At 46.3% G+C, this 144,179-nt stretch overlaps 1 protein-coding gene and 1 long non-coding RNA gene across 2 annotated transcripts; one reads left to right on the top strand and one right to left on the bottom strand.

Moving 5' to 3' along the window:
* Window positions 1–29,675: 29,675 nt before the first annotated feature.
* LOC142365652 (geranylgeranyl transferase type-1 subunit beta-like) lies at window positions 29,676–114,256 on the top strand. The gene is given in 10 exon segments (XM_075446662.1): window positions 29,676–30,161; window positions 30,260–30,985; window positions 44,627–44,694; window positions 77,035–77,186; window positions 81,193–81,325; window positions 82,543–82,588; window positions 108,442–108,626; window positions 108,899–109,007; window positions 113,638–113,769; window positions 113,772–114,256. Coding segments are annotated over 9 exon segments (1,416 nt in total). The 5' UTR covers window positions 29,676–30,161; window positions 30,260–30,441; the 3' UTR covers window positions 113,819–114,256.
* LOC142365609 (uncharacterized) lies at window positions 32,343–35,421 on the bottom strand. The gene is made up of 2 exons (XR_012766504.1): window positions 35,241–35,421; window positions 32,343–33,660 (listed from the first exon to the last, which is right to left on the bottom strand). It is a non-coding gene; the product is annotated as an uncharacterized LOC142365609 (long non-coding RNA).
* Window positions 114,257–144,179: the final 29,923 nt, after the last annotated feature.

Here is a 144,179-nt window from a genome sequence, read left to right as displayed (position 1 = left end):
CACTCAAGTGACTTGCAGCTGGGGTGTAGAAGAACACATATATCATACTAATTGTTGTTTAGCCTTGTGTGTTGGACAAGTAGAACATCTGTGTTTAGATAACATAGGCCTGTGATAGAGGCACTGAAGGAAGGGGTTAAAGGGATTTTAGTAGAAGCAGCCTTGCCTAATAGTTAAGGAATTTAGTAGAAGCAGCACTGCCTGATAGTTGCTGTGCAGAGAACTGATAGGGCTTATCTGTTGTGTAAATTAACTGAGGCAGAGGGTCTTGCATCTCCTTACAAAGGGGTTAGTTCCTGATAGGGGCTGGGGAGTCGCCTAGAACCGGCTAAGACTGACCTTGCAGTTTGGATGGGAGCCAGAAGAGAACTGAGTTTGCGCAGAAACAAAGGTCAATCAGCGAACACCGTGATGAAGAGGATGAGCCTTCATCTTGGGACCCCCGACGACCACCACCAGGAGGCACTGCGCAAGCGCGGTTGGGTCATGCATATGTATAGGCGGATTGGGAAATCTGATGAATATGTAATACTTGACTGTATAAATTGAAGAGGCAAGTTACTGTCCGGTGCGCACGACTGTGGTTGGGGCTACCCCCCCCCCCCCCGTGACGCCCGGCGCCGAATAAACATACCTACTTTACAGTCTTACAGATTGTGGAGTCTGTTTTCCGCACGTCAGCACCCTGTCAAACATGCTTGAGATTCCTGCCCTGCTGTGGGAAAGATCAAAGTGCAGTGGAATACTATGCCTGCGTGAATCCCTGATAAACAGGTGAAAACAGCAGGTTCTGCAATCCTCTAGCATGGACCGAGCTCCTCAGTGCCTGTGTCCCCGCTTGTGTGCCTCTGCCTGGGTGCTGCTTCAGGGATCCCCCGGTTGGTGAGGTAACAATAAATTTACTCTTTGCATTTCATCCGTGGTTTTGTGGTTGTTCCTGTGTCCTGCCTGTGCCGGCTCACACAAACATGTAAAGCAGAGTTTGGCAACTAAGAGGATCACTTGTCAGTAAAGACTGGATAGTTTTTGCAGAGCTGTAGGTATAAGACAGAAGATATTTTGCAACTTGTGCCTCTGTGTATGGTGCCTTGGGGAATGGGCCCTCCTGGCATAAGGTTTGTTACTGCTACCAAAATACAAATATGAAGTCATTAAGCTGCATGTACCCTTCAGGGCAAACAACTTTAGGGTTCCCAATGCACAAGGGCATTGTACAAACAGGCAGATGCATATTGTCATTCAAAAAAAAAAAAAAAAAAAAAGAAATTGGTGGTTAATAGTTAACAATTGGAGCAATCTCTTTTATGTGTCTCTGCTTCCAGAGTCTCACATGGCAGGCCAGAAAAATCCGATCTGCTTTAGTTTACAGAATGCGCCAATGGGGTTTTTGGATGTGTTAAATGAGAGGGTCAATTTTAAAAGGAAGACTCAGCAAGTGTAAATTAAAATAGCTCCACTGATTTTAACAGAACTGTGCCGGTTTGTAGTTTGTACCAGTAGACTGACTCTCTTATTGTCTCATGTACTTGAGCCTTGCATTGCTGGCGTTGTTAAAAGTCTTTTTGAAATGTTTGACAACAGACAGAAAAATAGTGTGCATAATTTTAATATGTGTATATTTCAGTGTGTAGAAAGTGATGTCGGGGGGGGGGGGGGGGGGGAGGAAGAAACCTAACAAAAACTCCCAGGCTTCAAATTCCCTTGCCTTTTTCACTGTCTTTTACTGACAGTCTTTTTCTGATGTCTTTATTTTTTTTAAGTGACAGTACATTTATTACGGCTGTCACCACAACAAGTAATTGGTATGCTGTATGCTCTAGGGAATTGGAAAGTGATGAGCGACAAAATTACACTATTGTGAATAGTTGTGGGCTGGAACAGAGAACATTCCCAGAGAGCTGCTCTGCAGTAGGTCTGAAAAGGCTCTGCGCCTTCCCCTCTTATTCAGCTTTCTTTCATTCCTCCTGTTATTTTGTGGGTACTTCAGGATTCTTCCAACCTCGCGTCAAAGCTATGCCTAAAAAGTAACTTCCATATATCCTTCACAGCATAAAAAATTGAAAAGCCTCCTAAAGCATGTGCTAAAAGTAGCAATGGTATAGTGGTAATTATTAATGCCTTAAACTCAATACTTTAGATAAGCTGAGCACTGGTTATCACTTTCTTTTCCTTGCTGCAGCAGGTAAGAACTCTTTCCCACTGAGTCCACTAGTTTTTATTCAGAAGACTTATTCACACGCTGTGGCAGAGTAAAAATTCAACAATGGCTTTTTTTTCTCTCTTCTAGAGATTTGTTTTCAGCTGCGGGTTACGGTTATCTCCCCCCAAAAGCACCAAACACTGCTACTGGCTGCACCGCTCGGGGGGAGGAGGTAGAGAAAATCGGGAGTGAAGTTAAGCCCCGGAAGAAGGAGGGGTGGGGGGAAGGTGTTTTTGAGATTTGGGTTTATTTCTCGTTATCCTACTCTGATTTCATTGGTGATAAATTAAATTAATTTCCCCAAGTCGAGTCTGTTTTGCCCGTGACGGTAATTGGTGAGTGATCTCTCCCTGTTCTTATCTCGACCCACAAGCCTTTCATCATATTTCCTCTCCCCTGTCCAGCTGAGAAGAGGGAGTGATAGAGCGGCTTTGGCGGGCACCTTGCTTCCAGGCAGGCTAAACCACGATGAGGGTCCATACTGGATTCTACAGAGTAGCTCAAAAGCCTATAAAAATGTCCATTGTGTTCATTTAATCCATGACTTTGGGCTCCATCTGTCACAACAGTCCTTCAGGGCAGGAGAGATGACGTGTGGTGTTGGGTGGTTGCATGCTGCATCTGGAGCTTGCAGCTGGTGTATCTGGTGCGGCCCGTGCCCACGGTCTGCGGGTTGAAGCTGTCAATCTTGATGAAGTTGCTGGGTGCAGTTGCTGAAGCCAGGTCAAGTTCCGTCACCGCTGCACTTTGCTTGGTTTCATCAAAGTTCATCCTTTATTAATTTGGGTGATTCTTACTGTAAGACTACTGATATGACATATAGCAACTATAGTAGTGATGACATAAAGTGGCAGGGTTATTTAGCAATTAACATCATACAATCTAATTTATTGGCAGAGCACTGGAACAGGCTGCCCAGAGAGGTTGTGGAGTCTCCTTCTCTGGATATATTCAAGACCCGCCTGGATGCGGTCCTGTGCAACGGGATATTGGTCCCCAATTAGAAAGCAGAGGAGACCAATAGATAACCTGTTGATCACTCGGCCCATTACCTTTCACTCATTCATAAGATGGTTAATCCCAGCGTTAGGAGTCAGTGAACTGGAAAAGGCAATAATGAACATATGTGGAGTCATCGAGAAAATCCGAAATGTCACCTCTGACGCTATAAGAGCTTTACAAGAAGAAACTAATGAACTTTCAAAAGTTACATTACAGAACAGGATGGCCTTAGACATGATGTTAACCTCTCATGGGGGAGTATGTGCAGTAGTAAATTCAAGTTGCTGCACACACATTGATGAGAGTGGAAGGATATCCGAGGATTTAAAAATCATAAATGACCAAACAACGATTTTACATGAAGTAACTAAAGATAACACCTCCTCGGGGTTTGAAGAAATTTGGAATACTCTTACTTCTTTGTTACCTAATTGGTCATGGTTAAATAAACTGTTTTTGTTAGTGGTTTGTATTATTGCAGTTTGTAATCTTGCATGCATAATGCTGTAACTGCTGTACTAACCTCTGTCCTAAATATAACAAGTACACATATTGAGGACTGTAGCATGTAAGCTACAAGTCCTCAAAAGAAAAGGAGGGATTGATACCTGGGAATGTAGCAAATGTAGCAGATGTAGCGGATGTAGATAGAAGTTATCACTTTAGGTCATCAGAATCATTGCACAACAGATTAATTAAAACAAAAACAAATCTTGATTCTTTGTGAATAATTGGGAAGGTTGTAAGATAAGAGACTCCTGAATAATCTCCCTTTAGACAGCTCAGCCTTGGGAGAGCAGATGTGCAAACTACAGAGATAAGGAGGCTACAAAGTGACCATAAGACTGTAATGAAGCGACCTTGAAGGACAAGGACATGGTATACGTGATCTTAGAACTGAGTTTGTGCAGAAGCAAAGGTCAACCAGCGGACACTATGATGAAGAGTATGAGTCTTCATCTGAAGACCCCTGACGACCACTCGGAGGTGCCAACAGACATACGTGAAAGACATTAACATATGCTAATGAGTTACTGGAAAAATCGTGAATATGATAAGCATTTCTTGGAAATGTAATGACTATGTTAACATAGCATAAATACCTAGTAATTGTGTCTTTTCGGCACGCACATTTGGGCAGAGCTATCCCCTGTGCATCCAGCCTTGCAATAAAGAATGCCTGCTTTCTAGAACTCCAAACTTAAGTTTTAGAGAGTGAATTATTTTGCTGCTTTCTGATAACACCAGGGCAATGTGCTTTTCCCCTTGCAATCAGTAGTATGCATAGTGCAACCTCAGTGCAAAGCACAAGTCCGTAAGGGACTGGTAATATTTGGCCCTGCAATATCTAACAGTATTTCTGGACCTAATGCTAATGATAGAGCTTTACCTGGGGCAAGGTGGCACTGGTTGGCTCCGGCTGTCCAAATTTTTGCTAGCCAGTCCACAAGATGTTGCCCCTGGGTTAGCACGGTTGTCCTGGGTTTGGCCAGAACAGGGTTAATTTTCACCGGAATCCAGGAAGGGGCACAGCCGGGGGGTGGGGGCTGACCCCACCTGGCCAAACAGAGCCCGGTATTCCATACCATGTGACGTCACGCTGGGTTCCGGTAGGGGGGGGGGCGGCGCGGCGGGAAGGCACTCGTGGCTTGGGGGGGCGCAGCGCCGGTCCTGTTTTCGGGAGAGCAGCTGTCTGGGTTGTACGGTTCGTTGTTGTGTTTTCTCCTTATTTGTATCGTTGTCGTTCCTATTTTCCCTCTGTTTGCTGTTCTGTTAAACTGCCCTTATCCCGACCCACCAGTTTCTGCCTCTTTCTTTTCATTCTCCTCCGCACGCCCGCGGGGGGAGGGGCGGCCGCGTGGCGCTTTTGTTGCCGGTGGCAGCCGAAACCGAAACATTAAATTGGCGCCCAGACGTGGAGCGGGGATAACGGCAGGGCTGAGCAGCGGGTGTTAAAACTGCTTTCATAGATTTTGTTAAAATTTATTATACGCATTTACTGTGTTAGTTAAAGTAGCCGGTACAAATGTTTCTGACTTTGATCAAATATCTGTGCTACGTAAATCCTTACTTGCTGTATGTGTTTGCTGCCGTGCTGTTTGTTACCTCGGGAAAAAAGATCAGGATGATGATTTTGCTGTACTGTACGATATCGACTTATGATATGATAACATCACTGTGCATGAAATTAGTCTTGTATTTGCATGCGGCACTGCGGTCATTTCCGTACCTCGGATCCTATGTCTTAGATTTTGTTAATAATCAAACCCAGTCTGTGGGGAAAACCGAAGTGGATACCTTCCCCCACTCTTTCACCCCCCCCTCTCTTCCTCAGGCTGGTCCTAACTGCTTTTGAGAATTTCGAGTACCTGTGGGATGCTCAGGGCAGCACTCTCCTTTTGTTCTGCCTCCTGAACGGGTTCTGGTTTTTGTTTAGGGTTAAGCAAGTCGTTAAGAACATCCTGCAGAGACCTGCCCCGGGGCTGGATAGCTGTGAGTGGCTGGGTGTGTGGGACAGCATGGGCAGATGTCTAGAGCAGTGGGCACCTGCGGTGTGTTTTAAACTCACCCCTGAACAAATACAGAATCCGGACAATCTGGTAAAATATCTGAAAAAAAAGTGTGCTGCCACCCTGGGAACTCCAGAGAGACACAGATCACCACAACGTGCTGGGGTCTGGCCCATGCCTACCGAACCCTGTTCAACACTGTTCAGTGCCTTAAAGGGGAAAGAGGGGGAAGCGAAGCGGCAGGCGCTGCAACTGGCGCTGCCCCCCCAGCCGGCCCTGCAGCCCCTCCAGCCCAGCAGGCAGTCACAGCCCCCCCGACCGGCACCACGGCTGCTGCAGCCACAGCTGCAGGGTCTGCCTCGGTTTCCCCAGCGGGCACAGCAGCTGCTCCAGCCACAGGCACAGTGACTGAGCCCAGTGACCAACCTGTGCAGATAGCAGTCGCCCCCGTAAAACTAAAGAAAGACGCAAAGAGAGCAGATCGCTCCGGGAGGGATGATGATGAGCCAGGGTCATCACGGGAGACAGAGACAGAGATCATCACCCGGTCCCTGTCCCTGGGCGAGCTGCGAGACATGCAGAAAGATTTCAGCCGCCACCCAGGCGAGCACATTGTCACCTGGCTGCTGCGGTGCTGGGATAACGGGGCCAGCAGCTTGGAGTTAGAGGGCAAGGAAGCCAAGCAGCTGGGATCCCTGGCCAGGGACGGGGGCATTGACAAGGCCATTGGGAAAAAGGAACAAATCCTCAGACTCTGGAGGAGACTTCTCTCAGGGGTGAGGGAGAGGTACCCCTTCAGTGACGATTTTGTATGCTACCCTGGCAAGTGGACCAATATGGAAAAGGGTATTCAGTACCTGAGGGAATTAGCTGTGCGGGAGCTGGTTTATAATGAACCAGACGATGACTAGTTACCCACAGACCCAGATGAAGTCCAGTGCACAGCATCTATGTGGAGGAAGTTTGTGCGGAGCGCACCCTCCTCATATGCCAACTCACTGGCAGTTGTAAACTGGAAGGGTAAGGAGGCACCAACAGTGGATGAGGTGGCTGTCAGACTCCGGCAATATGAAGAAAGTCTCTCTTCCTCCCTTGTCTCAGCTGCGGAGAAACTGGCCCGGGAGGTGCGGCAAATCAAAGAGAACATGTCCTACTCCCCACCTGTACAGGCCAGTGTCTCAGCTATTAGGGGCAAGCGTTTCTCTGCTCAGGAGAGAGGATACAGAGGCTATACACCCCGGGGCACCCTGTGGTTCTACCTGCGTGACCACGGAGAGGACATGAGGAAGTGGGATGGAAAACCCACCTCAAGTCTAGAGGCACGAGCACGTGAGTTGCGAGGTAAAACAATCACCAGAGGGGATTCTGTTAGGAAAAGTGCTGCTCCAGTTTCCAGCAGCCAGCTCTCCAGACCACGTAGACAGTTTGACCTTGATTCCGATCCTCTGGAGGGGACCTCCAAGTCATTTTTACAGCAGGTGAGCAGCAAATTCTCTGACGAGGATTAGAGGGGCCCTGCCTCCAGCCAGGTGGAGGAAAGGGACAACCGTGTCTATTGGACGGTGTGGATTCGGTGGCCTGGCACGTCAGATCCACAAGAGTATCAAGCTCTAGTGGACACTGGTGCACAGTGTACTTTAATGCCATCAGAGTTCAAAGGGTCAGAGTCCATTTGCATTTCTGGAGTGACAGGGGGGTCCCAAGAGCTGAGTGTACTGGAGGCTGAAGTGAGCCTCACTGGGCAGGAGTGGCAGAAGCACCCCATTGTAACTGGCCCCGAGGCTCCGTGCATCCTTGGGATAGACTATCTTAGGAGAGGGTATTTCAAGGACACAAAGGGGTATCGGTGGGCTTTTGGCATAGCTGCTGTGGAGACGGAAGAAATTAAACAGCTGTCCATTTTGCCTGGTCTCTTGGAGGATCCTTCCGTTGTGGGGTTGCTGAGGGTTGAAGACCAACAGGTGCCAATCGCGACCACAACGGTGCACCGGCGACAGTATCGTACCAACCGAGACTCCCTTCTCCCCATTCATCAGCTGATCTGTCAACTGGAGAGTCAAGGAGTGATCAGCAAAACTCGCTCACCCTTTAATAGTCCCATATGGCCAGTGAGAAAATCTACTGGAGAGTGGAGACTGACAATAGACTACCGTGGCCTGAATGAAGTCACACCACCGCTGAGTGCTGCCGTGCCAGACATGCTAGAACTTCAATATCAGCTGGAGTCAAAGGCAGCCAAGTGGTACGCTACAATTGACATTGCTAATGCATTCTTCTCCATCCCTTTGGCAGCAGAGTGCAGGCCACAGTTTTCTTTCACCTGGAGGGGCATCCAGTACACCTGGAATCGACTGCCCCAGGGGTGGAAACACAGTCCCACCATTTGCCATGGACTAATCCAGACTGCACTGGAAAAGGGTGAGGCTCCAGAACATCTGCAGTACATCGACGACATCATTATATGGGGCGACACAGCGGAGGAGGTTTTTGAGAAAGGGGAGAAAATAGTTCAGATCCTTCTGAAAGCCGGTTTCGCCATTAAGCGAAGTCAAGGGACCTGCGCAAGAGATCCAGTTTCTTAGGAATAAAATGGCAGGATGGGCGCCATCAAATCCCAATGGATGTCGTCAACAAAATAGCAGCTATGTCTCCACCAACCAGCTAAAAGGAAGCACGGGCCTTCCTGGGTGTTGTGGGGTTTTGGAGGATGCACATCCCAAATTACAGCCAGATTGTAAGTCCTCTGTACCACGTGACCCGGAAGAAGAATGATTTTGAATGGGGCCCTGAGCAAGGACAAGCATTTGAACAGATTAAACAGGAGATAGTTCATGCCGTAGCCCTTGGTCCAGTCCGGTCAGGGCAAGATGTTAAAAACGTGCTCTACACCGCAGCTGGGGAGAATGGCCCAACCTGGAGTCTCTGGCAGAAAGAACCAGGGGAGACTCGAGGTCGACCCCTGGGGTTCTGGAGCCGGGGATACAAAGGATCCGAGGCCCGCTATACTCCCACTGAAAAAGAGATTCTGGCAGCATAGGAAGGCGTTCGAGCTGCTTCAGAAGTGGTCGGCACTGAAGCACAGCTCCTCCTAGCACCACGATTGCCGGTCCTGGGCTGGATGTTCAAAGAAAGAGTCCCCTCTACGCATCATGCCATCGATGCTACGTGGAGTAAGTGGGTCGCTCTGATCACCCAGCGCGCCCGAATGGGAAACCCCAGTTGCCCAGGAATTCTGGAGGTAATCATGGACTGGCCAGAAGGCAAAGATTTTGGAGCATCGCCAGAGGAGGAGGTGACACGTGCTGAAGAGGCCCCACTGTATAACCAGCTGCCAGAAGATAAGAAACAGTATGCCCTGTTCACGGATGGGTCCTGTCGCATTGTGGGGAAGCAGCGGAAGTGGAAGGCTGCTGTATGGAGCCCTACACGACAAGTCGCGGAAACGGCCGAGGGAGAAGGTGAGTCCAGCCAGTTTGCAGAGGTGAAAGCCATCCAGCTGGCTTTAGACATTGCCAGTCGAGAGAAGTGGCCAGTGCTCTATCTTTACACCGACTCTTGGATGGTGGCCAATGCCTTGTGGGGGTGGCTGCAGCAATGGAAGAAGAACAACTGGCAGCGCAGAGGCAAACCTATCTGGGCTGCCCCATTGTGGCAAGATATTGCTGCCCGGCTGGAGCAGTTGGTTGTAAAAGTCCGTTACGTGGACGCACACGTCCCTAAGAGCCGGGCCACTGAAGAACATCAAAACAACCAGCAGGTAGATCAGGCTGCTAAGATTGAAGTGGCTCAGGTGGATCTGGACTGGCAACATAAGGGTGAACTCTTTATAGCTCGGTGGGCCCATGACACCTCGGGCCACCAAGGAAGAGACGCGACATACCGATGGGCTCGTGACCGAGGGGTGGACTTGACCATGGACACCATCGTACAGGTTATCCATGAATGTGAGACATGCGCTGCAATCAAGCAAGCCAAGCGGGTAAAGCCTCAGTGGTATGGAGGACGATGGCTAAAATATAAATATGGGGAGGCTTGGCAGATTGACTACATCACACTGCCACAGACCCGCCAAGGCAAGCGCTATGTGCTCACAATGGTGGAGGCCACCACCGGATGGCTGGAAACCTACCCTGTGCCCCATGCCACCGCCCGGAATACCATCCTGGGCCTGGAAAAACAAGTCCTGTGGCGACATGGCACTCCCGAAAGAATCGAGTCGGACAACGGGACTCACTTTCGCAACAGCCTCATAGACACCTGGGCCAAAGAACACGGTATCGAGTGGGTGTATCACATCCCCTACCATGCACCAGCCTCTGGAAAGATCGAGTGGTACAATGGGCTGCTAAAAACCACTTTGAGGGCAATGGGGGGGTGGGACTTTCAAAAATTGGGATACCCATTTAGCAAAGGCCACCTGGTTGGTTAACACCAGAGGGTCCACCAACCGGGCTGGTCCTGCCCAGTCAAAACCTCAGCGCCCTGTGGAAGGGGATAAAGTTCCTGTAGTGCACATGCGGAACATGTTAGGGAAGATGGTTTGGGTTAGTCCTGCCTCGGGCAAAGGCAAGCCCGTCCGCGGGATTGCTTTTGCTCAAGGACCTGGGTGTACCTGGTGGGTAATGCGGAAGGATGGGGAAGTCCGATGTGTACCTCATGGGGATTTAATTTTGGGGGAGAATAGTCCATAAATAAATTGTATAAAGTTAATTGTTAAATAACCCTGTCACTGTCTGTTATCACTGTTATAATTGTTGTATTTTATACCAGTAGTAGCATAGTAAGAATCGTCCAGATTAAAGAAGGATGGACTTTTTCGATGAAAACCTAGCAGAGCACAGCGATGATAGAAGTGGACCTGGTTTTCAACAACTGGCATCCAGCAACTTCATCAAGATCAACATCTCCTGCAGACTGTGGGCACGGGCCACACCAGATACATCAGCCGTGAGCTCCGGATGCAGCAAGTGACCGCCCATCACCACACATCACCTCTTCTACCACGGAAGACCATTATGACAGATGGAGCCCGAAGTCATGGATTAAATGAACTCAACGGACACTTTAGAGTGATGATCCATAGACTAAGGGAATGATATCTGGAAACAGGAGAAGTGGTGGTGATCAACTGGACAATGGGGGACCTGGGCATGACGTAGATGGTATGGAATAAGGGGTGGATAATGTCCTGGGTTTGGTCAGAACAGGGTTAATTTTCACCGGAATCCAGGAAGGGGCACAGCCGGGGGGTGGGGGCTGACCCCACCTGGCCAAACAGAGCCCGGTATTCCATACCATGTGACGTCACGCTGGGTTCCCGTGGGGGGGGGGGGGCGGCGCGGCGGGAAGGCACTCGCGGCTTGGGGGGGCGCAGCGCCGGTCCTGTTTTCGGGAGAGCGGCTGTCTGGGTTGTACGGTTCGCTGTTGTGTTTTCTCCTTATTTGTATCGTTGTCGTTCCTATTTTCCCTCTGTTTGCTGTTCTGTTAAACTGCCCTTATCCCGACCCACCAGTTTCTGCCTCTTTCTTTTCATTCTCCTCCGCACGCCCGCGGGGGGAGGGGCGGCCATGTGGCGCTTTTGTTGCCGGTGGCAGCCGAAACCGAAACAACGGTATATCCCCTCCAGATCTCTTAATTCTAAGGCAGTAAACCCTCTAGTAGTTGTTGTGGAGGGAGGCAGGTTTTGTGCTCTGGCAGGTGTGCTCTGTTGTTCAGTCTTGATTACTGGTTCCAAGAGGGCAGGGGACACAGAGGGCAGGGAATCATCCTCCTTATCTCATGGCCCTGAGGGGAGGGTATCAGGATGCACAGATGCCTATGTAGGACTACCTTTGTATAATGACCTAATCACTAATCAGAACATGCACAGGAGTACACCAGTTATGTAAATAAAGTTTACCAACGAGCAATTATTGTCTAACTTCTTTGTTATAACTTGTATAAAAGCCTACAACTTCTCCAAAGAGGTGTGCTGGCTTTTGCGCATTATCGCCTAGCACCCCTTTCTGTACAGAACTGCATTAATAAATTAGATTGTATGATGTTAATTGCTGAATAACCCTGCCACTTTATGTCATCACTACTATAGTTGCTATATGTCATATCAGTAGTCTTACAGTAAGAATCACCCAAATTAATAAAGGATGAACTTTGATGAAACCAAGCAAAGTGCAGCGGTGACGGAACTTGACCTGGCTTCAGCAACTGCACCCAGCAACTTCATCAAGATTGACAGCTTCAACCCGCAGACCGTGGGCACGGGCCGCACCAGATACACCAGCTGCAAGCTCCAGATGCAGCATGCAACCACCCAACACCACACGTCATCTCTCCTGCCCTGAAGGACTGTTGTGACAGATGGAGCCCAAAGTCATGGATTAAATGAACACAATGGACATTTTTATAGGCTTTTGAGCTACTCTGTAGAATCCAGTATGGACCCTCATCGTGGTTTAGCCTGCCTGGAAGCAAGGTGCCCGCCAAAGCCGCTCTATCACTCCCTCTTCTCAGCTGGACAGGGGAGAGGAAATATGATGAAAGGCTTGTGGGTCGAGATAAGAACAGGGAGAGATCACTCACCAATTACCATCACGGGCAAAACAGACTCGACTTGGGGAAATTAATTTAATTTATCACCAATGAAATCAGAGTAGGATAACGAGAAATAAACCCAAATCTCAAAAACACCTTCCCCCCACCCCTCCTTCTTCCGGGGCTTAACTTCACTCCCGATTTTCTCTACCTCCTCCCCCCGAGCGGCGCAGCCAGTAGCAGTGTTTGGTGCTTTTGGGGGGAGATAACCGTAACCCGCAGCTGAAAACAAATCTCTAGAAGAGAGAAAAAAAAGCCATTGTTGAATTTTTACTCTGCCACAGCGTGTGAATAAGTCTTCTGAATAAAAACTAGTGGACTCAGTGGGAAAGAGTTCTTACCTGCTGCAGCAAGGAAAAGAAAGTGATAACCAGTGCTCAGCTTATCTAAAGTATTGAGTTTAAGGCATTAATAATTACCACTATACCATTGCTACTTTTAGCACATGCTTTAGGAGGCTTTTCAATTTTTTATGCTGTGAAGGATATATGGAAGTTACTTTTTAGGCATAGCTTTGACGCGAGGTTGGAAGAATCCTGAAGTACCCACAAAATAACAGGAGGAATGAAAGAAAGCTGAATAAGAGGGGAAGGCGCAGAGCCTTTTCAGACCTACTGCAGAGCAGCTCTCTGGGAATGTTCTCTGTTCCAGCCCACAACTATTCACAATAGTGTAATTTTGTCGCTCATCACTTTCCAATTCCCTAGAGCATACAGCATACCAATTACTTGTTGTGGTGACAGCCGTAATAAATGTACTGTCACTTAAAAAAAATAAAGACATCAGAAAAAGACTGTCAGTAAAAGACAGTGAAAAAGGCAAGGGAATTTGAAGCCTGGGAGTTTTTGTTAGGTTTCTTCCTCCCCCCCCCCCCCCCCCCCGACATCACTTTCTACACACTGAAATATACACATATTAAAATTATGCACACTATTTTTCTGTCTGTTGTCAAACATTTCAAAAAGACTTTTAACAACGCCAGCAATGCAAGGCTCAAGTACATGAGACAATAAGAGAGTCAGTCTACTGGTACAAACTACAAACCGGCACAGTTCTGTTAAAATCAGTGGAGCTATTTTAATTTACACTTGCTGAGTCTTCCTTTTAAAATTGACCCTCTCATTTAACACATCCAAAAACCCCATTGGCGCATTCTGTAAACTAAAGCAGATCGGATTTTTCTGGCCTGCCATGTGAGACTCTGGAAGCAGAGACACATAAAAGAGATTGCTCCAATTGTTAACTATTAACCACCAATTTCTTTTTTTTTTTTTTTTTTTTGAATGACAATATTCATCTGCCTGTTTGTACAATGCCCTTGTGCATTGGGAACCCTAAAGTTGTTTGCCCTGAAGGGTACATGCAGCTTAATGACTTCATATTTGTATTTTGGTAGCAGTAACAAACCTTATGCCAGGAGGGCCCATTCCCCAAGGCACCATACACAGAGGCACAAGTTGCAAAATATCTTCTGTCTTATACCTACAGCTCTGCAAAAACTATCCAGTCTTTACTGACAAGTGATCCTCTTAGTTGCCAAACTCTGCTTTACATGTTTGTGTGAGCCGGCACAGGCAGGACACAGGAACAACCACAAAACCACGGATGAAATGCAAAGAGTAAATTTATTGTTACCTCACCAACCGGGGGATCCCTGAAGCAGCACCCAGGCAGAGGCACACAAGCGGGGACACAGGCACTGAGGAGCTCGGTCCATGCTAGAGGATTGCAGAACCTGCTGTTTTCACCTGTTTATCAGGGATTCACGCAGGCATAGTATTCCACTGCACTTTGATCTTTCCCACAGCAGGGCAGGAATCTCAAGCATGTTTGACAGGGTGCTGACGTGCGGAAAACAGACTCCACAATCTGTAAGACTGTAAAGTAGGTATGTTTATTCGGCGCCGGGCGTCACGGGGGGGGGGGGGTAGCCCCAACCAAAGTCGTGCGCACCGGACAGTAACTTGCCTCTTCAATTTATACAGTCAAGTATTACATATTCATCAGATTTCCCAATCCGCCTATACATATGCATGACCCAACCGCGCTTGCGCAGTGCCTCCTGGTGGTGGTCGTCGGGGGTCCCAAGATGAAGGCTCATCCTCTTCATCACGGTGTTCGCTGATTGACCTTTGTTTCTGCGCAAACTCAGTTCTCTTCTGGCTCCCATCCAAACTGCAAGGTCAGTCTTAGCCGGTTCTAGGCGACTCCCCAGCCCCTATCAGGAACTAACCCCTTTGTAAGGAGATGCAAGACCCTCTGCCTCAGTTAATTTACACAACAGATAAGCCCTATCAGTTCTCTGCACAGCAACTATCAGGCAGTGCTGCTTCTACTAAATTCCTTAACTATTAGGCAAGGCTGCTTCTACTAAAATCCCTTTAACCCCTTCCTTCAGTGCCTCTATCACAGGCCTATGTTATCTAAACACAGATGTTCTACTTGTCCAACACACAAGGCTAAACAACAATTAGTATGATATATGTGTTCTTCTACACCCCAGCTGCAAGTCACTTGAGTGTGTTTACAATCCTCCTCGCCGATCTTCCGTTATTTTCCCACACACATTCAGTAATAAAAATAAAAAATATTAAATAAAGGGTATATTTTAAGAATCTAAATGTATTCTGGAGATAAGAGAAGCTATTTTACATATATAATTAGTCATATTTGATAGGAATAATAGCATAATTGGATTATGCTATGTTACTAGTATGCAAAATACTAGATAGCAGTTGTGATGTAGCAATCTTGACAGGAAGACCACTGTACATCGAGGAGTTAGTGATCCACATAACAGTTAACCTGAGTAGGCCCAGGTCTGTGCTGTGCTGCACGTACAGCTTGGCCTTCAGGCCTGTGTTGTGCTAAACAAATCACTTGGCCACAGGACAAACTCAGCCAGCTCATTGTACCAGAGGACCCTTCAGGCAGCTCCCACTTGGTACTGGTGATTAAGCCACTAACATGTTTTTGCCTCTATCTAAAAGTGCTGCAAGAAGTTCTCATGAGAACATCCTTTAGGAATAGAGTTGTTGCCTTGTAAGAAAATTATATGACAGCTCGAATGACCAAAAGGGAGAGCGTCTCTCCACAGACAGGATCTGCTCTGCACAGTGCACCATGGAAAAATCCATCCGGGCTCCATACGATGCTGCACGAACGCGGGGTGCCTGGCATCTTAAGGGACATAAGATTTACTTGTATCTATATTCCTCTCCTCACTCTGTCTTATTAAAGCAGATATTTTATGAAGCCATTTGTTGTTGGGCCTTTTTTACTGAGATCCAGAAAGAATCCTGCACTATTTCTCTCTCGCTCACCCCCCCCCCCCAAAGGGACCAAGAATTTGCGTCTCCCCCAGACGCATTCATCACCAGGCCTCCATCTCCTCTGCCAAAGAGCCCAGCAGCACACCAAGGGCCTCACTGGGAAAGACTGGCAGCTACCGAAAGCTACAAGTACCTTAATGTTCATGGCAATGACTTGTGAGCCCTGGTGTGAGTATCAGTCCTGAAGGGGTCCACAGCAGAGAGGTTTGAACCTCATGGCCCAGAGGAGTGCCCTGCCCATTGCACTGCCCTAAATATGTTTATGCATGAGAAAGGAGAAACATTTCTGCAAAACAAAACATTCTGTCTAGCACAGTACTTTTAACTACAAAAATATTTTGACCCATCTAATCTTAAGGTACCTTGCTGTCAGCAGTGCCACAGGTGTTTTTATTTTATGTAAATATACAAATTCCCTTTATCACTTTTAATTTATTTCACTCCAGCATTTCATTGCTGTTCTTTTATCATTGTCCCTTTTAGACCAAGTGATGGGTTATTATTTGGGAGCTCACTGTTACATTCCCATCAGATGGAAGAGTTGGGTATTTCCACCCTACGCATTTCCAAACTCTTCTCTCCCAGATCATGCCAGGACTTGCCAGCGGGAGACGGCTTCCCACTGTGACCTCCATGTGTCCCCTTGCCAACCGCATTGCTCCAAAACACCCCATTTTCCTGGCCCTGTGGTGGAGGGTGTTATAAAAATTCCCTTTCCTAACTATCATATCAACCAGTCTTTACAGTATGAAAGTGCATTAACTTTGTTAATATATATATTAGTTCATGTTATGTAATGTAATGAGGTAGTGGGATTTAACTGGTGATGTGTACCAAACGTGGCCACAGTCTGGTTCTTTTGATGACATTAAGCTGAGCTATTTACGCCAGCTTTTGGAGGATTGGTTCCCATCACAAATGGACTATTGGTATATCAGGTATCAAAACAAATTTTCTCCTCTGGAGCAGAGAATAAGTAAAGATCTCTGAACGAACATAGAAAAAAAAAGAGCTCTTCACATTCCGGAATTTATAAATGTCAGAGAGAAGTTTCCCCTTTGAGTTGGAAATAAGTTTCCCCTTTGGGTTGGAAATTAAATAAAATCTCCGGCCGAACAGGAAAATCAGGGATGTTCCACATTCATCTCTACCTGTCTATCCTACTGCTCTTTATAAGGCCAGGACCGGAACATGTCCAGCTTTCTGTGGGAGCAGTCTACTCATTTGGTTTTGGGGCAAGAACAAATGTCCAGACTGTGAGATGATCCAGAGAAGGCAATACAGGCTATATGCAGCATCTTCCGCATTTATAACCCTACGTGGGCTGACGTGCAGCAACTATTTGAGACTGTCTTTACTCCTGATGAAAGAATTAAAATGTGGGAAACAAATCACAGATCAGCCAGGGAAGCACAGAGCAGAACACCATGGCCAGCCAATGACCCAGGTCGTTCCCCAAATTTACCAACCAGATAGAGGTATGCTGCAAAGAGTGAGAGGGGCATTGTTAGAATCCTTAGAACTGGCAGGAAGGAAGACTGTAAATTGGGATAAGGTCCAAGAATGCCAGCAAGAAAATGCTGAACATCCTTCTGAATGTTATGCCCAATTGGTTAAACAAGTGAGAATGTTCAAAGGGATCAACCCTAAAAATGAGGAAATTCAGACTCTAATGGTATCTTTCTTTGCAGATCAGTCAGCCCCAGATATTAAGAAATTTCTAAACGTATGCCTGGACGACAGAGCAAAGGATTGGATGAAAGTCAGCATTGCTACGTTTGTGTTTAATGAAAGACAGCTGAAGAAAAAAAGTAAAAGAACAGGAAGCCAGTCTATTAGCAGCAGCATTACATAATAATCCTAGATTAAGGGGATGAGATTCCTGAGGTAGTGGCAGAGAAGAAAATTTTAGAAGCAATGGATCTCAAAGAACAGGAGACTATTGTAATTATTGTGGACAACAAGGCCACCATTGGAAATGGGAGTGCCCAGTATGACAAAAAAAGAGAAAAAAACAATAAAAGAAAAAAAGAAAAAGCCTCCCAAAAGGACCTCTCAGTCCTATGGTACAATCTTTCCCTGCTCTGTGCAACGGGGGCAGCTAGATTTCACCCAGGATTGACAGTTAGCAGGGATCTATTGTGCAGTCACCACAGGAGCCTCTGAATAGAAAATATTTTCTCCTTCTTCTTATGAGAATCTGGTCTTAAACCTTTTAATTAATGAACCTGAATTACCCCTGTCTAATACATACATGGGCAACTTTTTCATCCAGACTCTCAGTACCTTTTTGCATTTACTTTGGGAAAGATACAGCTAACATAGACAAGGCTCCCTCAGGGCTTCGCTGGGTCCTCCACTATTTTTCTAAAATTTTAGTAAAAGATTTTCAGGATGATGTGCTTAAAAATTGATCTACCCATCCACTAGATTGTGGATGATAGGGGGCATGCAGTTCCCATGTTATTTGTAATACTCTACTTACTTGTCAGACAATGTCTGCAACAAAATGTGGCCCCCTATCAGGGAAAATCCCTAAAGGAACACCAAATTGCGGTATTATTTCTTTAAGTAAGATTTTGACAACTTCCCTGGCCTTGTTGGTGCAACATGGAAAGGCTTCAGGCCATCCTGTAAAAGTATCCATCAATATTATATCTTAACCCTCCTTTTCTTGGCAGTTCGGTGAAATCTATTTGCCAGTGCTCTCCTGGAGTGTTTCCTGTTGTTATAGATCCAAAGTGAATTTTGTTCTGTGTCTTTGGATTATTTCTAAGGCATGTTTCACACCTTTCAATTACAGACCTTATAATTTCCATCATGTTACAACTTACCACTGACTTTTGCAGATGTTTCAGTAAATTATCAGTTCCCCAATGAACACTATTATGTGGGGTTTTTTTCTTTACTATTTCATGCATCAAAATTGGGGTTAGAATTACTTGCCCCGTAGGAGTAACAGCCCATCTATTTTTCTGTATCTTAGCTCTTAATGTTTCAATTAAGTTTCGACCCTGGCTATCATAATTAGGGGATTCTCCTAATTCTATTTTCCTTTTAGATATTATTGCCAACACTCCTTTACCCTTTTCTGCAACCTCACGAGCGGTCAGATTGGCCAAATGATTGCCTCTTTCTTGTGGGGTTCATCCGGTTTGGTGAGCTTTGCAGTGCGTAACAGCCACTTCCTTTGGTTTCTGTACACTTTCGAGTAGCTTCAAAATCTGCTCCGCATGTTTAATTCGGGTCCCTTGAGATGACAACAGTCCCCTTTCTTTCCAAATTGCCCCATGTTCGTGTAATACCCCAAAGGCATACTTGGAATCAGTCCATACACTTGCTCGCTTTCCTTCACTTAACTCTAAAGCTCTTGTCAGTGCAATCAGTTCTGCCTTTTGGGCTGACGTTTTTGGTTGCAGAGCTTCTGCCTCTACGACAGTATCCACTGTAGTCACAGCATAGCCTGACATCCGGATCTCATCTCTCACAGAACTGCTCCTGTCCGAATACAGCTTCCAGTCTGGGTTTGCCAGAGGGCTGTCTTTCAGGTCAGGTCGGCGGGCATGTACTTCCTCGATGGTCTGTAAACAGTCCTGTATAGGTTCTTCCTCTTCCAGTTGTCAAGATGACAGGAAAACTGCTGGGTTTACTACTGTAGTTGATTTTAAACATTCTTCCTGGGTTACAGCTGCAATTAGAATATCATCGACATACTGCAACACAGTCCCTGTCTCTTGTCGTCTTTTCCAGGTTTCCAGTTCTTTAGCTAATTGCTTTCCAAATATTGTGGGACTATTTTTAAATCCTTGTGGCAACACTGTCCAAGTGTACTGTGATTTGCAACTAGTTTCCGGATTTTCCCACTGAAAGGCAAATATATTTTGACTTTCTTGCTCAAGAGGTATGCAGAAAAAAAGCATCTTTCAAATCTATAACTGTGAACCGTTCTTGTTTTTCATTTATTGTGGTACGGGTTTGCAACTACTGGATGAATATCCTGAGCAATTGCATTAATAGCTCTCAAATCTTGGACCAATCGAAAACTTTTTCCATCTGCCTTTTTCACTGGCAAGGTGGGGTGTTGTATTCTGATTCACATTCTCTCAACAAACCATATTTTACAAATTTCTCAATAATTGGCATTAGCCCAATTCTAGCTTCTAGTTTCAAAGGATATTGTTTTTTCCTTACCAGCTTTGCTCCTGCTTTGAGTTCTGTTTTTACCGGTTCAGCATTTTTAGCTTCACCAGGGACTTCTCCGGCCCATATGAGAGGTATTAATGCATTTTCCACTTCTGTTGGAATACCGGTTCCTAAAGTTTTGTCTTCCTGCAATAGGAACACAGTTGCTTGTACAAGTTTAGATTCAGGAATTAACACATCAACTTCCCCATCTTTAAATCGTATTTCCACCTCCAATTTTTCTAACAAATCTGACCCTAGCAAGGGTTTCGGAGCTTCCGGTAAATACAAGAATTGATGCGTTGCCCATTGTTTTTTTTTTAATTTTAAATGCTAAAGGCTCGAAGAATGGCCTAGTTTCAGCATTACCAGTCGCACCAACAACTTTGATTCTCTTGTTACTAAGTTCAAAATCTTTTTCATTCAAAACCAAGTAAGCAGCCCCAATGTCTACTAAGAATTCTATTTCACTTTGATCTTCCCCCAGCTGCATTTTAACCAGAGGTTCTGCTGGGGAAGATTCCTCCGGTCCCCTTCATTCCTCAGTGTTAACTGCATTTATTGTTGTTAGAGCGGAGTCAGCTCGCTCTATTCCCTGTCGGGATGGGCAGTTTGCTTTCCAGTGTCCCTTCTTTTTACAAAAAGTGCATTGATTTCTCCCCACTATGGGATTAAACCATTTTTGCCTTCTCGAAATCCTCTTCTACTTACTTGCCCTTCTTTGCTGGGGAAGACTACCCTGTCTTCCCCCCTCCATTTCATTCCATCTTTCTGTCTCTTGACTTCCAAGTACTCCTCTGCTTTTTCCATTCAAAGCAGCAGCTAGCAAAGAAGCCTGTAACTTGATACCTTTCTGTCCTAATCACTTTACACAACCATTCGTAAAATCCAGAGGGACTGAAGTGATAACTTTTATCTACATCAGCTACATTTGCTACATTCACAGGTATCACTGGAACGCAGCAGCCAGCCTGCAAACTGCCCAGCTGAAAACTACTATTTTAGATGAATTGGAAGGACCAGCACCTGTTGCCCCAGGTGCTGGACAACACCCTCCTGCAGAACTGAATCCCTGGGGGGTGACTTGTGAGCCTGTACGCTTCCGTATATAATAAAGGGAGCTAAAGGAGCGTTGAAATATTTAGCTTTAGCCATCTTTCCACAATGGGGCAGCCCAGATGGGTTTGCCTCTGTGCTGCCAGTTGCTCTGCTTCCATTGCTGTAGCCACCCCCACAAGGCTTTTGCCACCATCCATGAGTCAGTACAGAGACAGAGCACTGGCCACTTTCTCTGTCAGCAATGTCTAAAGCCAGCTGGATGGCTTTCACTTCCGCAAATTGGCTCGATTCACCTTCTCCTTCAGCAGTTTCTGCAATGCATCATGTAGGACTCCACACAGTAGCTTTCCACCATCGATGTTTTCCAACAGTACAACAGAATCCAGGTGTAAAGAGTGACGGTGGCAGTTTAAAACCCAGCGTGCCTGCCATTTCAGTGAAGCCACCGAGGCGAAGGGCTCCGGAGTGGAGGATCGCACTGGGGGACCCTAAAGCGGCAAAAGCGCAGGGAGAGAGAGGGTACCCCACCCCACCAGAGAGAAAGAGGAAGCTCCTGATGAGCTGCAGATCTGTCTCTGTGTGGGCAGAGAGTGACAGTGGCCAAACCCCCTCACATATAAGAGCACATATAAGAGCAGCCCTCAGGGAGCTTGAGCAACCAGGGTGTGGTGTGTCAGAAGGGTGTGGCACAGCACTTTGGGTGGTATTGCATGCAGGAAGGCGTGTGGCAAGGGTGCATTTTGGGACTGCTGCACTAGCCCAGACAGTGCTGAAGAATTGGTTTGTGCCAGGAATTTATGCTACAGCCAAATAAGTAAGCACATCTTGCATGCACTACCTTTAGCCTTAATGAATATTTAGATTCGAAAGACTGATACAACTCCCTGGAACTTATGTACCCGCTCATGTAGGTTTATTAGCGGGAAATTAAAATGTGACTCAATATATTTTACAGGTTGTTACAGAAGTTATGCATGCCAGCCACCATAACAGGGTTCGACTCTAGGTTTCCGCTGAATCGATAAGCTGAAAGATAGATTCTTCTATAAAGTCCTTTTTATTAATAGCGCTACAGCTCGAGCTGGGTCCCTCCAAAGAGGGACCCAGAACAAAGAAATCCCTGGGCAATTATACCCTTGCAATCCAAGTTCTCTACCCCTCACACGGCAGTTCGGACCAATAGTAATATTAAGGTCCGGGGTCTTCCCGTTCTTCAGTGGGTCCATTCACTGTCTCTAGGTGGGATGTTTCTTTTCTTATCTCTAAGGTTGCAGCTTCTGCTGATGAACGTAGCTTCCTTATCTTCCGGCTTGAACCGGCTCTGGGTCCTTCTTTTACTTAGCTAGGTAACAGTTCAACATATCTAGGTGAAAGTTCACAGCTTGCGGCCTAAGGCTTCAGCAAATTAAGCTACTAATGCTAAGCAAGTTCTATATAAGTAGTATAACAAATCGTACAACAAGGTTCAGAAATTATTAAAACGCAATCAGGCCCAAGCACAGCTAGTACAACCAGTACCTCTAGAAGGGGCTCTGCACCCCTTCAATCTAGGAAATTACGTTTGGGTAAAAGTAAACAAAAGAAAGGATAATTTATCTCATTGGTGGAAGAGACCATTTTTGGTATTGCTAACCTTTCTCAGCAGTAAAGGTGGAAGAAGAATTTACTTGGATCCATCACTCCCACCTGAAAGCTGCAACCAGTCTAGAATTGGAACCAGGAAACCCTCCTGCCACCAAGAGAACATCTGTGACTGCAGAGACAAAATTACCCGTGGCCGGGAATTTACACAGAGTTAGCGGATTGGATGTGGACTTGCTAACCTTGCTTAAAATTTGACAACAAGAAAGTGGAAAGTAATTTGATGCTTATGAATTGCACATGGACTGAACTATATCCTTACTTAAAATTAGAGTGTAATCAAGAGATAATTGACTTTGTTACAATATGTTGTTTGTTTTTTTCTTACTAATAATAGTTTAAAAAACCCTTACACGAAACCTATTATAATGAGACATCACATTGTAGATTTGTTCTGAGATGAAGTTTATTAGGCTCTGCAAACTCCGAAACAATGTGCATATTCACAGATAGAGTAACTTGGTATTCTGTACGAAGGCCATAATCAAACTAAAGATAATTGTAAAATTTCGGTTTCCACTATGGGCCTATGAGATCCTGATTAATCTGAGTCATCTAATCTGGGTCCAAGCGTTACTGGTTTACCTAAACAACCAGATCCGGCACATGCTAACCTTTTTGCCCCACGCATTATGACTTCCCCTGTTAAGAAAAAAAGGAGGGTAATTGTCATAGGCGATTCCCTTCCGAGGGGAGCAGAGGGTCCGATATGCTGACCAGACCTATCCCACAGGGAAGTCTGCTGCCTCCCTGGGGCCCGGGTTAGAGATGTTGCTAGGAAGCTCCCTGGTCTGGTGCGGCCCTCTGATTATTACCCCCTCTTGGTAATGCAGGTTGGCAGTGATGAGGTCGCGGAGAGAAGTCCAAAGCCATCAAAAGGGACTTCAGGGCACTGGGGCGATTGGTTGAAGGATCAGGGGCACAGGTAGTGTCTTCCTCAATCCCGTCAGTGGCAGGGAAGAACACTGAAAGGAACAGGAAAACTCACCTGATTAACATGTGGCTCAGAGGCTGGTGCCATGGGTGGCATTTTGGTTTCTTTGATCATGGGGAGGTTTACACGGCACCAGGCCTGCTGGTGACAGATGGAGTCCAGCTGTCTCAAAGGGGGGAAAAGGATTCTCGCACATGAGTTGGCGGGGCTCATTGAGAGGGCTTTAAACTAGGTTCGAAGGGGGAAGGGGATGTAACCAGGCTCACTAGAGATGAGCCTAGGTGTGGCATGACAATGTTGGGGGTGAAATCGACAGCCCAGCTCAAGTGCATCTACACCAATGCACGCAGCATGGGCAACAAACAGGAGGAGCTGGAAGCCATTGTGCAGCAGGACAGCCATGACTTGGTTGCCATCACAGAAACGTGGTGGGATGACTCTCATGACTGGAGTGCAATGGATGACTATAAGCTCTTCAGAAGGGATAGGCAAGGAAGGAGAGGCGGTGGGGTGGCTCTGTATGTGAGGGACTGCTTCGCTTGTATAGAGCTCAATGATTGTGATGACAAGGTTGAGTGCTTATGGGTAAAGATGAGGGGGAAGGCCAACAAGGCAGACATCCTGCTGGGAGTCTGTTACAGACCATCCAACCAGGATGAAGAGGTAGATGAAGCATTCTGCAAGCGGCTGGCAGAAGTCTCACAATCGCTAACCCTTGTTCTCGTGGGGGACTTCAACTTACCGGACATCTGCTGGAAATACAACACAGCAGAGAGGAAACAGTCTAGGAGGTTCCTGGAGTGTGTGGAAGATATAACTTCCTGACGCAGCTGGTAAGCGAGCCTACCAGGGGAGGTGCCTCGCTTGACCTGCTGTTTACTAACAGAGAAGGACTGGTGGGAGACGTGGTGGTCGGAGGCCGTCTTGGGCTTAGCGACCACGAAATGATAGAGTTCTCGGTTCTTGGTGAAGTAAGGAGGGGGGGGGTGTCAGCAAAACCACCACCATGGACTTTTGGAGGGCAGACTTTGGCCTGTTCAGGATGCTGGTTGAGAGGGTCCCCTGGGAGAGAGTCCTGAAGGGCAAAGGGGTCCAGGCAGGCTGGACATTCTTCAAGGAGAAAGTCTTAAAGGCACAGGAGCAGACTGTGTCCCCGTGTGCTGCAAGACGAACCGGCGGGGAAGGTGACCCGCCTGGCTGAACAGGGAGCCTTTGCTGGGACTCAGGGAAAAAAAAGGAGAGTTTACCACTTTTGGAAGAAGGGGCAGGCGACTCAAGAGGAGTACAGGGATCTTGTTAGGTCATGCAGAGAGGAAATTAGAAAGGCAGAAGCCCAGCTAGAACTCAGGCTGGCCACTGTTGTAAGAGATCATAAAAAATGTTTTTACAAATGCATTAACGACAAAAAGAGAGCCAAGGAGAATCTCCATCCCTTATTGGATGGGGGGGGGAACATTGCCACGAAGGATGAGGAAAAGGCTGGGGTCCTTAATGCCTTCTTTGCCTCAGTCTTTAATAGTCAGACTGGTTATTCCCAGGGTACTCGGCCCCCAGTGCTGGAAGATAAGGATGGAGAGCAGAACAAACCTCCCATAATGCAGGAGGAAGCAGTTAACGACCTGCTAGGCCACCTGGACACTCACAAGTCTATGGGGCTGGATGGGATCCACCCAAGAGTACTGAGGGAGCTGGCCAAGCCACTCTCCATCATCTGTCAGCAGTCCTGGCTAACAGGGGAGGTCCCAGATGACTGGAGGCTTGCCAATGTGACGCCCATCTACAAGAAGGGCCAGAAGGAGGATCCCGGGAACCACAGGCCTGTCAGCCTGACCTCGGTGCCAGGGAAGATTATGGAGCAGTTCATCCTGAGTTCGCTCACCGAGCATGTGCAGGACAAGCAGGGGATCAGGCCCAGCCAGCATGGGTTCATGAAAGGCAGGTCCTGCTTGACCAACCTGATCTCCTTCTATGACCAGGCAACCCGCCTAGTGGATGAGTAAAAGGCTGTGGATGTCGTCTACCCGGGCTTTAGTAAAGCCTTTGACACTGTTCCCCACAGCACCCTCCTGCAGAAACTAGCTGCCCATGGTTTGGATGGGTGTAAACTTCGCTGGGTAAAAAACTGGCTGGATGGCTGAGCCCAGAGAGTGGTGGTGAATGGAGTTAAATCCAGTTGGCGACCGGTCACGAGTGGTGTTCCCCAGGGCTCAGTTTTGGGGCCAGTCTTGTTTAACATCTTTATCAATGATCTGGATGAGGGGATTGAGTGCTCCCTCAGTAAGTTTGCAGATGACACCAAGCTGGGCGGGAGTGTCGATCTGCTTGAGGGTAGGAAGGCTCTGCAGAGGGATCTGGACAGGCTGGATCGATGGGCCGAGGCCAACTGTATGAGGTTCAACGAGACTAAGTGCCAGGTCCTGCACTTGGGTCACAACAACCCCATGCAACGTTACAGGCTTGGGGAAGAGTGGCTGGAAAGCTGCCTGGCACAAAAGGCACTGGGGGTACTGGTCGACAGCCGGCTGAACATGAGCCAGCAGTGTGCCCAGGTGGCCAAGAAGGCCAACGGCATCCTGGCTTGTATCAGGAATAGTGTGGCCAGCAGGAGCAGGGAGGTGATCGTGCCCCTATACTCGGCCCTGGTGAGGCCGCACCTCGAATACTGTGTTCACTTTTGGGCCCCTCACTACAAGAAGGACATTGAGGGGCTGGAGAGTGTCCAGAGAAGGGCAACGAGGCTGGTGAGGGGTCTAGAGCACAAGTCTTACGAGGAGCGGCTGAGGGAGCTGGGGCTGTTTAGTCTGGAGAAGAGGAGGCTGAGGGGGGACCTTGTAGGTGACCCTGCTTCGGCAGGAGGGTTGGAGTAGATGACCCACAGAGGTCCCTTCCAACCCCTACCATTCTGTGATTCTGTGATTCTGTGATTCTGTGATTCTCGCTCTCTACAACTACCTGAAAGGAGGTTGTAGTGAGGCGGGTGTTGGTCTCTTCTCCCAAGTAACTAGCAATAGGACGAGAGGAAATGGCCTCAAGTCGCGTCAGGGGAGGTTTAGTTTGGATATTAGGAAAAATTTCTTTACTGAAAGAGTGGTCAGGCATTGGAACAGGCTGCCCTGGGAAGTGGTGGAGTCACCATCCCTGGAGGTATTTAAAAAACGTGTAGACGTGGCACTTTGGGACATGGTTTAGTAGGCATGGTGGTGATGGGTTGACAATTGGACTTGATGATCTTAGAGGTCTTTTCCAACTTTAATGATTCTATGATTCTATGAAATTGTTTACATGATTAAGATTTATTTGAGGATTATACTACCCTATTTACACAACTACCTGGGCATTATTGGATATGTGGAGAAAGGGCATTTAAGTATTTACCCTCCACCTGGGATGAGAAGTGTATTCTAGGTGCATTGATAAAACTGCAGATAATATTGTAGCCCTACAGAAAAAAATCAAATTATTATCAGAAATGGTAATACAGAATCGATTAGCCTTAGACTCCCTATTAGCAGCAGAGGATGGGATATGTGCATTATTGAATAGTAGCTGCTGGTTTTATGTAAATCAAGACAAGAAAATTGAAACTAATATAAACAAGATAAAACTCATTTAAAAGTCTTACATGAAGTAAGACAGGAATCTCCCCTAAATCTATTTGGATGGTTAACCTCTTGGCTCCCAGACTTAAGTATAGGACTGTGAACTAAAAGGATTTTGGCTGTTGTCTTTGGTATGTTATTTTGCTTTGCAATTATATACGTGTATTTGCAGTGTTGTATTACCTTATGCACTTGGCTTACTACTAAAATAATAGATAATATAATGTGACTCTGATGGTCAAAAGGAGGGACTGTTATGAAAATTCCCTTCCCTAAGTATTCTATCAACCAGTCTTTATAGTATGAAAGTGTATTAACTTTGTTAATATATATATTGGTTCACATTATACACTATAATGAAATGAGGCAGTGGAATTTTACTGGAGACTTTGGTATTGTTCATGCTTAAGTAAAACAAACTAAAGGACAGCCCGGCCCTGAAAACAAGGACTTTGCTTCTTGGAAGCTTAGAGGTGTCCATGAAGGATAAAGGATACCCCTGGACAACCAAGATAACACCAGCATCCTAGCCCCTCTAACACGTCTTTGAAACCCTCGCAGCGTTGTCTGGTGTCATAAGTAACTACAGCAAGACGGACTCCAGGGACATCTGGATCAACAGCCACGCAGCAAGAATACTGCAAAAATAGAGTTGCTTTGCAAAATTTTACTATGACTAGTAATGGGTAGTGTGTGTGTTAGTGATTAGTCAAATTGTGTTGTACCTGAATGTTTGAAGGGTATAAGAACCCTGTGTAAAACCACATTTGGGGTGCCCCAATTTGGCTAATAAACAGTTACCCTTGTAATTCTACACTTTGCATCCTGGCCTCTCTCTTCAGTCGGCACGGGCCAGTCGCAAATTTTCATGACAAGTGCATTGGGGCTCCGATCCCTCCCCACAGGCACAGCAAGGCACTGGAGCCCCCACCCTAGCCCCTCACCCTGGCCTACATCACGGCCTCTGTGGGTCATCTAGTCCAACCCTCCTGCCGAAGCAGGGTCACCTACAGCAGGCAGCACAGGACCGCGTCCAGGCGGGTCTTGAATATCTCCAGAGAAGGAGACTCCATAACCTCTCTGGGCAGCCTGATCCAGTGCTCCGTCACCCTCAGAGGGAAGAAGTTCTTCCTCATGTTCAGACGGAACTTCCTGTGCTTCAGTCTGTGCCCGTTGCCCCTTGTCCTGTCGCTGGGCACCACTGAAAAGAGTCTGGCCCCATCCTCCTGACAACCACCCTTAAGATACTGATAAGCATTTGTAAGGTCCCCTCTCAGCCTTCTCTTCTTCAGGCTGAACAAGCCCAGCTCCCTCAGCCTTTCCTCATAGGAGAGATGCTCCAGTCCCCTCACCATCCTCGTAGCCCTCTGCTGGACTCTCTCCAGTAGCTCCTCATCTTTCTTGAAGTGGGGAGCCCAGAACTGGACACAGTACTCCAGATGGGGCCTCGCTAGGGCAGAGCAGAGGGGGAGGAGAACCTCCTCGACCAAGGGAAGGTCATCCTTTCTGCAGGCTTCTTCTCTTGCCTCCAGGGCCTGGGATTCCTGAGGGCCTGCCTCGGCACTGAAGACTGAAGCAAAGAAGGCATTCAGTAGCTCTGCCTTCTCTGTATCCTCCGTCACCAGGACACCCACCTCGTTCAGCAGCGGCCCCACATTATCCCTAGTCTTCCACACCTGGCCGGCCGTGAGGGTTTTCCTCCTGCAGCAGTACGGGGTTTTGCTACTCTCCATGGAAGTACCCCTCCCCCGGTACCGTGCGCCCCCGCTGTCCCCTCACCCCTGCGACTTCCCTTCCCGTCGGTGCACGCTCCGCTGTAGCGCTGCTCCGCCCTTTTGTTTTATTCCCGGGAAAGGAAAAAAAGGCACGGGCTGGGGAAAAGGAATCCCCTTACCTGGTCCCCACACACCACAGCTAACGAAAACCTATCTCCTCCCCGCTGCGTTCTGCCAGCCCACTCGCGCTATAGCGAAGGGCGGTGCGGGGGGCTCACCCGCCCCCTAGCGGACAGCTACCGCATCGCCACCGCCCACCAGCACCGCCCCGCTCCAGCGTAGCTTGAGCGGCGGCGTAGTCCCACCTCCCGCCCTGCTCCGAGTGGCTGGCGGTCTCAGGCGTGTTTCTCATAGGGCCTGGCGGCGACCGGGATGTGCTTGGTAGGTTCCGTTGTGCCCGGGTGTAGGGCTGGTGGTGGAGGCTAGTCGCTGTGGGGATTGGTCTGTCATGGAGGAGCTGGACGGAGTGCAGGAGGCGGCGGGCGTTTCCGTGTGAGAGTGGCTTCGGCGGGAGAGAGCCGGTGGCGTCCTGGGAAGATAGCTCGCACCCTTGGGTCCTTTCTCACCTATATGTTCCCTGTGGGCGGCGGCGGTTGGTGCTGCTGCCGCCTCCCTAGCTCCGGGCAGGTGGTGGAGGCCGCCCTGTCGCAGCGGTCGTGTGGGGAGCGGCTCTGAGGGAGCTGGGAAGGGGTTTTGGGGGACCCTGGGGTGGTATGGGGGGGTTACCCAGAGGTGGGGGGCGGGTGGTTGTTGGGCTAGGGGTGGAAAAGAGGGAGGCGATCTGAAGGGAGGCATCGGGGGTAGTCCTGGGGGGTAGGCAGCTTTGGGGTGGGAGGCAAACAGTGTCGTCTTGAAAGAGGAGATTTGTAGGTCGGGGGGTGCCTTTGGGCAGGCTGAGGGTGACTGTGGTGGAAGGGCAAGTTCAGGGTTTCGGCGGTGTCTGATACTAAATCAAATGACTGGGGCGAGGATGTGTTTTGTCTTTCTGGTCAGGCTCTGAATTTGCTCCCTTGCCAGTAGGGTGGAGGTAGCACGGGGGCGCGTGTGTCTGTGAGCATGGGGCTCCGCAGAGGACCTGAGGGCATGGTGGGGCCCTAATGGTTCTTTGCTTAGGCTGTCCTTAAAAGCAGAAGTTGATACAAGTGTACGGTTTGTTATGTTGTGAGGGAAAAGTGATTTCCTGCAAAGGGTATGGATAATGCACTGCTAGGTTCTGGCTTCCTGCTCAACATCTTTCCTTAAGGGGCACTGTGCAGTCCAGGGAAGTCCCATGGAAGGCAGCTGGATGTTGGTGCACCACAACCAGTGGTTTGTTTGAGTATAGCTGTAGAAAAATGTAATTGTATATGTACAATTGTATATATATGTATAATGTACAATGTACTTATTTGAGAAGTAGAAGGTAAAAACATTCAGAATTCTTTTCTTTTGCAGAGTTATCAAGTGCAGCCTGTGCTTTGTCAGGACCTTATTCAGAGTCTCCATGTTGTCCCATCTGCCTGATCTGAGAAAAAGTTGGGGACGCTCTGTTTGGGCTGTGTGTTTCTAATAAGCCTTTGTTTGTGACTCTGGAAAAGGCAGGTGTGTATTCCTCAAGAAACAGAGGTACAGACTAAATGTATCTAAAGACAGCAGTGTTCAATGCAGCTCGTGATGGCAAGCTGCGGCTCCTTTCCAAGTTACTGGCAAGCAAAACCAGAGAAGAGGCGGCCTTACTAATGTCAGAAAAAACCAATGGTGCCACACCACTTTTGATGGCAGCCCGTTATGGGCACGTTGACGTGGTGGAGTACTTGTTGGACTGTTGCTCTGCTTCTATAGAAATTGGTGGTTCGGTTAATTTTGATGGTGAGACCATTGAGGGAGCTCCGCCGTTATGGGCAGCGTCAGCTGCTGGCCACTTGAAGGTGGTTCAGTGTCTGTTAGATCATGGTGCATCTGTCAACAACACAACTCTAACAAATTCAACTCCGCTTAGAGCTGCCTGTTTTGACGGTCACCTGGAAATAGTAAAATATCTTGTGGAGCACAAAGCAGACTTGGAAGTATCAAACCGTCATGGGCATACATGCTTGATGATCTCATGTTACAAAGGCCACAAAGAAATTGCTCAGTATTTACTTGAAAAAGGAGCTGATGTTAACAGAAAAAGCGTTAAAGGTAAGTTTATAATTTCATTTTTCCTTGTAGTAAATAGGGATGAAGTTACTCATGTGTTCTTTAGGAGACAGGCATCCAGAAATATTCCTCTAATCTCATAATGTGAATGTTTTTTTCCAGTAAGAGTGCATTTATCTATGTTTTTACAAGTTTTTTCAGCATGCTCATTTAATACTGGCTATAAAATGTAATTCTAAATTGATACATTTTAATCTAAAGACTTTGCATTTATGCATGTGCAAAAAGCTAATCGACTTTTGCTGAGAACTATTTATAGCAGGTTTGTGTAGTAATAAATATATGAGCATATATATTGTGTAAAATTTAGGGTTTTTTCATACTGTTTCTTAAAAAAACAAATATGCTGTACATAAAATTCACCTGTGCCACTAAGACTAGAATAGGGAAAGATGCATAAAGGAGAAGAATTCTTTTCTACACTGGGAATGAATAATCGCTTTGCTCTTTACTCTTCCTCAAATTCTTGACTCCTTTTGGAGCTTTTTCAATGTCAGTAAACAAAAATGTATTTTAGAATTAAGGAAATGAAGCTTCATGTGACTGTGATCACAACAGAAAGACTTCCAGTGGTGCACAGATCACGAAGAACTTCTGTTTACAATTATCCTGACGCACTGTTCAAAGTGAAGACTTATGTCCTTTTTGCTGTGATCATATTTATGTGGACCTCTTATTCTAATGGCTGGCTTTTGTTACTTCTCAAACTTGTATGTGAATATGATATTGGCCTAAAAAGCATATTGATTATTGCAGGCTATGGTTAACTCTTTAGCTTATTGAGTCAGGATTGTGTCTCAGCAGCTTTTTTTTTTTTGGTATATGTTTATTAATAATAAATCTGCTAATAAAGCTTTCTGTAGCATAATACTTCAGTTGCCCTTTTCTGGCTAATTAAAATTTTAACAGTATAATATACTTCAAGTATATTTTGACAGAAAAACCTGTAGTGCCTAGCTTATTGCACAATATTATTAAATGCCAAATATGAGAGTAATCTCCTTTTGAAAAAGCTGTTCAGTTAAATATGCCTTTTTTCTGCAAGTCATGGGGTTGCGTGGGTTTAATACAAAGAAAGCTAAACTAAAAATTTGTCATAGAGGTGGGCAGAGCAAAATAAATCTTTGTAAGGATTTAAGGTTGCCTATGAATCATGGACTTGTGATAGGATAAAAATGTCATGTTTCTAGACTGGGTTCTTGGAATAACAAGCTAAATATAAAATATGCATTATTTTTAGATTTAAAACTCATCCCTCTATATGTGTTATGGATTTACACACGCCGGCTACCGTAACAGGGTCCGACCCTAGGATCCCGCTGAGAATGCAAAGTCCAAGTGAAGGTTTCCAATTAGTCTTTTATTAGTTCTTAGGTTACAGCTCGAGCTGGGTGCCTCTGGAGGGGGACCCATACTCCCACGCATGTCTCTCAATTATACCCGTACCATGCATCACCCGATCTCCAAGTCCGATCACTTAATTCTGGTCAGTGGTCTCTTGATTTCTTACTGGTTTTCACTGTCGCTGGACTGGCCTTCTTCTGAAGTTACTTCATTCCCTTGGAATTATCTCCTTGGTCCTTATCTTCTTCATTCCACTTGTATCCGCTGGATTCTAGCGGAGATCAGGCAGAAGAGAAAGGTCCATGGAATGTGGAAAGAGGGGCAGGCCACTTGGGAAGAGTACAGAAACGTGGTGAGAGCATGCAGGGATGCGACGAGGAAGGCCAAGGCTCACCTGGAATTGAAGCTGGCAAGGGATGTCAAAAACAACAAGAGGGGATCTTCAACTACATCAGCAGCAAAAGGAAGGCTAGGGGCAACGTGGGGCCGCTGCTGAATGAGGCGGGTGTCCTGGTGATGGAGGATGCGGAGAAGGCAGAGCTACTGAATGCCTTCTTTGCTTCAGTCTTCAGTGCTAAGACTGGCCCTCAGGAATCCCAGGCCCCGGAGGTAAGAGAAGAAGCCTACAAAGAGGACGACTTTCCCTTGGTCGAGGAGGACTGTGTGAGGGATCGCTTAAGTGATCTGGATGTCCACAAATCCATGGGCCCCGATGGAATGCACCCACGAGTGCTGAGGGAGCTGGCGGATGTCATTGCTGAGCCACTCTCCATCATCTTTGAGAGGTCTTGGAGGACAGGAGAGGTGCCCGAGGACTGGAGAAAGGCCAATGTCACTCCAATCTTCAAAAAGGGCAAGAAGGAGGACCCAGGGAACTACAGGCCGGTCAGCCTCACCTCCATCCCGGGTAAGGTGATGGAGCAGCTTATCCTGGAGGCCATCATGAAGCAAGTGGAAGAAAAGAAGGTTATCAGGAGTAGTCAGCATGGATTCACCAAGGGGAAATCATGCCTGACCAATCTGATAGCTTTCTACGATGACATACTGGCTGGGTAGACGAAGGGAGAGCCGTGGATGTTGTCTACCTTGACTTCGGCAAGGCTTTCGACACAGTGTCCCATAACATCCTCCTAGGGAAGCTGAGGAAGTGTGGGCTGGATGAGTGGTCGGTGAAGTGGCTAGAGAACTGGCTGAATGGCAGAACTCAGAGGGTTGTCATCAGCGGCGCTGAGTCTAGTTGGAGGCTGGTGACAAGTGGTGTCCCTCAGGGGTCAGTACTGGGCCCAGTCTTGTTCAACTTCTTCATCAACGACCTGGATGAAGAGTTAGAATGTACCCTCAGCAAGTTTGCTGACGACACCAAACTGGGAGGTGTGGTACATACACCAGAAGGCTGTGCTGCCATTCAGCGTGACCTGGACAGGCTGGAAAGTTGGGCAGAGAGGAACCTGATGAGGTTCAACAAGGGCAAGTGCAGGGTCCTGCACCTGGGGAGGAACAACCTCATGCACCAGTACAGGCTTGGGGTGGACCTGCTGGAGAGCAGCCGTGCGGAGAGGGACCTGGGTGTCCTGGTGGACGACAGGTTAACCATGAGCCAGCAGCGTGCCCTGGCTGCCAAGAAAGCCAATGGTGTCCTGGGGTGCATCAAGAAGAGTGTGGCCAGCAGGTCGAGGGAGGTTCTCCTTCCCCTCTACACTGCCCTGGTGAGGCCTCATCTGGAGTACTGTGTCCAGTTCTGGGCTCCCCAGTTCAAGAAAGATGAAGAGCTACTGGAGAGAGTCCAGCGGAGGTCTACAAGGATGGTGAGGGGACTGGAGCATCTCCCCTACGAGGAGAGATTGAGGGAACTGGGCTTGTTCAGCCTGAAGAAGAGAAGGCTGCGAGGGGACCTTATAAATGCCTACAAATATCTGAAGGGTGGGTGTCAGGAAGATGGGGCCAAGCTCTTTTCAGTGGTGTCCAGTGACAGGACAAGGGGCAACGGGCACAAACTGAGGCACAGGAAGTTCCGTCTGAACATGAGGAAGAACTTCTTCCCTCTGAGGGTGACGGAGCACTGGAACAGGCTGCCCAGGGAGGTTGTGGAGTCTCCTTCTCTGGAGATATTCAAGACCCGCCTGGACAAGATTCTGTGCAGCCTACTGTAGGTGACCCTGCTTCAGCAGCAGGGTTGGACTAGATGACCCACAGAGGTCCCTTCCAACCCCTATTATTCTGTGATTCTGTGATTCGGCTAGTTCTTTGTTAGCAGCATTAGTTTTATCAAAAAGTTTGCTCTCGGTCAGCTCTTGTGGCGTAAGGCTTCAACTACTTTAGCTGCTAATGCTAAGCCACTGATGCTAAATGAGACTCTTCAGAGAGAGGAATATAGTTAATTAAATTTCTTCTATAACAATATGGTAGGTATGAACAGAGCAGAGCTGCTAAATATCTGATGTAACAGGAAAAAGATAAATCTGTGGATCTCATTCCTCATTCTTGTGTCAGTGGAGTAGGCTTTGATTTACTCATCCTTATTATTCACTTTACTAGTGCATTAATTTTATTTTTATTTATTGTTTAAACAACTGAATGGCAGCTGTGCGCTCCTGAGGATTTTCTCGCTGCTCTCAGGTTTTTTGTTATCGTAATTCCTTCCACTCTCTGCTTCCTTCCATTTTGTGTGACTTACAACTTAGGAAGTTTTGCTCATGTGCCTAAGGTATTGTCGCGGTTTAAAGCAGGGCGTCAATAAACTGAGGGACAGACGCTCTCTATTAACCCCCACCCTCCCACCAGAGGAAGGGAAAGGGAGGAAAAGGGAGGGAGACTTACAAATTGAATATAAGAAGTTTTACTAATAACACTAATAATATTAATAATAAGAGAAATAATGTAAAATATACAAGACCGATGCTGAGTTTCCCGGAGTTGGGTGCCGGGGCGCTGGCGTCCCTCCAGCAGCAGCCAGGCAGCACCAGGAAGTCCCGGACTGGCCTCAGCAGCAGACAGGAACTGGACTCAGGAACGCACGGATCGGAATCTGGGTCGGGATCGCAGGTAGAACAACGAGCAGGGTCCTCTTCAGAAGGCAGCCATGGACGAAGAGAGCGAGACCCTCGTGATCCCCCAGCTTTAACCTGAGTATGACGTGTAATGGCATGGAACACCTCGTTGGTCATTATCGGGTCACCTGTTCTGTCCGCCCCTCCCCGCAAGTACAACCCTTTCCGACTCCTCACTTGCGGGACCTAAGAGGTCTATCGGTGACCTTGGCTGCTGTTGTAATAATTATAAAGAGGGGCCTTTTTCTGCATTCCTTTCCTACCGTTAGCTCAGTGTAACTATAAACATCAGGCGTTATCAGCTTTGGAGCGGACAGTGTCTGTAAAATATGCAGCCAGCTTCAGAAAAATGCAGTCACTTCAAAGAACTTAGCTGTAAGGAAGATTCGCTAAAAGAGAATCAGTTCTGTTTTAACCAAAACCAGGACATACAGTATTATCCATACTATGCCTTATTTTAAGAGCAAAATAATAATTTTTAAAATTTTTATTAAAAAAAACCCCAAACTAATTTGCTGTTCGAGACCTTTGTTTCATACCAGTGAAATATATCAAACCCTGTTAATTTTAACCTGCACCTTCTCAAACCAGGAACAGTGTACTGGAAAAGCCTCTGAATTAGGAAGACAATGCCAAATTAACTCACATTGGAAGCATTGCTTTAACTATTTTCTGCTTTTCTAAAAAAGTCTTTAATTCTACAGGTATCTTTGCTATTTTCCACAGTTGTAAAAGAAAAAAAAAAAAAAGAGTTTTCTTATCCTGTTTATCACCTTCCCCCCCCCCCCCCCCCCCCCCCCTCGCTTGCACTGTTCATGTGACAAAGTATTAAGAAAATCGTTTGTTTCCATTTCTGTGGCTCATATGTTCTTCATAAAAGTTTGGGGAAAGTGTAAAAGTCAGATCTGTAAAACAGCGGCAAGAACAGACAACTAAATGCTCATATTTTAAATTCAAAGCTATCAACCGTCTTTTGCAGTATAGCACTTGTCTCACCCCAAACATCTTGTTACCGCCTTCTTCGCCATCATTTCCTGTTAGATGGTGCTAGACCTATACTTTACCTCAGCACAGTATCCTACCTGCATCAGACTCAGAAATCATATCCTAGCTGTACTTTTGCACTTCCACAACTCTCCTTCCAAAACATCTGCATTCTGAATTTTAGTAGTCCAAAACACAGTTGCTGGATTATGTCTGTATTTCAGAAGCAGGACTTAACTGCATGTTTTTAAAATACTCTTTTATACCCTTGCCTCAGTTGTCATCCTGGCTTTTAGATCTCTGTGATCTTACCTATTTTTTCATCTCCAAGTATTTGGATTTTTCCCTGGAACTGTCAACACTTGAAAACATATTTTCACATTTTTCCCAGCTCTGGAATTCTCCCTATTTTTCCAGCGTGAATAAAGTCCTATCTTACAATAAGAAAGTTTACTGGAAAAGCCTAAGGGATAATTCAAGTAATTTTACCCTCTCGCTCTTTCCCTGGTTTCAAGAATACCTGGAAGAGAACCTCTAGTAATCTCCCATAACAGCATTTTTCTAAACATAGTAAAATTACATTAGTTTTGTTGTTATAAGAAGCTTTATATTTTAAAATGCAGCAAAATTGACAGTAGCTAAAGCTTTTGCGTCTTTCACAGAGCAGTAGGCTTCTCCATGAATGGCCCAGGAAGGGGTCTAGTTTAGATACAAGGATAGTAGCAACTTTACTAGAGCAGAGCACTCCAAGTTCTCCTCATCTCCCTACCACAAGCACCCTTACTCTCTGTCAAGAGAGTTGTTATATGACAACAGGGAGGAGTAGAAACTGAAAGCAATGGACAGAGACTTTGAGTTGGAATATGACAACGTAGAATGAATCCTATTGGAAACATTCATTTTGAAATTAATAGCTAGTGAGCATTCTTGCAAAACAAAAGTTCAGAAGGTTAGTTGTTGAGCCTCAGCCATTGCAACACCCATACTGTTGTAATATTTAAGGCCACCAGTTTTGCTCAATTCTTCTGCTTTTCCACAGTTGACTTTCAGGGTTTATAGCACTTTCTTTCTCTCTCTTCCTTTAGCTTGTCACTGCTTAGTAAATAACTTCAGAGACCAGACTGCTTCATGATGCCAAAAAAAGTATGCTCGTGTCATATCAGAGAGGAGCATTTCTTTCCAAACACAAAAAGGCAGTCCATGCTTGACCAACGGATATGTACACACATACATTTGTACACGCTGTAGTCCAAAAGATAAGATTAATTTTTATGAGCCAAAACATATCCAATCCAACTTTATTTTATTATTAGTAGTAGTAAATAAGAATCAGTTAATACCTGTCCTGGTTTTGGTTAAAACAGAACCGATTCTCTTTTAGCGAATCTTCCTTGCAGCTAAGTTCTTCTAAGTAACTGCATTCTTCTGAAGCTGGCTGCATATTTTACAGACAGTGTCTGCTCCAAAGCTGATAACACCTGATGTTTATAGTTACACTGAGCTAACGGTAGGAAAGGAATGCAGAAAAAGGCCCCTGTTTATAATTATTACAACAGCAGCCAAGGTCACAGAATCACAGAATAGTAGGGGTTGGGAGGGACCTCTGGGGATCATCCAGTCCAACCCCCCTGCCGAAGCAGGGTCACCTACAGCAGGCTGCACAGGACCTCGTCCAGGCGGGTCTTGAATATCTCCAGAGAGGGAGACTCCACAATCTCCCTGGGCAGCCTGATCCAGTGCTCCGTCACCCTCAGAGGGAAGAAGTTCTTCCTCATGTTCAGACGGAACTTCCTGTGCTTCGGTTTGTGCCCATTGCCCCTTGTCCTGTCCCTGGGCACCACTGAAAAGAGCTTGGCCCCATCCTCCTGACACCCACCCTTCAGATATTTATAAGCATTTGTAAGGTCCCCTCTCAGCCTTCTCTTCTTCAGGCTGAACAAGCCCAGCTCCCTCAGCCTCTCCTCGTAGGGGAGATGCTCCAGTCCCCTCACCATCCTCGTAGCACTGCGCTGGACTCTCTCCAGTAGCTCCTCATCTTTCTTGAATTGGGGAGCCCAGAACTGGACACAGTACTCCAGATGGGGCCTCACTAGGGCAGAGTAGAGGGGAAGGAGAGCCTCCCTCGACCTGCTGGCCACACTCCTCCTAATGCACCCCAGGATCCCATTGGCCTTCTTGGCAGCCAGGGCACACTGCTGGCTCATGGTCAACCTGTCGTCCACCAGGACACCCAGGTCCCTCTCCGCAGAGCTGCTCTCCAGCAGGTCCAACCCGAGTCTGTACTGATGCATGGGGTTGTTCCTCCCCAGGTGCAGGACCCTGCACTTGCCCTTGTTGAACCTCATCAGGTTCCTCTCTGCCCAACTTTCCAGCCTGTCCAGGTCTCGTTGAATGGCAGCACAGCCTTCTGGTGTATCATCTACCACACCTCCCAGCTTGGTGTCATCAGCAAACTTGCTGAGGGTACATTCTAACTCTTCATCCAGGTCGTTGATGAAGAAGTTGAACAAGACTGGGCCCAGTACTGACCCCTGGGGGACACCACTAGTTACAGACCTCTAACTAGACTCAGTGCTGCTGATGACAACCCTCTGAGTTCTGCCATTCAGCCAGTTCTCAGTCCAGCTCGCCGACCACTCATCCAGCCCACACTTCCTGAGCTTCCCTAGGGGGATGTTATGGGAGACTGTGTCGAAAGCCTTGCTGAAGTCTAGGTAGGCAACATCCACGGCTCTCCCCTCATCTACCCAGCCACTCATGCCATCGTAGAAAGCTATCTGATTGGTCAAGCCCAGCTCCCTCAGCCTCTCCTCGTAGGAGAGATGCTCCAGTCCCCTCATCATTTTCGTAGCCCTCCACTGGACTTTCTCCAGTAGTTTCTCATCTTTATTTTTTCACCCGCTTTTCACCCCCTGACCAATGCCTAGCCTGTCCCCAAGCAGCGATCGCAGCCCCCCAGCCAACTCCCCCCAGTTTATATACTGAGCATGATGTCATATAGTATGGAATATCCTTTTGGCCAGTTTGGGTCAGCTGTCTTGGCTATGCTCCCTCCCAGCTTCTTGTGCACCCCCTCGCTGGCATAGCATGGGAAGCTGAAAAGTCCTTGACTTAGTATAAGCACTACTTAGCAGCAACTAAAACATCAGTGTGTTATCAACATTATTCTCCGTACTAAATCCAAAACACAGCACTATACCAGCTGCTAGGAAGAAAATTAATTTTATCCCAGCCGAAGCCAGGACACATGTCCAGTTTGATTAAGTAGTCCCTGACCTGGTCCTCTTCTACCAAGGGTCTGTCTTCCTTGCTCCAGCCTTTTCCCCTGGTCTCTGGGACCTTGGATTCCTGAAGGCCAGTCTTGCTATTAAAAACTGAGGCAAAGAAGGCATTCAGTACCTCAGCCTTTTCCATGTCCTGTGTCACCAGGTGCCCCGCCTCATTCAGCAGTGGGCCCACATTTTCCCTAGTCTTCCTTTTGTCTCCTATGTACCCATAGAAGCCCTTCTTGTTGCCCTTGACATCACTTGCCAGATTTAACTCCAGGTGGCCTTTGGCTTTCCTAACCTCATCCCTGGATGCTTGGACAATGTTTCTATATTCCTCCCAGGTTACCCGTCCTTGCTTCCACCCCCTGTATGCTTCCTTTTTGTGCTTGAGTTTGGCTAGGAGCTCCTTGTTCGTCCACGCAGGCCTCCTGGCATTTTTGCCTGACTTTGTATTTGTTGGGATGGACTGCTCTTGAGCTTGGAGCAGGTGACCCTTGAATATTAACCAGCTTTCTTGGGGTCCCCTTCCTTCCAAGGCCTAATCCCAAGGGACTCTTCCAAGCAGATGTTTGAAGAGGCCAAAGTCTGCTCTCCTGAAGTCCAGGGTTGCGAGCTTGCTTTTTGCCCCATTCCTTCCCCTCAGGATCCTGAACTCTAGCATCTCATGGTCACTGCAGCCAAGGCTGCCCTCGACCTTCACATCCCCAAGGAACCCCTCCTTGTTGGTGAGTATGAGGTCCAGCAGAGCACCTGTCGTGGTTTAACGCGGCAGCCGACAACTAAGCACTAGACAGCCGCTTGCTCACCCCTCCCCTTCCCCCCTTAGCAGGATGGGGAGGAGAAATGGACAAAAGGTAAAACTCGTGGGTTGAGATAAAGACAGTTTAATAAGACAACAAAGGAAATACTAATGCTAGTACTAGTACTACTACTACTAATGATAATAATGAATATGCAAAACAAGCTATATACAGTACAGTTTTCTCACCACCCGATGACCGATTCGCAGTCAGTCCCTGAGCAGCAATTGCAGAACCCAGAACTTGCAGATCTCGTGAATTTCACAAAACTCCCGAAAAAGACCGAACTTCCAGAAAAGTTCAAACTCCCAGAGAAGAGAAGAAAAAAAAGGATTCCTGCCCCCCGGCCAACCCCCATTTATAAACTGAGCATAATGTCCATGGTGTGGCATATTTCTATTGGCCAGCTTGGGCTAGCTGCCTGGCTATGCTCCTTCCCAGCTCCCGCACACCTGCTCATTAGCTGAATATGAGAAACTGTAAAAAGTCCTTGTCCTGGGTTCAGCCAGGACAGGGTTAATTTTCACCAGAATCCAGGAAGGGACACAGCCAGCCGGGCTGACCCAACCTGGCCAAACGGAGCAGGGTATTCCATACCATGTGCCGTCATGCTGGGTTCCGGTGGGGGGGGAGCTGGGCGGCAGGAACTCACTCACGGCTCGGGAGCATGCGGCATCGGTCCGGGAGAGCGGCTCTCTGGGTTGTGCGGTTTGTGTTGTGTTTTCTCCTTATCTATATCGTTGTTGTTCCTGTTCCCTTTGTTTGCTGTTCTGTTAAACTGCCCTTATCCCGACCCACCAGTTTCTGCCTGTTTCTTTCCTTTCTCCTCCGCACCGCGGCGGGGGGAGGGGCGGCCGCGTGGCGCTTTTGTTGTTGGCCGCAGCCAAACCATAACAGTCCTTGATTTCTGAGTAACAACTAAAAACATCAGTGTTATCAACATTCTTCTCCTGCTAAATCCAAAACACAGCAGCTGCTGGGAGGAAAATTAACTCTTTCCCAGCCAAAACCAGGACAGCACCTCTCCTCGTTGGCTCCTCTATCACTTGGGTCAGGAAGTTGTTGTCGATGCCCTCCAGGAACCTCCTGGATTGCTTATGTCCTGCCGTGTTGTTTCTCTGGCATATATCAGGGTGGTTGAAGTCCCCCATGAGGACCAGGGCCTGTGAAAGTCAGGCTACTCCTATCTGTCTGCAGAAGGACTCATCTGCTTGTTCTTTCTGGTCAGGAGGCCTATAGCAGACACCCACTACAGTGCCACCTGTATTGGTCTGCTCTTTAATCCTCACCCATAAGCTCTCCGTTCGCTCCTCATCCATCCCCAGGCAGTGCTCCATGCCCTCCAACTGCTCTCTTACGTAAAGGGCAACTCCCCCTCCTCATCTTCCCAGCCCGTCCTTCCTAAAGAGCCCGTATCCCTCCATTGCAGCACTCCAGTCATGGGAGCCATCCCACCATGTCTCCACGATCCTTACAAGATCATAGCCCTGCAGCTGCACACAGATCTCTTAACTCCTCATGTTTGTTCCCCATATTGCATGCGTTAGTGTACAGGCACTTCAGAGAGGCACCCCAGCATGTTGACTTCCTAGAAGGGGTTTTTGGGATTTCTCCATAATGGTGCCTTGTAGGCACTTCCTTGCTTACATGCAAATGCTGGAGGTGACCCTGCTTTAGCCCCATTTTGTTCATTTTGTGATCCCTTCCTGTCACATCACCCCAGGCCCTTTGCTCGTGGACCCTGTCTGTCACTCCCTCACAAGGCTGTTGGTTACTCTCTCCCTCCCCCATCATTCTTAGTTTAAAGCCCTCCTTATGAGGTCAGCCCTCCTGTTGGCAAAAATAGCTTTGCCGTGCTTAGTGAGGTGGATCCTATCTCTCCCAAGCGGACGCTGATCTGCAAACAGGGTCCCATGGTCATAGAACCCAAAACCCTGTTGCCAACACCAGCTCCACAGCCAACTATTTACCTGCATTATCAGTGCCCTGCTCCTCACACCCTTTCCCCCACCGGCAGGGTAGAGGAGAACACCACCTGGGCTCCCATGCCCCTGACTACCGCCCCCAGAACTCTGTAGTTGCTTTTGATACTCTCCAGGTTGCCCCTGGCTGTATCATTTGTGCCCCCACGGAAGAACAGCAGGGGGTAGTAGTCAGAGCATCAGACGAGCTTCGAGCTTCGGCAGTCCCTCCACAACATCCCAGATCTGGGTCCCCGGCAGGCAGCAAACCTCTCTAGATGACAGATTGGGTTGACAGATGGATGCCTCTGTCCCCCTCAGCAGGGATGACTCGCTGCTTCTTCCTGGTGGTCTCGCATCATTTGGGGTCGGGTGGCCCAGATCCTTTGCTTGAAGGCACATCTGGCTCTGTCATGGTTTAACCCGGCAGTCGGCAACTAGGACCACGCAGCCGCTCACTCGCTCCTCCCCCTGCAGTGGGATGGGGAGGAGAATGGACAAAAAGTAAAACTCGTGGGTTGAGATATGGACAGTTTAATAATACAGCAAAGGAAATAACAACAACAACAATAATAATAAAGAATATGCAAAACAAGCGATACACAATACAATTTTTCTCACCGCCCGATGACCGATTGTGTGGCCAGTCCCCAAGCAACGACTGCAGAACTTGTGGATTTCGCGAATTTCGCCAAACTCATGGAAAAAGATTGAACTCTCAGAAAATATCAAACTCACAGAAAAAAGTGTTCCTGCCCTCTGGCCGACCCCCATTTATAAACTGAACATGACATCTACGGCATGGAATATTTCCGTTGGCTAGCTTGGGCGAGCTGTCTGGCTATGCTCCCTCCAAGCTCCTGCACACCTGCTCATTAGCCAAACATAGGAAACTGAAAAAAGTCCTTGATTTCTGAGCAACTAAAAACATCAGTGTTATCAACATTCTTCTCCTACTAAATCAAAAACACAGCAGCTGCTGGGAGGAAAATTAACTCTTTCCCAGCCGAAACCAGGCCAGGCTTCTCTTCAATTTTGCAGCCTAGGGCTTGGAAGGCTGCATCTGCCATCTGAAGCTCCACCTGCATTGAAGCCTCTACCCTAGCAGGGACAGCCGCTCCAACACGTTCTGGGGAAAACTGATGTGTAGCGAGTCACCACCATACCTGAGACTGTTTACGCTGGTACAAATTCAGCTGACGTCCCCTTCTTTGAGCCTTTTTCACTTTGTTCGTATGACTATAAGATAGCAGTTTTTAATGCATGATGAACTGACTTCGTTACACTCGTCATTAAAAAAAAATCTTTTGGTTGAAAGGTGGATGGTGGAGGAAATGGAGAATTGCAGGTGTTTTCTTCTGTTAAATGATAGATCACTCCATGGAAGTTAGATTCAAAGACTTGTCTGATAGAGAAATTGCACACTAATTACATAGAAGCTTGTATCAGTCGAAGCACTTCAAATTTAGATGTTGCATATATGCAGAATGTATTTAAAGTTAGAAGTTAATGTGTTGATAAATGACACTACAGTTGATGTACCACATTGTTTAGTGATCTTTTTTAAGGCTTTCAACATTACAGCTATTTTTCTTCGCTTAGTCTGGTACAAATTTCCAAAGAAATGTTTGATTGGTAAAATAGTTTTGTACCCAAATTTTAGGTGGGAGAGGAACAGCTCCATTAAAAATTTGTCTTTCCTATTGTTTTAAGTATTTCATTCTGACTATATCAAGTTAAATCAGTACTAGCTTAAAACTGTAAATGGTTTGTCCTTGTACGGGTTGCAAAGTATTTTAAAACAATTCTATTTAGGAACAGATAGTATTACCAGGCAGGAATCTAGAGAGGAGAAAAAAAATCTGTTAACTCTGAGCACTTTTCCAGGGGAGTCTTTTTTCAAAGATTTCTGAGAGCATGGAAGGCAATTGTATGCTAGTATGAACACTATATTTCCACCAAATAAAAAATGGGTTGCTTTGTCATTACACCAGGACCCAGTTTGCTTGTGGTTTTCTTTGTTTGGTTTTTTTTTTTTCCTTTTAATAATGATAACAAGCTGATGTTGGGAATATACTAAAAGAACACATACGAATGCTGGTAATACTGCAAATGGTGCTGAACTAACAGGTTTTGATCTTTACTGGAGAATTATGGTTTATAATGAATGCTTCAGCAAAGCAAATTAGTTGACTCTCTATTTTCCTTCCTTTTCCAGGCTCAAATTTGAATCGCTGTGGATTCAGAGGCTCTTCATATTTAGGGATGCCATTCAATCCATCCAAGGTTAGTTAAGTGTGGGGGAAAAAGATTTTCAATTAGGCAATAAATGATCATGTGTCCTTTTTTGCACTGTTAGTATAATGAAACAATTGCAGAGATTTTAAAAAATATGCAGTACTCTTAAAATGCTACTGCTTGTGTTTCCAGGGGCGGTGAGCGGGTCCAGAGGAGGGCCACAAAAATGGTCGGAGTGCTGGAACCCCTCTCCTATGAGGAAAAGCTGAGAGAGTTGGGGCTATTACAGAATCACAGAATCACAGAATGGTAGGGGTTGGAAGGGACCTCTGTGGGTCATCTAGTCCAACCCTCCTGCTGAAGCAGGGTCACCTACAGCAGGCTGCACAGGACCTTGTCCAGGCGGGTCTTGAATATCTCCAGAGAAGGAGACTCCACAACCTCCCTGGGCAGCCTGATCCAGTGCTCCGTCACCCTCAGAGGGAAGAAGTTCTTCCTCATGTTCAGACGGAACTTCCTGTGCTTCAGTTTGTGCCCATTGCCCCTTGTCCTGTCACTGGGCACCACTGAAAAGCCTCAAGAAGAGAAGACTCCGGGAAGACCTTATCGCAGCCTTCCAGTACCTGAAGGGGGCCTACAAGAAAGCTGGAGAGGGACTTTTTGCAGGGGCGTGTAGTGATAGGACAAGGGGTAATGGCTTCAAGCTGAAAGAGGGTAGATTTAGATTAGATATAAGGAAGAAATTCTTTACTCTGAGGGTGGTGAGGCCCTGGAACAGGTTGCCCAGAGGAGTTGTGGCTGCCCCCTCCCTGGAAGTGTTCAAGACCAGGTTGGATGGAGCTCTGAGCAACCTGGTATAGTGGAAGGTGTCTCTGCCCATGGCAGGGGGCATGGCAACTAGATGATCTTTAAGGTCTTCCTTCCAACCCAAACCATTCTATGATTCTATGATCCTATGACATACAAATTGTGGCTTGTCTCAGTGCACTTCTCTGACCTGTAACTGAGGAGGGGAAACTTCTCCAGGGCAACAACTGTCTGTGGACCTGGAAGTGAAGGGCAGAACAGCTCTGTATCAGGTGGTACAGCACATGCTGTTCTTCGGCGTTCCTCTTTCCTCGATGAAACATGGGGTGTTTGTTTGTAGAGCAGGGCGGCAATAAACTGAGTGGCAGATGCTCTCTATTAACCCCTGCCCTCCCACCAGAGGAAGGGAAAAAGGAGGAAAAGGGAGAGAGACTCCCCAACTTTAAACTGAGTATGACGTGTATGGCATGGAGTACCTCGTTGGTCAATATCGGGTCACCTGTTCTGTTTGCCCCTCCCTGTAAGTATGACCCTTTGTGACTCCTCACTTGAGGGACCTAAGAGGTCTATCGGTGACCTTGGCTGCTATAGCAATAATTATAAACAGGGGCCTTTTCCTGCATTCCATTCCTACCGTTAGCTCAGTGTAACTATAAACATCAGGTGTTATCAGCTTTGGAGCGGACACTGTCTGTAAACTACACAGCCAACTTCTTAAAAATGCAGTTACTTCGAAGAACTTAGCTGTAAGGAAGATTCACTAAAAGAGAATCGGTTCTGTTTTAACCAAAACCAGGACATTCCACCCCTTATTCCATACCATTTACGTCATGCTCAAATAATTGTTGCCTTTTCCCATGTTGAAACATATAGATACACGTATATACAGACGTACATATATATCACTAGGTTATGATTCATCTTTTTACACAAAAAGTTCACTGAGTTCATTAGTTTGTAACTGTGGGTCTTTGTTTGCTACAGCAGTCTTTCTGGGGAGGAGAGATGGTTTGTACTTTGGTGTGGTTCATGCCCAAGGATTGCAGGTTAGAGAAGTCAATCTTGTGGAAGTTACTGGAAGCCACTCGATGAAGCTAGCTCAGGTTTCATCAAAACTGCATTAATCTGAAAGACACTTACTGAGCGCTGTTAGTATTGTGTAGCAATTAACATCATACTGTTCAAAACTGAGTATTCTCACCAAGAATCAGATCTCCTTCAGGTATGCATCGGGCTTCACCATCCTTCAGCATCACCCAGGCCCTTGAGCAAAAACAATACCACGAATGGGTTTGCCTTTGCTCAAGGCAGGAATAACCCAGACAGTTTACCCCAGCATATTCCTTTCATGCACCAGAGGGACTTTATCCCCTTCCACTGTATGTAAAAGGTCTGACTGAGCAGGGCCAGCTCAATTGATTGATCCCCTGGTGTTACCTAACCAGGTGGCTTCTGCCAAATGCTTATCCCAGTTTTTGAAAGTTCCACCTCCCATTGCTTTCAGGGTAGTTTTTAACAATCCGTTGTATCGTTCAGTCTTCCCAGAGGCTGGTGCGTGATAGGGGATGTGATGTCTCAATTCTTTCTGGAGTGCTGTGTCGTCACAGAACTTGCTTTTCAAGGCCCAGGACAGTGTGCCGGGCAGTGCCATGAGGCACAGGACATGTTTCCAGCCATCCGGTGGTTGCCTCCACCATGGTAAGCACATAGCATTTACCCTGGCGGGTTTGAGGGAGTGTGATATAGTCAATCTGCCAGGCCTCCCCATATTTATATTTCAAACACTGCCCTCCATACCACAAAGGCTTTAATCGTTTGGCTTACTTGATCGCGGCACACGTTTCACAGTTGTGGATAACAAGCGGCAGAATCGTGAAGTCAAAAGCGCAGGGAGGGAGAAGGCACCCCAGCCCCCCCCCCCCCCCCCTCAGAGCAGGCAGGAGTCAGCTGCTAACGAGCGGGCAGCTCTGACTCAGCGGGGGCGGAGTCAGCGGTGATGGAGGCAGTTTAAAAACCCCCGAGAGCCGCGTGTACCCGCCATTTCAGCGAAGCCACCGAGGCGAAGGGCTCCGGAGTGGACAACCGCGCCGGGGAACCCTTTCCTAAAGTGGCAGAATCGTGAAGTCAAAAGCGCAGGGAGGGAGAAGGCACCCCAGCCCCCCCCCAGAGCAGGCAGGAGTCAGCTCCTAAGGAGCGGGCAGCTCTGACTCAGCGGGGGCGGAGTCAGCGGTGACGGAGGCGTGACCCTCCTGAGTACAAGAGCAAACCCTAGGGAAGCGCGAGTGACCAGGAGTGCGGCGAACAGGGTGGGCAAACAGGGTGTGGCGCGTCAGAAGGGTGTGGCGCGTCAGTTTGCACGGCAGTTCGCGCAGGCAGGGCGTGCAGGGAAGGCGGAGGCCCTCCCCCAGCCCCCGAGGCAAGCTCAGGAAACTCATCTGCAGGAAGGAAGCCCAGCCGTGGCACCCCACCGTCAGAAGGCTGCTTCTTCTCTGCTGGTCAGAAAGGAAGCCTCAACCCAGACTGAGGTCCCTGGAAAGCACGCGGCTGTCCAGGTCTCTGGCTGCAGCGAGTGCCACCAGCTAGCGCTGGAGACGGACAACAGCAAAGGGAATAACTGCATAAGGTGCGACCAGGTGGACTATCTACTCTGCCTGGTGGCAGAGCTAAGAGAAGAGGTAGATAGGCTACGGAGCATCAGGGAGGCCGAGCAGGAGATCGACTGGTGGAGCCATGCCCTGACAACCCAGGAGTCTACCCAGGAACAACCTGTAGAAAAGGCCCGGGACCAAAGGGCACTAGTAACCTCCCCCCATCAGGCTGAAGGAAGGGACGCAAAGGAAAACAGCGAGTGGAAGCGGGTCCGCAATCGGGGCAGGAGGCGAACCCTTCCCTTGCCCACCACATCTCCACAGGTGCCTCTGCATAATAGGTATGAGGCTCTAGATGTGGAGGACAAGACAGTGGATGGTGCAGGGGTTGACCCATCCACATCGGAGGAGGCACAAAGATCAGAAGGACCTCCCTCTCGTATTACTACCAGCTCCACAAGGAGGAAGAGACGAGTCATAGTTGTAGGAGACTCCCAGCTGAGGGGAACAGAGGGTCCGATATGCCGGGCAGACCCTCCTCTCAGGGAAGTCTGTTGCCTCCCGGGAGCACGGGTCAAGGACATTGCTAGGAAACTTCCTAGACTGGTCCGACCCTCAGACTATTATCCTCTGCTGCTCTTCCACGTGGGTGCGGACGAAGTTGCAGTAAGTAGCCCGAGGGTAATTAAAAAAGAATTCAAAGCCCTAGGACGATTAGTAAAGGAATCTGGAGCACAGGTTATTTTTTCATCGCTCCTTCCAGTGGTGGGCAGAGACGTTGAGCGACATAGGCAGACTCAGTCTCTTAACACATGGCTCCGTGACTGGTGTCACCGCCACAACTTTGGGTTCTTTGACCATGGGACGACATACACAGCACCAAGCTTGCTGGCATCAAATGGGAACCAGCTTTCTCAAAGGGGGAAGAGGATCTTTGCCCAGGAGCTCGCGGGGCTCATTGACAGGGCTTTAAACTAGAGGTGAAGGGGGAAGGGGAACCTATCAGGCTTGCCAGCGACAGGCTAGGGGCGGATACACAATGGTTAGAGGGATGGGGGGCTAGTAGGAGCCCTCAACCCGTTGCCCAGCAGCATGCGAGGGACACTGCAGCAATGCGGAAGTCTTGCGGAAGGGAGCTGGAGGCGCCTGAGGTATCAGGTGCCAACAAGAAAATACCCATGAAACACCTCAAGGGAAAAAGGAGTGCTCTGCTGTGAAGGTAACGAGGCCGACAGCTCAGATGAAATGCCTCTATACAAACGCACGCAGCATGGGAAGCAAACAGGAGGAGTTGGAAGCAATCGTGCTGCTGGAAAGCTACGACCTGATTGCCATCACGGAAACTTGGTGGGATGAATCCCACGACTGGAATGTAGCTCTTGATGGCTACAGGCTGTTCAGAAGGGACAGGTGAGGAAGGAGGGGCGGGGGCGTTGCCCTTTACATCAAGAAAACACTACAGAGTGAAGAGCTGTCCCTGAAGAATAACCACGAGCAGGTTGAAAGCTTATGGGTAAGAATCAGAGAGAGAGGCAACAAAGGGAACCTAGTGGTTGGTGTCTACTACAGGCCGCCAGATCAAGAGGAGATGACAGACGAAGCGTTCTTCTTCCAACTCCAGGAGGCTTTGCGCTCGCAGGCTCTCGTCCTACTGGGGGACTTCAACTACCCCGACATCTGCTGGAAAAGCAACACGGCAAGCTGTAGGCAGTCCAGCAGGTTCCTAGAATGCATTGAGGACAACTTCTTAAGGCAGGTAATAAGCACCCCTACCCGAGGGGATGCGATACTAGACCTGGTGGTCACCAATGCGAGTGAGCTCGTTGGGGATGTCAAGATCGGAGGCAGTCTGGGCTGCAGAGACCACGCGCTGGTGGAAATAACGCTACTGAGGGAAATGGGAATAACGAAGAGCATAGTCAGGACTCCGGTGGCAAAACCGCAGCGGCGAGGCAGCAAAAAGCGCCGACAGAGAGAGAGAGAGAGAGGAGACCCCAGCCCCCCCCCTCAGCGGGAAAGCGGGAAGTGCCAACGAGCAGCAGCTCTGACTCAGCAGGGGCGGAGTCGAGTGTGACAGCGGCCAAACCCCCTCAGGGATAAGAGCAGCTCCCAGGGAGCGCGAGCGACCAGGAGCGCGGGCGAACAGATCCGGCAAACAGAGGCGGCGCAGCAGCCCGGGAGCGGCGCAGCAGTTTGCGCAGCAGTTCGCGCGGGCAGGGCGAGCGGGGAAGGCGACTGGCAGGGTGCAGCCGCCCCTTCTGGCAACTCAAGTAGTGGGCATCACTCTTCCAGGAGATATTCTAGCCATGGTTACCACCCGTTGTAAAGCTGTTGCTTGAAGGAGTGTGGGGACCCAGACGGAGGCCCCACGCAAGAACGCGGGTGTCCAGGTCTCTGGCTGCAGGGAGTGCCTGAGCCTGGCGCTCGTACCGGAGGACAGCAGAGACAACGGCTGTGTTCGGTGCGAGCAGGTGAATGACCTGCTCAGCCTGGTGGCAGAGCTGAAGGAGGAAGTGGAGAGGCTGAGGAGCATCCGGGAGTGTGAGAGGGAGATCGACTGGTGGAGCCGCACCCTGCCCTCCCTGAGGCAGAGGCAGCAGGAGGCGGCTCCACAGAAAGCAGAGAACCCCCTACCCTCTTGCCACCGAGCAGAAAGAGGGGGCCTAAGAGATGGGGGCGAATGGAAACAGGTCCCTGCTCGGGGTGGCAAGCGAATCTCCCCCTGGCCTCCCTCACCTGCCCAGTTGCCCTTTAGCAACAGATATGGGGCTTTGGAATGTGAGGGACTGGCTACAGAGGATGTGGGTGAAGGTGAGGCTCCATCCAGGGGGTTGCCTAGAACGAGTCAGACAGCCCCAAGAATTACGACTGCCTCAACTAAGAAAAAAAGGAGGGTCATTGTCATAGGTGATTCCTTTCTGAGGGGAACAGAGGGCCCGATTTGCCGACCGGACCCATCCCACAGGGAAGTCTGCTGCCTCCCTGGGGCCCGGGTTAGGGATGTTGCGAAGAAACTCCCTGGTCTGGTGCGGCCTTCTGATTACTACCCCCTCTTGGTAATGCAGGTTGGCGGGGACGAGGTAGCAGAAAGAAGTCCCAAGGCCATCAAAAGGGACTTCAGGGCACTGGGGCGACTGGTTGAGGGATCAGGGGCGCAGGTGGTGTTTTCCTCCATCCCATCAGTGGCAGGGAACAGCACTGAAAGGGGCAGGAAAACTCACCTGGTTAACAGGTGGCTCAGGGACTGGTGCCATCAGTCAAATTTTGGCTTCTTTGATCATGGGGAGGTGTACACAGCACCGGGCCTGCTGGCAACAAGTGGAACTCAGCTATCACAAAGGGGAAAAAGAATTCTTGGCCACGAGCTGGCGGGGCTCATTGAGAGGGCTTTAAACTAGGTTCGAAGGGGGAAGGGGATATTGCCCAGCTCACTAGGGATGAGCCTAGGCTTGGAGTGCCAAGGCCAGGGGTGAGATTGACAGCCCAGCTCAAATGTGTTTACACCAATGCACGTAGCATGGGCAATAAACAGGAGGAGCTGGAAGCCATTATGCAGCAGGACGGCTACGACTTGGTCGCCATCACAGAAACGTGGTGGGACAACTCGCATGACTGGCATGCTGTCATAGATGGCTACAGACTCTTTAGGAAAGACAGGCCAACAAGGAGAGGTGGGGGAGTTGCTCTGTATGTGAGGGAGCAACTGGAATGCATTGAGCTTGGCCCGGGGGCAAATGAGGAACGAGTTGAAAGCTTGTGGGTTAGAATTAAGGGACAGGCTCATAAGGGTGACATTACAGTGGGTGTATACTACAGGCCACCTGACCAGGAGGAGGAGGTTGATGAGGCCTTCTACAGGCAGCTGCAAGCAGCCTCACAGTCACAGGCCCTGGTTCTCATGGGGGATTTCAACCACCCTGACATCAGCTGGGAAGACCATACAGCTAGGCAGGCGCAATCCAGGAGGTTCCTACAGAGCATCGATGATAACTTTCTGATGCAAGTGGTGGAGGAACCAACAAGGAAAGGCGTGCTGCTGGACCTCGTGTTAACAAACAAGGAGGGACTGGTGGAGGATGTGAAGGTCGAAGGTAGACTCGGCTGCAGTGACCATGAAATGGTCGAGTTCAGGATCCTGCGTGGAGGAAGCAGGGCGATAAGCAGGATCAAAACCCTGGACCTCAGGAGGGCTGACTTTGGCCTCTTCAAGGAGCTACTGGGAGGAATCCCGTGGGCCAGGGCTCTCGAAGGCAGGGGGGTCCATGAGTGCTGGTCGCTCTTTAAACAACACTTCTTCCATGCACAGGAGCAATGCATCCCCCTGGGAAAGAAATTTAGCAAAGGAGGCAGGAGACCTGCATGGTTAAACAAGGAGCTTCTAGCGGAGATCAGGCAGAAGAGAAAGGTCCATGGAATGTGGAAAGAGGGACAGGCCACTTGGGAAGAGTACAGAAACGTGGTGAGAGCATGCAGGGATGCGACGAGGAAGGCCAAGGCTCACCTGGAATTGAAGCTGGCAAGGGATGTCAAAAACAACAAGAGGGGATCTTCAACTACATCAGCAGCAAAAGGAAGGCTAGGGGCAACGTGGGGCCGCTGCTGAATGAGGCGGGTGTCCTGGTGATGGAGGATGCGGAGAAGGCAGAGCTACTGAATGCCTTCTTTGCTTCAGTCTTCAGTGCTAAGACTGGCCCTCAGGAATCCCAGGCCCCGGAGGTAAGAGAAGAAGCCTACAAAGAGGACGACTTTCCCTTGGTCGAGGAGGACTGTGTGAGGGATTGCTTAAGTGATCTGGATGTCCACAAATCCATGGGCCCCGATGGAATGCACCCACGAGTGCTGAGGGAGCTGGCGGATGTCATTGCTGAGCCACTCTCCATCATCTTTGAGAGGTCTTGGAGGACAGGAGAGGTGCCCGAGGACTGGAGAAAGGCCAATGTCACTCCAATCTTCAAAAAGGGCAAGAAGGAGGACCCAGGGAACTACAGGCCGGTCAGCCTCACCTCCATCCCGGGTAAGGTGATGGAGCAGCTTATCCTGGAGGCCATCATGAAGCAAGTGGAAGAAAAGAAGGTTATCAGGAGTAGTCAGCATGGATTCACCAAGGGGAAATCATGCCTGACCAATCTGATAGCTTTCTACGATGACATACTGGCTGGGTAGACGAAGGGAGAGCCGTGGATGTTGTCTACCTTGACTTCGGCAAGGCTTTCGACACAGTGTCCCATAACATCCTCCTAGGGAAGCTGAGGAAGTGTGGGCTGGATGAGTGGTCGGTGAAGTGGCTAGAGAACTGGCTGAATGGCAGAACTCAGAGGGTTGTCATCAGCGGCGCTGAGTCTAGTTGGAGGCTGGTGACAAGTGGTGTCCCTCAGGGGTCAGTACTGGGCCCAGTCTTGTTCAACTTCTTCATCAACGACCTGGATGAAGAGTTAGAATGTACCCTCAGCAAGTTTGCTGACGACACCAAACTGGGAGGTGTGGTAGATACACCAGAAGGCTGTGCTGCCATTCAGCGTGACCTGGACAGGCTGGAAAGTTGGGCAGAGAGGAACCTGATGAGGTTCAACAAGGGCAAGTGCAGGGTCCTGCACCTGGGGAGGAACAACCTCATGCACCAGTACAGGCTTGGGGTGGACCTGCTGGAGAGCAGCTGTGCGGAGAGGGACCTGGGTGTCCTGGTGGACGACAGGTTAACCATGAGCCAGCAGTGTGCCCTGGCTGCCAAGAAAGCCAATGGTGTCCTGGGGTGCATCAAGAAGAGTGTGGCCAGCAGGTCGAGGGAGGTTCTCCTTCCCCTCTACACTGCCCTGGTGAGGCCTCATCTGGAGTACTGTGTCCAGTTCTGGGCTCCCCAGTTCAAGAAAGATGAAGAGCTACTGGAGAGAGTCCAGCGGAGGTCTACAAGGATGGTGAGGGGACTGGAGCATCTCCCCTACGAGGAGAGATTGAGGGAACTGGGCTTGTTCAGCCTGAAGAAGAGAAGGCTGCGAGGGGACCTTATAAATGCCTACAAATATCTGAAGGGTGGGTGTCAGGAAGATGGGGCCAAGCTCTTTTCAGTGGTGTCCAGTGACAGGACAAGGGGCAACGGGCACAAACTGAGGCACAGGAAGTTCCGTCTGAACATGAGGAAGAACTTCTTCCCTCTGAGGGTGACGGAGCACTGGAACAGGCTGCCCAGGGAGGTTGTGGAGTCTCCTTCTCTGGAGATATTCAAGACCCGCCTGGACAAGATTCTGTGCAGCCTACTGTAGGTGACCCTGCTTCAGCAGCAGGGTTGGACTAGATGACCCACAGAGGTCCCTTCCAACCCCTATTATTCTGTGATTCTGTGATTCTGTGACCCTAAATTTTAGGAGGGCAAATTTCCAGCTCTTCAAGGAGATAGTCAGAAGGACTCCCTGGGAAACGGTCCTCAGGGACAGGGGAACAGAACAGAGCTGGCAGGTCTTTAAGGATGTATTCCACAGAGCGCAAGAGCTCTCGATCCCCAAGTGTAAGAAGTCGGGCAGAGAAGGGAAGAGACCGGCATGGCTGAGACAAGAGATGCTGGTCAAACTAAGGAAGAAGAGGGAACTGCACAGGCAGTGGAAGCAGGGACTGGCTTCCTGGGAAGAGTGTAGGGAAGCTGCCTACCGGCAAACTGGTAACAGTAGATGAGGAGAAAGCTGAGGTACTCAACAACTTTTTTGCCTCTGTCTTCACTGACAACCTCTCTCCTCACCCCTCCCGAGTGGATGGATGGCATGAAGGAGGCCAGGAGGGTAAAATCCCTCCAGCTGTAAGTGAAGACCAGGTTCGGGACCTCCTGAGGAACCTAAACGTACAGAAGTCCATGGGACCTGATGAGATGCATCCCAGAGTCCTGAGGGAACTGGCTGATGTAGTTGCCGCACGCTTCCGAGCCGCGAGCGAGTTCCCGCTGCGCCGCCCCCCCCCCCACCTGAACCCAGCGTGACGGTACATGGTATGGAATACCCTGCTCTGTTTGGCCAGGTGGGGTCAGCCCCCACCCCCTGGCTGTGCCCCTTCCTGGATTCCGGTGAAAATTAACCCTGTTCTGGCCAAACCCAGGACATTATCCACCCCTTATTCCATACCATCTACGCCATGCACAGGTCCCCCATTGTCCAGTTGATCACCACCACTTCTCCTGTCTCCAGATATCATTCCCTTAGTCTATGGATCATCACTCTGAAGTGTCCGTTGAGTTCATTTAATCCATGACTTCAGGCTCCATCTGTCGTAATGGTCTTCCGTGGAAGGGGAGGTGATGTGTGGTGATGGGCGGTCACTTGCTGCATCCGGAGCTCACGGCTGATGTATCTGGTGCGGCCCGTGCCCACAGTCTGCAGGAGATGCTGATCTTGATGAAGTTGCTGGATGCCAGTTGTTGAAAACCAGGTCCAGTTCCATCATCGCTGTGCTCTGCTAGGTTTTCATCGAGAAAAGTCCATCCTTCTTTAATCTGGACGATTCTTACTATGCTACTACTGGTACAACATATAACAATTATAACAATGATAACAGACAGTGACAGGGTTATTTAACAATTAACTTTATACAATTTATTTATGGACTATTCTCCCCCAAAATCAAATCCCCATGAGGTACACGTCGGACTTCCCCATCCTTCCGCATTACCCACCAGGTACACCCAGGTCCTTGAGCAAAAGCAATCCCCCGGACGGGCTTGCCTTTGCCCGAGGCAGGATTAACCCAAACCATCTTCTCTAACATGTTCCGCATGTGCACTACAGGAACTTTATCCCCTTCTACGGGGCGCTGAGGTTTTGACTGGGCAGGACCAGCCCGGTTGGTGGACCCTCTGGTGTTAACCAACCAGGTGGCCTTTGCTAAATGGGTATCCCAGTTTTTGAAAGTCCCACCCCCCCATTGCCCTCAAAGTGGTTTTTAGCAGCCCATTGTACCACTCGATCTTTCCAGAGGCTGGTGCATGGTAGGGGATGTGATACACCCACTCAATACCGTGTTCTTTGGCCCAGGTGTCTATGAGGCTGTTGCAAAAATGAGTCCCGTTGTCCGACTCGATTCTTTCGGGAGTGCCATGTCGCCACAGGACTTGTTTTTCCAGGCCCAGGATGGTATTCCGGGCGGTGGCATGGGGCACAGGGTAGGTTTCCAGCCATCCGGTGGTGGCCTCCACCATTGTGAGCACATAGCGCTTGGCTTGGCGGGTTTGTGGCAGTGTGATGTAGTCAATCTGCCAAGCCTCCCCATATTTATATTTTAGCCATCGTCCTCCATACCACTGAGGCTTTACCCACTTGGCTTGCTTGATTGCAGCGCATGTTTCACATTCATGGATAACCTGTGCGATGGTATCCATGGTCAAGTCCACCCCTCGGTCACGAGCCCATCTGTATGTCGCGTCTCTTCCTTGGTGGCCTGAGGTGTCATGGGCCCACCGAGCTATAAAGAGTTCACCCTTATGTTGCCAGTCCAGATCCACCTGAGCCACTTCAATCTTAGCAGCCTGATCTACCTGCTGGTTGTTTTGATGTTCTTCAGTGGCCCAACTCCTAGGGACGTGGGCATCCACGTGACGGACTTTTCCAACCAACTTCTCCAGCCGGGCAGCAATATCTTGCCACAATGGGGCAGCCCAGATAGGTTTGCCTCTGCGCTGCCAGTTGTTCTTCTTCCATTGCTGCAGCCACCCCCACAAAGCATTGGCCACCATCCAAGAGTCGGTGTAAAGATAGAGCACTGGCCACTTCTCTCGACTGGCAATGTCTAAAGCCAGCTGGATGGCTTTCACCTCGGCAAACTGGCTGGACTCACCTTCTCCCTCGGCCGTTTCCGCGACTTGTCGTGTAGGGCTCCATACAGCAGCCTTCCAGCTCCGCTGCTTCCCCACAATGCAACAGGACCCATCTGTGAACAGGGCATACTGTTTCTTATCTTCTGGCAGCTGGTTATACAGTGGGGCCTCTTCAGCACGTGTCACCTCCTCCTCTGGCGATGCTCCAAAATCTTTGCCTTCTGGCCAGTCCATGATTACCTCCAGAATTCCTGGGCAACTGGGGTTTCCCATTCGGGCGCGCTGAGTGATCAGAGCGACCCACTTACTCCACGTAGCATCGGTGGCATGATGCGTAGAGGGGACTCTTTCTTTGAACATCCAGCCCAGGACCGGCAATCGTGGTGCTAGGAGGAGCTGTGCTTCAGTGCCGACCACTTCTGAAGCAGCTCGAACGCCTTCCTATGCTGCCAGAATCTCTTTTTCAGTGGGAGTATAGCGGGCCTCGGATCCTTTGTATCCCCAGCTCCAGAACCCCAGGGGTCGACCTCGAGTCTCCCCTGGTGCTTTCTGCCAGAGACTCCAGGTTGGGCCATTCTCCCCAGCTGCAGTGTAGAGCACGTTTTTAACATCTTGCCCTGACCGGACTGGACCAAGGGCTACGGCATGAACTATCTCCCATTTAATCTGTTCAAATGCCTGTCGTTGCTCAGGGCCCCATTCAAAATCATTCTTCTTCCGGGTCACGTGGTACAGAGGACTTACAATCTGGCTGTAATTTGGGATGTGCATCCTCCAAAACCCCACAACACCCAGGAAGGCCCGTGCTTCCTTTTAGCTGGTTGGTGGAGACACAGCTGCTATTTTATTGATGACATCCATTGGGATTTGACAGCACCCATCCTGCCATTTTATTCCCAAAAACTAGATCTCTTGCGCAGGTCCCTTGACTTTACTTCGCTTAATGGCGAAACCGGCTTTCAGAAGGATCTGAACTATTTTCTCCCCTTTCTCAAAAACCTCCTCCGCTGTGTCGCCCCATATAATGATGTCGTCGATGTACTGCAGATGTTCTGGAGCCTCACCTTTTTCCAGTGCAGTCTGGATTAGTCCATGGCAAATGGTGGGACTGTGTTTCCACCCCTGGGGCAGTCGATTCCAGGTGTACTGGATGCCCCTCCAGGTGAAAGAAAACTGTGGCCTGCACTCTGCTGCCAAAGGGATGGAGAAGAATGCATTAGCGATGTCAGTTGTAGCGTACCACTTTGCTGCCTTTGACTCCAGCTGATATTGAAGTTCTAGCATGTCTGGCACGGCAGCACTCAGCGGTGGTGTGACTTCATTCAGGCCACGGTAGTCTACTGTCAGTCTCCACTCTCCAGTAGATTTTCTCACTGGCCATATGGGACTATTAAAGGGTGAGCGAGTTTTGCTGATCACTCCTTGACTCTCCAGCTGGCGGATCAGCTGATGAATGGGGAGAAGGGAGTCTCGGTTGGTACGATACTGTCGCCGGTGCACCGTTGTGGTTGCGATTGGCACCTGTTGTTCTTCAACCCTCAGCAACCCCACAACGGAAGGATCCTCTGAGAGACCAGGCAAAATGGACAGCTGTTTAATTTCTTCCGTCTCCACAGCAGCTATGCCAAAAGCCCACCTGTACCCCTTTGGGTCCTTGAAATAGCCTCTCCTAAGATAGTCTATCCCAAGGATGCACGGAGCCTCGGGGCCAGGTACAATGGGGTGCTTCTGCCACTCCTGCCCAGTGAGGCTCACTTCAGCCTCCAGTACACTCAGCTCTTGGGACCCCCCTGTCACTCTCGAAATGCAAATGGACTCTGACCCTTTGAACTCTGATGGCATTAAAGTACACTGTGCACCAGTGTCCACTAGAGCTTGATACTCTTGTGGATCTGACGTGCCAGGCCACCGAATCCACACCATCCAATAAACACGGTTGTCCCTTTCCTCCACCTGGCTGGAGGCAGGGCCCCTCTAATCCTCGTCAGAGAATTTGCTGCTCACCTGCTGTAAAAATGACTTGGAGGTCCCCTCCAGAGGATCGGAATCAAGGTCAAACTGTCTACGTGGTCTGGAGAGCTGGCTGCTGGAAACTGGAGCGGCATTTTTCCTAACAGAATCCCCTTTGGTGATTGTTTTACCTCGCAACTCACGGACTCGTGCCTCTAGACTTGAGGTGGTTTTTCCATCCCACTTCCTCATGTCCTCTCCGTGGTCACGCAGGTAGAACCACAGGGTGCCCCGGGGTGTGTAGCCTCTGTATTCCCTCTCCTGAGCAGAGAAACGCTTGCCCCTAATAGCTGAGACACTGGCCCGTACAGGTGGGGAGTAGGACCTACTCTCTTTGATTTGCCGGACCTCCTGGGCCAGTTTCTCCACAGCTGAGACAAGGGAGGAAGAGAGACTTTCCTCATATTGCCGGAGTCTGACAGCCACCTCATCCACTGTTGGTGCATCTTGACCTTTCCAGTTTACAACTGCCAGTGAGTTGGCATATGAGGAGGGTGCGCTCCGCACAAACTTCCTCCACATGGATTGTGAGCACTGGACTTCATCTGGGTCTGTGGGTAACTGGTCATCGTCTGGTTCATTATAAACCAGCTCCCGCACAGCTAATTCCCTCAGGTACTGAATACCCCTTTCCATATTGGTCCACTTGCCAGGATGACATACAAAATCGTCACTGAAGGGGTACCTCTCCCTCACCCCTGAGAGAAGTCTCCTCCAGAGTCTGAGGATTTGTTCCTTTTTCCCAATGGCCTTGTCAATGCCCCCATCCCTGGCCAGGGATCCCAGCTGCTTGGCTTCCTTGCCCTCTAACTCCAAGCTGCTGGCCCCATTATCCCAGCACCGCAGCAGCCAGGTGACAATGTGCTCGCCTGGGTGGCGGCTGAAATCTTTCTGCATGTCTCGCAGCTCGCCCAGGGACAGGGACCGGGTGATGATCTCTGTCTCCCGCGATGACCCTGGCTCATCGTCATCCCTCCCGGAGCGATCTGCTGTCTTTGCGTCTTTCTTTAGTTTTACAGGGGCGACTGCTACTGGCACAGGTTGGTCATTGGGCTCAGCCGCGATGCCTGCAGCTGGAGCTGGGGCTGGAGCAGCTGCTGTGCCTGCCAGGGAAACCGAGGCAGACCCTGCAGCTGTGGCAGCGGCGGTGCCAGTCGGGGGGGCTGTGACTGCCTGCTGGGCTGGAGGGGCTGCAGGGCCGGCTGGGGGGGCAGCGCCAGCCGCAGTGCCTGCCGCTTCGTTTCCCCCCCTTTCCCCTTTAAGGCACTGAACAGTGTTGAACAGGGCTCGGTAGGCGTGGGCCAGACCCCAGCACGTTGTGGTGATCTGTGTCTCTCTGGAGTTCCCAGGGTGGCAGCACACTTTTTGCAGATACTTTGCTAGTTTGTCCGGATCCTGTACTTCCTCAGGAGTGAGTTTAAAAAACACCGGAGGTGCCCACTGCCCTAGGTACTTGCCCATGCTGTCCCACACACTCAGCCACTCACAGCTATCCGGCCCCGGGGCAGGTCTCTGCATGATGTTCCTAACTACTTGCTTAACCCTAAACAAAAGCTGAAACCCATTCAGGAGGCAGAACAAAAGCAGAGTGCTGGCCTGAGCATCCCACGGGTACTCGAAATTCTCAAAAGCCGTTAGGACCAGCCTGAGGGAGAGAGGGGGGGCGAAAGAGTGGGGGAAGGTATCCCCTTCGGTTTTCCCCACAGATTGGGTTTGATTATTCACAAATTCTAAGACATAGGATCCGAGGTACGGAAATGACCGCAGTGCCTCATGCAAACACAAGCCTAATTTCATGCACAGTGATGTTATCATATCATAAGTCGATATCATACAGTACAGCAAAATCATCATCCTGATCTTTTTTCCCGAGGTAACAAACAGCACGGCGGCAAACACATACAGCAAGTAAGGATTTACGTAGCACAGATATTTGATCAAAGTCAGAAACATTTTTACCGGCGACTTTAACTAACACAGTCAATGTGTATAATAAATTTTAACAAAATCTATGAAAGCAGTTTTAACACCCGCTGCTCAGCCCTGCCGTTATCCCCGCTCCACGTCTGGGCGCCAATTTAATGTTTTGGTTTCGGCTGCCGCCGGCAACAAAAGCGCCACGCGGCCGCCCCTCCCCCCGCCGCGGTGCGGAGGAGAATGAAAAGAAACAGGCAGAAACCGGTGGGTCGGGATAAGGGCAGTTTAACAGAACAGCAAACAGAGGGAAAACAGGAACAACAACGATACAGATAAGGAGAAAAACACGACAAAAACAGACCCACTCTCTCGGACCGCACCAGCGCCGCACGCTCCCGAGTCGCGAGCGAGTTCCCGCCGTGCCGCCCCCCCCCACCGGAACCCAGCATGACGTCACATGGTATGGAATACCCTGCTCTGTTTGGCCAGGTGGGGTCAGCCCCCACCCCCTGGCTGTGCCCCTTCCAGGAGTCCGATGAAAATTAACCCTGTCCTGGCCGAACCCAGGACAAGCCCTCAGCACAAGAAGGACATGGAACTGTTGGAGCGGGTCCAAAGGAGGGCTACAAAAATGATCCGAGGGCTGGAGCACCTCTCCTATGAGGACAGGCTGAGAGAGTTGGGCTTGTTCAGCCTGGAGAAGAGAAGGCTGCGGGGAGACCTGATTGCAGCTTTTCAGTACTTAAAGGGAGCCTATAGGAAAGATGGGGACAATCTGTTTAGTAGAGACAGCAGTAACAGGACGAGGGGTAATGGTTTTAAACTAAAACAGGGTAGGTTTAGGCTGGATATAAGGAAGAAATTCTTTACAATGAGGGTGGTGAAACACTGGAACGGGTTGCCCAGAGAGGCAGTAGAGGCCCCATCCCTGGAAACATTCCAGACCAGGTTGGACAGGGCTCTGAGCAACCTGATCTAGTTAGCGGTGTCCCTGCTCGCTGGAGGGGGGGTTGGACTAGATGACCTCTAGGGGTCCCTTCCGACCCAAAACTTTCTATGATTCTATGATAACCTGTGCAATGATGTCCATGGTTAAATCCACCCCTCGGTCGTGAGCCCATCTATATGTCGCATCTCTTCCTTGATGGCCTGAAGCATCATGGGCCCACCGAGCTAGAAACAGTTCACCTTTGTGTTGCCAGTACAAATCCACCCCAGCCACTTTAATCTTAGCAGCCTGATCTGCCTGCTGAATGTTTTGTTCTTCAGCGGACCGACTCTTAGGGACATGAGCATCCACGTGATGTACTTTCGCAGGCAAGTTCTCTAGCTGGGCAGCAATATCTTGTCACAAAGGGGCAGCCCAAATGGGCTTGCCTCTGCACTGCCAGTTACTCCGCTTCCACTATTTTAACCACCCCCACAACGCATTTGCCTCCATCCATGAGTCAGTATAAAGGTAAAGTACTGGCCGCTTTTCCCGTTCAGCGATGTTTAAGGCCAGCTGTATGGCTCTTACCTCCACAAGCTGACTTGACTCACCTTGTCCTTCATCTGCCTCTATGATTTGTCGTGTAGGACTCCATACTGCTGCTTTCCACTTAAGATGTTTTCCTACAAGATGGCAGGATCTGTCGGTGAATGGGGCATACTGCTTTTCATTCTCTGGTAGTTCATTATAGGGTGGGGCTTCTTCAGCATGCGTCACCTCCTGTTCTTCTGGTGACACTGTGAAATCTTTGCCTTCTGGCCAGTCCATGATTACTTTCAAGATTCCTGGGCGATTGGAGTTACCTATTCGAGCCCGCTGTGTGATTAATGCAATCTACTTATTCCATGTAGCAGTGGTTGCATGGTGAGTAGCAGAAACCTTTCCCTTGAACATCCAGCCAAGTACTGGCAGTTGGGGTGCTAGGAGGAGCTGTGCTTCGGTACCGATCACCTCTGAAGCAGCTCAGACTCCTTCATATGCTGCTAATATTTCTTTTTCAGTTGGAGTATAGTTGGCCTCAGAGCCTTTATATCCTCAGCTCCAAAAACCTAAGGGTCGACCCCGAGTCTCACCTGGTGCCTTTTTCCAGAGGCTCCAGGTAGGACCATTTGTCTCTGGCTGGCACAGCACATTTTTAATATCTTGTCCTGCCCGGACTGGTCCAAGGGATACTGCATGCACAATCTCTTCTTTAGTTTGTTCAAAGGCCTGTCGTTGTTCAGGGCCCCATTGAAAATCATTCATTTTTTGAGTCACTCAATAGAGAGGGCTCACTATGTGACTATAATCTGGAATGTGCATTCTCCAAAAACCCACAACGCCCAAGAAAGCTTGTGTTTCCTTTTTGTTAGTTGGTGGGGACATTGCTGTTATTTTGTTAATCACCTCTATTGGGATCTGGCAATGCCCTTCTTGCCATTTAATTCCTAAAAACTGGATCTCTCGTGCAGGTCCCTTGACCTTACCTCTTTTTATGGCAAAACCAGCTTTCAGAAGGGTTTTAATTATTTTCTCACCTTTCTCAAAGACTTCTGCTGCTGTGTCACCCCATACGATGATGTCATCAATGTATTGCAGGTGTTCCGGAGCTTTACCCTGTTCCAAGGCAGTTTGAATCAGTCCATGGCAGATGGTGGGGCTGTGTTTCCACCCCTGGGGCAGTCGATTCCAGGTGTATTGGATGCCCCTCCAGGTAAAAGCAAACCGTGGCCTGCACTCTGCTACCAAAGGAATAGAGAAAAAAGCATTAGCAATATGTCAGTGGTGGCATATCACTTGGCTGCCTTTGACTCCAGTTCATATTGAAGTTCTAGCATGTCTGGCACAGCAGCACTTAGTGGCAGTGTAACTTCATTTAGGCCACGATAGTCTACTGTCAGTCTCCATTCTCCATCAGGCTTTTGCACTGGCCATACTGGACTGTTAAAGGGTGAACGAGTTTTACTGATCACTCCTTGATTCTCTAGTTGTCGAATCAGTTTTTGAATGGGGATCAGGGAGTCTCGGTTGGTGTGATATTGTCATCGATGCACTGTTGTGGTAGCAATTGGCACCTGTTGATCTTTGACCTTAAGCAACCCTACAACAGAAAGGTCCTCTGAGAGGCCAGGCAAGATAGACAGCTGTTCAATGTCCTCAGCCTGTACAGCTGCTATACCGAAGGCCCACCGATACCCTTTTGGGTCCTTAAAATACCCTCTCCTCAGGTAGTCTATACCAAGGATGGACGGAGCATCTGGGCCAGTCACAATAAGGTGCCTTTCCCATTCATTTCCAGTCAGGCTCACTTCGGCCTCTAATACAGATAACTCTTGAGATCCCCCTGTCACTCCATAAATACTGATTGACTCTGCTCCTTTATGATTCAATGGCATTATAGTACACTGTGCGCCAGTGTCTACCAAAGCTTTATACTCATGTGGTTCCAATGTACCAGGCCATCGAATCCACACAGTTCAATAAACTCGGTTGTCTCTCTCCTCCACCTGGCTGGAGGCAGGGCCCCTCTAATTCTTTTTGTTCATGTCTGTTAGGGAGGAACGGGAATTCCACCTACCCTGTCTGGAGAACTGCCCACTGGAAACCAGAATAACTATTCTCTTGGGAACTTTCTTTTTTAACTCACGTACTCGTGCCTCTAGATCAGCAGTAGGTTTTCCATCCCATTTCCTCATATCTTCCCCTTGGTCATGCAGGAAAAACCACAAGTTACCCTGCGGCGTATTCCGTTTCTCTCACACTGATCCCGCAAAAGGGCATCTTCTCCTAACAGCTCCAACACTGGCTCCTGTACATAGAAAGTCGGGTTTGACAAGTATTTTTTGTAATATGTTGTCATTTTTCTCAGCTGACTTAGTCAGCTTCTCCACTGCCGAGACGCAGGCCTGTAGGGAGGAAGAGACACTGTCTTCTAACCGCAGCAATTTGTTAGCCACTTCACCCAAAGTTGCTGCCTCGTCCTCTTGTATTAAGATAAGTATTGCCAATGAGTGGGCATATGTCGATGGTGCACTCTGCACAACCTTCTGCAATAAAGGTCGGGTGCATGGCACTTCGTCAGGATTTATAATTGTCTGTGGGTCGCTGTGAATTATCTCTCGCACAGCTAATTCTCTCAGATACTTAATACCTTTCTCCATGGTGGTCACAGAATCACAGAATCACAGAATAGTAGGGGTTGGAAGGGACCTCTGTGGGTCATCTAGTCCAACCCCCCTGCCGAAGCAGGGTCACCTACAGCAGGCCGCACAGGACCCCGTCCAGGCGGGTCTTGAATATCTCTAGAGAAGGAGACTCCACAACCTCCCTGGGCAGCCTGTTCCAGTGCTCCGTCACCCTCAGAGGGAAGAAGTTCCTCCTCATGTTCAGACGGAACTTCCTGTGCTTCAGTTTGTGCCCATTGCCCCTTGTCCTGTCACTGGGCACCACTGAAAAGAGCTTGGCCCCATCCTCCTGACACCCACCCTTCAGATATTTGTAGGCATTTATAAGGTCCCCTCGCAGCCTTCTCTTCTTCAGGCTGAACAAGCCCAGTTCCCTCAACCTCTCCTCGTAGGGGAGATGCTCCAGTCCCCTCACCATCCTTGTAGCCCTCCGCTGGACTCTCTCAAGTGGTCCATTTGCTTAGGCGGCATATGATATCAGTCTTATAGGGATACCTACTCTTCACTGCTGACTAGATTCACCTCCAGATGCTTTGATTTTCTGCCCTTCCCCCAATCGCCTTATCAATGCCACCATCTCTGGCCAGGGATCCTAACCACATGGCTTCTCTGCCGTCTAAGTCTAAACTACCAGCCCCGTCCTGTGCAGCCTGCTGTAGGTGACCCTGCTTCGGCAGGGGGGTTGGACTAGATGACCCACAGAGGTCCCTTCCAACCCCTACTATTCTGTGATTCTGTGATTCTGTTATCCCAGCATTGAATCAACCAGGCGGTAAATGACTCCCCTTCATGATGGCTAAAATCTTTCTTTATACCTCGCAACTCCTCCAGGGATAAGGAGCAGATAATTATCTCTGGCTCTGATGATGATGATGATGTGCCGTCTCCCTGCTCTGGTCTTCCTCTGTATTTCCTTTTGGCTGCAGTAGCGACTGATACTGCTGGCACTTGAGTAATCACAGTACCTGCCGTGGGGGGTTGAATGGCCGCAGGGGCAATCGCCAAGGTTGGTGTAGCTGCAGTGCCAGTCGTCAGGGTCAAAGTAGCTGCAGAGCCTGTTACTGGAGGTGGAGTGGCTGCAGGGACTGTTACCAGAGGTGGAGTGCCTGCAGGGGCAGCAATATTGGCAGCGCTTGTCGCGGAAGCTGCAGTATCTATGGTGGGGGAGGAGGTTGCATTGGCACACCTTGCATTGCAATACGTTGAAAAAGTTAAAATTTTTGATTTCCTCAAGTTGCATCAGGGGAGGTTTAGATTAGGTATTAGGAAAAATTTCTTCACACAGAAAGAGTGGTCAGGCATTGGAATAGGCTGCCCAAGGAGGTGGTGGAGTCACCATCCCTGAAGGTGTTTAAAAAACATGTAGATGTGGCACTTCAGGATATGGTTTAGTAGACATGGTGGTGTTGGGTGGATGGTTGGACTTGATGGTCTTAGAGGTCTTTTCCTACCCATGATTCTATGATTCTATGATTTATGAATACTGGGATATGAAATTGAAAGTGAGGATGGTCATCTGACATGGTTATGGCCGTAGATGAGTGTAAAAATGCTTGAACTAGCTTTTCAGTTGTAGCAGTAAGATGAATTCATCATCTGTTTTAATTGGAATTCACCTGAGTAGCAATCCTACCGCCAACTGAGCTTGAAGGAAAGAAGGAAAACTTCTGCTTAAAACAAAACCTAAAACAGTTTGGGATCTCTACTGGTGACTTATTGGGATACTTCATTAAAAAAATAAAGCTTAAAGGCAAAGTAGCAGACCATAATTTCAGTATGGTTGTAGTTTTTTTTAAAAAAAAAGTTTTAATTGGAAGGAAGCTGGTTGTCTTCCTTTTGAGAAGTCACCTAAAGAAGTTGAGGTTGTAAGGCTGTTACTGTGGTATAACTGTTATAAAATTAATAAAGACATAATTTTTCAAACTGAGATAATAAAAATGTATCAGTCATGTTTTCTCAACGGTCTGCTAGGTCAATGTCATTCCATGTAGTACATTAAAAAGGAGTACATACTTTTGGGAAACTTTTTCAAATCTTCCCCAGTGCATAAAGCTTGAAGAACGAGTTTTGCATATAGTTCTGAGATCTTGTAAAGCCCTTTGAAGATGAAAAGTTCAAAAGAACTGCAAAACATCATTGTAGCTTACCAGCACTTTCTGGTGTTTTAATTTAATACTAAATTTCCGGTAGTACATGCTTCAGGCATAAATATTCTCTTTTCAGCAAATGCATTGCAGCCCATCCATGTCTCATAACCTATTAGTCAATCTGTAGAAGGAACAAAGTGTAGGATCATGTAACCTGTGGAAATTAATTACAAGGTTGTTATAACTGGAAAACTGTTTGCAGAGGGATGTGCTTTTTATTCAAGCATCATCATACTTTTTATTGCATCTGCATTAAAGGGATCAGATCTGCTTTGATTTATTGGCATACAAAGGTTTAAAGTATTTCCAGACTTGTTCCCTGATAGAAGTGATCATAAGAAACGTAAAATTATAACAAAGAAGCTTTAATATTTTCTAGTTGCTAGTAGTTTTTATTATTACAGTTTGTATTCCTGCATACCTAGTGATCTAATGATGTAATTGTTATACTAATCCCTGTCTCTATTAAGGAATGTAGTGGATGAATGTAGACACAAGTTATCACTTTGTTAGACAAAATAATTCAAACAAAAGCAGTCTTGGTCCTCAGTGAATAATTGGGATAACTGTAGGATAAAAGAGACTCCTAAATAATTCTACTCCTGACAGCTCGGCTGTGGGAGAGCAGATGCACCAAGCTGCAGAGATAAAGAGGAACCAAGAGGGCAACAAGACCAGAGCAAAACAACCTGGAAGGACACGGTATACATGATCTTAGAACTGAGTTTGCGCAGAAACAAAGGCCAACCAGCGGACACTGGGATGAAGAGTACGAGCCTTCATCTTAAGACCCGCAAAGACCACTCGAGGATGCTAACAGGCATGCGTGAAAGACATTAACATATGCTAATGAGTTTTAGGAGAAGTCATGAATATGCTAAATATGATGAATATGTATATTGTGATTGTATTTAACCTGCACATGGGGAGGAACAACCCCATGCATCAGTACAGGCTTGGGGCGGACCTGCTGGAGAGCAGCTGTGCGGAGAGGGACCTGGGTGTCCTAGTGGACGACAGGTTAACCATGAGCCAGCAGTGTGCCCTGGCTGCCAAGAAGGCCAATGGGATCCTGGGGTGCATCAAGAAGAGTGTGGCCAGCAGGTCGAGGGAGGTTCTCCTTCCCCTCTGCACTGCCCTAGTGAGGCCCCATCTGGAGTACTCTGTCCAGTTCTGGGCTCCCCAATTCAAGAAAGATGAAGAGCTACTGGAGAGAGTCCAGCGGAGGGCTACGAGGATGGTGAGGGGACTGGAACATCTCTCCTACGAGGAGAGGCTGAGGGAGCTGGGCTTGTTCAGCCTGAAGAAGAGAAGGCTGCGAGGGGACCTTATAAATGCTTACAAATATCTGAAGGGTGGGTGTCAGGAGGATGGGGCCAAGCTCTTTTCAGTGGTGCCCAGGGACAGGACAAGGGGCAATGGGCACAAACTGAAGCACAGGAAGTTCCGTCTGAATATGAGGAAGAACTTCTTCCCTCTGAGGGTGACGGAGCCCTGGCCCAGGCTGCCCAGGGAGGTTGTGGAGTCTCCTTCTCTGGAGATATTCAAGACCTGCCTGGACAAGGTCCTCTGCGGCCTGCTGTAGGTGACCCTGCTTCGGCAGGAGGGTTGGACTAGATGAACCACAGAGGTCCCTTCCAACCCCTACCATTCTGTGATTCTGTGATTGTGTGAAATGACAGGGTGTTTGGCGCGCACATTTGGAGGAGAGATCCCCCGTGTGCCCGGCGCTGTAATAAAGGATACCTGCTTAACAGTATACATTGTACTGTTAGGTTATTACTTGATCTTCGAATCATCCCCTAAAATGTTCTGAAATGACTCGAAGAAAGAAATACTTGGAAATCCACTGTGATAACTTTGAATTACGTTTAGTAGTCTTGTTGGTTTTCTTTGTTTGTCATTAAAAATGGTCAATTAAATCTGTGTCTTTCAAAATAAAAGAAACCTGTAAGCTTTTTTTGGATTTGTGTTGGCAGTTATTTATTTCATGCTGCTACAGTGATTTCATTTTTGGACTCTGAGAAGGTGCAATACCGGAGCTAGCCAAATGTTTTTACCACTAGAGACACTTTAGGATAATAGAAAAAAAGCAGGCGATATGTTAGAACCTCCCAACTTTGCTAAGTGTTACCAGAATAGCTCATTTGTGCTCTCATTTTTTTTTTACCATTATCCTTTTAGTGTTTGATTGCAGTGTCTACGCAGCCCTTTGAGATGGCAGCAAAAATGAAGCACAACCACATCACCTTGACCGACTCCCCATGCCCAGTCTTAACAAGCCTTAACAGTCTTAACTGTAAATGAAGGCTGAGTGCCACTTTTATCAGTGCATTTAAACATGAATTGTTTCAAATTAGAAAACAATCATTTTCTGAAGTGGCTCCAGATTCTTTGGTCTCTCATATTTAGTGTCACTTGAGTTTAAAATAGCTTTCAAAATTAGGGGTTAACAGTCTCCTTACAGTTTCAGACAGGCCTAGGTCTTTTCAATCTATTTATAAAGTGTTACAAATAAGTGTTAGGGGCTAGACTGAAATCCAGTGCCTAGAACGTCTTTGTAAGAGTGCGGGAGGTAACATATGTTTTCACTTGGAAAAAAAAAGATCTGTTTTGTGTTCCCAATACAACACTGCATTCTCGTAAGGCTGAAACAATCCATGTTTATAACACCAATGCAAAGTGAGAAAAAAGCTTTTTGAAAGTCTGACTCTGCCTGTGCAGCAGTATGTTTGGTAGCACTCTTTAGTGTTTGGAAATATCCTGCCTACATTTTTGCAGCATAGGTAGCTTTTTGGCCTTCTCTGCAGTGGTCAGCAAAAACTGTTGATAGCTTTGAATTAGGTTTAAATAGTTGTTCTGGGTAATGTGTTATGGAACGTTATCAGGTCACTGAACCAGATGTAAATGAAAGCTTTCCCTCACCTTGCATCCTTAGTGTTAATTCTTTTAAGGAAGACTCGGTTTGTGAAGACCATGATGGTAGCTTGCATAGAGCAGGACTGTTTTACTCCATTGCTGAAAGCCAAGTTAATCTGGTCCCTATGTGTCCTGAAAACAGTAATTATCACAAAGGATGAAGTGTATGGAGGCAACAGGACCTGGCCATAACCCCATAGTTGGGTTCTCGGAGTATGTCTGCATCAGTGTTTTAGTTCAGATCGGGAGAGCACTTTATAAGGGTACTTCAATGTGCTTGCTCCACAGAGAGAGAGAGAAACAAAGTGGATTAATTTTGAATGAAACTAAACCAGAAGATGCACCCTGAATGCACTCATCCATTAACGGGCCTTTAGTCCATGAAGCCAGACTACAGCTAGCACAAATTCTGAAATGCACGTAGCGTGGGCACCGGGACTTTAGCACTAACTGTTCTGCTCTCCAGGCGGATTCCTGTTGCACTGCACTATGCCTTAATGTAGACGTATCCTTAGTGGATCACATTTATTTCCTGTGGATGTTTAGTCTAAGTGTTTCACAAATCCATAGACAGTTTAACACCTTTCTTGTTGCTCATTTTTGAGATGTAACTGCCGTCTGTCTTAAAATAACTTAATTTTGGTTACCTATGTGTCCTTGGCCCATGAAGCTCATGGTTTGAGATGACAGCAGCAATGTTTCTGGGTTTTTTTGGTTTGTTTTTTATGACTAGCCTGACTGTTTGATTACTTGCTGCTGCTATTCCTTTGCTCTGCAGTGTCTATGAAGCAGAAATAGATCAATTTAACTAAAAGTAGCTTTATTCATAGTAAAGAAACAGCTTATTTTAACCAAGCACGAAGGTGTCTATTAAAAAATCAGTTGCTTTGACTAAGGTGTCTTTGATAAATTCAGAGTAGACTTTTACACAATGTCTGAATTACTTTGTCCTACATAGCAGAGGCAGTTTAGCAACGAGTTTTTCTGTTAAACACACATAATGTTTAAACACCCATAATGTTTAAACACCCTTTATGTCCAACATAAGTCAAGAAACTTAAAAGTCAGCAGCCTTGTAGTTCAGGTATTTTTTTTTTTGCATTTCATTTCCATTCAGGAAAAAAAGTGCACTTTTGTACTTGAAAACTTTTTATTTGGGGGGGATATGAGATTATTTTTACCTTAAACATTCACTTTTGTAGTCTCAAGGGTACAAAAGTAGAATTTTGCAGTTGGAATGTACTACATTTCTAGATATTCTTGAAGAGGGCTTTTTTTTTTTCGTTGGGTTTTTTGTTTGTTTGTTTATTTCTTTCTTTTCTTTCAATAATTCAAAGGCCTATGCCAGAAAAAGCAGTTGGGAGCTTCTGAGGAGGGTTTATATTTGCTTATGTAAGTTTGAAATTGAAAGTTACTTTAGAAAAAAAAAAAGTCCTTCTTCAAGTGCATATGATCATTTTTTTCTGTAGTTTGGTAAAGGAAAGGAATGTTGTTAGATAAATTTGAAAAACATTTTAAATATTAAAAAAACAAACCCTCCAAAAACCTAAGCCCTGCTCAAGGTTATCTAGCTCAATACAAGGGTGTACATACGTGTAGTGGAGCCATTGTTTAGTCTTACTTTAATCACAAAAGACTTTCTTCCATCCATACAAATTTCGGAAGCATTAGCAACTATCTTACAAAACCTTTAAAACTTGTTGTAATCTTTTCCTTTCGGAAAAAAACATTTCAGTTCTACTTTGTGGCATAAAATTGTCACAGGACCAGTTTCTACAAATTTAATCACTTCCCATTGAATGTTTTACCTCTTTATATGAAAAAAAAAGTAATTTTTTCTTTCTTTGTCAGGAATGTCAAGCTCTCCTAAATGATGTCCCCTCAAAGAAACCCTGTTATTCGGGACCAGATGTGTTAGTTGAATTAGCGTGTGAAGTATGTATTGCTACGTGTAGGTAAAACGTAATGAGTTGTATCATGACAAGCTTGAAATAATTCCATGGAGCCTAGAGCAGACTAGGAGATAAAGTGAATTCTAGTGCACTTAAGATTTGAACAAATTATATTTGTTTTACATTAAAAAGCAAAAGCATGTATGGTGAACAAAGATCCGTTAGGCCCTCAAAAACTCCCAAAACCCTAGAGTAAGTTTACATGTGAAACTTCGTCTTGGCCTTTGTGAGCATGCCTTGTAATAATTTGTTTATATGATCTCATACTTGATTCTGAATCTTCTGTGTTTAATTTAATTTTATTGAAATATTTTGTAGTTTGCTAGTAGGGTGGAGCGCAAATTTTTCTACACCTCTGGGGTTGCTGAAATCCTGTATTTGGAAAAAACAGTATGCTACCCACACATGTTGAAATGCTTACATGGAAAAGAAAGAGGAGATAAAATTTGTATGTTGTCTAGATACTGTAATTATTGATACTGTTTGTTGAGGGGGGCTGTTATTTTGTATCATGAACATACAGTATATGTGCTTATAACACTTCTGTAATCTGTTTTTATGACAGCGAATGACAGTGTAAAAGAAATACCTGCATTCACACAAAAAATAAAGACCCAGTTATTTTAATATTCTTGTAGGCTACCAAAGCTTTGCAGACAATATGGATGTGTGTGTATATAGAAGAGTACAATTCAGAGAAAGCACGAATTTTCAGTTACTTTGTGTTGACACGGTGTGAAAAGTTGCCACTTAAAGGGGAATTTCTGTGACAATGTTTTTAAAAACTCAAGCCTGAATTTCCTTAGCATAGTTCTCATTTTCTTAGTAAATATAATCTTCCTCTGGCAACAGAATTTTCAAAATTAAAATTGAACTGTTTCACTATATCTACTCCACTCTCGTGAGACCCCCACCTGGAGTACTGCATGCAGCTCTGGGGGTCCCCAGAGCATCAAGAAAAAGAAGAAATCTTGAAGGAGAAAGAGAATTCAGAAAAAAATGCTCAGGAAAATGTCTTTGCCATGAAGAAGCTCAGAAGCAAAAAGCAGAAGAAAGGAAAAGACCACAAGCAGGAATTGAAGCATGGAGAAAACGGAAAGCAATAGCATTTGCAATGTGATAAGCATCATGACTAAAAGTAGAAGAAGAAAAAGAGAAAAAGCAACAGAAATGCCAGCATCAATGCCATGTGAAGTTAGTGTTGGAAGGGTATACCTTGCAGAAGAAAGAAAAGGAGGAACTTGAAAAGTTTGAAAAGGAGAAGAGAGAGGATGCTGAAAAGGAGGAAAGTATTAAGTTTCAAGAGCAAGCGCATAATTACCTCTCAATTTATGCCTGTATTTGTGTTAAATTTGCCTGTTTCCTCCTGTAATAATCTTACAAAATAAATATTTTAAAAATCCTTAATACCCTAGTTTTACTCACTTAAATCTGTTCTGGATTCACTCTGAATAACAATATCTATGTTCAAGAAAGTGTATGAAACTTTATTCTAGACAAAAATGTTGCTTTTCCTCCTTATCTAAATTCTATAGATTTATTCAAGCCCATATTTCCATCTAAATATAGAGGTGATTTTCTTTACTTCAGTGTGAAAACAGTTTGGGAAAAACACCTTAGGATGTATTATTCTTCTTCATGCTAAAGAAAAAGTTGAGAGACCTGATTGCTGTATGCAGATATGCAAGTAATGAAAGCAAGCAGTTGCTGCCCCTCTTAATTCCATGGAATAAAAGCTTCTGCTACGTTTCCTGTGGTAGTGTGGGCAAAAGTCTCCTTCTCTCTAGGTAGATTTGCTTTGTTTACTTCGCACTTATCTAAATGATAAAGATCTAATGAACACATATAATTCACTCTGTGACTGATCAAAAAGGAACAGAATTCTGTTGTCTGTTTCACTGTAAGGTTGAAATTCATGTAGCCAGAGACCCGTCCAGGTTTTTCAGGCCTTGTCCCTGGAAGTGTTCAAGGTCAGGTTGGATGGAGCTTTTAGCAACCTGATCTAGTGATCATCTAGGTTGGACCTAGATAATCTTTGAAGGTCCCTGCTGACCCAAACCATTCTATGATTCAGTGCTTGGAAACTTAGTTTTCTTCATAGTTCCCAATGTGACTTTTTGTAGGCAGTTGGTACTAAATATTAAAGAACCTTTCCAGATTTTTTTAATCTGCTAATGTGTGTCGTGTATTTCATTTGACAAAATATGTGAGAAGAAGTTTTAGCTACTGAGCTGGGACACTGTCCAGATTTTGCAGGCCTATCAAGAGCTGTGAGGAATGCAGAAAATAGGTTGGACCAACATGTTCAGAACCACTTTTTCATATTCATTATAGTTAAGGAGGTGTCGCGAATGAATGGTTGGGTCGCTTAAAGAATCACCGTCAAAGGTATTTGCAAGAAGAGATTTTACTAAAAATTTATAAAATGTGATTTTACAGAGTTCGTTGTCAAGGTTCACTCTATTACTTATTAAATGAATGGAATACAAAATCGAAGTAGGATTGAGGTAGAATGATTTATACAGCGATTGAAGAAAGATGTAAGGGGTAAGGGAGACCCTCCCGTTGAGTCACAAGGTTCGGAATGGACCCCCTTGCTTTCTAAACTCCTTCTCGGAGGGGAGCCTAGGTCAAGTTGTTCCTTCAGAGATTAGAGCCTGTCACTTACCCAAGAAAAACTTGTTTCACGACTGCAATAGTTTTCCCACTCATTTGAGTATGCAGTTGTCTTCCATCTATGGGGTGCCTCGTGGGGAAGTATGTCTGGGACCAGGGGGCGTGCAGGGGAAGAGAGAGTCTTGGGAGCATTGACTCAGGGGCAGGAGTGGGAGCCAGCTATCACTACTGACATTTTTGCCTCACTTCTTGACAGAGACCCCGGGTCCAGAAATGAGGGAGGGAAGGGGCAGCTATCAGCACTCCCTGGTTGCCCTTCTCTGTTGCATAGCTAGAGCTTTTTCAGTGCTGTTGCAGCCACTTTCACCTTGTTTTGTGCCTGCCTACCGCAGTATGATTCCCTAGTGTGAGAACAGTGGGAAATGGGAATTTTTATCCTAGCTTCTTACTTAAAATAACATTTTCTGGCTTGGGAAACAAGCATGATTTGGCTTAAAAAATGCTGTGTACCCATAACATAATCTCATTTAACTTGTTTTTGTACTGCTTTTTGCATGTCTTTTTAATAAGAATTGCAAAATAACAAATGCAATTGACATGATCCTAGTAAAATGTGCTTTAAAAACTTGTCTGTCTTTGCTGCTCAGTACAGAAATAGCTCTTTTATCCCCTTTAAAAGAAAAAAAGAGTCATCTTCCAGTTATTGCAAATTGATCCATCCTAAGTACCATCCCAAGTAACCAAAGTCATCTTGTTACACGTGGTTTGTGTTGACATATATTGGTACAGTCCAGGACGTACCTATAAAATATCACAAGGAAAAATAATAATTTTAGGACAGCTGCATCAATCTCCCTCCTTTTTGGTTTTGTACCAAGTAACTAGTCAATATTTAACTCTCATTTTAGCTTCCTAGTTGACTTTATTTGTTATGCAAATAGTTTGTTTAAACTCTGATTATTTTTTTATAATATAGGTGAAAGTAGATGAGGGGCTAAATTGTTTTACCTTCACCTAACAGAGAGATTACTAATATTCCCTCACACTACTTTCTATTTGTAGGTCATTAGGTTCTAAAATCTTTGTGGAAGGAACCTGGAGGTACGGGTATTTAACAGAGAGCTGTATTGGGTTTGCCTGGTAAGGTTTTGGTAGCAGGGGAGCTACAGGGGTGGCTTCTGTGAGAAGAAGGGGGAAAAAGTTGCTGCGCAACAGCAACTGCAGCACTCAGAAGAGAGGAGTGAGAATATGTGAGAGAAACAACTCCGCAGACACCAAGGTCAGTGAAGAAGGAGAGGGAGGAGGTGCTCCAGGCACCAAAGCAGAGATTCCCCTGCAACCCGTGGAGCAGACCATGGTGGGGCAGGCTGTGCCCCTGCAGCCCATGGAAGTCAACGGTGGAGCAGATCTCCACCTGCAGCCTGTGGCAGACCCCACACCAGAGCAGGCGTATGCACCCAAAGGAAGCTGTGACCCCATGGAGAACCCATGCTGGAGCAGGCTCCTGGCAGGACCTGTGGACCCATGGAGAGAGAGGAGCCCAGACTGAAGCAAGTTTGCTGGCAGGACTTGTGAACCCATGGGGGACCCATGCTGGAGCAGTCTGTTCCTGAAGGACTGCACCCCGTGGGAGGGACCCATGCTGGAGCAGTTCGTGAAGGACTGCAGCCCGTGGGAAGGACTCACGTTGGAGCAGTTTGTGGAGGACTGTCTCCTGTGAGAGGGACCCCATGTAGGAGCAGGACAAGTGTGTGAGGAGTCCTCCCCCTGAGGAGGAAGGAACGGCAGAGGCAACGTGTGATGAACTGACTGCAACCCCCATTCCCTGCGTCACTCGTGGAGAGGAGTTAGAGAAAATTGGGAGGGAAGTTAAGCCCGGGAAGAAGGGAGGGGTGGGGGAAGGTGTTTTTAAGATTTGGTTTTATTTCTCGTTATCCTGCTCTGATTTGAATGGTAATAAATTAATTTTTCTCCAAGTTTAATCTGTTTTGCCTGTGATGGTAATTGGTGAATGATCTCTCCCTGTCCTTATCTCGACCCATGAGCCTTTCGTTATATTTTCTCTCCCCTGTCCAGCTGAGGAGGGGAGCGACAGAGCGGCTTTGGTAGGCACCTGGTGTCCAGCCAGGGTCAGTCCACCACAGAGTTCCTCCAACTGCTGGGGAAGTAATGCCCAGTAGTGTGTCAGGATAAACTTAGATATGGTTCAGCACATTTGATTCTTTTCACTTTACTCTTTCATGAATATCAGTGTTGGCATAGTTCTCTTCCAAAACTTACTACTGACGAGCTGTTTACATGGGTAGCAGAGCTGTGCAGTAATTTAGTTTAACCCAGAAAAGTTGTGTGGGATGCATTCAATCTATCCATAGTTAGTGAAGGAAAATGAACTTTGCTTACCTCTTTAATAATAAAAAATTAATACATAATTGTAATATAAGTTCTCATGATGTGGATTTTTTTCTTTCTTTCTTTTTTTTCCCCTTAAGGCTCCTGGTACGTCTCATCCCTATGACAGTGGGCACATAGCAATGACTTATACAGGTCTTTCATGTCTGGTTATTCTTGGAGATGATTTAAGTCGAGTAAATAAAGATGCCTTACTGGCAGGACTGAGAGCTCTCCAGCTGGATGATGGAAGGTAAAAGATAAAATATGTTACAACTCCCTGGAAGGTTAAAAGAAAACCTAAGTGTAGAATTAAACATAATACACACTTTTATGAAAATAGTTATGTAATATTTTCTTTCTATCAGAAGATATTTTGGTGGGGATACACAATAGAACAACATGCTAGTTTACAGGACCAAGGAGCACTTTACATCCAGAGTTGCTTTCATACTGGAGAATGATGATGTTTGCTTACAGCTGTAGAAACATGCTATTGCAAAGTTAATGGTTTGGTTTGTGTCTTGGGGATAGTTTTTTGTTTGTTTGTTCATTTGTTTCTCATATCTTTCATATAAGTGAGGTATTCTCTATTCATATTTTCTTGTTTTTAAGGCCCTGGTGGAGCACTATTAAGATGATGTTTGCTTTGTTTTGTGGGAGGGTGAGCTTTATTTAGTTTTGACAGATTCAATCCGTTAATATACAGGATTAATTAACCTAAACTTACAATAGGAATATATTATTAAAATTCATTTTTTGCATGCATTTTTTAAAAAGATGGTATATAGCCTTTGAACTACATCTGTCTGGTTTTTATGTAGGCTGGAGCGGGTAGCTAATGAAAACTTCTTCTAGGTTACATGATCTGTCTGTGTACTTAGATTTTACTGAATATCATTTTTTAAAGACTACTTTAGGAAAAGCATAGCTACAGAAATCTTACTCCTGAAGAAATTATGTTTCACTTCATAATGAAATTGCTGTCCCCATTTACTAGCTACGAAAGTCTTTGTTTTGGTCAAATGGCTTTGTATTGTCTAGAAGTCTCCTATAGTTAAAACTTTTTTTTAAATGGAGCATAACTATTAAAATGCAGTGTTACATGCATAGGATTTAAAAACAAAACAAAACAAAAAATAAACATCACCCCCCTCTGAAACATTCTAAATGGAAATAGTGAATATGAACTATATGATCTACAATTTCCTGTTATTGTAGTAACACACTCACCTCAACGGGCTAAATTCTAATGTATGTATACATAGAATTTGTTGGTCTACTTCCATTTGCAGTATCTTCTAGCATGTGAGAGTGCTTCTAGCACTGCTGTATACATTCCTATCATGCTTTGTACAATTTTGTTGTTAAACTTTATTCAAGAGGAAGGAGTTAGGGATGAGTTAGGACAACATCACCTGTGTACTTGGGAAGATCATGGAACAGAGCCTCCTAGAAGCTATGCTAAGGCACATGGACGCCAGGGAGGTGATTTAAGACAGCCAGCATGGCTTCACCAAGGGCAAGTCCTGCCTGACCAACCCAGTGGCCTTCTATGATAGAGTGACTAGATCAGTGGACAAGGGAAGAGCTATGGATGTGATCTATCTGGACTTCTGTAAAGCCTTTGATACAGTCCCTCACAACATCCTTCTCTCTAAAGTGGAGAAACATGGATTTTATGGGTGGACTGTTCGGTGCATGAGGAACTGGTTAGAAGGTCGCAGCCAGAGGGCAATGGTCAATGGCTCAATGTCCAGATAGACGCCGGTGACAAGTGGTGTCCCTCAGGGGTCCGTTCTGGGACCGGTGCTGTTTAACATTTTCATCAATGACACAGACAGCCAGATCGAGTGCACCCTCAGCAAGTTTGCAGATGACACCAAGCTGAAGTGGTGCAGCTGACATGCCAGAAGGACAAGATGCCATCCAGAGGGACCTGGACAAGCTGGAGAGGTGGGCCTGTGTGAACCTCAAGAGGATCAACAAGGCCAAGTGCAAGGTCCTGCACCTGGGTCGGGGCAACCCCCACTATCAGCACAGGCTGGGGGATGAAGGGATTGAGAGCAGCAGTGGACTAGATGACCTCTAAAAGTCCCTTCCAACTCAAACTATTCTATGATTCTATGAGTTGCTCCAAACCTGCTATCATCTTGAAGTGGTTGTTTGTCATCATGCCTGATTACAGTAATAAATGCACACAGTTAACCTGTTCTACATATTTTTATCATGTATGATTTTAATGTACAGCCTGATACCTCTTATCCTTGATAATTCCATATTTTGTATTCCCTGCTGAAGAGTCCCAGCTAGCCTCCAGAGGGAAAAGAGAATGCTTTGCACCTCTCTGGAGTAGAATTGCTACTTGGGTGGAAGTCAATTTCTATTATGACAGACATTTTCATATCTATTAAAACGAGTTTTACTGTACCAAAGGGGAAGGATGCACAAAGGCCAGAATCTGACCTAACATCTTGTCCAGATGGAACCAGCAAGCAAGCTGAATGAGGGAAAAAGAAACTTTTCTGGTTTTACCCTAGTATACTAGACTTAGTTTTTATTTCTTTACCCATATCTTTTATTAACTAAAAAAAAAGTAATTATATTGTCTCTTTTTAAATGTCATGAATAAATATGTGTATTTGCATTTCTACTTTACCTTGACTTAGTGTAATTTGAAGTATCTAGATAACATACAAGGCACTTGTTACCTAAGGATGTGATGAAGTTGTAAACCACAGCACTGCCACATCTTAAGTGTCCTCATTCCCAAGAATATCTTTTGCTATATCCAAAGAGTAATGGAGTGGATCCCCATTTGAGGTGCAGAAAACAGGAGCTGGCAACCTTGAGGTTAGGAGAGATGAAGCCATCACCCAGTAGGTGTTGGAGGCTCTTGTATGTAACAAGATGGAGTACATGCCTGAATCCCAGGGTCAAAGGGTGCCACAGTGGCGCTTGAAAGACTGTCTTATGTAAAAATATTTTAACTAACTCGTTGAACCAAATGGAGGCTTATCAGGAAGCAATTCACAGCATCAGTCATCTTTTTAAGGTTCTCTCAGAGAACAACAGATTGTACTGGCCACAGTCAGTGTGGCCAGCAGGTCGAGGGAGATTCTCCTCCCTCTCTACTCTGCCCTAGTGAGGCCCCATCTGGAGTACTGTGTCCAGTTCTGGGTTCCCCAGTTCAAGAAAGATGAGGAGCTACTGGAGAGAGTCCAGCGGACGGCTACAAAGATGATGAGGGGACTGGAGCATCTCTCCTACGAGGAAAGGCTGAGGGAACTGGGCTTGTTTAGCCTGAAGAAGAGAAGGCTGAGGGGACCTAATAAATGCTTACAAATATCTGAAGGGTGGGTGTCAGGAGGATGGGGCCAAACTCTTTCCAGTGGTGCCCAGCAACAGGACAAGGGGCAACGGGCACAAACTGAGGAATAGGAAGTTCTGTCTGAACATGAGGAAGAACTTCTTCCCTCTGAGGGTGACGGAGCACTGGAACAGGCTGCCCAGGGAGATTGTGGAGTCTCCTTCTCTGGGGATATTCAAGACCTGCCTGGACGAGGTCCTCTACAACCTACTGTAGGTGACCCTGCTTCGGCAGGGGGGTTGATCTCTGGATGATCCCCAGAGGTCCCTTCCAGCCCCTAACATTCTGTGATTCTGTGATTCTGTGATTCTGTATCTAGATAACCTAGATATAACAACTTTAAAATATTTTCAGACTTTGGAAATGATCTAACCATTAGAAACAAAAAAATGAATTGCAAGTAATTTTAACCATTTATATTAGAAATTGTAATGATAACAATTACTTTTATACATACATGGGAATCTGATCCTAAAGTTGGGCAGGAAAGCCATGTGAGCTATGAAGATTTCTTGGTATGAAAAGAATTCTGCTAAGGATAGTAGATTTTACAATGGTAACTCATACATCAGTGTATACTGTGATATGTGAAATAATGTAAACATTAACGAATTTGGATAAATAAAGACCAGTGTCATTACATTGCTGGAAATAAGGTTATCCAAGCCCCTAAATGTTAATAGTTCTATTCATTTTGCTTAGCTTGGTTAGAATCACATCTTCTGAAAAGAAAATCTAATGTAGGTTTGGGTTACATTCATGTGAATACTATAGATAGAAGTAACTAACTTATTTTAAAAGGAAAAATAATGCAATTCCTAAAATGCTTTTCATATCTTCTAATGTAATTGGCTATAAAAATGTACAATGAAAGAAAACATTCTTTCAGTTTCTGTGCTGTGCTGGAAGGAAGTGAGAATGATATGAGGTTTGTGTACTGTGCTTCCTGCATCTGCTACATGCTCGATAACTGGTCAGGCATGGATACAAAAAACGCAACAGACTACATTAGAAGAAGTATGGTGAGTATTCCCAAAGTGTTATTTCTCAATGCATTTTCAAGTTAATAGCTTTAGTTCTTTACTATGATTAAAAATCTATCCATCCAAATAGAAATATTACAGTAATTTGTTTCTTTTCTGTTCCTACTTCAATGAGTTAAAAATGAAAAGTACATTCCTTTTTGTATTTATATTTTCAGCGTAATGTTTGCAAAGTAATCATAGTGATTGTGTATGTTTGCTGCAAGTTAAATTAATTCTGATCTTTTTTCTTTAAAATTTGTTTTAAAATTGAAAGCAAGTTTTTAAAAATTGAGGCCTGAAGCTCCTATAACTTTAAAAAATGCATGAGTAAATCTTTGCATTGCTAAAATCCTCAAATTTAAATGAGCTCTAGTCCTGCTTTTTTAAATCATATACAGAATCAATGGAAAAACTAATTATTGAGATCAAGTCAAGCATATTAAATGTTCCCAGTACAGTGCAGTACAGTAAGGATGTACATCATCTCTGTAAAAAAGATGAAATGTCCTCAGAATACTTTTGATGCTTTGTTTGTCAGTGAAGCTCCTCCTTTTTATTTCACTTTACAAAGCATTTTTTCAAGCATTTTAAAAATAATTTTAACAGCAGTTATTTTACAGGGCAGGTAAAGTTCAATGCCAAATGGTATACTTAGTATGTTGTTGCTTCTGCCCCCCCCACACCTCACCAGTCTTCAGTTTTTGAAAGGCTGATGCTCTTGCTCCATACTAAAGCATTTCTTGTGTTTCGGCATTGTACATACACTAGTACCCTACATTATGCTTGCATGTACATTAACCATCTTTTGTGTTAGAGACAAATTTCATTTATGCACTTCAATTTTGTTTAGAATTCTGTATCCATTTTCCCTTTTTAGAAAGGCCCAAAAATTGCAGGGCTTTTTAAGTGATTATCTGCACTGCATGTTTTCCTTTTTTTTGGCAAAGAAACGTTTACCTAATTCCAGATTTTTAACATATATCACAACTGAAATGAACTCCATGCTCTTTGATTGAAGAAAAAAGTCATAAAAACTGCCTGTATTGAAACAACACTGATCTGTGCCAAGAACTTTTTGAGACATAAGTTCAGAATTTAACTAGTTTAAAGTAGTGGAATGGTCTGATAATAATTTTGCTAATAAACTAATAAATTTTGATGTCTGTAAAAGTGATTTTGCTCTGAAGTAACTGGTTTGTGGATTTTTTCTTTAGTCTTATGATAGTGGCCTGGCACAAGGAGCTGGACTGGAATCTCATGGTAAGAATGTTAACATGTTCTATATCCTTTTTTAAGACAGGAATTGAGAAATGCTGTAAGGAGTGCAGGGTATGTCATGCTTTTCCTTCTTTTCTGGTTTTAAGGAAGTGGAAAGAAGAGGAGCAAATCGAAAACATGCCTAAGAACATGATGTCGTCTTCTTTTAGTTCCAGCTTAATATCAGACCGGATGGGCTTTTAATATATCAGCTCTGTTATTCTTACCTCATGAATATTTTGTTGAAAGGTATTGACTGTAGTTCTCCTCTTTTCCTGACAGACCAACCGATTTCTGCATGTACCATTGGTATTCTGTGGATTTATCTGAAGAGATCTTGTGCAATGCACTTGATAATTTCCAGTTTCAGCAGATATCAGTAAAGCCTAGAAACATTTACTCTGCTAGATTACAGCATCCATTGGGGGCTCAAATCTTGAAGCTGCAGTTAATTTTTGAACATAGGTGGTAAGGGATTTTAGGAGCCATCGCCTCCTCGAGTGGCTCCAGCCCAGGACTTCCTCCTGCCCGGTCACTGGAGCCCAGCATGGCGTGCCCAGGAACCCAGGGTCTCTGCCCAGGATGAAAGACAGGGCTGCTGCTTTCCAGCCGTTTCCAGGAAAGCAGGACTTCATCACACGTAACGGTATACTTGGGAAGACAAACGCCGTAACTCCGAATGTCCCCTGCTTCCTTCTTCTTCCCCCAGCTTTATATGCCTTCTTCCTCCAGCTCCAGGAGGCTTCACACTCGCAGGCTCTCGTCCTACTGGGGGACTTCAACCACCCCGACATCTGCTGGAAAAGTAGCATGGCGAGCTGTAGGCAATCCAGGAGATTCCTAGAATGTACTGAGGACAACTTTTTAAGCCAGGTAATAGACAGCCCTACCCAAGGGGATGCAATACTGGACCTGATGGTCACCAATGCAAGTGAGCTCGTTGGGGATGTCAAGATTGGAGGCTGCCTGGGCTGCACTGATCACGCACTGGTGGAGTTCAGGCTCCTGAGAGATATGGGAAAGGAGAGAAGTATAGTCAGGCCCCTAAATTTTAGGAAAGCCAACTTCCAGCTCCTCGAGGAGTTAGTCAGTAGGACCCCCTGGGAAACGGTCCTCAGGGACAGGGCAGCAGATCAGAGCTGGCAAATCTTTAAGGATGCTTTCAATAGAATGTAAGAGCTCTCGATCCTCAGGTGAAAGAAATGAGGCAAGGGAAGAGACCAGCATGGCTGAGTCAAGACCTGCTGGTCAAACTAAAGGGCAAGAGGGAACTGCACAGGCAGTGGAAGCAGGGACAGGTATCTTGGTAAGAGTATAGGGGCGCTGTCTGGTTGTGTAGGCACGGGTCAGGAGGGCCAAGGCACGGCAAGAGATGAATTTGCCAAGGGACGCAAAGACTAACGAGAAGGGCTTCTACAGGTATGTCAGCCAGAAAAGGAAGGTTAAAGAAAGCGTACCCCCCCCCCCGATGAACAAGAATGATGACCTCGTATCAACAGACGAGGAGAAGGCTGAGGTACTCAACAACTTTTTTGCCTCTGTCTTCACTGGCAACCTCTCTCCTCACCCCTCCCGAGTCAATGGACCACAAGATGGGGACTAGAGGGGTAAAGCCCCTCCCACTGTAAGAGAAGATTAAGTTCATGACCACCTGAGGAACCTGAACATACATAAGTCTATGGGGCCTGACAAGATGCATCCCAGAGTCCTGAGGGAACTGGCTGATGTAGTTGCCAAGCCACTCTCCATGATATTTGAAAAGTCATGGCAGTCAGGGGAAGTCCCCAGTGACTGGAAAAAGGGAAACATTGTGCCCATTTATTAAAAAGGGTAGGAAGGAGGACCCTGGGAACTACCAACCTGTCAGCCTCACCTCTGTGCCTGGGAAGATCATGGAACAGATCCTCCTGGAATCTATGCTAAGGCACATGGAGGCCAGGGAGGTGATTCGAGACAGCCAGCATGGCTTCACCAAGGGCAAGTCCTGCCTGACCAACCCAGTGGCCTTCTATGATAGAGTGACTAGATCAGTGGACAAGGGAAGAGCTATGGATGTGATCTATCTGGACTTCTGTAAAGCCTTTGACATAGTCCCTCACAACATCCTTCTCTCTAAAGTGGAGAAATATGGATTTTATGGGTGGACTGTTCGGTGCATGAGGAACTGGTTAGAAGGTCGCAGCCAGAGGGCAATGGTCAATGGCTCAATGTCCAGATGGACGTCGGTGACAAGTGGTGTCCCTCAGGGGTCCGTTCTGGGACCGGTGCTGTTTAACATTTTCATCAATGACACAGCGAGATCGAGTGCACCCTCAGCAAGTTTGCAGATGACACCAAGCTGAGTGGTGTAGTTGACATGCTGGAGGGAAGTGATGCCATTCAGAGGGACCTTGACAGGCTGGAGAGGTGGGCCTGCGTGAACCGCATGAAGTTCAATAAGGCCAAGTGCAAGGTCCTGCACCTGGGTCGGGGCAACCCCCAGTATCAATACAGGCTGGGGGATGAAGGGATTGAGAGCAGCCCTGCTGAGAAGGACTTGGGGGTACTGGTGGATGAAAAGCTGGACATGAGCCAGGAATCTGCGCTTGCAGCCCAGAAGGCCAACCGTATCCTGGGCTGCATCAAGAGAAGCGTGGTCAGCAGGTCGAGGGAAGGGATTCTGCCCCTCTACTCTGCTCTGGGGAGACCCCACCTGGAGTACTGCGTCCAGCTCTGGAGCCCCCAGCACAAGAAGGACATGGAGCTGTTGGAGTGGGTCCAGAGGAGGGCCTCAAAGATGATCCGAGGACTGAAGCACCTCTCCTATGAGGAAAAGCTGAAGAGTTGTGGCTGTCCATCCTGGAGAAGAGAAAGCTGCGGGGAGACCTTATTGCAGCCTTTCAGTACCTAAAGGGGGCCTATAGGAAAGATGGGGAAAATCTTTTTACCAAGGCCTGTTGTGATAGGACAAGGAGTAATGGCTTTAACCTAAGGGAGGGTAGATTTTGACAAGATATAAGGAAGAAATTTTTTACCATGAGGGTGTTGAAACACTGGAACAGGTTGCCCAGAGACGTAGTGGAGGTCCTATCCCTGTAATATTCAAGGCCAGGTTGGATGGGGCTCTGAGCAACCTTATCCAGTTGATGATGTCCCTGCTCACTGCAGGGTGGGTTTGGCTAGATGACCTCTAAAGTCAACCCAAAGCATTCTGTGATTCTTTGATATGGTACCAAATATCCCTTTGGTCAGTTGGGGTCAGCTGTCCCATCTGTGTCCCCTCGCAACTTCTTGTGCACCTCCAGCCTCCTCACTTGAGGGGGCAGTGTGAGAAACAGAGACGGCCTTGACTCTGTGTAAGCACTGTACAGCAACAGCTGAAATACGGGTGTGTTATCAACACTGGTCTGGTCACAGATCCAAACCACAGGACCATACAAGCTGCTACGAAGAAATTTAACTCCATATCAGCCAAAACCAGTACACCAATTAAAAACAAAGTCAAAAACTAAACTAGTTTTCCCTCACCCCCACCTCCCTTATTCCCAGGCACAATTCCCTCCTTCATTCCAGACTCCTCTTCCCTGCTACAGCAGCTCTGTGGGGATGAGAAGTGGGGGTTATGGACAGTTCATAGCACTTCCTCTCTGCCGCTCCTTCTTCCTCACACCTTTTCCCTGATCTGGCTTTGGTCCTTCCCATGGGCTGCAGTCCTTGAAGATAAGACTGCTCCAGCATGGGCTCTCCACAGGCTGCAGCTTCCTTCAGAGCATATCCACATCTACTCTGGCATAGTCCTTTCCACTGGCTTCAGGGGGACAACCAGCTTTACCATGGTCTTTTCCATGGGCTGCCGGGGAATCTCTACTCCAGCACCTGGAGCACTTCCTTCCCCTCCTTCTTCACTGACCTTAGTGTCTACAGAGTTGTTTCTCATGCTTTTTTTTCTTCCTTCCTCCTCTCTCACAATTGCTGTGCAGTGTTTTTTACCTTTTCCTAAATATGTTGTCATAGAGCTCATAGAATCATAGAATCCTTTAGGTTGGAAAAGACCCTTAACATCTTTGAGTCCGACTGTTAACCTAACACTGCCAGCTCCATCACTAAACAAAGTCCCTAAGCGCCAAGTCTCCACCTCTTTTAATTACCTCCAGGAATGGTGACTCCACCACTTCCCAGGGCAGCCTGTTCCAATGCCTGACCACTCTTTCAGTAAAGAAATTTTTCCTAATATCCAATATAAACCTCCCCTGACGCGACTTGAGGCCATTGCCTCTCATCCTATTGCTAGTTACTTGGGAGAAGAAATCGACGCCCACCTCGCTACAACCTCCTTTCAGGGAGCTGTAGAGAGTGAGAAGGTCCCCCCTCAGCCTCCTCTTCTCCAGACTAAACAGCCCCAGCTCCCTCAGCCACTCCTCATCAGACTTGTTCTCTAGACCCTTCACCAGCCTCGTTGCCCTTCTCTGCACATGCTCCAGCACCTCAAGGACCTTCTTGCAGTGAGGGACCCAAAAGTGAACACAGTATTCGAGGTGCGGCCTCACCAGGGCCGATCACTTCCCTAGTCCTGCTGGCCACACTATTCCTGATCCAAGCCAGGATGCCGTTGGCCTTCTTGGCCACCTGGGCACACTGCTGGCTCATGTTCAGCCGGCTGTCAACCAGCACTCCAAGGGCCTTTTCCGCCGGGCAGCTTTCCAGCCACTCTTCCCCAAGCTTGCAACATTGCATGGGGTGGTTGTGACCCAAGTGCAGGACCCGGCATTTGGCCTTGTTGAACCTCATGCAGTTGGCCTCTGCCCATCGATCCAGCCTGTCCAGATCCCTCTGCAGAGCCTTCCTACCCTCAAGCAGATCGACACTCCCACCCAGCTTGGTGTCATCTGCAAACTTACTGAGGGAGCACTCAATCCCCTCATCCAGATCATTGACAAAGATGTTACACAAGACCGGACCCAAAACTGAGCCCTGGGGACACCACTCGTGACCGGTCGCCAGCTGGATTTAACTCCATTCACCACCACTCTCTGCACTTGGCCATCCAGCCAGTTTTTTACCCAGTTAGGAGTATGTCCATCCAAGCCATGAGCAGCCAGTTTATCCAGGAGGGTGCTGTGGGAAATGGTGTCAAAGGCTTTACTAAAGTCCAGGTAAACAACATTCCCAGCCTTCCGTCGTCCACTAGGTGGGTCACCTTGTCATAGAAGGAGATCAGGTTAGTCAAGCAGAATCTGCCTTTCATGAACCCATGCTGACTGGGCCTTATCACCTGGTTGTCCTGCACATGCCTGGTGAGCGCACTCAAGATGAGCTTCTCCATAACTTTCCCTGGCACCGAGGTCATACTGACAGGCCTGTAGTTCCCCGAATCTTCCTTCCAGCCCTTCTTGTAGATGGGCATCACATTTGCTAACCTCCAGTCAACTGGGATCTTCCCGGGTGAGCCAGGACTGCTGATAAATGATTGAAAGTGGCCTGGTGAGCACTTCCGCCAGCTCCCTCAGTACCCTTGAGTGTATCCCATCCAGCCCCATAGATTTGTGTGTGTCTAGGTGGTGCAGCAGGTCACCAACCATTTCCCCTTGGATTATGGGGGCTTCATTCTGCTCCCTGTCCCTGTCTTCCAGCTCAGGGGGCTGGGTACCTGGAGAACAACTGGTCTTACTATTAAAGATTGAGGCAAAGAAGGCATTAATTACCTCAGCCTTTTCCTCAGCCTTTGTTACTGTGTTTCCCTCCCGTATCCAGTAAAGGATGGAGATTCTCCTTCACCCTCCTTTTGTTGTTAATAGATTTATAGAAGTATTTTTTATTGCCTTTTATAGCAGTAGCCAGATTAAGTTCTAGTTGGGCTTTGGCCCTTCTAATTTTCTCCCTGCATAACCTCACGACATCCTTGTAGTCCTCCTGAGTGGCCTGCCCCTTCTTCCAAAGATCATGAACTCTTCCTGAGTTCCAGCCAAAGCTCTCTGTTCAGCCAGGCTGGTCTTCTTCCCCACCGGCTCATCTTTTGGCACATGGGGACAGCCTGCTGCTGTGCCTTTAACATGTCCTTCTTGAAGAATGTCCAACCTTCCTGGACTCCTTTGCTCTTCAGCACTGCCTCCCAATGGACTCTGTCAACCAGGCCCCTAAACAGACCAGAGTCTGCCCTCCGGAACCCCTAGGTGGCAGTTCTGCTTACTCCACTCCTTACTTCTCCAAGAATTGGAAACTCTCATTTTGTCACGGTGCCACCAGCTTCACTGACTGGCTCAGCTTCGGCCAGTGGTGGGTTCGTTACAGAGCTGGCTGGAACTGATTCTGCCCCTGGTCTCCTCTCATTGAGGCCACCCCTGCAGCCCCCCTGCTACCAAGACCTTGCCACATACAACCAATATATCTGGTAGAGATAGTTTGCTAGTGAAGGCACACACATGACATTCTTTAAATTCACAAGCATGTGCGCATTTGCGGATTCCCCAAGTACCTGCACAGCACGTCTCTCCATCTGTGTGTACTGTTTAGAGCTGGGCAGCAATAAACTGAGTGGCAGATGCTCTCTATTAACCCCCAGCCCTCCCACCAGGGGAAGGGAAAAAGAAGGAAAAGGGAGAGAGACTTCCAAATTGAATATTAAAACAGCTTTACTAATAACACTAATAATACTAATAATATTAATAATAAGATAAATAAAACAAAATATACAAAACTGATACTGAGTTTCCCAGAGTTGGGTGCTGCGGGGGGGGGGGGGGGGGGGGCCTGGCATCCTGCCAGCAGCTGCCAGGCAGGCACCAGGAAGTCCTGGACTGGAATCAGCAGTAGACGGGAACTGTACTCAGGAATGCACAGATCGGAATCTGGATCAGGATCGCAGGCAGGACAAGGAGTAGGGTCCTCTTCAGAAACTGGCCATGGACTAAGAGAGTGAGACCTGATACAAAAATTTGCAGATACTGTTCTTCAAAGTCCGAACCTCCCCGTCGGAGGAAACAGAGTATTCAGAAAGTTCCCAAAATAAAACTCAATAGCAACAAAGTTGCTATTAAGCAGGCATACTTTATTAGTGCTGGGCAGCACTGGGGATGTTCCACCATGAGTGCTTCAACGATTTGGCAGACTTTCAAAGATTATATGCTATTAAAGTCATACACATTCATAGGATTTCTGAGAATTCATCTACATAAACATGAGGTTTCCTGAAACTCATTAACATATGCAAATGTTCAATCCGCATGCATAGTCGTCCTCTTTGATGGTCTTTGGGGGTCCTCCGGTGGTCTCTGATAGTCTTTCTCACTTGTCTGCTAGTTGGACTTTGGGCTTCCTTTGTCCATATATAGTCATTGAATTAGCTCATCAGTCCTTGGGCCTCAGAATGTTACAAGGGATTGGTTTAAACTAGTTCACAGAATCACAGAATCACAGAATCAAAGAATGGTAGGGGTGGGAAGGGACCTCTGAGGGTCATCTAGTCCAACCCCCCTGCCGAAGCAGGGTCACCTACAGCAGGCTGCAGAGGACCTTGTCCAGGCGGGTCTTGAATATCTCCAGAGAAGGAGACTCCACAACCTCCCTGGGCAGCCTGTTCCAGTGCTTCATCACCCTCAGAGGGAAGAAATTCTTCCTCATGTTCAGACGGAACTTCCTGTGCTTCAGTTTGTGCCCATTGCCCCTTGTCCTGTCACTGGGCACCACTGAAAAGAGCTTGGCCCCATCCTCCTGACACCCACCCTTCAGATATTTGTAAGCATTTATAAGGTCCCCTCTCAGCCTTCTCCAGGCTGAACAAGCCCAGTTCCCTCAGCCTTTCCTTGTAGGAGAGATGCTCCAGTCCCCTCATCATCCTCGTAGCCCTCCGCTGCACTCTCTCCAGTAGCTCTTCATCTTTCTTGAACTGGGGAGCCCAGAACTGGACAGAGTACTCCAAATGGGGCCTCACTAGGGCAGAGTAGAGGGGAAGGAGAACCTCCCTCGACCTGCTGGCCACACTCCTCTTGATGCACCCCAGGATCCCATTGGCCTTCTTGGCAACAAGGGCACACTGCTGGCTCATGGTCAACCTGTCGTCCACCAGGACCCCCAGGTCCCTCTCCGCACAGCTGCTCTCCAGCAGGTCCGCCCCAAGCCTGTACTGATGCATGGGGTTGTTCCTCCCCAGGTGCAGGACCCTGCACTTGCCCTTGTTGAACCTCATCAGGTTCCTCTCTGCCCAACTTTCCAGCCTGTCCAGGTCTCTCTGAATGGCAGCACAGCCTTCTGGGGTATCTACCACTCCTCCCAGTTTGGTGTCATCAGCAAACTTGCTGAGGGTACATTCTAACTCTTCATCCAGGTCGTTGATGAAGTTAAACAAGACCGGGCCCAGTACTGACCCCTGAGGGACACCACTAGTTACCGGCCTCCAACTAGACTCAGCGCCGCTGATGACAACCCTCTGAGTTCTGCCATTCAGCCAGTTCTCAATCCACCTCACCGACCATTCATCCAGCCCACACTTCTTGAGCTTCCCTAGGAGGATATTATGGGAGACAGTGTCGAAAGCCTTGCTTTTGACAAGGCCTAGTTCCTTGAGTGCTTATCTTGGCACATGTGTGCTGAGTCTATGTTATCAGTGACTTACACAGGAAGACTAAAGAGTTTGCTCAAGGTCTGTTTTAAACTTGTCAGGCAAGAAGTCAACTCTGCTCAGCAAATAACTAAAACTATCCTTAAAGGGGAGGTAAAGCTAAGAATGCAAGTAAAGCTTTTATGTATCACAGTAAGATCTGACTCATGGATTGTGAGGTGTTTAGCCCTTTCAGACCCTCGTGATCCCCCAGCTTTAAACTGAGTACAATGTGTATGGCATGGAATACCTAGTTGGTCAATATCGGATCAGCTGTTCTGTCCGCCCCTCCCTTCTGTACGACCCTGTCGCGTTAATTTGGCAGAAAATAAACCCCCTTGCGTTCTAACTCTCTTCACCGGGGTGAGAGGCTAGGTGCGGCTAGGTTTAAATTCTGAGTGATGTACAATTTGCCACTACCAGTCCAGTCACGTTTAATATGTATGTTAAACTACCATGATTCTGGATACACTAATAGCAGTCTGCACCTTCAGTCCAGTCGTGCTCATGAACTAGCACGGCCGCATTTGGTCGCGTTCAGTGAGAAACTGTGACAACTGGCTACTTAAACAGTGCAGTTTTATTTGTGCAACAGGTATAGAGGTTTTTTGAATTGCCGGTGATAGTGACTGTCTGCAAGAAAGCACGTGCAAATATAAAACACGTGAAAAGGTTATAAATAATACAGCCTGGCTACAAACATTAGGGAGTAACTATTCCCTAGAAAAGCGCTTAGTTTAAGTCTCACCCAAGGCGTCCCAAGGTGGGGAGAAGCAAGGCTCAGCCCATTGGCCAATCCCGGTTGTCGGAGACAGTCTGAGGTGGAGTTTCCCTTGATTTGCTCACGCTGTTATCTTCTTTTCCTCCGAAGATCTACGGTGTTATCTTCTCTGAAAATCCCCCATTTCCCTGGCTATTTTTATATCCTTTCTACCTTTAAGGTGGAGTTTGAGTGACTGTAGTCATACATACCTTTTATCACGATTGGTGTAAAATTCTCTCACTTGACGTTTAAAGGTATAGTTTACGAAAAATTGAGAGCGCAGACTCGAAGAGGGGTGGTCGCACCTCGGAGGCGGGTAGCCTTCGGGATGGAGGTGTGTTTTGGTATTAAAATGATATTAAAACGAACAAAGTTCACAAGAGGGTAGCACTTTGGCAAGGTTTCGAAAACCTGTTGGCTCAGGGGGCCAGATGAGCTGCTTATCAGTTCTAGAGAACCATTTCTTCCCACTTTATCATCACGGAGCATGGCCACGGAGTCTCCACTCCGCTCCATCCTCTGTGGTATGTTGCAGGGAGTTGCTGTGTTAGTGGATTCCTCGCCTGCCTGCTGCAACTGTGTCCCATCCTCAGAGCTCCTTTTGATTTCATGCTTTTCCTCAATGGGTGAACACTGCTACGTTTTTCATATAAACCTTAATTTTCAGATGTAAAACCTTAATTTTACTAATAATTCCACAGACCCCTTTCGACTCCTCACTTGCAGGACCTAAGAGGTCTATCGGTGACCTTTGCTGCTATTGTAATAATTATAAACAGGGGCCTTTTTCTGCATTCCTTTCCTACCTTTAGCTCAGTGAAACTATAAACATCAGGTGTTATCAGCTTTGGAGCGGACACTGTCTGTAAAATATGCAGCCAGCTTCAGAAAAATGCAGTTACTTAGCCGTAAGGAAGATTCGCTGAAAGGGAATCAGTTCTGTTTTAACCAAAACCAGGACACTGTGTCACCTGATGCTACAGGGACAGGCAGGTTCTTTTAAGGATCCTTGGTTGAATGAGAATTGGCCATAAGTTTGTAGTTATATTTAGAGCTTTATTATTATATAATGATTTTAGTAATCAGTGTAGCTTATCATTACACAGAATTTCTAGCAATTAGCACAGCTTTCCTATTACATAAATTTCAGTTACCTAGACTTTTCAGTCAACTGGACCCTCTGCAGATCAGGTCAAATTCTTAATAATCAGCACACAATACAAGAATAATAATTTAGGCTATGACTTTAAAAAAGAACACAAGTCATTATCTTCGGAGGAAATGTTCGGAGGAAATGTTTTGGAGGAAATCTCCCTCCTCATTCGGAGGAAGAACGATGGAGGCGGTATCACAGTACTCTAGCCAACAGTGAGGGTGGTCCCCTTTCCCCCTCTGTCACAGCACACGTGTCCCCTGTATCACACCTGGAAGCATGAAGGCCTTATCAGACTGGCTGCTGTTGTATCTCCTTCAAAAGCTTTTTGGATAAGCTGATATATTTATACCTCTCAGTCTGGGAGTTTAGTTTTTACCATTTCCATAAGTTAGTGGATTCTGAAGAGGCTGCCAGTCAATATGCAAGAATCTTGTCTGCAGAAGACAGCAAGCTGCAGGTGGAAATGGCTGCATAATGATCTTTATATTTTCCTGTCCATTGTGTCCTGCCTACCTGTTACTGTCCCTTTGACATAATGGTGCTTCTCCCAGCATACATCAGGCCTTAGCATGAGCTGTGTGTTAGCCAGAATCTGAGCAAGAGTTAATTGAACAGTCACAGGAGGCATCCCTAACCACTGGGGGATCATGGATTTTGCCATCCAGAATATCTCATGTGCTGTTACGCTTCCCTGTTCCATAATGGGTTTCACCATATCCTGGAAACAATGCTGTACCAGGTGTCAGGAGCAGGGGCTACTGGTCACACCCTGGTATCACTGCCCAGACTCCAGGCTGTCTTACTTGCTTCATGGGTCCCCTACTTGCCAACTCATACAGCTTGATGCTAGCAAACATGCATGCACTCACATATTTGTCCCGCAGGCACTCCACATTCGCAAGTTCCCCTTGAATACCAGCAGTCAGCACCACGCACACGGACTGCGACCGGCGGTCCTGCTCCAGCCACTGGCGCTAAGCCCTTCACTCACCTCACTAAGTCTGGTCCCTCCCAGTTGCTACTTTTTTGGGATACACCTCATTCCCACCCTGGTGGCTGGTGGCCAAGACCCCTACCTGCTACAGTAACTGACACCAAAGTCCAGGGGCACCTACAGCCCTGGTCTGACTCCTCCAGTAGCTGGCAAATCCACTCACACAGAATCACAGAATGTAAGGGGTTGAAAGGGACCTCTGTGGGTCACCTAGTCCAACCTCCCTGCCAAAGCAGGATCACCTAGAGCAGGCTGCACAGGACCTAGTCCAACCTCCCTGCCAAAGCAGGATCACCTAGAGCAGGCTGCACAGGACCTTGTCTAGGTGGGTCTTGAATATCTCCAGAGAGGGAGACTCCACAACCTCCCTGGGCAGCCTGTTCCAGGGCTCCGTCACCCTCAGATGGAAGAAGTTCTTCCTCATATTCAGACGGAACTTCCTGTGCTTCAATTTGTGCCCATTGTCCCTTGTCCTGTCACTGGGCACCACTGAAAAGAGTTTGGCCCCATCCTCCTGACACCCACCCTTCAGATATTTACAGGCATTTATAAGGTCCCCTCGCAGCCTTCTCTTCTTCAGGCTGAACAAGCCCAGCTCCCTCAGCCTTTCCTCATAGGACAGATGCTCCAGTCCCCTCACCATCCTCGTAGCCCTCCGCTGGACTCTCTCCAGTAGCTCTTCATCTTTCTTGAACTGGGGAGCCCAGAACTGGACAGAGTACTCCAGATGGGGCCTCACTAGGGCAGAGTAGAGGGGAAGGAGAACCTCCCTCGACCTGCTGTCCACACTCCTCTTGATGCACCCCAGGATCCCATTGGCCTTCTTGGCAGCCAGGGCACACTGCTGGCTCATGGTCAACCTGTCGTCCACCAGGACACCCAGGTCCCTCTCCGCAGAGCTGCTCTCCAACAGGCCTGCCTGTCTTGTTAAAGGGGGGTGAGGGGAGTCTGATAAGCGGCAAAAGGAAAGCCCTCTCGTTGAGTCAGGAGGTTCAGAGAAGACCTCCTTGCGTTCTAAATTCTCTCTCAGAGAGGAGTCTAGGTGCGTCTGGATCTACTCCTAGTCCCAGACTTGGTCAACGGTTTATGTCTAAAGGGTTAAGTGTGTAGCCACTTCTCAGATTCAACTTGCCTGTCAGAGCCCTTCCAATCAAAAGATCATCTATATATTGATATATAGTAAGGTCTGATGGAATAGGTATTCCAGTCAGTGTTTTAGCTAAAGCATTGTGAGGAATGGTGGGGGGAATGTTTATATCCCTGGGGTAGCCTGTTAAAGGTGTATTGTATCCCTTTCCAGCTAAAAGTAAATTGGGCCTTATCATGTTCCTGGAGTGGAACCATAAAAAACATATCTTTTACATCTAAAGTTGCCATCCATGTGTGAGATGCTCCCTGTATCTGAGTTACTAATTCTGCAATGCTCAGTACAGCTGCAGTTAAAGGTGCAGTGTTGGCATTTAATCGCCTGTAATCAATCGTGAGTCTCCACTGCCCGTTTGTTTTTTTTACTGGCCAGACAGGGGAATTATAGGGTGAGTGTGTACAAGTGATGATGCCTCGATTTTCTAAGTCTTTTACCACCCCGTCAATACCCGATTGCGCAGCTGCTGGTAAGGTGTACTGTTTTGTGTTTGCAATTTTTTATGGTGGTAAAGATATGGACATTTCTAATAAATTAATTTTTTTAGGCTCATTCTGTTTAATTTCTCGCCCAGCAAAACTCCAAACTGTAGCATCAGGGAGTTTCCACACTCTGCCATACAACAAATCAAATCCTAAAATATTCGTGTTAGCAGCACCAACCAATACTTCAGTGCAGGTTAATCTTTGTTCGCCAGGGAGCCACAGGGTAATTTTTGCTGTAGAGCATTTTGACGTGCGGAAACAAACTTTACAACTCACAGAGAGTTATAAAGCAGGTATGTTTATTGCAGCACCGGGTGCAAGGGGGATCGCTCCTCCTAACTTGCTGTTATGGTTTGGCTGCGGCCGGCAACAAAAGCGCCACGCGGCCGCCCCTCCCCCCTCCGCGGTGCGGAGGAGAATGGAAACAAACAGGCAGAAACTGGTGGGTCGGGATAAGGGCAGTTTAAAAGAACAGCAAACAAAGGGAACAGGAACAACAACGATACAGATAAGGGGAATACACAAAACAAACCAGCAGAACAGAGCCCGCAGAACAGAACTGCTCTCTCGGATCGGACCGCCGCTCTGCCCTCCGCAGCTGCGAGAGAATTCCCCCCCCAGCTCCCCCCCACCGGAACCCAGCATGACGGCACATGGCATGGAATACCCTGCTCTGCTTGGCCAGGTTGGGTCAGCCTGCCCGACTGTGTCCCTTCCTGGATTCCGATGAAAACCAACCCCGTCCTGTCCGAACCCAGGACATTATCCACCCCTTATTCCATACCATCTACAACATGCCCAGGTCCCCCATCATCGCTGTGCTCTGCTAGGTTTCATCAAAAAGTCCATCCTTCTTTAATCTGGACGATTCTTACTATGATACTACTGGTATAACATATAACAATTATAACAGTGATAACAGACAGTGACAGGGTTATTTAACAATTAACTTTATACAATTTATTTTATTGACTATTCTCACCCAAAATCAAATCCCCATGAGGTACACATCGGACTTCCCCATCCTTCCGCATTACCCACCAGGTACACCCAGGTCCTTGAGCAAAAGCAATCCCGCGGACGGGCTTGCCTTTGCCCGAGGCAGGACTAACCCAGACTGTCTTCCCTAACATGTTCCGCATGTGCACTACAGGGACTTTATCCCCTTCTACAGGGCGCTGAGGTTTTGATTGGGCAGGGCCAGCCCGGTTGGTGGATCCTCTGGTGTTAACCAACCAGGCGGCCTTTGCTAAATGAGTATCCCAGTTTTTGAAAGTCCCACCCCCCATTGCTCTCAAAGTGGTTTTTAGCAGCCCATTGTACCATTCAATTTTTCCAGAGGCTGGTGCATACGATACAGATAAGAGGAATACACAAAACAAACCAGCAGAACTTTATGGGGCCAAGCTCTTTTCAGTGGTGTCCAGTGACAGGACAAGGGGCAATGGGCACAAACTGAAGCACAGGAAGTTCCAGCTGAACATGAGGAAGAACTTCTTCCCTCTGAGGGTGACGGAGCACTGGAACAGGCTGCCCAGGGAGGTTGTGGAGTCTCCTTCTCTGGAGATATTCAAGACCCACCTGGACAAGTTCCTCTGCAGTCTGCTGTAGGTGACCCTGCTTCGGCAGGGGGGTTGGACTAGATGACCCTCAGAGGTCCCTTCCAACCCCTACCATTCTGTGATTCTGTGAAAAGTCCATATTCCAAAAATTTCGCGATTAACCCCTCCAATCCTTTTCAAGCCTCCCACTTAATAGGATATTGTTTTTGTCTTACCAGCTTGGATCCAGGTTTTAAGGTCACTTTTACTGGTTCTGCCAATTTGGACCGTCCCGGAACTTCATTTGCCCAAACCAAGGGGATTACTGCATTTTGCACCTCTTCTGGAATTTGTTCCTCCTTAAAAGAATCCTGTAACATAAACACTCTCGCCTCTATGGTTTTTGATTCTGGTATCAATAGTTCAATTTTCCCATTTTTAAAAGTTATTTGTGCCTCTAATTTCCATAATAAATCTCGTCCTAACAAAAGCAACGGACATTCAGGCATATATAGAAACTGGCGAGTTACCCACTGTTTTCCCAATTTAAATTTCAACAGCTCTAAGAAAGGTTAATTTTCTTTTTGCCCTGTCGCACCAACAACATCTACTGATTTATGACTACATTTCCCTTTACATGTGTTCAATACCGAATAAGTGGCCCCTGTATCTACTAAAAATTCCTCATTCCCTAGCTTTTCAGAGAGGGGCTTGGAGAGGAGCGGCCTCAGCCACCCCCCCCCCCCTTCTTCCCTGTGTCCTTCCTGAAACCAGGCTGAATCCCCCTGCCCCCCCCCCCCCCCCCCAGGAGAAGCAGAAGGACTGTCAGCCTCCAAATTTCGATCCTCCTGATCATCTCCCAATCTCCAGCGAGGTGCGAACATCAATTCAACATCATCCTCCTCAGGTCCATATTTTAAACATCCCTTGCCAACACTACAAGCAGCACAACATCTTTTCAAACCCTCTTTAGATTTCCCCTTCTTTAAGGCCATCACCATAGAACCTTGTGGATGTATCCCAGACTGCCTTTGCCATTCCGGATGATTTCTCAATGAGAAAAACAGATCTACATATGTCATCTCTTCTCATTTACCTTCCCTTTTACAAAACAACATTAATTGCAAGTGTTATAGCGCAGTGTCCTATTCTCTGGCCATCTCTCCCCACCATCCAGATTATACATTGGCCACCGATGATTGCTGTACTCAATCAATTGCTTCCGAGTCAAAGGATCACCCCCCAGATCTTTCCAATGTTTCAGAATACATCCCAAAGGTGTACCCCATGGGATGGGCTTTTTACTCGGAAATGTACTCATCTCCCAAACGACCAGTGGTTGTGATTGTGCACTATCACAGGCACTAGTCAGAGGGACCCCAACCCTTGTTGGAGCTCCCTCTGGGATCCCAGCCCCCTGCCGGAGATCCCAGTCTTGGAGACTTCAACCCCCCCCCACTGAAGACTCCCCCCTTGGGCCCCGCTCCACTGGCTTTCACCGAGCAGAGACTTTCCAACTGAGGTACCTTTTTAGCCCAACCCTGCGTGGCTTTCGTCGCGCCTTACGAGCAGGCTTCAGTGGGACTCTAACCCACCTCCTGTGGGAGTCCAACTCACATCCTACCGGGAGCTCCGTTACTTGTTAAAAGAATGCCCTAATTAATTTCCAGGGGACTTACTTGGAATCCTTTGGTCCAGGGATCAGAGGTTCTCCTCGAGAATCCCTCGATGCCGGCTGGAGGTCCCATGATCCCACGGATCCGTCGGTATTCACAAGCGGTGTCCCATCTGGGTCGCCAGAAACTGTCACCGACAATCTGGGAATAAAACCTCGTAACACCAATGCAGTGTTAAAAGGCAGGCATTCTTCATTGCAGCGTTGGATGCACAGGGGATAATTCCACCAAACATGCATACCTCATACCTTTTCCATGCAGTTTAAATAGATCAAAAATATACATATTTATTCTATTCATGCATACTCAGTATTATTATCCTTGGCAATTGGTGTAAACTTTTCTCACTTCTTACGTAAATTGTTGCGCAGACTCAGTCACCCTCTTCTATTGTTCCTTTTTGAGTAGGTGGTATTACCTGAGTAGGGGGTCTGTGAGTCGGTGGTCGCGATCTCCCCCTGCCGGAATTACCTTTTGCCCACTAGGCTCGCAAGCTTGGCAATCCTGGTCAGTTTCTTCAGTCCGTTTCACAGAACCGCACTCCATCATTTGTCTTGACAGAAACACAGTTACCTACTATGGTTAGCATTAATGGTTGCCTAGAGACTAGACCCTCCGTTCCCAGACCTAATGTCCAGGTGGGTAGGGCTGTACCAGGAACATAGCAACATTGTTCATGTTTGTGGTCAACTGATTCTATCACCCTGGTTACAGTTGCGATCTCCCCCTGCCGCCTTTACGTTTTTGCTAGTCACCCTCGATCTTTGTTAACTTCATGCTTCTTCGGCATTCATCCAGCTTTCGGTGCCTTCTGGGCTGGATGTTCCCCTTTTATCAGTCTGTTAGCTCCTCTTCAAGGGCATAATTTTTATTAAGGCATGCATTGTTCATACAAAGTAGTCAGGCCTAAATTAAACAATGTCACTAAAACCTAAGCATTCCTGCCCTATATCACTACAACCTAAGCATCGCTATGCTCTGAATATTTCTGTCTGATATCACTTTCCCCCTTTGAGACTATGAGACCTTCTCTCTTGTGTCTCATAGTCTCACTATTTCTTTTCATTAACATTATATAGTTACCCATGTTCATTCATATAATTAACCTTTTGATATAGCTCAAGGCAATACAAATTATGATAATGATGACTATGATTACGATTACAGTTTCGAGTAAATTTGCCAACCATCCAGTAAGGGAGAATCCAAGCGTGTGCAGCATTTTATTCAGCCATCCTATTTCCATAGTAGCCTTAAGGTCATGACTTGACTTTGCCACCTGTCTTATTTTGTCGAGCTGATCCTCTAAATGTTCAGCAATGTTTGGAATATGAACACAACAATCTTTATCATTTGAATTTAAATATCCACATGCTCTGTGTCCATGTAGCAATAACAAATCCAATGCCAGTCTGTTCTGTAGGGCCATTTTAGATATGTCTTGTAGCTGGATATTCAAATTCTGCAACCCTGTGTTTGTGGCATTTGCTAATAACTCTATTTGTCCTGTCACTCTGTATAGCCATGACCGATTTTGAAATGAGGTGATTTGGGGACTAAAGACTGCCTCTAGTATCCACCCTGCTTTTGTCCCTGTAGAGGGATGTCTCCAGGGATCTGCTTCATCTCTCTTTATTTTTCACCATAATTGGTGTCCTAAGGGTCTCTTTCTCCACAGAAAGGGCATAAAGTTAACATGACTCATGTATGTTGTCATTGTTTCCCTCCTAGAGGCAATTGTGTCATCCAGGTGCTATCATCACTGACCCATACTGTATGACCTGTAGGGGCTACTGTTTTTTATTGCAACTAATAGATTTGCTGTTGATTATTGTATCAGTCCAAGTATCACTGATGTAGGTAGAATAATTCCTACAGAGACATCCAAATTGCAGGGTCATGCAACTGGATCTAACTGTTGAATCCCATAATTGACTGTGGAACAATTGAAAACTCGGGTGCAGTTCCATCTAAAATATTCTGATTTCTTAACTCTTGTTGCTGTTATATTTGCCAATAGTTTAATATCTGGAATGTTTCTATCTTTTTTATTCAAATCTTCCCTCCCTAGTCTGCTCAATGCACCAAGGTGTGCTTTGCATATAACGCCACTCACCTTCTTCTGTGCCGGTCCATACCTGAGATAGGTCCATTCCCCAGGGATAACTTTCAGAAGGTTCGGGTCCACTTTCTCCTGGGTTAGATTTCCTCCCTTTTCCAAAGGGAGTATTCTGAGCCTCATTTACACTCCAGAAGATATCTATTATCCTTTTATTTGTCAGATTAAAAGCCCCTGCCCACTTTCCTAATCCTAGCACCTTTTCATCACTTTCTTTCAGAGTCAGAATTCCTGCTCCATTATCTATCACGGCCCCAAAACTTTGGTTTAGATCTAAACTTAAGATTCCCCATTCTAAGGGGCTAGCCACTGTTTTTGGCAATGGTAGTCAGGCGGTCACACTGCTCGTTCTGGATTCTCCTGAATGACTGGATAAACTATAAGATTAAATTTCCTTTACAGACAACAGATACTGAACATATGATTATAATACAATTCTCATTTTGTCAGAGTTAGATTAATAATGATTTTCGGAGGTTTTATAATTTTTCTTGTGTGAGAAAAGTTTTGTTCTATACATAAACAACAAAACAATAGGTAACAAAATTATTAATACTAAACACAAAAACAATTGGCCTCAGGTTACTCAATTTTTACTTATGCCAGTCCTGTTTACCAGTTACAGTTCATCGAAGGTCTCTGGTCAATCGAAGTTTAAATTCTTCAGTTGGTGTAGAGGTCCATTTATCTTGGTTAGGCTTTTTTTTTTACCTGTGTATAATGAATCCAGGAATCAATTCCCTCTACCTTGACTGCAGTATAAGTCTTTAATAACATGGTATAGGGTCCTTTCCACTTCTCTTTCAACAGTTTGTCTTTCCAGGTCCATACATAAACAGTGTCCCCTGGTTGAAATGGGTGAGCTGGTGCATCAAAGGGAAGAGAAACCTTTTGATTTAGGTACCTATGTAGTGAAGAAAAAGTCTGCGAAAGACAAGTCAAATATTTTTTAATTGCAGCCTGTCCTTTCATATGCATTTGGTCTCCCTTAATATTTAAAAGATTTGTGTGATATGCTTTCCCCTTTACGATCTCAAAGGGTCTTACTCCTTCCTTGACCTTAGGGGTTATTCGAATTCGCAAAAGAGCTAAGGGTAAGGCTTCTGTCCACTTAAGGTGGGCTTCCTGACAAAGTATAGAGACTTGTCTCTTGAGAGCCTGATTCATTCTTTCTACTTTCCCACTAGATTGTGGCCTCCAGGGGGTAGGTAGATTTCACTTATGTTGGAGAAACCTCAACACTCCCTGAACTACTTCTGAAATAAAATGAGGTCCATTGTCAGAGGATAAACCTGGATCCTGAACCAGAGGATAATTTCTTTTAATTAATAAAATTTTAACCACTTCCCTAGCCCTATTGTTGGGACAAGGGAAAGCCTCAGACCACCCAGAAAATGTATGTACTAGAACAAGTAGATATTTATATTGTCTGCATTTTGTTAACTCCGAGAAATCTATTTGCCATTACTCCCCAGGGGCTATTCCCCTTTTTCCTTCACCCATTGGTGGCTTTCTTTGGATCTTAGGGCTATTTGCACAGCGGATCTGGCATTTCCTTACTACTGCGTCCACACTTGATTGCATTTTTGGCCCTACAGCATATCATCGGATGTTTGCTACTACTGCATCTGCCCCCATATGAGTTTCTTGATAAGTCTTTTTGTTAATTCCTTCATTAGTGGGGTTGTGACTATTGTTTGTCCAGTATCAGTTGTCCACCATCCATCCTTGGTTTTAGTACAATTTAGAAGTTTTGTTAATCGATTGTCCTTTTCCGAATATGTTGGAGGCTCCAGTAAAATTCTTCCAGCTGGAGTTAAAGCCCCCACCAAAGACTCTGTCAAAGCTGCCCTTTTTGTTGTCTCGTCAGCTTTCTGATTTCCACTAACGATATCTGTTTGTCTTTTCTGATTGTCTTTACAGCGCATTACAGACACTTCCTTTGGCTTGAGAATGGCCTGTAATAAATTTAAATTGCTTTCCTATGTTTAACTGGAGTTCCTTGGGAGGATAACAGTCCTCTTTCTTTCCGTATGTCTCCATGGGCGTGTATCGCTCCGAAGGCATACTTTGAGTCCGTACATATGTTTACTCTCATTTTCAGAGAATTCCAGCACTCTGGTTAGTGCAACGATTTCAGCTTTCTGTGCCAATGTATTAACAGGTAACGGTTTAGCTTCTATTTCTCTATTCATCATCGCTACAGTATATCCAGCTTTTCGTTCTCTGTTACCCACAAAGCTGCTGCCATCAGTGAACAACTCCCAATCTGGCTTTTCCAAAGGTGTATCTTTCAAATCTGGTCAGCTGGAATACACCTGTTCTATAACCTGTAAACAGTCATGTTCTAGTTCAAATTTTCTTTCACCCTGTGCAGTTTTAAAACCCATATACTCCACAGTTGTTTGCACAAACTGGGCTTTCTTTTGTGATACTCTGTATCCAGCAAGTCCCAAGAAATTCAACAGATCAATGGTGGTTCTTTTGCATTCTTGTTCTGAAGTGGTCCTTATTAATACATTATTTGCATACTGTAGCAAAGTAACAGAGGGATGTTTACCTTGCCAGTCTTCTAATTCTTTGGCAAGTACATTACCAGACAAGGTAGGGCTGTTCTTAAGTCCCTGGGGTAGCACGGTGCAGCAGAGTTGGACTTTCCCATTCGAACGTGAACAATTTCTGGCTTTCTTCTTCCAGAGGTATACAAAAGAAAGCACCCTTCAGGTCCAGTACTGTAAAACAAACATTATTCTCAGATACTGATGACAATAAAGTATATGGATTAGGAACTACTGGATGCACATCAACTGATGTCAGGTTAATTTCTCTTACATCCTGTAATCCTGAGTGTGGGGCTTTCTGACTGGCAGAATCGGAGTATTATATTCAGATTGACATTCTGTTAATAGTCCATACTGTGTGAAGTCATTTATCAACAGCTCCAAACCTATTCTGGCTTCCAATCTAATAGTATACTGTCTCCTTCTTACCCGCTGTGCTCCGGGTTTCAATTCAGTTTTTACCAGTACAGCATTTTTCACTCTTCCTGGTCTCTTGGTTGCCCATACTGTAGGTATCATAGCATCCAGGATCCCCTCAAGGATGTTGATATCTTCCTATTTTTTCATAGTCAATAAACAAAGTTGTGCTTTCCAGGCAGTTTCTTTTGGTAGATATAACTCTATCGATTTATCAGAAAAGGTTATTTGTGCTCTTAATTTACAAAGTAAATATTGCCCTAAAAGAGGAATGGGGCACACTGGCATATAGAGAAACTCATGAGATACCATTTCACCTCTAATTTTACATTCCATCAGTTTCAGAGCTTGCTTTCCCGTGACCCCAACAATAGGATGTATGTATATTACTTAAAGGTCCCTTACAACTAGTGACTACAGAATGGGTGACCTCCTGTGTCTATCAGAAAATCTATAATTTCATTCCCTGAACTGGAACCAGGGGATCGGCTGGGGAATTTTAATGTTCTCCCATGGTCCCTGTCAGCCTGAATCTGAAATTCCCAACATAATCAGATCAGCCTCCTGTATAGACCCCCCCTTGGGTAATCAATTTCTTCTTTGGTCATTAATTTTTCCAATGCCCTTCCTCCCTACAGTATGCACACTGATTTAATGCTAATGGGTGATTTACAACAGGCATAGACCCAGGGTTCCAGCCCCGGCCTCTGCCTCTTGCTAAGTTTCCCGCAATTGCTGTGGCTAGCAATGGAGCCTGCAGCTTTCTATCTTTTAATTTCTCCTTTTGTTTTTCCTTTTCTGTGTTTCATCCCAATTAAGCTATTTCTGTCAGTTGACATGTAGACATTCCTCCCACTCCATCCACTTCTTTTTGCATATTCTTTCTCCTGCTCATCCTCTGCACAACATACAGATACTTGTTTGTTTGTGGTTTTTCTCTCTCCTAGTTTTTTTTTTTCCCCCAACACAGAAATACCAAATTTATCCAGGAGGTGCCTTCTAGACACAAACTGCACAACTTTCCTACCAAAGGTCTAAACTGAAAGAAAACTCTCCTGCAAATCTTTAAAGCCTAGCTCTGTTACTGTACACAGAGTACAAACACCACAGACTACCAATTCCCTCCTCCTCACAACAAGCAGCAAGAGAACAAAACTGAAGTTTACTCTTAGGAGAAAACAAAAAACACACCTGTGTGGTTTAGATTCCTTGGACCAGACCACAAAAGTAAAGACAGATTAATTATAAAATTCCTGCAGCAGCGATGAACAGTAACTTACTCGATATACTCTTATCATGCTTTACCTTCCCTGGCTTAACTAAATCTAAACAGCTGAAGAGACAGAATCTAAGCAATCTTAGAAGCAGGCTGCCACTGCTGACATATGTCTTTGTATATCCCTTCAATACATGGCATCAACACATCTCCTTCTCATTTTCACTTTTTCTGAACGCTTGGATTTCTATATAAAGTCACAAAAGCATCAACATTTTCCAAATCAGCAACAAAACAACATCAACTGCAATACAGTATTAAACTGCAACAATCCATTTTCCGGCCATTGTACCCCATCACCCAATTCATAGTTTGGCCACCATTGCATGTAATATCTTTTCATTTTACCACATTTCTTTTGGATATCTGGTTTTTTATACAGAGTCATAAAGGCATCAACATATGGCAACTCATCTCATTTTTCCATTCTGTGACAAAATAGCATTAATTGTAATATAGTACTACATTTTAAGGATCCATTTTCAGGCCATCTTTCACCATCCTCCAATTCATATTGTAGCCACCATTGATTACAATACCCTTTTAATTTATCTCTAGTCAGAGGGTCCCCTCCGAATTTAATGTTTTAGGATGCATCCCAAGGGAGAGCAAAGGGGAGTCTCGTGAGAAGTAGCACTGCCCAAATTGGTACCGATTCCAACATTTCTTACACAAACCAATGTCTCTTACACAAACCAATGTCTCTTACACACAAAACAGAACGAGGGACGTCTCCCGTCATTAAACAACATGTAAGAAACAAATCAAAATGAGGGATGTCTTCCATCTTTAAGCAACGTGTAAGAAACAAAGCAACTATGCTACTGCTGCATATCTTTCTGAATACAACTTATACAGAGCCCAAATGGGACAAAAATATAACCAAATGCCTGCTACTCCCCAAAAGACTATTCCCTTTTCTCTTACTTATTTAACAGAAAATACCTCTTTCCATTAACGTTGCACCGTTGTGTCGCTTACCACCCGACTGCAGGAGAGGGGCTGATGGAGTCCCCGATCAACAGGTCGGTGTGTGCTGGAGTCCAGTCAGGCCGCTTCTCCCCATCGGGTATGGCAAGATGATCCAGCCAAGGCTGTCAGTGTAGTCCCATCTGGGTCACCAAAACTGTTGTCCCAAAAGTGGGATCATTTACCCGGTGTGCAGTAAGCCAATATACACACAGAGCAGAGGTATTGTCTTTATTGCATATTTGCACAGCTGTGGGTGCTAGGTGATGGTTCCGCAAAGCTAGCGCACTGCTTAGCAGAGTCACAAGGACTATATACTCTTACAAAAACAAAGAAATTACTCATTACATTCTGATTGGTTCAGCGTGTTATACCCTTATCTTAGGGGTATACTCCTTCCTTCCTTAACTACGCATGCCCACACACTGGGGGGGTGCAGTCTTTTTGGTTCTGAATTGAGTCGGTGGTCGCGATCTCCCCCTGCCGCCTTTACCTTTTTCCTAGTTAACTTCATGCTTCTTCGGCATTCATCCAACTTTCGGTGCCTTCTGGGATGAATGTTCCCCTTTTATCAGTCTATTAGCTCCTCTTCAAGGGCGCAATTGTTCATAAGGCATGCATTGTTTATACAAAGTAGTCAGGCCTAAATTAAACAATGTCACTAAAACCTAAGCATTTCTGCCCTGTATCATTACAACCTAAGCATCGCTATGCTCTGAATATTTCTGTCCGATATTATGACAAGTCCTTTTTATACCCTTTTCTGTCTACTCCCGTTTTGTTCCTCCCTGCTCCCCCTTCACCTGCACATTCCCTCATCTGTTTGCACAGTTCCACTGACCTCCCTTCCAACATCCTGGAGCCTCAGGTTTGCATCCTTATCAGTTGCAAAGTCCCAGTTTGCCTGTGGTTTCTTGATAGTTCATCAATCAGTCTGACTGACCAGGTTTGTTTCCTATCTTTGTGTCCATTATGTTTGCCTGTCAGGTTTGTGTCTCCCTTTTCCTTATTTGACAAGGTCCTTGGTCAGATAATCTTAATGGAATAAATATTCCCACACTCCATATATCCTTACCAATTAGTGTGACTGACCTGGTTTGCTTCTCATCACTGCCTCCCTTTATGTTTGTTGGTCAGGTTTGTATCTCTGTATATTTTCTTGTTTATGGCTTCCCCCTTTTTCTTAATATCCCCTTTTGCATTGAAAAGGCCCTTGACCAGATACCCTTAAAGGAACAGATTCTCTTTCCTTCCACATACTGTTACAATACTCGCACTCACATAGATATGAACACCACAGACAACCTGATGCTGTGTGTCATCTCCAGTTGATCAAGATAGTCAGTCCATCCAACAGCTGGCCCTGGTAAAGTTGAAAACCTTAAATTATACCCCTATATACTTTAAAATGCAGTTAAATAGGTTGCTATAGAATGCTATCAATAACAAATATCATTACTTCAGTATCCTTTCTGCATTTCAACATCAGAATGAAAAATAATCCTAGATTTCATGGGGTTTTCTAGTGCCATAATAGCATAATAGTGTAACGGTAGATCTTGGTCCCCATGTCTTGTATCAATAGCTTACTTCCAGGCTGTAATTATATAATTACAGGTAATAGACTTGGAATGAGCTTTGATGGGTTTTTAAAAGTGATGGCAATGATACACAGACAGACAATATGAGTTCCTCTTCTAATTTCAAATTTTACCTTGCAGTTTACTTGACAATAAAAAAAATCCTTAGAAGCATAATTTGTGCGTTTGCTACAACCATGTGAATCCTCCATTTTTTTCATAGCATTAAAAGTGTCTTTTGCGTTTTTTGCTTGGTCGGTTTTTTCTTTGGTTTTTTTTGGTTGGTTTTTTTTTTTTTTTTTTGCTTATGACTTGTCAGACACCCTTCAGTTTATTTTTCTTCTCTGAGGAGTTGTGTTTGTGACTGCCTTTGGCATCTCTGCTTCAGTCTGATTGCTAGTTTTCCATTAGCTTTCTTGTGTAAGTAACTTATCAAGAAATGTCTTATGTTGCATTACCATTTACTCATTCCTGTTGTACTCTTTTTAGAAATCCATTAGTTTAATTGATATTACCCTAGTTAAAATTCTGATCGAGATCATACAAGCTTCAGTGAAAATCTAGGTATCTTAAAACATTGCATAAACAACTGTTTCCTCATAGGTGGTTCTACATTTTGTGGTATTGCATCACTGTGTTTGATGGGTAAACTGGAGGAAGTTTTTTCAGAAAAAGAACTGAACAGGATAAGAAGGTGGTGTATAATGAGACAACAGAATGGCTACCATGGACGACCCAACAAACCTGTAGACACCTGCTATTCCTTTTGGGTGGGAGCAACTTTGAAGGTAGTGTACAGAAAACCTACAGGATAGTGATTGACTTGTTCTGATTTCTTTAACCATCTTGTTTTACTTGGAAGAATTACGTTTGGTGCAAGTACAAGAATATGCAAAGATCCCTATAAAGGTTTTTCATCTTGAAAAAAATGCAGGATAAGGAGGTTTAACAGATTAGTGCTGTATTGCACTACTTATCCATGTAAATAGACATTATATTTTAATATTTAAAAGCATACTCAAATTTAGTATACTACTGCAACATTATAACTTCTTTTCAGCTCTTGAACATATTCCAATATACAAATTTTGAGAGAAACCGAAATTACATACTGTCAACTCAAGATCGTCTTATTGGTGGATTTGCCAAGTGGCCAGATAGCCATCCAGGTAAATTCTCAAAATCATGGTGAGTGTCTTTTAAGCTACAAATATATTCCAGCAGTCAAACATCTGAGAGGCATGAGAGGATTGTTTTCCTCCAGTCTTCTTCATATAATGGAAAGAAATAAACCTTAAAATATGTGATTTTCATGATTTAGAGGCAAAGGGTTACAGTTTTTCCTTGTTCAGCATCAGAGCAAGTGAGCTGCTGTTATTTGGACCATCACCAAAACAGTATCACTGTCTGTTTAGAGCTGGACAAGCTTTTCCATATGTGTTTAACCATTCTAATTATAAATCATACTGTGCAGTGGGTATCTTTTAAAGGGTCTGAGTAAAATATTTCAGAATGTTTATTATTTCCTTAAGAAATTAATCCTTTGATCTTATTAAAAAATTTTGATATATTTAAAAATACTCAACTCAAAGTCTAGATAGTTACGTATTACGATTTACAGATTGTAATTACATATAGAAATTACACATCGTATATCTGAAATAGTTATTAGTTGCATTTTGGAAGTGGAAACTGATAATTTGAAAAGATGCTACAGTTCAAAGGAGATACTGTAAAGATATGAAAACAAACTTTGTGCCAGTAGTAATGTTCAGTGGCATTTTGTACAGAGAAGATAAGCAGTCCGTAAACTCACCAAACAAGATATAAACATAGTTATAATAAAGGAGGAGACTCTTCAGAATCTGCACAGAGATATTTCAGCATGGCATCATTTCGTTTAGAAGAACAGTTGACAGTTTGTCAGGGTAGACCCACACTGATAATATAGTTTGTGTTATTATTAGTGTTATTAGTAAAGCTGTTTTTATATTCAGTTTGTAAGTCTCTCTCCCTTTTCCTCCTTTTTCCCTTCCTCTGGTGGGAGGACGGGGTTAACAGAGAGCATCTGCCACTCAGTTTATTGCAGCCCTGCTCTAAACGGTGACAAAGGGAGAGACTTTCAAACTGGAAATGAAAACAGCTTTACTAATAAAACTAATAATATTAATAATAAGAGAAATAATGCAAAATATACAAAACCGATACTGAGTTAGACTGAGTTGGGTGCCGTGGGCGCTGGCGTCCCACCAGCAGCTGCCAGGCAGGCACCAGGAAGTCCCAGAGTGGCCTCAGCAGTTTATCCTGGAACTGGATCCAGGAATGTACGGATCAGAATCTGGATCAGGATCGCAGGCAGGACAACAAGCAGGGTCTTCTTCAGAAGCCGGCCATGGATGAAGAGAACAAGACCCTCGTGATCTCCCAGCTTTAACCTGAGTATGACATGCATGGCATGGAATACCTCGTTGGTCAATATCAGGTCACCTGTTCTGTCCACCCCTCCCTGCAAGTATGACCCTTTATGACTCCTCACTTGCGGGACCTAAGAGGTCTATCGGTGACCTTGGCTGCTGTTGTAATAATTATAAGCATTTTTCTGCCTTCCATTCCTACCGTTAGCTCAGTGTAACTATAAACATCAGGTGTTATCGGCTTTGGAGCGGACACTGTCTGTAAAATATGCAGCCAGCTTCAGAAAAATGCAGTTACTTAGAAGAACTTAGCTGTAAGGAAGATTTGCTAAAAGAGAATCGGTTCCGTTTTAACCAAAACCAGTACAAATACTAAGGATTAACTAGATTGTTGCTTTATGAATGTACAGAAGTTTTGCTGGTATGCCAGATTTTTTTCTAGCTCCGCCAATTTATAGAATATGTCTTATAAGATTGCATATCTTCAAGGAAAAGCTTGTTTAGTATTTCCTTTGGTACTGTTGAATTTTAATGGTGTAGGATTTTTACAGAAAAAACAAATCAGTTCATACTTTTGTGATAGGTGGGTTTGTTGCAGCGTTTTTTTCCTCAGACAGGTGGTGATTTAAGTCTGTGTTCATGTTTTGAAGAAAAATTGTAAAAAAGTTAATGCAAATCTAAGCTGAAAAACAACTTCAAATGCAGCATCATTTTATTTTTATGGATCTGTAGTTTCAGTGCCGTGTATACACAGCTAAGCTTCCTACAAGATCAGTCTACCATTTGAAAGCCAAGCTGTCTTTCTGAATGCAGTAAAGATTTCCCACTTTATTAGTGTGAAGTGTCTGTGCAGCTCCATTGTTTTCAGAATCCTACTGATGCTTAAATGCACACAGTCCTCTTGACTTCCGTGTAAATGCAAAATGTGAATGTAACGAGACTGATATGGGTCATCTCACAAATGAATTAATAGTTCTGTTGAGGTCAAATAAGGACAGAAATTATTCATTCTTCTTGAAGCATTTAGCTTTTGTAAAGCTAAGAATAGTGGCCTCGGTTTTGTTGCAAAACTCAGATGTGACAGAATATGCCAGGGAAAGGTTGCAAAACAAACATATGCAATTTTTTCATAGGTGCTTTCTAAAATACATTCAGAATTTGAACTTCTGTAGCTCCTACTTTACACAAAAAGCTATGTTTAAACATTACATGGACTACCAAAATTGCAAGCAACTTTTCACAACTGATGATTCTGGAAAATATTATTTTGTAGTCCTGATGTTCCCATGCTAACAGATGTGAATACGTTGTTGGTTTCAGAGGTAGCAGTGTTTCTTGATTTAAAATAGTGTTTGGACCAGTGTGCTTGTTGAGCAGTGATCTTAGAAAACTATTTCTTGCCTTTGAAAATCAATCTGAAAAGTCAGAAGTCTTTTAAATGCTAGCAATCCTCTGAAATCATGAGCATACCACAGTGAATCGCAAAAAGACTATTGTAGTCTCTACAGGTAAACATCCATATAGGGTTGTCAAACGCAAGAAAGACTATCAGAATTTTCCTGATAAAAAGAAGTTAGATCTGCTATCTTATGTTAATGCTACTTATTACAAATATTAAAACCCCAGTCATTAGGGTTCTACAGAGCTGGGGATTTTGTTAGAACACATACCTAAATCGGTCATTCATTTTTTTTCTAGATTGGAGCATAAATCATGATACAATTTAAATAAATTTAAATAAATTTCTCTTAAACTACTAGATGTACTGCTGATGTATATCACTTGATAGCTTTCAATGATATACAATACAAAAGAATTGGAAATATGTGAATTACAGGTGATGCAAAAGAGATTAAAAGATCTAATATGATAAAAAGAGAGGGAGAGGATGAAAATGAGCATGCACATTTTCTGTATGTAAAACACTGAAGTGAGATTTGCACTAATGAAAGTATAAATCCACCTTGTATTTTTTTTTTAAGACAGCTGCTCAGTAGTTGTGAGATTGTGTACTGACATGTATTTGTGAGTTGTTCACGAAACAAAACATTTGGACCTATGTTTTTCAGCATTGAAAAGCCTTGCATTTTTTATAGCTTTAAAGAGAGGAGTACACAGGCTGCATAGGTGTGTTATGACTACAATGGAGTTGTGTATTAAGTTGATAAGGATTTGCACAAGTGTAGAATCTTGTGGTTAAACTCACCAAGTATCTCTATATAGGTAATTAGGTTTGTATATGGATTTTAGTGAGTATCAATGCAGCTTTCCAGAGGAGTTAATGTACTATATTTCCTGAAGTTGAGCTTTCCTTCCCTGACATACTTTCTGCAAGGTCAATAGGGACTATATCTACCGAATGTGTTTTTGTCTGTGTGTTAATGCTGATGAGCAGAAGCCATCAGAGAAGGTATCTGGCTAGCAAGACTCTAGCCGTATAACTTCTTGTAATATCATTTTAGTCAGACATGAAATTAGTGATACCTCCAAAAGATTACCAAGTGTTGAGAATTTGGAAGGGACACATTAAGGTCACATCCTCTTTCCATCATTATTGTTTTGGGATTATTGCTGCCCAGAGGGGGCAGGCTCACGCCTCTTCCCCCTAGTTTCCTTAAGTACAGCTGCATGTACTTTCCCCTTTTTGCACTAGATTTGATGTATATTGAACACATCTGCAAACCAGTTTAATTTGCTAAAATGTCAGAAAGCTGTCCAATTTTTCCTGCTCAGGTTCTTCCATGTTTTCTGAATTACTTTAAGTCATGGAGGGTGTTGAGCAAGTTCTAGTGCTGGTATAAGATAGGAAGCAGGAGAGCTGTGGGATGGGGAAATAAGAGCATCTCATCTCTGCTGATCAAGCTACTTCATGAATTCCTATCCTTAGGATATTTTCTCTGGAAGGGAGGACATTAGGGAAAGTAATGATTTTTTCATACTTCTAAATCTTGCTGTTTGGCTAGTGGTGCTAATTTTGGTGTTTCAATAGTCAGCTGTCCATTAAGTAGCCAGCTATCCACCTGACCTTTCATTTGCAAAAAATTCCTTCACATTGGGGGGGGGGGGGAAGATTTACTCTGTTGAAGGAAATGTATTTACAGCTGCGCAAATGATTTTGCTATTTGGCCTGAGAATTCAGAAGAAATTAAGTAGTGGGCAAGAACTGTTATAAAATAAAACAGACTCTAGTCTTAGAGATTGCACATAATCATTTCATGCTGGAGGGTTTGGGCAGAAATTCTTTTCTTGTTTCAAATCCTAAGTTTAAAATGTAGCATCTGTTTGTTTTCCTTGGTTGTAATTATTCAGGGGTTTTGGAATCCAGGAACAGTTGGCTGTTGCAGCCTGACAGAAACATAATTTTCATTTTCTGTCCTGCTTTCAGATGTTTTACATGCCTACTTTGGGATTTGTGGCTTGTCGTTAATTGGAGAAACTGGTATTTGCAAAGTTCACCCTGCCCTGAATATAAGCACAAGAACCTCAGAGCACCTTCACCACCTCCATCAGATCTGGAAAACAAGGACTCTAAACAGTGTTTAGATGACACACACATCTCTACATGAATGATTTAGACTTGATTGTAGTTCTGATAGCATAATTGTATCCCAAGGTTAAAAGCCATGTATAACCAGTGTGCTCTTTTAAGTGCTGAAATCATACAATCAGATCTGTGTTGCTGGCATAATTTTGATAGGTAACTACCTCCAGACAGTTATTCTGCACTGGGGAAAAAGGAAATATTTTTAATATCTTGAAGTTTGTCACCACAGATGGTAAATAGATCTTCAAATGGCTTTACTTCTAAGAAATACGTTGAGGCAACTGAATTTATTTTTTATTTCTAAAATTCATGCATACTGTGTCAAAATATATAATGGGAAAGTATTTTGAAAATCTGTTTATATATCATACAGTATAGCACAGAACCTTGAGATTCTTTATAACCTTAATGTTTGACATATTTTTAGGTAAAGAATCTCCCATATTAAGTCCCAGTTAAAAGTTACCTTTTATCATCTACTTTCAGATTCCATAAACTTTGTGGGTTTTTTTTTAAAGTAGATACAAATAAAATTATTTTATTCAATATACTGGGCTTTTAAAGTTGTGTGGCCTTACTAAATGGATTTCATAATTCTGCTGAGTAGCTTCTACACAGATGCAGTGAATCATTATCCAGACACAGTGTTTTGGACTGAAATATTCTCTTCATGGTATATTAATGAGGGTGTAGTGCATTGATGTATTAAGAGATATTCAGCACAGAATAGCTGTGTGTGACAGAAGCATTAGAACCTGTTTCTGCAGTCAAGCCTTTGCAATACATTAAAATTGTATAACTGTACTTTGATTTTTTGGGGGATATTTTTCTCTTTTAGTGTGAAATAATTCTGAGTTTCTTAATGCTTTGTGTAAAGAATGAAACATCGGGCTTTAAGGTCAAGTTGGTAGCGGTTTACTCAGAGAGAGATGATGAATATTCTCATCTTATTTAATATTAGTGCCTTACTTTGTGTGCTTGAAATGCTGCTATGGTGGGTTGACCTTGGCTGACCACCAGGTGCCCGCTGAGCTGCTCTCTCGCTCCCCCTCCTCAGCAGGACGGGGGGGAAATAAGATGAAAAACTTGTGGGTTGAGATAAAGGCGGTTTAATGAAAAAGAAGCAAAGACCACACGCAGAAGCAAAGCAAGAAAAAGGAGATTTATTCTCTACTTTCCATCAGCAGGAAATGTCCAGCCACTTCCTTGGAAGTAGTAGGGCTTCAGTATGTGTAGCAGTTGCTTCAGAAGACAAATGCCTTAACCACAAATGCCCTTTCTCCTCCTCCTTTTTCTTAACTTTTATTGCTGAGCATGACATCATATGGTATGGAATATCCCTTTGGTCAGTTGGGATCAGCTGTCCCAGCTGTGTCCCCTCCCAACCTCTTGCTCACCCCCAGCCTACTTGCCTTTGGGGGGCAGGATGTGTGTGTGGTGTTGGAGAGACAGCCTTGATGCTGTGCAAGCACTGCTCAGCAGTAGCCAAAACATTGGTGCATTATCAACACCATTCCAACTACAAATACAAAGCACAGCACTATGAGGGCTGCTATGGGGAAAGTTAACTCCATCCCAGCCAGTCCCAACACAATCTCTACCCCTTACTCCATACCATTTGTGTCATGCTCAGGTCCCACACAATGTGATGCATTTATATAACCTTCTAACCATTCCATCGTATCTATTTCTCATTCCTGAAATCCTCTCTTACCAACACTTACAACTTACAGTACATACTTAAACCATCTTTATACCCAACATAAAGATTTACACATTGTCATTAACTACTATGCCCTGTCCTTTAACAGATAGGTAGGTTCTGTGGGCCTCTGCCACTCCCCAAAACGTCCATAAGAACAGGCTATGACTTGAGCCCCATCTGTCAAGGTGGTCGCTCAGGACAGGAGAAGCAGCATATTTGATTGTTTGGCACCAACACCAGCTTGGCTTGGGTCATCATTGCACTCACCCGGTTCTTTGCGAAGCTCACTCTTTGTCGGTTCTGGTCATTCCTGCTACATTACTTCCTACAACATACACCTCACATCACAGATTACTTTTCCCCCAAGGTTAAATCTCCTTGAGGTACACACCGGATCTCATCATCTTTCCACATTATCCACCAAGTACACCCAGGTCCTTGAGCGAAGACAATCCCATGAATGGGCTTGCCTTTTCCCATGGGAAGAGCAATGCACACTGCCTTCCCCAGCCACTTCCCTATGTGCACTACGGGGGACCTTATCTCGTCCCACAGCATGTAGGGGCTTTGTTTGGGCAGGATCAGGATGGTTAGCAGATCCTCTGGTGTTAACCAGCCAAGCGACTTCTGCTAAATTTCTATCCCAGTGCTTCCATGCCCCATTGCCCAACACTCTCAACATAGTCTTTAACAGTCCGTTATATCTCTCAGTCTTTCCAGAGGCTTGTGGGTGATAGGGGATGCAATACATTCAATCATTGCTATGTTTCTTGGCCAAAGAGCTTATGAGGTTATTTCAGAAATGAGTCCCATTGTCTGACTCAATTTTTTCTGGGTTACCATGTCACCATAAAACTTTCAAGTCCCAAGATGGTGTTTCAGGCAGTGGCATGGTTTACAGGGTATGTTTCTAGCCAACCAGTAGCTGCTTCCACCATGGTGAGTATGTAGCGCTTGTCTTGGTATGTTCATGGCAGTGGTCAAATACAGTCAATTTTCCAGGCCTTGCCATATCAAAAACCCAGCCACTACCCTCTATTCCATAGAGACTTTACTCGTGCGTCTCGCTTGATTGAAGAACATGTTTCACATTCATGAGTGACCTGTGTGATGGCCTCCATGGTCAGGTTCACCTCCTGATCACCCCTAGGCTCCCAGTCCAGGTCCACCTGAGCTACTTCAATTTTGATAGCCTTGTCTACCTATTCATTGTTTTGATGTTCCTTGGTAGCATGGCTTTTGGGCATGTGAACATCTACAGGATGTACCTTTAGAGCCACATTTTCTACCCAGGCAGCGATGTCCTGCCACAATGCGTCAGCCCAGATGGGTTTACCCCTGCGCTCCCAGTTGATCTGCTTCCACTGCTGTAGCCACCCCCATAGGACATTGCTTCTCATTCTCTAGCAGCTAACTATATAATGGGGCCTCTTCATCACATGTCACCTCCTCCTCTGACGATACTCCAAAGTGTTTGCCTTCTGGCCAGTCCATGATTACTTCCAGAATTCCTGGGTGACTAGGGTTCCCATTTGGGCCCGCTGGGTGATCAGCGTGACCCACTTACTCCACGTAGCATCAGTGGCATGATGTGTAGAGGGGACCCTCTCTTTGAACATCCAGCCCAGGACCAGCAATCGTGGTGCTAGGAGGAGCTGTGCTTCAGTGCCAGCCACTTCTGAAGCAGCTCGAACGCCTTCCTATGCTGCCAGAATCTCTTTTTCAGTGGGAGTATAGCGGGCTTCGGATCCTTTGTATCCCCGGCTCCAAAACCCCAGGGGTCAACCTCGAGTCTCCCCTGGTGCTTTCTGCCAGAGACTCCAGGTTGGGCCATTCTCCCCAGCTGCAGTGTAGAGCACGTTTTTAACATCTTGCCCTGACCGGACTGGACCAAGGGCTACGGCATGAACTATCTCCCGTTTAATTTGTTCAAATGCCTGTCGTTGCTCAGGGCCCCATTCAAAATCATTCTTCTTCCGGGTCCCTTGACAGAGAGGGCTTACAATCTGGCTGTAATTTGGGATGTGCATCCTCCAAAAACCCACAACACCTAAGAAGGCTTGTGCTTCCTTTTTGCTGGCTGGTGGAGACATAGCTGCTATTTTGTTGATGACATCCATTGGGATTTGATGGCGCCCATCCTGCCATTTTATCCCCAAAAACTGGATCTCCTGCGCAGGTCCCTTGACTTTACTTCGCTTAATGGCGAAACCGGCTTTCAGAACGATCTGAACAATTTTCTCCCCTTTCTCAAAAACTTCCTCCACTGTGTCACCCCACACAATGATGTCATCGATGTACTGCAGATGCTCTGGAGCCTCACCCTGTTCCAGTGCAGTCTGGATTAGTCCATGGCAAATGGTGGGACTGTGTTTCCACCCCTGGGGCAGTCGATTCCAGGTGTACTGGATGCCCCTCCAGGTGAAAGCAAACTGTGGCCTGCACTCTGCTGCCAAAGGGATGGAGAAGAATGCATTAGCGATGTCAATTGTCGCATACCACTTGGCTGCCTTTGACTCCAGCTGATACTGAAGTTCTAGCATGTCTGGCACGGCAGCACTCAGCGGTGGTGTGACTTCATTCAGGCCACGGTAGTCTACTGTCAGTCTCCACTCTCCAGTAGATTTTCTCACTGGCCATATGGGACTGTTGAAGGGTGAGCGAGTTTTGCTGATCATCACTCCTTGACTCTCCAGCTGGCGGATCAGCTGATGAATGGGGATAAGGGAGTCTTGGTTAGTGCGATATTGTCGCCAGTGCACCATTGTGGTAGGAATTGGCACCTGTTTTTCTTCCACCCTCAGCAACCCCACAACGGAAGGATCCTCCAAGAGACCAGGCAAAATGGACAGCTGTTTAATTTCTTCCATCTCCAAAGCAGCTACGGCAAAAGTCCACCAATACTTTTTTGGATCCTTGAAACACCCTCTCCTGAGATAGTCTATACCAAGGATGCACGGGGCCTCGGGGCCAGTCACAATGGGGTGCTTCTTCCACTCCTTTCCAGTGAGGCTCACTTCAGCCTCCAATACACTCAGCTCTTGGGACCCCCCTGTCACTCCCGAAATGCAAATGGACTCTGACCCTTTGAACTCTGATGGCATTAAAGTACACTGTGCACCAGTGTCCACTAGAGCTTTATACTCTCGTGGATCTGACGTGCCAGGCCACCGAATCCACACCGTCCAATAAACGTGGTTGTCCCTTTCCTCCACCCGGCTACAGGCAGGGCCCCTCTAATCCTAGTGGGAGAATTTGCTACTCACTTCCTTTAAAAATGACTTAGAGACCCCTTCAAGAGGATTAGAAGCAAGATCAAACTGTCTGCCTGGTCTGGAGAGCTGTCTGCTGGAAACTGCAGCAACATTTTTCCTAGCAGAATCCCCTTTTATGATTGTTTTACCTTGCAACTCACGCACTTGTGCCTCTAGGGCTGAGGTAGGTTTTCCATCCCACTTCCTCATGTCCTCTCCGTGGTCACGCAGGTAAAACCACAGGGTGCCCCATGGTGTGTAGGCTCTGTATCCTCTCTCCTGAGCAGAGGAACGCTTGCCCCTAATAGCTGAGATGCTGGCCCGTACAGGTGGGGAGTAGGACATGCTCTTTTTGAGTTGCTGGACCTCCTGGGACAATTTCTCCACAGCTGAGATGAGGGAGGAAGAGAGACTTTCTTCATATTGCCGGAGTCGGACAGCCACCTCATCCAGTGTTGGTGCCTCTTCACCTCTCCAGTCCATTACTGCCAGTGAGTTGGCATATGAGGATGGTGTGCTCCATACAAACTTCCTCCACATGTGTCGTGTGCACTGGACTTCATCTGGGTCTGTGGGTAACTGCTCATTTTCCGGGTCACAGTAAACCAGCTCCCACATGGCTAATTCCCTCAGGTACTGGATGCCCTTCTCCATATTGGTCCACTTGCCTGGATAACATACCACATCTGCACTGAAAGGATACCTTTCCCTCGCAGCTGACAGAAGTTGCCTCCAGAGGCTGAGGGCTTGTGTCTTTTTTCCAATTGCCTTGTCAATGCTCCCTTCCCTGGCCAGGAATCCCAGCTGCTTGGCTTCCCTCCCCTCTAATTCCAGGCTACTGGCCCCGTTATCCCAGCAATCCTGGCAGCCAGGTGACAATGTGCTCACCTGGGTGGCGGTTGAAATCTTTCCGCATATCTCAAACAAACAGCGAAATGGACAGAGCAACTCCCACTGCTTGGTGCCCTGCACGCTCCCGAGGCGCGACTGCCTTCCCTCCAGCCAGCTCCCCCACTTTGTGTGGGAGCGTGCGGGGCATTGGGCAGTGAGAGTTGCTCTCTGCATTTCGCTGTTTGTGTTTTGTATATTCTCCTTATCTGTACTGTTGTTACTGTTTGCTTTGTTTGCTGTTCTGTTAAACTGCCCTTATCCCGACCCCCAAGTTTTTTGCCTTTTTCTTTCCATTCTCCTCCCCACCCCAGCAGGGGGAGGGGCAACAGAGCAACTGCATGGCCTTTTGTTGCTGGCCACAGCCAAACTGCAACAGCCAGCAACGTGTGCTTGCAGCCCAGAAAGCCAGTCGTATCCTGGGCTGCATAAAAAAAAGTGTGGACAGCATGTTGAGGGAGGAGAATCACTTCCCCTCTACTCTGCTGCGATGAAAAAAAGAGGTTGCGGCGAAGAAATCAGTCAGCTTTTTCTTTTCTCCGATCTAGTTTCCTTTATTCTGAAGCCAAGTAAGCAAGCGAGTGAGCAAGCAAGCAAGCGAAAGGAGCGAGAGGGAGCAGCAGCAGCCTGGTATATCCCCCCCGCATAATCAGATTACAATTTATGGGAGTCCCTAACCTTTAATCGATCCCAGTAGCAGTAAAAGAATACCTTTACTCACGGATGGTCCTTGTCTGTTCCCACAGTAATGCAGATAGAGCGAGGAGCCCCTTCAGGAAAAAGCTCCTGAGGGCGCCCAAGGGGGTCCTGCTCTTACCGGGTCCCGCAGCCTAACAGAGAACAATCACGATACACATAGTCTTCATATTTCAGAGAAATGCTTAGCATATTCATGACTTCTCCTAAAACTAATTAGCATATGTTAATGTCTTTCACGCATGTCTGTTGGCGTCTCCGGGTGGCTGTCGGGGGTCTTAAGATGAAGGCTCGTACCCTTCATCACAGTGTCCACTGGTTGACCTTTGCTTCTGCGCAAACTCAATTCTAAGATCATGTATACTGTGTCCTTCCAGGTTGTTTTGCTCTGGTCTTGTCGCCCTCTTGCTGCCTCTTTATCTCTGTAGCTTGGTGCATCTGCTCTCCCACAGCCGAGTTGTCAGGAGTAGAATTATTTAGGCTTCTCTTATCCTACAGATATCCCAATTATCCACTGAGGACCAAGACTTGCTTTGGTTTTAATTATTTTGTAGCTCTGTCACTCTGCTCTGGTGAGACCCTACCTGTGTTGTCCCAAAAAAACAGGGTTCTTTTACCCTATGCGTGAAATGCCAATGCACACACAAAGTAGAGATATGTTATTGCATATTTGCACATATATGTTTGTCTGTCTCAAAACAACACCCCCAGTTTCCAAATTAACAGTTACTTATACAGAAAGCAGTAACATATTCAACTTCCTAAAACATATGTGTTGTATATAGATGGCTACAGACTCTTTAGTAAAGACGGGCCAACAAGGCAAGGTGGTGGAGTAGCTCTTTATGTGAGGGAACAACTGGAATGTGTTGAACTCTGCCTAGGGGTGGATGAAGAATGAGTCAAGAGCTTATGGGTTAGAATTAAGGGACAGCCTCATATGGGTGACACTGTTGTGGGTGTGTACTACAGGCCACCTGACCAGGAGGAGGAAGTTCATGAGTCACAGGCCCTGGTTCTCTGGGGGACTTCAAACCACCCTGACATCAGCTGGGAAGACCACACAGCTAGGCAGGCGCAATCCAGGAGGTTCCTACAGAGCATCGATGATAACTTTCTGATGCAAGTGGTGGAGGAAAAAACAAGGAGAGGTGTGCTGCTGGACCTTGTACTGATGAACAAAGAGGGACTGGCTGAGGATGTGAAGGTTGGCTGCACTGACCATGAAAGGGTGAATTTCAGGATCCTGCGTGGAGGAAGCAGGGCGATAAGTAGGAACAAAACCCTGGACCTCAGGAGAGCTAACTTTGGCCTCTTCAAGGAGCTACTTGGAGGAATCCCATGGCAAGGGCTCTCGAAGGCAGGGGGGTCCAAGAGTGCTGGTCACTGTTTAAACATCACTTCTTCCATGCTCAGGATCAGTGCATCCCCCTGAGCAAGAAATCTAGCAAAGCAGGCAGGAGACCCACATGAATGAGCAAGGAGCTTCTAGCAGAGCTCAGGTGGAAGAGAAAGCTCCATGGAATGTGGAAAGAGGGACAGGCCACTTGGGAGGAATACATGAACATTGTCATAGCATGCAGGGATGCAACGAGGAAGGCCAAGGCCCACATGGAATTGAAGCTGGCAAGGGATGTCAAAAACAACAAGAAAAGCTGTGGGAAACCGTATAACTTGAGACAGAACAGCATTGTCTCGTGACCCTGAAGGATCAGCGCATCCTGTGCCTCCTTTTGCTGTTGTCATGACATAAGCTGTTTTCACACATCCAGCTGCAAAAGATCCTGGAAAACAGCAACCGTGAACTGGCATTCGCAAAGCCACGAATCCAAAGCTGATTGGCTCTAGTAACTATTGTATTAGTATGTAAGGTATTCACTTGAGCAATAAAATGATTCTGATCGAGCACAAGATTGGGGTCCGTGAAGTCATTCACCACAAATGGCACCCGAACGTCAGTACTCGGACATGAAGATATTCGGACATGAAGATATTCAGAATTGAAGGTCATTACCGGTGGTGAACCACAGCTGGGACCAAGAGGGGAGACATATGCACGCGTGCGCACACACAAGAGGTGTCATCATCCTTTGCTGGACGATTAAGGTGAGCAGCTGCGGAAATTATAAGATGGGACAGTCAGCTACAAAGGAGAAAAAGCTCCATCAAGAGATTTTACAGAGAATTTTGAAAGAACAAGGTTTTGCAGTATCAGTTACAAAGTTGGTTAAATTGTTAGTTTGGATAAGAGACTATTGCTCGTGGTACCCTTCCTCGGGTTCATATGATAGCTCGTTGTGGGCAAAGGTGGGGGAGAAATTGCAGATGAAAAAGGACTTGCAGCTTGAAGCACTTACAAGTGTTGGCTGCCCCTCCTCCGTTCTCACAAAAGCAGTAACAGACTGAGCTGCAGTCTTTTGAAATATTTAGTCCTGCGTATGATGAAACCCTTAACTCAACACAGGGAATGTGGGGGGCATATCGGCCAGAATCTGATGATCCTTTTGATCCCGGGGAAACAGACACCGAGGACAGACCTGATTTATACCCATCAATAACTCCGGTGAAGGTTATGGCAACCCCCGCCCCTACAGCAGATGGAATTTTACAGGTGCAGCGAGAGAAATCAATATCGCACATGTCACTTATTAAACCCTCCCCTTTTGCTCCTAAACCGCTCCCTTCTGCTCCTACCCCCCCCCCCCCCCCCCCCTTTTGCTCCTAACATCGCCTCTGACTCGTACGGGACCACTGAATGTTGTCGGACAGTCAAACGTATTGTTAGATAAATGTAGGATTGATGCGCTCTGCAAAGGAGATGTTTCTATCCTTCAAGCTATGCCTGTACTATATAAGCCTAACCAAGCCCCAGAGTATGCTTATTTACCATAGGAGGTTATTAAGGAAGTTTGGAAATCCATACGAGAATATGGTCTCCAGGCTTCGTTTACTATGAACCTTATACAGGCTATAGGAGAATCTTCTGTCATGACCCCTTCTGATTGGCGATCAGTACTTAGCATGGTTCTATCATCTGCACAATATACCATCTGGGCATCAGAATATAAGGAACTTGTAACTGTACAGGTTATGGAGAATATTGCTGCTGGATTAGGTATTGGAGAAAACAAGTTGCTGGGTTGAGATAATTATGCCACAGGGGGAACGCAAGCGACACTGCCAAGAGCAGTATTTACGCAAGCCGCGGATTGAACTCTCAAGGCCTTGTGAAAGGTGCCAGATTTTGGCCGGCGAGAAGCCTCTTTTGCATCAATTCGACAGGGATCTCAGGAACCCTATGTTCAATTATTAGATCGGTTACAAACTGCTATTATGAGACAAATTGGACAAGAGGAAGCCACTGAGATCTTGCTATTTCAGCTTGCAACCAAAAACGTACAACAGGGTCCCTCTACAACAGTCGGCGTACCCGACCTGGGATCAAAGCACGGTGAACTCCAGCCTAAAACCGTGCAGTCCCTCCGACACAGCACAGACCGCAGCGCCGGGCTGGATCTGGCCACAGCGACAACAGTTACACTATCTGACGGATCAGCAAACCTTCCACCTGCTTCCCCCCGGGCCGCGCCTGCTGCGCGCCGCCCCTTCCCGTCGGCGGGCTCCCCTCGCTCGGCAACCAGCAGCGCAGCGAGGCGTGGCCCGGCCCCCCCTGGCCCCGCCCCCGGCACGCCCCACGATTTGCCAGAGAGTTACCAATAGATTTGTATATAGTTTATGCTTTTTTCCAGCCCTATGCTCTTTTAGGTCAGTGGTGTGCTAACGCACAGGAGTTGAAGACTCTGGAATGGATCTTTTTGTCTCATACGCCCATGAAAACATTAACTACAAAGGTAGACATGATAGTGTCCTTAATAGCACAAGGTTGGAAGCGTTGTCAGCAATTGACAGGATGTGTTCCTGATGCTATCCACCTGCCGCTGGCTAAAGATGACTTTGTGGTATTAAATAGAGAATCCTTATCACTGCAAGCCGCTCTAGCTGATTATTTCAATGACATACGTTATACCCTTCCACAACATAAGCTGTTACACTCCCTCTCTCAAATTCCATTGCAGCCAAAGAACTGATGTGTTCCTGTTCCTATTAAAGGAGCACGAACAGTGTTTCTGGACGGATCAGGGAAAACACACAAAGCTGTGGTTGTGTGGAAACAAACAGATTCATCAGATTGGCAATCATCTATTTTAATCGTTGAAGGATCCACACAAATTGTTGAACTATCAGCGGCCTTGCACGCCTTTGAATTGTTTTCGACTGAACCACTCAATGTTGTCGCAGATTCTGCATATGTTGTGGGTATTGTTCAACACATTGAAGATGCAATGATAAAAGAGGTCAATAACAAACAACTTTTTTCCTTGCTATTGAAATTAGCTACACTACGCAAAAATCGTGTACATGTATATTTCATAATGCATATATGGTCACATACTACTCTACCAGGACCAATAACTGAAGGAAATGCTGTAGCAGACAAATTGACAGTGGCAGCAGTACTGCCACGCAGTTTTCAGCAAGCCCGATTATCTCACGACTTCTTTCATCAAAATGCCTCTTCCTTGCATAAACAATTTGCTTTGTCCTGAGAGCAAGCCATAGAAATTGTTCGTGCATGCCCTGACTGTCAACGTATTACACCCGTATCATCATATACAGGAGTGAACCCTCGTGGTTTACGAGCTAATGAGTTGTGGCAGAGTGATGTTACACATATATCAACATTTGGTCAACTGCGTTATGTACATGTTAGTGTGGATGCTTTCTCAGCATTTCTGGTAGCCACTGCACATATGGGAGAAAAGGCACGCGATGTGACACGCCACTGGCTAAGATGTTTTGCCGCTATGGGCGTTCCAAAAACAATTAAAACTGATAATGGTCCTGCTTATGTTTCACAGACAATTTCTATTTTCCTACAAGACTGGGGTATTGTGGAATTATTAGTAAAATTAAGGTTTTACATCTGAAAATTAAAGTTTATATGAAAAATGTAGCATTGTTCACCCGTTGAGGAAAAGCATAAAATCAAAAGGAGCTCTGAGGATGGGACACAGCTGCAGCAGGCATGCGAGGAATCCACTAACACAGCAACTCCCTGCAACATACCACAGAGGATGGAGCGGAGTGATTGGCAGGTGAACAGGGTTCCAGTTTGGGAAACCGATAGCTGGAAGCAATTGTTGGAAATAGGAGAAAAGAGAGTGTTACACATTGATTGGGTAAAAGGTCATGATCGCTCCAACACGGTTACTGCTCAGTTCAATCAACAGGTAGATAGCCTCACACGGCTGCAACAAATTGACATAGTGGACGACGGCCAGGAATGGGAATGCTTGCTCGAATGGTTACACGTTAAGCGTGGCCACACAGGACGAGCAGACTTATATCGGGAAGGTTTAGCCCGAGGATGGCCCCTATCAGTTAAACTGTGTGAACAAGTAGTAACTGCCTGTTCACAATGTCGTTTACGAATCAATAGAGATCATCCCAGTAAGGCACCTCCCTTACACATTCGGGACAAGAAAACATTGTGGCACTCCTGGCAAACTGATTATATCGGACCGTTAAGACCCTCAGGCAAAAGGAAATATATCCTAGTAGGAGTGGAAATCATCTCTGGCCTCACTATGGCCACTAGTGTAGAATCAGCCACAGGAGAGAACACAGTAAAGGCCCTTAAGGGGTGGTTCAGCACGCTCCCCCTTCCAGAAGAAATCCAAAGTGATAACGGTTCACACTTTACAGCTACAGTGGTACAAGATTGGGCCAAGGAGGAAGGGATTCGGTGGGTATTCCACACTCCTTATTATCCTCAAGCGAATAGCATTGTTGAGCGCACCAATGGATTGGTTAAACGCTTTGCAAAAACTCACCAGCCTGAATGGCATCTGCGACTACCTAATGCGATCTATCAATTAAATAACAGATGGAGTGGAGATGGTTGCCCCAAAATGAAGGCTTTCTGTGTAACAGCTACCACTATTACTCCAAAAATACATACCAAACCGGGAGAATACCCTACAGGTTTTTCACAGAATCACACAATCACAGAATCACAGAATGGTAGGGGTTGGAAGGGACCTCTGTGGGTCATCTAGTCCAACCCTCCTGCCGAAGCAGGGTCACCTACAGTAGGCTGCACAGGACCTTGTCCAGGCGGGTCTTGAATATCTCCAGAGAAGGAGACTCCACAACCTCCCTGGGCAGCCTGTGCCAGGGCTCCGTCACCCTCAGAGGGAAGAAGTTCTTCCTCATGGTTCAGACGGAACTTCCTGTGCTTCAGTTTGTGCCCATTGCCCCTTGTCCTGTCACTGGACACCACTGAAAAGAGCTTGGCCCCATCCTCCTGACACCCACCCTTCAGATATTTGTAAGCATTTATAAGGTCCCCTCGCAGCCTTCTCTTCTTCAGGCTGAACAAGCCCAGCTCCCTCAGCCTCTCCTCGTAGGAGAGATGCTCCAGTCCCCTCACCATCCTCGTAGCCCTCCGCTGGACTCTCTCCAGTAGCTCCTCATCTTTCTTGAAGTGGGGGGCCCAGAACTGGACAGAGTACTCCAGATGGGGCCTCACTAGGGCAGTGCAGAGGGGAAGGAGAACCTCCCTCGTCCTGCTGGCCACACTCCTCTTGATGCATCCCAGAATGCCATTGGCCTTCTTGGCAGCCAGGGCACACTGCTGGCTCATGGTCAACCTGTCGTCCACTAGGACACCCAGGTCCCTCTCCGCAGAGCTGCTCTCCAGCAGGTCAGCCCTAAGCCTGTACTGATGCATGGGGTTGTTCCTCCCCATGTGCAGGACCCTGCACTTGCCCTTGTTGAACCTCATCAGGTTCCTCTCTGCCCAAGTTTCCAGCCTGTCCAGGTCACGCTGAATGGCAGCACAGCCTGCTGGTGTATCCACCACTCCTCCCAGTTTGGTGTCATCAGCAAACTTTTTATTCAGGACAACCTGTGCTGGTAAAAATGCCTCAAATTGGAACAGTGGCAATGGTACTAGTCACTCCTAAAAAATCCCTATGCACGGGAAGCCAAAGATTGCTCAGGAAAAATACACCGGATCAGCACCCGGTGGATTTCACCTTCCTTTTAACCCCGTCGGTTGACAAAGACCGAGCATGTTTTTCTTCCCTTTTGTGTTCACAGGAATCCTGGATGAACTGCACATGGACGGACGCATTGGCTTACGCTGACCTCAAGTGCATCCAAGGAATTTTGTATCTTACCAATACATTTCCCTTTAATTTGTAGTCAACAGGACCCGGAGTGGCCATGGTCTCAGGCCTTTATTGCTCACTGCAAGTGGCTAGGCTTGAAACCACTCCGGGGCAGATTTTACAAATTGGTTGTCAACTAGTCAATGGATCTACTTACCGCAGACCAACTGAAATTCGAGCACTCCATGTGAATGACACCAGATCAAAACATGTTACCGACTGCTATAGAATAACAGAACAAAATTTAGATTGTTGGTACAACTTTACCTGTACTCAACCCATAATGATGAATTGTCTCTGGAGTAACCCACTCCCCAAAGGCGAAGACCTATTATTTGATTTTGTGATTGACACAATAGCATCCCGACCTACCAAGGAATATGCCAAACCTACACCCCAACAAATTTTTGGGAATGAACCCATTCGGACACCCACAAGTCTAAATCCTTACATCTTTAACATTGGTCCTTATGTTATTAAAAATACTGGTCAGCAACAAATATTGTTTAATCCGACCTGCTCTCTCAAGCGAGTGGAACTATCAACGCAGATTAATGTCTCTGCCATCAAACCCACTTGCTTACCTTTCCTGGGTACATCCTATGCAGGATGGTATGCATGGTTACATGAGCGGACCCTTACCTCCTCACAACGACTGAAGAGAGATGTGACGGGTATCTTAGAAACAGGCCTAGGCATCTTAAATAGTATAGACGCAGAAGTACTTTCTAACAAACTAGTCACAACTACTGGTGACTTGAATAGGTTAGAACACCCCCTACGGTCTTCCCTTTTAGCCCTGGGAAATCACCAATGGCTTTTTTCTAATATATTACCTCAGTGGGAAAAAACAAGTGAAAAGGACCATCAGCTGATTGCAAGTGCACTTGGTGCAGCCCAAAGCAATGTCTCTCTAGCACTCAGCTGTATCCAAGCCCAGCTTTGGATGCAATTGATGACTGCTGCAATTATAAGGGAAGGTGAAGAAGGCACCTTGCCTACCGAAATTCGGAAAATAATATGGGATAATGCAATTGACTTTGAGAAAAAATTTCAGTCCTGGTGGTACCTAGTTAATTTCACCTATGACCCCACTGAGAGTAAGGCCACTGCTTTTGTCTTAACGATACAAAATGCCTCGGTATATACCATGCACCCAATCATTGCATTAGGATTAAATCACAATGGGACGGTACTCTATCCTATTGAGCATAGGGTGTGGGCTAAAAAGGATGGTGACGAATGGCAAACTGTTGATGTCGATGCATGTATCACACGAGAACAACAAGGCTTTATTTGTGAGAGTAATATCCTTAAAGCGCAAGACATTTGTCTTGACACCGAACAAAATGTTTGTCATTTTGAAATACATTCTGATGATGCCCCCAACACTGTGCTTATATATATTGGGAAAGGATGTGTTTGCATGAGATCTCCTTGTAATTTTATATTCATAGACGACATGGCCACAGATATTGATAATCATTTGAATTTTTGCGTTTGCAACGTTACTAACATTGTGGGATGCGATTTCAGTTACTTGACTCCTGTTACGTCTCACCAGCTGTTACAGACCAACTGTACACTGATTCACGATTTACTACCTGTCCCCATTGGAATGAACATCACATTGGTGAGAAAACTGCTGCGACGTGATGACCTGAAGTGACTGTTGAAAGAAGCCCAAGAGAATGGACAAAAGACTCTGATTACTGTCCATCAAGATGTGGAAGAAATGCATCAAGTACTGGAGAGAGTCAAAAAGGACGGAGAACACAAATGGTGGGACACTCTTTTCGGATGGTCGCCAACAGCTACAGGACTCTTTAACAAGATGTTGCATCCCGTTGTTGTTTTTTTAGTACTCACCATATTGTGCTTTGTTTTGACACTTGCTTTATATGTTAAACTTTGGCTTATGATGAAAAAGTTATCTTGCTTGCTAGCTCCCCAAAATTTGTTTGTACTTGACAACCCTTGCCATAAGAGCATGTGTGACATTCCAGATTAGTCCCAAACCTAGTGAAGTTTGAGTGACTTTAGTCACGGGGTGGAATATGTGGACTTATTAGTAAAATTAAGGTTTTACATCTGAAAATTAAAGTTTATATGAAAAACGTAGCATTGTTCACCCGTTGAGGAAAAGCATAAAATCAAAAGGAGCTCTGAGGATGGGACACAGCTGCAGCAGGCATGCGAGGAATCCACTAACACAGCAACTCCCTGCAACATACCACAGAGGATGGAGCGGAGTGGAGACTCCGTGGCCATGCTCCGTGATGATAAAGTGGGAAGACATGGTCCTCTAGAACTGATAAGCAGCTCATCTGGCCCCCTGAGCCAACAGGTTTTCGAGACCTTGACAAAGTGCTATCCTTTCGTGAACTTTGCTCGTTTTAATATCATTTTAATACCAAAACACACCTCCATCCCGAAGGCTACCCGCCTCCGAGGTGCGACCACCCCTCTTCGAGTCTGCGCTCTCGATTTTTTGTAAAGTATACCTTTAAACGTGAAGCGAGAGAATTTTACACCAATCGTGATAAAAGGTATGTATGACTACAGTCACTCAAACTCCACCTTAAATGTAGAACAGATATAAAAATGGCCAGGGAAATAGGAGATTTTCGGAGAAGAAGATAACACCGTGAGCAAGTCAAGGGAAACTCCATCTCAGACTGCCTCTGACTACCGGGATTGGCCGACGGGCTGAGCCTTGCTTCTCCCCCCCTTGGGACGCCTTGGGTGAGATTTAGAGTAAGCACTTTTCTCGGGAATCTTAGAAATCTCTCTAGAGAGTTACTCCCTAATGTTTACAGCCAGGCTGTATTATTTATAACCTTTTCACGCGTTTTATACTTAATAACGTCATATTTGCACGTGCTTTCTTGTGGACAGTCACTATCACCGGCAATTCAAAAAACCTATATACCTGTTGCACAAATAAAACTGCACTGTTTAAGAAGCCAGTTGTCACAGTTTCTCACTGAACGCGACTGAACCCTAGAGCGCGGCCATGCTAGTTCATGAGCACAACTGGACTGAAGGTGCAGACTGCTATTAGTGTATCCAGAATCGTGGTAGTTTAATATACATATTAAACGTGACTGGACTGGTAGTGGCAAATTGGATATCACTCAGAAATTAAACCTAGCCGCACCTAGCCTCCCACTCCAGTGAGGAGAGTTAGAAAGCAAGGGGGTTTACTTTCTGCCAAATTACTCCATCCCTCATAACGCAACAGGTATACAACATGTTACAGGTATACCGCATTCTCCCACTGGACAAGCCATTGTTGAACGTGTCCATGGGACCCTCAAAGCTATGCTAAATAAACAAAAAAGGGGGAATCCTATGGGCAGTGTTACCTCACAGGAACAGTTAGACAAAGCATTATATGCACTTAATTTTTTAAATCATTCTGATCATCAGTTATTTACAACAGCAGCTGACCACCAGTTCAGGATGGTCCCTCCATTTGTGGCTCGACCAAAAGTATGGTATAAAGAATTTGGGGAATCGCAACGGACAGGTCCCGTAGAACTAATAACGTGGGGAAGGGGGTATGTGTGTGTTCTTCTTTCAACAGGCCCTCGATGGTTACCAGCAAAATAGGTGAAACCATATCACGAGCTGGAAAAACGCAACACAGAATCCGATGCCAGAGATGACCACGCTCACTCTCAAGGAGCAACCTCTGACGTGGAAGCGGAAGAGATCCATCCCGGATGATCTTATTACACGGGGAAAACTGAAAAAATTACAGCAAACGCAAGTACTCTGATGGCTGCAGTGGGTGCACCACCCACTCCAATTAATACATTTCTTGCATATTTGGCAATTATCTCCCACAACAGCTCGTTGTAAAACGAAGCAATCTTGGAGGACACGGTATACATGATTTTAGAACTGAGTTTGCACAGAAGCAAAGGTCAACCAGGAGACACCGTGAGGAAAAGTAACAACCTTCATCTGAGGACTCCCGACAACTGCCCAGAGGTACAAATAGACATGTACAAAGGATATTAATATATGAAAAAAAAAGGGGGGGGGGGGGAAAGATGATAAGCACTTCTCAGAAATGTAATGAGTATGCATGTTAACATGGCATAAATATCTAGTAGTTGTGTCTTTTCGGTATGCACATTTGGGTGGAGCTATCCCCTGTGCGTCCAGCACTGCAATAAAAAATGCCTGCTTTCTAAAACTCCAAAACTGAGTTTTAGAGGGTGAATTATTTTGCCGCTTTCTGGTAACAGATTTTGACACCCCAGATGGGACCCTGGTCCTGAACATCAACGATCCAAGGGATTGCAGGACCTCCGGCCGGCACCGAGGGATTCTCGGGGAGAACCTCCAATCCCTGGACCGAGGAGTTCTGAGCAAGGACCATCAATAAGGTAAAGGCATTCCTCCAGTATTATTTCTTGTTGCCTGCCTGCTAGTCGTAGTGAAAGCTTCGCAGTATTGGGCTTATCCCTGGGGAGAAGGGTAAGTACCCTTCCTAAAACAAAATTGAAAAGAAAGTACTCTTCCTGAAACCGAGGCTTGGGAATTTGTCTGTTAAATGTTGAATATTATTGTAATTTAAATGTTGAATATTACTGAAGTCTCTGTCTATTTGTAATATTTGGATTTATGTTGAAAATTCGGTGTGCCTGTGCATGTGCGGTCGCAACTATAATTGTGTGGTTTTATGTGTTTGTTGTCATGGTGTTTGTATTTCTGTGATCTGATGGATTTATTTGGTTTCTGTGATCTAACGGATTTGTCTGGACTAAGTAACTGCCTTGGGGTCTTCTGGTTTGGCGAGTTCTGCAGGTATTGATTATTTCCGGTTTTTGACTTTGGATTGTTGTATCTGGATTCTGATTTCTTGGGGCTGCAGAAGCATTTGATGCAGCAGGGAATAGATGGGGTTTGCAGATTTATGCTTTTATGTACATTGATTTTAGCTTATATAGTTAATGAGTTATGCTTTTAGATACATTGATCTTAGCCTAGGTGATTAATATGGACACCCAATACTGAATATTATGGATGTTTGTATGTGTGATGAGTATACCTATAACCCAAGCACAAATTTACTGAGCTCATATTATTGACCCGCCATTATTTTGACCCCTGACATGGTGGGATGCATCCCCTCCAATTGGCAGTAATGATATGTTGTGGTCAGGCGGTGCTTGGGTCCCACCATCCACACAGAAAGAAAATTGGATGCAAGTAAATCAATCTACACCCATATGTTAGGTAACAGATTTGCCATCAATACGTACCATTCTCAGGCTAATTTGATCCTTCTTTACACCCAGCAGGTTATGGTATGCACTTCACATCTATATGTCTTTTTATTAGCATTTGTGTTCTTATGTCTGTTTTTAGTGTTGCATTTGTGTGGGTCTCAATGAGAAGACTGTAGAAAGCTGAAGGCCGAATTATGTCAGCTCCTATCGTCAACAGTGTCTGGCTAAACAAAAAAGGGGGAGATGTGGGAAACGGTATAAATTGAGACAGAACAGCACTGTCTCGTGACTCTGAAGGATCAGCACATCCTGTGCCTCCCTTCTCTGTTCTCAGGAGATAAGCTGTTTTCACACATCCAGCTGCAAAAGATCCTGGAAAACAGCAACCGTGAACTGGCATCCGCAAAGCCACGAATCCAAAGCTGATTGGCTCTAGTAACTATTGTATTAGTATATAAGGTATTCACTTGAGCAATAAAACGATTCTGATCGAGCACAGATTGGGGTCCGTGTGATCATTCACCACATCTTAGGTCCTGCAAGTGAGGAGTCGGAGGGGGTAGTACTTGCGGGGAGGGGTGGACAGAACAGGTGACCCGATATTGACCAACTAGGTATTTCATGCCATTAGACGTCCTACTCAGGTTAAAGCTGGGGAATCACGAGGGTCTCGTTCTCTTCGTCCATGGCCGGCTTCTGAAAAGGACCCTGCTCGTTGTTCTATCTGCGATCCTGATCCAGATTCTGATCCGTGCATTCCTGAGTCCAGTTCCTGTCTGCTGCCCAGGCCAGTCTGGGACTTCCTGGTGCCTGCCTGGCATCTGCTGGTGGGACGCCAGCGTCCCCGGCACCCAACTCCGGGAAACTCAGCATCGGTTTTGTATATTTTACATTATTTCTCTTATTAATAATATTATTAGTATTATTAGTGTTATTAGTAAAGCTTTTAATATTCAATTTGTAAGTCTCTCTCCCTTTTCCTCCTTTTTCCCTTCCTTTGGTGGGAGGGTGGGGGTTAACAGAAAGTGTCTGTCACTCAGTTTATTGACGCCCTGCTTTAAACCGTGACACCCCCCCCACGCCCACTGACTCATGTTTGAGAACTTTTGGAATGGTATGAGACAGGCACTTGAAGGGTATAAAAGGAGAGGAGGCCCGCCCCTTGCTGCACGCACCCACCTCCAGAGGACCTTGACCACTAGGCACGCGCCCATCACCAGAAGACCCAGACCACCAGCTCAGAGACTGCCCCTGGATCCAAGGGTGGTGATATCTTTTCTCTTATTTCTGCTCTTGCTCTATCTGGCTTTTTCGGCACATAAGGGTAATGTTGCTACAAGTCTGTCAACCTGCTATACTCTGTGGTTTTGTGAAATCAGACATTGCGCTGTTGAAAATTTTTGCCAAGTCAGTATCCTTTTCCAAGCCCACTGCACTAAAAGTAATGTTATGAAGGTACAGAGTTATCATCTTTCGTAATTCCACTGCCATTCCAAGTAAAGCTTTGTTTTCAGTCAAGCCTCTTGGTCATTGTTATGATTCTCAGTACCGCACAGAGAAGTAAGAAGATCACCTTCCCCTATTCCCGCCGAGCAGGACAGGACAAAAGCTTGTCCCCTCCTTTCTTATAATCCCCCTTTATATATTGAAAGGCTGCAATAAGATCTCCCTGCAGCCCTCTCTTCTCCAGACTGAAAACACCCATCTGTCTCAGCCTTTCCTCGTAGCAGAGGTGTTCCATCCCTCTGATCATTTTTGTGGCCCCCCTATGGACCTGCTCCAACAGGTACATGTTTGCCTTGTGCTGGGGACCCCAGAGCTGGACACAGTGCTCCAGGTGGGGTCTCACCAGAGCAGATTAGAGGGGCAGAATGCCCTCCCTCGACCTGCTGGCCACGCTTCTCTTGATGCAGCTCAGGACATGGTTGGCCTTCTGGGCTGCGAGTGCACATTGGTGGCTCATGTCCAGCTTTTCGTCCACCAGCACCCCCAAGTCCTTCTCGACAGGGCTGTTCTCGATCCCTTCATCCCCCAGCCTGTGCTGATAGTGGGGGTTGCCCCGACCCAGGTGCAGGACCTTGCACTTGGCCTTGTTGAACCTCATGAAGTACACACAGGCCCACCTCTCCAGCTTGTCCAGGTCCCTCTGGATGGCATCTCGTCCCTCAGGTGTGTCGACCGCACCACTCAGCTTGGTGTCATCTGCAAATATGCTGAGGGTGCACTTGAATCCGTTATGTCATTATGTCATTAATGAAGATATTACACAGTACTGGTCCCAGTACGGACCCCTGAGGGACACCACTTGTCACCGGCGTCCATCTGGACATTGAGCCGTCGACCACTACCCTCTGGATGCGACCATCCAACCAATTCCTAATCCACTGAACAGTTCACACATCAAATCCTTATCTCCCTAATTCAGAGAGATGGATGTTGTGAGGGACTGTGTCAAAGCCTTACAGAAGTCCAGCTAGATCACATCCATAGCTCTTCCCTTGTCCACTGATCTAGTCACACCATTATAGAAAGCCACTAAGTTGGTCAGACAGGACTTACAGAATCACAGAATCATAGAATCAGAGGTTGGAAAAGACCTCTAAGATCATCAAGTCCAGTTGTCAACCCAACAACACCATGCCAACTAAGCCATGTCCTGAAGTGCCACGTCTACACGTTTTTTAAATACCTCCAGGGATGGTGACTCATCCACCTCCCTGGGCAGCCTGTTCCAATGCCTGACCACTCTTCCAGTAAAGGAATGTTTCCTAATATCCAACCTAAACCTTCCCTGGCACAACTTGAGGCCATTGCCTCTCGTCCTGTCGCTAGTTACTTGGGAGGAGAGACCAACACCTGCCTCACTACAACCTCCTTTCAGGTAGTTGTAGAGAGTGATAAGGTCTCCCCTCGGCCTCCTCTTCTCCAGACCAAACAGCCCCAGCTCCCTCAGCCGCTCCTCATAAGACTTGTTCTCTAGACCCCTCACCAGCCTCGTTGCCCTTCTCTGGACACTCTCCAGCCCCTCAATGTCCTTCTTGTAGTGAGGGGCCCAAAAGTGAACACAGTATTCGAGGTGTGGCCTCACCAGGGCCGAGTACAGGGGCACGATCACCTCCCTACTCCTGCTGGCCACACTATTCCTGATCCAAGCCAGGATGCCGTTGGCCTTCTTGGCCACCTGGGCACACTTCTGGCTCATGTCCAGATGGCTGTCGACCAGTAGTCCCTCTTTTTTAGTCCTTTACACCAATCATGATTTTTTTTAGTCCTTTTCTTCCAGGCAGCTTTCCAGCCACTCTTCCCCAAACCTGTAGCATTGCATGGGGTTGTTGCTAGTTTCTCCAGGAGGATACTATGGGGAACAGTGCCAAAGGCCTTACTAAAGCCCAGTTAGATAACATCCACGGCCTTTTCCTCATCCACTAGGCGGGTCGCCTGGTCATAGAAGGAGATCAGGTTGGTCAAGCAGGACCTGCCTTTCATGAACCCATGCTGGCTGGGCCTGATCCCCTGCTTGTCCTGCACATGCTCGGTGAGTGAACTCAGGATGAACTGCTCCATAATCTTCCCTGGCACCGAGGTCAGGCTGACAGGCCTGTAGTTCCCGGGATCCTCCTTCTGGCCCTTCTTGTAGATGGGCGTCACATTGGCAAGCCTCCAGTCATCTGGGATCTTCCTGGGTGGGCCAGGACTGCTGACAGATGATGGAGAGTGGCTTGGCCAGCTTATCTGCCAGTTCCCTCAGCACTCTTGGGTGAATCTGATCCAGCCCCATAGACTTGTGAGTGTCCAGGTGGCATAGCAGGTCATTAACTGCTTCCTCTTGGATTATGGGAGGTTTATTCTGCTCTCCATCCCATTCTTCCAGCACTAGGGGCTGAGTACCCTGGGAATAACCAGTCTGGCTATTAAAGACTGAGGCAAAGAAGGCATTAAGGACCTCAGCCTTTTCCTCATCCTTCGTGGCAATGTTCCCCCTCGCATCCAATAAGGGATGGAGATTCTCCTTGGCTCTCTTTTTGTTGTTGATGTATTTGTAAAAACATTTTTTGTTGTCCCTTACAACAGTGACCAGCCTGAGTTCTAGCTGGGCTTTTGCCTTTTTAATTTCCTCTCTGCATGACCTAATGAGACCCCTGTACTCCTCTTGAGTCGCCTGCCCTTTCTTCCATAGGTGGTAGACCTCCTTTTTTTTCCTGAGTCCCAGCAAGATCTCCCTGTTCAGCCAGGTCGTCTTCCCCGCCGTTTCATCTTGCAACACATGGGGACACAGTCTGCTCCTGTGCCTTTAAGACTTCCTCCTTGAAGAATGTCCAGCCTTCCTGGACCCCTTCGCCCTTCATGACTCTCTCCCAAGGGAGTATCTCAACCAGCATCCTGAACAGGCCAAAGTCTGCCCTCCAAAAGTCCATGGTGGTGGTTTTGCTGACCCCCCTTCCTTACTTCACCAAGAACCGAGAACTCTATCATTTCATGAATGGCAGCACAGTCTTCTGGTGTACCCGCCACTCCTCCCAGTTTGGTGTCATCAGCAAACTTGCTGAGGGTACATTCTAACTCTTCATCCAGGTCATTGATGAAGAAGTTGAACAAGACTGGGCCCAGTACTGACCCCTGGGGCACACCACGAGTTACCAGCCTCCAACTAGACTCAGTGCTGCTGATGACAACCCTCTGAGTTCTGCCATTCAGCCAGTTCTCAATCCACCTCACTGACCACTCATCCAGCCCTCACTTCCTGAGCTTCCCTAGGAGGATGTTATGGGAGACAGTGTCAAAAGCCTTGCTGAAGTCAAGGTAGACAACATCCACGGCTCTCCCTTCATCTACCCAGCCAGTCATGCCATCGTAGAAAGCTATCAGATTGGTCAGGCATGATGTCCCCTTGGTGAATCCATGCTGACTACTCCTGATAACCTTCTTTTCCTCCACTTGCTTGATGATGGCCTCCAGGATAAGCTGCTCCATCACCTTTCCTGGGATGGAGGTGAGGCTGACCGGCCTGTAGTTCCCTGGGTCCTCCTTCTTGCCCTTTTTGAAGACTGGAGTGACATTGGCCTTTCTCCAGTCCTCGGGCACCTCTCCTGTCCTCCAGGACCTCTCAAAGATGATGGAGAGTGGCTCAGCAATGACATCCGCCAGCTCCCTCAGCACTCGTGGGTGCATTCCATGGGGACCCATGGATTTGTGGACATCCAGAATGCTCAAATAATCCCTCACGCAGTCCTCCTCGACCAAGGGAAGGTCATCCTTTCTGCAGACTTCCTCTCTTACCTCCAGGGTCTGGGATTCCTGAGGGCCAGTCTTAGCACTGAAGACTGAAGCAAAGAAGGCATTCAGTAACTCTGCCTTCTCTGCATCCTCCATTACCAGGACACTCACCTCATTCAGCAGTGGCCCCACATTATCCCTAGTCTTCCGTTTGTTGCTGATCTACTTGAAGAAGCTTTTTGTGGTGAATGACTTCACGGACCCCAATCTTGTGCTTGATCAGAATCGTTTTATTGCTCAAGTGAATACCTTACATACTAATACAATAGTTACTAGAGCCAATCAGCTTTGGATTCGTGGCTTTGTGAATGCCAGTTCACAGTTGCTGTTTTCCAGGATATTTGCAGCTGGATGTGTGAAAACAGCTTATCTCCTGAGAACAGAGAAGGGAGGCACAGGATGCGCTGATCCTTCAGGGTCATGAGACAGTGCTGTTCTGTCTGAAGTTATACCGTTTCACAGAATCACAGATACACAGAATGTTAGGGGTTGGAAGGGACCTCTGTGGGTCATCTAGTCCAACAACCCTGTCGAAGCAGGGTCACCTAGAGCAGGCTGCACAGGACCTTTTCTGGGTAGAGGGAGATTCCACAATCTCCATGGGCAATCTGGGCCAGGAAGGCCAACGGCATCCTGGCTTGGATCAGGAATAGTGTGGCCAGCAGGAGTAGGGAGGTGATCGTGCCCCTGTACTCGGCCCTGGTGAGGCCACACCTCGAATACTGTGTTCACTTTTGGGCCCCTCACTACAAGAAGGACATTGAGGGGCTGGAGAGTGTCCAGAGAAGGGCAACGAGGCTGGTGAGGGGTCTAGAGAACAAGTCTTATGAGGAGCGGCTGAGGGAGCTGGGGCTGTTTGGTCTGGAGAAGAGGAGGCCGAGGGGAGACCTTATCACTCTCTACAACTACCTGAAAGGAGGTTGTAGTGAGGCAGGTGTTGGTCTCTCCTCCCAAGTAACTAGCGACAGGACGAGAGGCAATGGCCTCAAGTTGTGCCAGGGAAGGTTTAGGTTGGATATTAGGAAACATTCCTTTACTGGAAGAGTGGTCAGGCATTGGAACAGGCTGCCCAGGGAGGTGGATGAGTCACCATCCCTGGAGGTATTTAAAAAACGTGTAGACGTGGCACTTCAGGACATGGCTTAGTTGGCATGGTGTTGTTGGGTTGACAACTGGACTTGATGATCTTAGAGGTCTTTTCCAACCTCTGATTCTATGATTCTGTGATTCTGTAAGTCCTGTCTGACCAACTTAGTGGCTTTCTATAATGGTGTGACTAGATCAGTGGACAAGGGAAGAGCTATGGATGTGATCTAGCTGGACTTCTGTAAGGCTTTGACACAGTCCCTCACAACATCCATCTCTCTGAATTAGGGAGATAAGGATTTGATGTGTGAACTGTTCAGTGGATTAGGAATTGGTTGGATGGTCGCATCCAGAGGGTAGTGGTCGACGGCTCAATGTCCAGATGGACGCCGGTGACAAGTGGTGTCCCTCAGGGGTCCGTACTGGGACCAGTACTGTGTAATATCTTCATTAATGACATAATGACATAACGGATTCGAGTGCACCCTCAGCATATTTGCAGATGACACCAAGCTGAGTGGTGCGGTCGACACACCTGAGGGACGAGATGCCATCCAGAGGGACCTGGACAAGCTGGAGAGGTGGGCCTGTGTGTACTTCATGAGGTTCAACAAGGCCAAGTGCAAGGTCCTGCACCTGGGTCGGGGCAACCCCCACTATCAGCACAGGCTGGGGGATGAAGGGATCGAGAACAGCCCTGTCGAGAAGGACTTGGGGGTGCTGGTGGACGAAAAGCTGGACATGAGCCACCAATGTGCACTCGCAGCCCAGAAGGCCAACCATGTCCTGAGCTGCATCAAGAGAAGCGTGGCCAGCAGGTCGAGGGAGGGCATTCTGCCCCTCTAATCTGCTCTGGTGAGACCCCACCTGGAGCACTGTGTCCAGCTCTGGGGTCCCCAGCACAAGGCAAACATGTACCTGTTGGAGCAGGTCCATAGGGGGGCCACAAAAATGATCAGAGGGATGGAACACCTCTGCTACGAGGAAAGGCTGAGACAGATGGGTGTTTTCAGTCTGGAGAAGAGAGGGCTGCAGGGAGATCTTATTGCAGCCTTTCAATATATAAAGGGGGATTATAAGAAAGGAGGGGACAAGCTTTTGTCCTGTCCTGCTCGGCGGGAATAGGGGAAGGTGATCTTCTTACTTCTCTGTGCGGTACTGAGAATCATAACAATGACCAAGAGGCTTGACTGAAAACAAAGCTTTACTTGGAATGGCAGTGGAATTACGAAAGATGATAACTCTGTACCTTCATAACATTACTTTTAGTGCAGTGGGCTTGGAAAAGGATACTGACTTGGCAAAAATTTTCAACAGCGCAATGTCTGATTTCACAAAACCACAGAGTATAGCAGGTTGACAGACTTGTAGCAACATTACCCTTATGTGCCGAAAAAGCCAGATAGAGCAAGAGCAGAAATAAGAGAAAAGATATCACCACCCTTGGATCCAGGGGCAGTCTCTGAGCTGGTGGTCTGGGTCTTCTGGTGATGGGCGCGTGCCTAGTGGTCAAGGTCCTCTGGAGGTGGGTGCGTGCAGCAAGGGGCGGGCCTCCTCTCCTTTTATACCCTTCAAGTGCCTGTCTCATACCATTCCAAAAGTTCTCAAACATGAGTCAGTGGGCGTGGGGGGGGTGTCACGGTTTAAAGCAGGGCGTCAATAAACTGAGTGACAGACACTTTCTGTTAACCCCCACCCTCCCACCAAAGGAAGGGAAAAAGGAGGAAAAGGGAGAGAGACTTACAAATTGAATATTAAAAGCTTTACTAATAACACTAATAATACTAATAATATTATTAATAAGAGAAATAATGTAAAATATACAAAACCGATGCTGAGTTTCCCGGAGTTGGGTGCCGGGGACGCTGGCGTCCCACCAGCAGATGCCAGGCAGGCACCAGGAAGTCCCAGACTGGCCTGGGCAGCAGACAGGAACTGGACTCAGGAATGCACGGATCAGAATCTGGATCAGGATCGCAGATAGAACAACGAGCAGGGTCCTTTTCAGAAGCCGGCCATGGACGAAGAGAACGAGACCCTCGTGATTCCCCAGCTTTAACCTGAGTAGGACGTCTAATGGCATGAAATACCTAGTTGGTCAATATCGGGTCACCTGTTCTGTCCACCCCTCCCCGCAAGTACTACCCCCTCCGACTCCTCACTTGCAGGACCTAAGATGTGGTGAATGATCACACGGACCCCAATCTGTGCTCGATCAGAATCGTTTTATTGCTCAAGTGAATACCTTATATACTAATACAATAGTTACTAGAGCCAATCAGCTTTGGATTCGTGGCTTTGCGGATGCCAGTTCACGGTTGCTGTTTTCCAGGATCTTTTGCAGCTGGATGTGTGAAAACAGCTTATCTCCTGAGAACAGAGAAGGGAGGCACAGGATGTGCTGATCCTTCAGAGTCACGAGACAGTGCTGTTCTGTCTCAATTTATACCGTTTCCCACATCTCCCCCTTTTTTGTTTAGCCAGACACTGTTGACGATAGGAGCTGACATAATTCGGCCTTCAGCTTTCTACAGTCTTCTCATTGAGACCCACACAAATGCAACACTAAAAACAGACATAAGAACACAAATGCTAATAAAAAGACATATAGATGTGAAGTGCATACCATAACCTGCTGGGTGTAAAGAAGGATCAAATTAGCCTGAGAATGGTACGTATTGATGGCAAATCTGTTACCTAACATATGGGTGTAGATTGATTTACTTGCATCCAATTTTCTTTCTGTGTGGATGGTGGGACCCAAGCACCGCCTGACCACAACATATCATTACTGCCAATTGGAGGGGATGCATCCCACCATGTCAGGGGTCAAAATAATGGCGGGTCAATAATATGAGCTCAGTAAATTTGTGCTTGGGTTATAGGTATACTCATCACACATACAAACATCCATAATATTCAGTATTGGGTGTCCATATTAATCACCTAGGCTAAGATCAATGTATCTAAAAGCATAACTCATTAACTATATAAGCTAAAATCAATGTACATAAAAGCATAAATCTGCAAACCCCATCTATTCCCTGCTGCATCAAATGCTTCTGCAGCCCCAAGAAATCAGAATCCAGATACAACAATCCAAAGTCAAAAACCGGAAATAATCAATACCTGCAGAACTCGCCAAACCAGAAGACCCCAAGGCAGTTACTTAGTCCAGACAAATCCGTTAGATCACAGAAACCAAATAAATCCATCAGATCACAGAAATACAAACACCATGACAACAAACACATAAAACCACACAATTATAGTTGCGACCGCACATGCACAGGCACACCGAATTTTCAACATAAATCCAAATATTACAAATAGACAGAGACTTCAGTAATATTCAACATTTAAATTACAATAATATTCAACATTTAACAGACAAATTCCCAAGCCTCGGTTTCAGGAAGAGTACTTTCTTTTCAATTTTGTTTTAGGAAGGGTACTTACCCTTCTCCCCAGGGATAAGCCCAATACTGCGAAGCTTTCACTACGACTAGCAGGCAGGCAACAAGAAATAATACTGGAGGAATGCCTTTACCTTATTGATGGTCCTTGCTCAGAACTCCTCGGTCCAGGGATTGGAGGTTCTCCCCGAGAATCCCTCGGTGCCGGCCGGAGGTCCTGCAATCCCTTGGATCGTTGATGTTCAGGACCAGGGTCCCATCTGGGGTGTCAAAATCTGTTACCAGAAAGCGGCAAAATAATTCACCCTCTAAAACTCAGTTTTGGAGTTTTAGAAAGCAGGCATTTTTTATTGCAGTGCTGGACGCACAGGGGATAGCTCCACCCAAATGTGCATACCGAAAAGACACAACTACTAGATATTTATGCCATGTTAACATGCATACTCATTACATTTCTGAGAAGTGCTTATCATCTTTCCCCCCCGCCCCCTTTTTTTTTCATATATTAATATCCTTTGTACATGTCTATTTGTACCTCTGGGCAGTTGTCGGGAGTCCTCAGATGAAGGTTGTTACTTTTCCTCACGGTGTCTCCTGGTTGACCTTTGCTTCTGTGCAAACTCAGTTCTAAAATCATGTATACCGTGTCCTCCAAGATTGCTTCGTTTTACAACGAGCTGTTGTGGGAGATAATTGCCAAATATGCAAGAAATGTATTAATTGGAGTGGGTGGTGCACCCACTGCAGCCATCAGAGTACTTGCGTTTGCTGTAATTTTTTCAGTTTTCCCCGTGTAATAAGATCATCCGGGATGGATCTCTTCCGCTTCCACGTCAGAGGTTGCTCCTTGAGAGTGAGCGTGGTCATCTCTGGCATCGGATTCTGTGTTGCGTTTTTCCAGCTTGTGATATGGTTTCACCTATTTTGCTGGTAACCATCGAGGGCCTGTTGAAAGAAGAACACACACATACCCCCTTCCCCACGTTATTAGTTCTACGGGACCTGTCCGTTGCGATTCCCCAAATTCTTTATACCATACTTTTGGTCGAGCCACAAATGGAGGGACCATCCTGAACTGGTGGTCAGCTGCTGTTGTAAATAACTGATGATCAGAATGATTTAAAAAATTAAGTGCATATAATGCTTTGTCTAACTGTTCCTGTGAGGTAACACTGCCCATAGGATTCCCCCTTTTTTGTTTATTTAGCATAGCTTTGAGGGTCCCATGGACACGTTCAACAATGGCTTGTCCAGTGGGAGAATGCGGTATACCTGTAACATGTTGTATACCTGTTGCGTTATGAGGGATGGAGTAATTTGGCAGAAAGTAAACCCCCTTGCTTTCTAACTCTCCTCACTGGAGTGGGAGGCTAGGTGCGGCTAGGTTTAATTTCTGAGTGATATCCAATTTGCCACTACCAGTCCAGTCACGTTTAATATGTATATTAAACTACCACGATTCTGGATACACTAATAGCAGTCTGCACCTTCAGTCCAGTTGTGCTCATGAACTAGCATGGCCGCGCTCTAGGGTTCAGTCGCGTTCAGTGAGAAACTGTGACAACTGGCTTCTTAAACAGTGC

The sequence above is a fragment of the Opisthocomus hoazin genome, chromosome W, assembly GCF_030867145.1.
Source record: "Opisthocomus hoazin isolate bOpiHoa1 chromosome W, bOpiHoa1.hap1, whole genome shotgun sequence".
Classification (NCBI taxonomy): domain Eukaryota; kingdom Metazoa; phylum Chordata; class Aves; order Opisthocomiformes; family Opisthocomidae; genus Opisthocomus; species Opisthocomus hoazin.
Note: the sequence above shows the minus strand (reverse complement) of the source record. Positions and strands in the feature narration are given on the sequence as shown.